The following is a 103,375-nucleotide window of genomic DNA, read 5'->3' as shown; positions in this document are numbered from 1 at the left end:
GCTGTTAGCAAATTCCTTGCAAGGTGGGAACTGCGCCTGCCACCATGGCCTTAGCCATTTCTGACCGCAAATCTGAGTGTGAAGACCTTGCTTGAAAATCATGTCTTAAGGGATGCAAAATAGAATTCATGGGAAAAAAAATCGAATGCTTAGCAGCTCAAATAAAGCTTAAATTTTCGTGGAGGTGTATGAGAGGAAAGTAAGTACCTATTATACTCAGTTCTTTGCACAGTTCTTTGCCTTATTTCTGGTTGGAATTAATGGGAAGGGCTTCAAATGGATTTTAAATGAAAATAAGTATTCTGAATACAATTTTCCATTTTTTCTTTCTTTTTAAAATTGCTTTGCATAAATTTAAATTTTCAGTCATATTTTTTAGCCTGACAGCTCTGATAAAGACATAGCTATGTAACCAAGTGTCACATAGAATTTATACTAGCATTAAAGCACAATCTGTGAGAGCATTTGAAAATATAACATATACCCAAAAACTAGGTATGTTCTGGGATAGCTTATGAGAACCAAGATCCCCAGTTTTAAAAACCTCAAGCATTGTGAACAAACCTCATCTATGGTAACTAAAGCAAAATAAAGCGATTTGTGCCAAATCCTTTTTGCCTAAGGTACGTGTAGTCATTTAAGGACAGTATTGCAAAAACTAAATATTTGTCTTCCTTAAGACTAGCTATGTGATGTTTCCTGCAGAACATTTGCACAAAGAGTCTAAAGATCCAGCGTTAACTGGAAAGTGGTCTGACATTAATCCAAACCACGCAGCTTTTCACTCAGGAAAACTCTTTTAAAATGCTAAAATGATATTTCATAGCTCCAGATACCACTATTTGCTCAAGTTCCAAAGAAGACTAAATTAAACATTAAAAAAAAAAAAACAATCTAGAAAGCATGCTTTTAAGAAGGCTCACAACCTGGGAAAGATCAGCAGGCCACACTGGAGAACAGATTAATTTATCCTTAGCTAATTACCCCATAAGGTTCAGCTGAGCTGCCAGCACCACTAACAGTCAAGACATCACAATGGATTGCTCTGTCTGTTTGATAAACTCATTCACTAAACAAGTTGATTTCTGGCTGTGCCTGTACAATAAAGTCTAGCTAGTCCATAGTGTTACTACTCATCTCTTTGAGATCGTTTTCTCTATTTATGCTATGGCTTATTATTTCCAACCTACTTTTTGCATCGTTCTCTCTAGTTTGAGGAGAAGTCTGGCAGTTAAGACCATTACGTTCTACTTCCTGCTCTGCCGCTTATTATTTGTGTAGTTTTAGCAACGCTGACTTTGATTTTTACCTGTCTGTTAAACTGGAATAGTACCTAAAAATCTCTGGGAATCTTTTCAAGTATGAAGTAGTTTTTACAGTAAAATCTACACATGGTGCAAGTGCATCCAAAAACTATAACTTTCAAGAAATATACTGTATGTTTGTTAAATTGTAATGAAGGAGCTGTGCCTTACCAAGCATATATTTTAATTTTGATCAAAAATGTGTACAGACAAAAAAAAAAGTTATGATTTGGTAAGAAGTCAGTACTTTTTTTGTCTTTTCAGTATATAAAGAGATTAAATGAAGAACTGAAAGTTTCATGGAAATAGCTTGAAGATCATGTAAGTTTCCATTTTTTTTAAACTTACCTAATAACGTATATATAAATATGCAAAACATTCAAGTCATTACTGCTACTATAACTACAGCAGGCCTTTTCTGACATAACTATGAATAAATCACTCTCCTGCTAAAACAGGCAGGCCCAATTGCTGCAGAATCAGAGACTATTTTCAGTGGTATCCATCAGTCATTAGTGCTGATGTTAAAGAGAGCTAAATCAGGCCCCCTACACTGAAAACTTAATAGTATGCTGAATCTTAGTCAAAGCATGGAGACAGTTTGCTTTGAATCAAGGTAAGCAATTAAGTTTAACTGGGATATTTTATCCTGAAAGTCCAATCCTTAGATTCACAGTAGCATAAAGCATTTTCAATTTAATTTCTGTTTTTTGGTAAACAATAAGGTAAAAATGAACTATGATTTCTTCAAAGTCTGAGGTGAAATATAACTTGCTACCTGCAGAATCAGAAAGGGTAGTGTACACTCTTTTTACCTTCACAATGTAATAAAACTAAAAAGTAAATATGCTTCTTGTTGTGAGGAAACAAAGAAGCATTGTTCATTATACTACAGCTAAAAGGAAACTCATTTAAGAACTGGGTTAATCATGGCCATTGGAGAGTCTGAAAAGAGGTGTAGGAGTGTGACTTCCATTAACTGATATCACATACAAAAAACACCTGCACATGAAAGAGAAAGAGATTGAGGAAGATGTTTGTTTACTATAGCAAGCTCTGGCTATAAAGGGGAAGATGAAAAACTTTTCCATGCCATTAAAAGCACTTCAGTAGTACAAAGGCATTTCCTCCACTGCCTGCTCCTTTCTTCATTATCTTTTTTTTTTAAACAAAACTTTCTAGTAGATAAAGATGTAGTACATGCGGTTGGAAAAGATCTCAAGAGATATTATGTTATTGTCATTAAGTTTCTGGCCTATGATCATGCCTTAGTTTTCAGCAAATGCAAATTCAATATGTAATAAGGACATGCGATATTACAGCTGATCATGGAAAGTCTTTCAAACGTGCCCTACTGGAAAATTAGAATGCCATAGATTTCATAGATCCTGTATTCCTCCCAAATTGGCATAGAAGATTTGTGGAAAATACTTGTTCCTACTCAGATTTGACTGTGCGTTCCCTTGGGTTGTACATTTAGAGAAATCCAGCTAATTACTGTGAGGTGAAGCCTGCTCAGGCAACATCAGTTAAGCTTGGAGGAATGCCAAAGAGATCAGTCTAATAACTCAAGAGTCATATAGTGTAGGAAAGAGCAGAATTTGGTACATGAAGTCTTTTTTTTCTTTTCATGAATACCACTTAGTATACATCTTTCCCTCAAGCAACCCAGCATTGTCTCCGAAACTGAAAACAAGAAGAAATATACAGACAAAGTAGCTAGGACTTCCTGTAGTCTTCTCATTTTCAAATATTCTGAGTTTTAAGCAAGGGGAATTGGCAGTTAAAAAAAAAAAGAAAAAAAAGCCTGTTGTGTTTGTCTGTAAGTACAGCAAAACCCTCAGGAAGCAAAGTGTTTTTTCATAACCCTGTTGAGTTTAAAAAGGAACAAAAAAAAAGGAAGGCCCAGAAGTAGGTATATCATACAGGCTATAGGAGGACTCTTCCCTCACCAGATAGAAGATCATCTACAAGTGTTAGAAATTTCAGAACAAACAATGTGATGTAGAATAAAATGGTGAAAGGAATCATATGATGTGTTATCACTCCCTTTTCGACCTGACAACGAGCTTAATGGCTACTATTTGAAAGTGCTTAGTTTTGGGCCCCTGAGTGTTGCAGCTATTTCCGAAACCATGGGTTAGGGTTGTTGTGCTTCCTCACATCGTAGCAATTTTGCAGTGGTTTCATTACTTGGTCTCTGAGTGTTTTGCATATGTACTATTATCTTTGCTCTGTAGAGAGAAAATGTTGCCCTCTAAAGTCAGTGGCAGAAGGGGGAAGATGGTTCAGACTGCCTGATTTGCAGGGTCAGTGGCACCTTTGATGATTTCCCTGGCTATGTTTGAACTTAGTCTCTCAACATGAAAAAAACTTCAGACTTACTGTTCACTTTCTCCTCCCTGCCAGCATTTGTACAGTTGTGCCATCCTTTCCAATGACAGTTGTCCTAGTCTTCACACAGCCACATGACCTGTGTAATTCAGTGTGATGCTTTAGTGTGATGCTTTATCTCAGCTTCCCCATTCACAAAATATAACATCAAAAAGAGGCTGGATTTTTTAAAGAGTTTTCATACAGATTTATGTTTCTTGAAATATTGCTTATTCTAGAAAATATGATTGCTGTGTAGCTGATGTAATATGGTAAGGGTAAAGGGTATATGTATACATATTTCCCTGCTTTGTCCGCATTTGTTGCATAGGTGGATTCTCATTCAAACTTTCTCTGTATTGTTATTTATTTCCTACACTAATGTCTTCAGACCATCATGAGGCAGTTTCATATGATAGGTACTGTTCATTGTTCACTTGGACAGGAGTTGGTCTGTGGTCTTCTAAAAAGGTTCCAAAACACTGGCACTTTTTTCCTTTGTTCCATGTGGTAATAGTTGTTCGTATGGGAACGAAAAAAAAAATTGTTTTCCATCATTTCTTCCCATTATATCCTCATTTCTATTTCCTGCCACTCTGTTGTGTCAGTGATCAGATACCTCCATTAGACAATACTTAATCCTCCTCGTCGAGTATTCTGTCTCTAAAATGTAATAGAAGGGTATTTAATTGACTGGTTGGTACATGGCTATTCTGAAGTTTATAGTTATGCAGTTGTTAATAATAATATAATTTTAGGTTTTAACATTTTAATCTATATAAATGTGGAAAAAGTATGTTCTAAATTAAAATCCTCAGTGTTAGAAAACTGAAACTAAACCAGTACAATCTTTAACTGGTTTAACGACCAGATTAAAATAGTTTCCATATAACATATCGTATTCCGACTGTTCTGCTGCATGCTGGCAGAAGAATGAACATCTGCATGAGCATTCTGGTTTGGAGCAGTAGTGTGAAGAGTGGAGCAGTAGTACAGTCCCTGGTGGTACCCACCTACACTGCGCATTGGTTTTGTTCGCAAGTGGCTCTAGTATGCACAAACCAGATTCCTTTCAGAATCCTCTAAGTTGTGCCCAAGGTGCACCCCAACCACTAACTGGGACACAAAGATTCAGACCGACTATTGGTCCTTTGGACAGCTTTGGGCCAGATGTGCAGTGGGAATGTTCAGTCCAGAAGGCCAGAGTAAATCTAGGCTAAAGTAAAACTCCCAAACCCCATAGCGTGTAGATGTAGGGGGTCTCAGCACCAGCTGCTTTGAGCTACTGTCAGCTCCTATTGTGCCAAATTTCTTGCTAACTTAGACATAGCTAGAGCATCAATGATTCTGGCTACGCTCTGTAGTGTTCTGGTAACTCATTGAAAACACGTCATAGTTGTGGTAACTGGGTTTAAAAGTCACTGGCTTGGCTCAAATTATGGTGAGAGTCTTTTTGTGACATTTCAGTGTGTTTTAACTGAACTCATTGTGCAAAATTCTTGCCTTTGCATTGCTGTAGGCTAGTGTTGACTGTTTTGATATTTTCTTAAGAGCAGAATAGCATTGTTCCCTGGCATTATGGGACAATAATAGCATTTAGTTAGCCTCTGGAACTATCTTCCATTCTGTTGACAGTATCTTTTATTTAGTTATAATTGATTTAAAACCAAGCAACAGTGTTATATAACACGCACTCTATAACATCACTGTTTGGTTATTAAAGTTCTTGTTTGACCTTGTGTGTGTAAGCAGTCACTCTGTAGCTGGTCTAGAGAGAGCTCTCAGATGAAGCTTTCATGGAATTCTCAGGGGCCGTGTCCTCACCGCTGTGCTAATTCAGCTGATCTGCCATGGAGCTTGAACATCTGTGGTCTGCCACATTGCAAAGCTATATGAAAGTCACTGTATCCTCAGTGGCGCTGTTATCACTCTGTGAGGGCAAAAAAATGATTGTCCTGTATCAGATCAGAGGCTCATCTAGTACAGTGTCCTGTGTTTAGCAGTCACCATTGGAGATGCTTGGGATAAGTATAATAGCATGTTGTAGCTATAGTTCCCCAATATTTCCCAGCTACCAGTAATAGACACCTCAGGTGTAGATTTCTCAGATGTGCCATGAAAGGTATTACCTTTTAAAACAATATTCCTTGAGAAATGTTTCCCATCAATTTGTCTAATCTATCTTTAGAATAATCTTTTGGGGTGCACAACATCCTACGGCAGTGATTTCCACAGCTTAACTGCATGTTGCGTAAAAAAACCTTACCTCTTTTTGACTAATACTTCATAATTGCATTTAATGCCCATTCATTATTGTATTAGGAGAGGCAGTAAGTAATCATCCCTTATTTACCTTTTCTGTTTAAGGCATAGTTTAATAGACCTTTATTATATCTCTCCTCAGTCATTTACTTCCAGGCTGAAATATCTATACAGGGAAACTCTTCTGTATCTTTGATCATCCTTTTGCCCCTTTCTGCGCAATCTTTGGTTACACAATATCCTTTTAAGATGGGCAAGATCTTTAAGTCATAAGAAATGCAGACAGTGTTCAAACTGTAAGTACAGTACGTACTGCATTTTATACAACAAGACAGTGAGATCTTCTGTTATTTTCCCTATTTCTTTACTGCTTTGTTTTTCTGTTATTGGGAACTGATGTAGTGTTTTCAAAGAACTATATGTTATAAACTTAAAATCAGATTCCTGAGTATTATTAGTCAACTTGCAGCCACTCGTGGTACATGTAAATTTAGAAATGCTTTATTCCTGTGCATCACTTGACATTTATCTACACTGAATTTCCTCTGCTATTTAATTGCTTGGTCACCTTTTCCTTCTGCACTTCCACATATTTTATTTTTACTGTCCTGAATAACTTAGCTTAATGAGAAAACTTTGTCACTTCAGTATCACCATTTTCTCAGCTCATTTATTAATATACTGAACAGCCTGCCCTGTGTCATTAGGATGTATTCCTTTTCTTCACAGGAATATGAGCAATCTGTAATTCTTTACCACTTTACCAGGGGATATTTTCCTGTGGTCATGAGGTCTCAGGATGGGAAGGTACTTTCCTCACTGAGTAATTTATGTGGCAACTTCGTTGCAAAGTGAGTGGTTCCCAAACCTAGTGAAAGTTGCACCTGGTCCCGAGCTGACATTCCTTCTTGGTTTAAATACTCCTTGCAATGTAACTGAATTGTAAAGGAAGGTTTACAGGAACTGAGACCTTATCTGGCCACCGTAGTCTATCATACTACCAGTATAATGACTCTGGGAATCAGATCTGTCTATAAAAGACTGGCATGCTTCAAGCACTCTAAAGTGTGAAAGTGTTTGGTACAAAACACACTTTGAAGTTTTATCATGACAATAAAGGCTTATTGCTTTCTTTATTGTATGTGTGTTCAAAGATCATATATTGTGCATGCAGAACAATTTTATGGGAGGATTAGGACATTTTTTCCCTCACATTTCTGTCTGATCTGTATCTTGTAATAGCGTTTTCCTGCTTTGATACAGTATACTGATTTATTTTTGTCTGCATGTCCTTTAAAAGGAGAAAAGGAGACTAGAGTAGGTGGGGAGCACGGGAGGAAAAAGTGCTCACAATAATCAGTTAAATATTTTAAAAACTTTTAAGCAGTCCGAATAAATAATATTCTCATAAATAATGAATATTTAGCCAATTGTTTAAATAACTATTTTTTAAGGTTTCTTTTGGATTTGCATTGCACTAGTTCTGAAGACGATGGTCTAAACTCAACATGAGAGCTGCACAAAGCTGTTTCCTCTCATACGTCCTGATGTAACCTCTTACAAATTTGAAGTCTTTGAAGATCTTGAATACAATGGAAATGAATTACATTTTCAAATTAAACTGAATATTCAGGTTGTTTTCTACCATTCATTCAGCTGTGCTGTGGTGAATAGCTGGATGGTTTCTAAAACAAACAAAAAGCCCTGCCAAAACCTTGTAAGCTTTCACTAAGCCTAAATATCAGTAAGTGGATTACTTATTCACAAGCGCTTTATACTTGCTTACCTTTACAAAGAAGAGACCAAATTCAGGACTGAGAAGACTTGCAATGTGGGAAGAGGGGGCTGCTTACACAGCAATAGGTAGTATATATAAAATAGCATATGACGCAAGAGAGAGGCTAAAGTCTCTTTAGTTTTAGCAACAAACTGAAGTTCAACGTTTGCCCAATGATATTATAAGCATTAGAAGGTATGTCTTCACCTCCCTATATCTGGCAACACCTAGGTGGAAAATGAGAAATACTTCAAAATTGAACCTCCCTCCTTCAGAAACACAGTAGAATTTTTACAGAATTTCATAGAATCAGGGCTGGCTGAATCTTGAAGTGTTTTTTAAAAGTACATCTTCGGGGCTGGTTCTGATCTTACTAGTAAAAGATAGAAGCAAATCCATTAAAATCAGAGGCAGCTTCAAATACATGGAACTTAAAATTACTGCATGTATTTCAGTGCCTAAAAGTAGATTTTAGTTGCCTATTTTAAGGCACCCAAGAATAAAAATCTAGGTTGTCTTCTCACATGCAAACCCCTTAGGTCTTAGCCTCTGAACTTTTATAATAATTTTGCTTTTGTATTTTTGGCTTTAGTGTGTAGAATGATGCATATTTGTAATTAGCCTATTACCATAATTGTAATAACCACTCCAGTTATTGCCTTTTCAATTTTATTTTTGAATGAATAAAACAGAATTAGAAATTTTAATTCTTTTGTGTGATTCTACAGTCTTTGTAATCTACAGCTACGATGTTTTTCATTAGCTAACATTTAATATGAAGACTCTAAGGACAAACTAACCATATGACTGCAGACTGGCTTGAAGTACTGAATTTTTATTTCCTTTATACTCCATACTCTGAAGTTGCTATTTCTGTACAATTGTACACACACGCAACTGTTTTATAATGTGCATTGGTATTTTAATAAAATTATCAAACACTATAAAAAGTTTAAAGTAAGATGGCTATGGCTAGCATCTAGTATATTGGTATAATATTATGGCAACATGCATTTTTGAAATTCTGTTATATACAAAGTCCTGAATGAAAAGCATCGAAGTCTAGATAGCAGAGTTTTTTAATGCAGACTATAGAGCTCAACTCTATTGTCCTCCTGAAAGGCAGGTAGCTATCTCCTTTCATTTCCTTGGGTTATTCATCCAGAAGATAAATGAAAGTATGCCATTCTGAGATATAAAGGTAGGACATTTTTCACAGGATTTCTCACTTCAGAGACAGAAAGGTGTTCTCTCTGAGAAGAATGACATTTTGATATGTTTGTGGATTTTACCTGCATGGTCTTTTGTCACATCTAAAAATTCTTTGAGGTCCTGAGGGCAAACTCCTGTTCTATCTTACTGAACTTCACATTTTTCAGTGAACGTTGAATAAGGAGAACTGTAATAGGATTCCCAGAGTTGTACAGATCAGGAGCAGAACTGACTGATCAGAATGTGATCAAAACTGTCTGCAGAAAAATCCCCAAAATGGGTTCTCTGTGTGATCATAGCTCTCATGCTGCACTGCAATTCCTTTTTGGTTCAACTATCGTAGTATGCCACAGTGTGTCATAGAGGGGCTGGGCAGGAATAAGACCCTTAAAAGAGAAGAATAGGAAAATACAGAATTTGAACTACTGTTTGCCAGAAGCACTGTATAAACTCATCCAGTCACAGATTAATGTCAAACTGAAGCAAAGCATCATAGTTTGGTTCAGCAAACTCCATGATTAGCAAATATCACTTTTTTTCAATAGCAAAAAACCCCTCCGCAGTTCCCACTATTCCTTCTTCTCCATCCTTTTCACCATGTCAGTTAGAAAGCCTAGACTTCCAGAATCCGCTTTAAAATAAACAACTCTTCTCCTTTGCACCCAGAAAAGTCTTTTTTCACTTTTCTGTATGATCTATAGTGAGCTGGATACTGTTTCGGTGCCGTATAAATAGTACTCTGTTTTGCATGGATTAAAATTATCTGCAATGCATGTGAAAATTTATATGCAAATTAGATGCAGTTCTCAGTTTCTTAACAATCTGTTTTTTTCAACCTCTCATCTCTGAAGGTTAAGCTTCTCTGCTGTGCTTCTTTAGATTCCTTCTGGATTGGTAAGAAGGAAGGGGGCTCGCTGCCGCTGATTCAAGTTGCAGTATGTGAAATTGTTGCTGTGTTTTAGTTTCAGAAATGAAAAAGTACTTACAAATGCATCATTTTGCTTCTTTTAGCACAGTTATGTACAATAGATTCTAGCTTTGTTTTCTTACTCTACTGCTTTACGTGAACAGTGTTTATACCATGTCTTTTGCCCTTTTTTAAAGGGCACAGATAGTGCAAGTAACCTAGGGCTGATCTTGTAACTTACAGATGAGTGGACAAGGTTTTTAACACCCAATATGGGAATGAGTGAAGGATGGAATCTCCTATCTCATTGATATCCAAAGGGGAAGAGCCCAGAAGCCAAGAAATGGCCTGAAATTTTGGGGATTAATTTATAAACTGGATTCAGCAGCAGCTCAAGGAAACACATCCAGTATGTAGTTAAAATGGTTCAGTGGACTATTTTGAATGAGGGGAGTTCTTCCTTTAGGATGGTGAGCAATTGAAACTGTCCTGACTAGAATGATGGGATTTGCATTATTTTGTGTGCTTTGATAGCGGTGTTCATCTGGAGGATGCTGAATGTAGGACTGCAGGTAAGGAGTGCAAATAAAGGCTTTTCCCAGATAAAAATCAATTTAGGTTAAATCAGACATCCTGAAAAATCTTTTTATCCATGAATTAAATCTATAAAGTTTGCATCCCTAATTTAAGTAGGTGGTGGTAAGCGATTTTGGTTCTGCATTAGTGTGGTATTATAGTCACAGCTGAGGTCAAAGACTATAACTCCAAGGTAATGATATGGTAATAATAACAAGAAAAAGAGCAGTGGTGGATATATGTAGTCTTCTTTCAAACTGCTTTAGCTATCAGCCTGCTCTGATCAGGAATGGTTACAAGAAAGCAGTCAGAGGTGTTGCTTGGTTATTGAAAGCCTTGCTTGAGGGAGAGAAAACTTAGTACTTTCCTAACTCAGGCTTTCCTTACTTCACTTTAAACACAGTTACAACAGAAGGAAAACAAGTGACCTACTTCCAAGACACAAATCAGTTGAGTTGGGGAATGAATACATCCTGAAATCAAGGCTAGATACATAGGATTGTTCTTTTAACCCACCATCTCCTATAGCGCATTGACCATCTACATTCTTAAGAGGACCAAGAAAATATGAAGAAAAATATTGATATATTCCTTGACAAAAGGTCTGGATAATTATATACCTTACAGAAAAGCTCTTGAATCTTTGCTTTTTCAAATGTCTTTGGCCTACAGTACAGCAATAGAGTCTGTATGGTTTTTTTTTATCCCTGTTTGTTTTTGTCATTAGGCCATACTGGGACAGGCCAAGGACTTCATTTTCTTTTAGCTGCCCACTGCAAAGGGCTCTGATGCAGAACTAAAGTGACTCTTACATTTGCCTTTGCTTGATGAGTTTGGTATGGTCTATCATGTAATTAATATCAGTGTTTATTTCTGGTTCTTTGCTGATTTCTTCAGGCAGGTTATTCATTTTTGTATTGGAGTCTTTTGACTTAATTAGTACAGTGCTAATACCATTGCTTTGCCAGAATGTCCAGTCATGCAGAAATGCTCAGGAGATGATTTAATTAAACATGTGGAGTGCTACATATAATTCTTTTCTATCACCACTGGCTGCTAAGCAAGCATATCAGGCAAAGAGACATACAGTGTGCACTAGGCCACATTCTGTCTGGACTGGCATTACGTGCAAATACTTTCAAAATATGTGGATCTTCTCTTGACTTCAAAATACACATGCTTTTAGTGGAGAGGAAGCCTTTTTCATTGATCTTTTCACTGAATTTTCTTATGGCGAGATAATTAACATGAGTTACTAAAATCCACAAGGATTTGTTCGGAGATAAAGCATTGTCACTTTTACCTTGACATACCTAGGCAATTTTAACATTATATCCAACAAAATATCCCCATCAGTAGTTGAACTCACCTACCTATGTTGTGCCAAAAACTACTGAGTTTTATCCCCCACCAGCATTTGGCAGAAGGTAGCTAATGCATATTCCTCTCCTTGCCATAGAAAGCACTTCTGGAGGAAAGACAAAGTTTCAGTTTGTAGTAAGCTTAGTGGAGGAAAAAAAAAAATACAGAATACAGCTTTGTGCTAGGGTTTCTGATTTCAGGTTTTCAGATTTGTACTTTCTTTATGTCTCACACACACCTTTTTGTGCTATAGTTTGCTTAAGAAATTCTGTTTGTTTTCAGACGTGGAAGTGTACCCCATGACTTGTTAAATATAAAGAGCCATGAAGCTGTAATGAGGAAATTCCGAACTGTCTGGTTTGGCTGTCAGGGAGTTGCCAAGCCATTTCCGTGTTGCTTGAAGATAGCAGCCTGCTATTGTGAAACACTCCTATTAAACATAGTTGGAGCACTGCTGACATTTGATAAGACAACACTTTTGTTAAAATTTGGGAGGGCTGGGTAGCATACACTAGCTTCCCCTAAAACCCAGCCCTTCATCATTTGACATGGACAGTATTGCAAATGCAGCCTAATCACTGCAATAAATCTGCCCTAGTCTAGCAGTGGGTGTTCGAGCCACTGGACTGGGAGTATGTGTTTGCCTTAGAGTTACTCTGGGCACCTACTACTTAGATAGTTTTGTATGGCTGTATACAACACAAAAGAAAAGCCTGAGTTATCTAATTCTACATGTTATGTCACTGCAATGTCTGGAGAATATTGTATAGATGTCTGTGCTTTAGTAAAAAAAAAGATGAGGGATTTTACGATTCTTTTGCAGGAACTAGTGGGAGTAGTTTTTTGCTTGTTCAAGAGGGGGAAATTGTGGGAAGGCACTGAAAATCTGTTAATATTGAATGATCTATCCTTGGTAGCCTTGGTTGGCTAAATGAAAGCAGAGCCTTACCACTGTGTTACACAGCCAGTGAGACCAGTTAGCCTGGTTTGTAATGGCACTTCACTTAGATATGAGAGTTTTATCTGAGGATGGGAAGAGGAAAGGGCAGTATCTCCAGCTGTATTAACTGAATGAAAAAACTATTCTCATAGCCTCTCATTGGACTTCAGACTACAATGGCCGTCCCTGGCTAACCATTGTCACAGCTGAGCAAATAGTGAGCAAAGCAAAATACAAGGAAACCTTTATCAAATAACAGCTATAACTGCTGTTCAATTCTGCCAGTGCAAGAAAGGAGGATGGGAAGGACAATAACTGGCCACCTATAGCTGCCACACATTTCAAAATAAATTCACTTCAGCTCAGAAATAGCAATCCCTGCACTATTAAGCCCACTTCTCTGGGACTGCATATGGGATGTGTTTTGGTTTGTGTTAATGCATGAACTTCCCCAACAGCAGGCGCAAGCCCCACTCTGCAATGAAAAGCTGGAACAAAGGGCTGTGTGGGATACAGATGATTGTTCCAAACTGTAGGGAGAAAAGTCAAAGTTAACATCTCATTCAAGTGAGTTAATGTGCGTGATATGTGTGTAGGCAACTGCTTCATGGTGGTAGCAGTGATTCTTTGCTGGATGAGCCTACAGCCCAGTCAGGTTCTCACAGTATCACTACTATATCTGACCTGCACTCTTCCTACCTCTGACTCCAGCATTGCTCTTTTTGTGGAGTTTCTTCTTGGCAAAGGCTCAGCAGCCATTGGCAGAACCTCTGGAACAAATTAACAGCAACAAAACCTAGCGGCCAGCCTGCACTGAACAAGTGGTGTAACAGCATCTGTGAATAATCCTGTAAGATTTTAGCAAAGAGCTTGGTCCAGTTCCCTCTGAAAACATTAAGAGCCTTCTGCTGATTTCAGTGGGAGATGATTGGTCACCAGTAAACTATCTTTAGCAATTAGATTTTTAAGAAGTTGCTTGCAACTTCTTAAAAAATGTGAAGTAAAATATCACATTTATTGAAGTGTGGGCACTGAGACTTTTCTCCCTTTTTCACTCCCTTTCTCCCCTCAGTTTTTCTTGGCAAAGAGGGTTAGGGCAGCCTAGTTCTTTAAGTCCTAGTGTATAATTATTATGTGCTAGATTTTGCTATTGGCCTGTATCAAGATGAAGGACTATTACTTGGGGATTATTTAATAAAAAGTTCTTGTTTTCTTTCCCCAACTAACAAGGCTTAAAAATAGACTTTGAACTTCACACTTTGTGTGTATCACGCAGTTAATAGAGTGTGGGAGCTTAACTAGGGATTTTTAATAGTGTTATGATACTAAATACTAAGTGGATCGTAGTGAAATCTTCTATTGCAATTAAAAATATATCTATTTGGTTGATAAATATCTTTTGATGTGTAGTTTAAGTAGAACACAGCCGTGACTTTTCCATTTTTGACTGAAAGTGCGAGGTTAGCATTTTTGCTGTGTGAGACAACCATAACTTTCCCCTTTTTGTCAACGTGACGGATAAGCAACATCTTCTTTACTCCAAAGACGTGCTTATGCATTTATGTCATCTGAAGAATGCAAGTTCCATTAATTGAACTATTTACATTCTTAAAGTGCTACACATGCTCAAATGCTTTACTGGCTTGGGCTGTAGTAATTACTTTTGATCTCTGCCAGCTTAAAGCAAGAAGGAAAGTCTCTATCCCTCATCCATTCCACCAAAGTGTCCAATAAACTACCAGCACTGGTGGTTTTGAACCTCTTTCTGTTTGCTGCCATTCTTCTCTTAGAAACAAGTTCTTCAGTCTCAAAGAAACCAGGAATAAATCAGATCAAAGCCCCTTTTTGTCTTGTGACATTAGACTTAAACTCTATCACTGTCACAAATTATTACAAGTCCTTATCTGCAGCAGTCCTCATGATCTGCAAAAGGTTGCATTCAGAGTTTCACGGACAGTCGCTATTGCGGCAATTTGCAATAAAATTGTTAAGGAAATGAGTACAATGGTAGTTTCTGTTACCCTTCAACTGAGTTCACTGTAACACAGCATGATTAAAGACAGGCTTAAATGCAGGGACAGCAGAGCCTTTATGGAAGGTTCAGGGAAGTTGTTCTATGCTTGCATGCCTAAGGGATCTGTTAAATAAGATTAATAACACTCTATACTTTAATACTAACCGAAGACCATTCTAAGATGGTCCTTTGCCACGATAGAACTTTGCAATCCTCCCACTACTTGGTAGCATACCATATAATAAGACCCATCACATGAAAATATAACCATTTTACGTGACATCTTTTAACTAGTCATACTGCTCTCAGCAAAGTCCGGGTGCCAGAGACAGGCTGCGTAAGACATGAGTTCAGCACAGTAGCTTAGTTTGCATTTATCATTCTGATGGTGGATTGATTGAAATTCTTTGAGCCCTAGCAAGTTTTAAAATGTCATTTAGATGGGAAAGGGTTACCAAGACTGTAGATATACAGCCTTTCTGCTCTTAAAAATTTAATCACTGTAAAAGAATTAGGTGAGGCTAGAAGAACTTGTTTGGCTGCACAGTATCATCAACGCTGCCTGACTTGTTACCCTCCATGCTGGACCCAGACAAACAGAGATAGATAAATCTTGCATTAAAACAGGAATATACACAATAATACAACAACCTTGGCCAGTGACCCGACCTTTTAGGTTAGTTTCCCACTTCAGCTGAAAAGGCACTAGATATTTTCAACTTATACAGTCTGCCATTGTATTCTTTCCTTTCAATGCTCTGGATAAAGTCTCCTTCTCTGTGTGTATTTGCCGAAAAATAATTAAATTTATTTTCAGTATTTATTCTAATAATTTGTGCTTTGTTTCTCTGTACTGAGAATGTTTACCTTCTGGATGTACATTGAAGTCTTTTTAAGGAAGCCTGTCTGTTATTAATACACTAGTGGAGACTGCTTTTCCTGTCCTTTATCCTTCGGCTGTCCAATGTGGTGTCCTGCTGATGACATGCAAGTATGGAGCACTTTGAGTTAAAAAAAAAAAAGCTCATATGAGGCTGGTCACAGTTTGTTTTGAACAGGAGAGACCAATTTACAGACATTTCCTTCTTAATACTGCAAAAATTATCTATAAACCAAGCGGGAACAGTGACAATCCTTGGAGATTAAATCACCTGTAACTTAGTTCTGTATTTTTCCTCTGACACTATCATTTACTGAATTATTTGGAAACATTTTTTTCAGTAAAGCAATTCAATGGTGCTTTATTGTCTTAGCAAAACAGATTCAGTTCCAGAGTCCCAAGCAGATTGTAAGTACCTGATGCAGACTTGTCTTTCTGTCTCAACAGTTGGAGTTTTTGACATGACAGACCCTCTAGCAGTGTTTCAATTAACTTGGGCTAGATTGGTAACCCCAAGCAGTGCAAAGAATGCTACCCAAGCAATTATACGGCTGCTGATGAAAGGCTATGCATTTCTCAGAAAGAAACCCTACCCCCTTCATCAGCATTAGAGGCTTTTAAAGTGAAACTTCCTCGTGCTGCCACAGCTAAGACCTGGAGCAGCTGACTTTCATCCAAGACACTTCAAAATAATGTCCAAAAGATTTTGCTAAAGTGAGAAAAGAGTATTCTTTGCCATCTCTAAGCTCTGCTTAAAACAGAGATGTTAAATGGAAGAAGAGCTAATTTCCTTGCTAGCACTGTGAAGGCCTTGATTTTCAGACACTGCCTTTTAAGACATATGTAATTCCACAATGAAGTTAGTAGGGATTTTCCTATTTGTAAAGGATTGTAGAAGCAGCCCAAAACATGCTATTATTGCAGCACAGTAAAAAACAGAAAACAGAGAAAACATTAGTTGTACTGATATTTGCAAAAAATGCATTAGGTATTTCTATACTAAATATTATCTGATTTTATATATATTTTGCTACCAGTTACTTTCCCATTCAGTATTATTCTTTATTCAGCTAACTTCTGCTTACATTGTAGTTTAACTGTTAGTTTTATTGTTGCTTATTTAATTATTATTTTGCTTGTGCTAAATGGTTGCCCAAACAAATTATGCTTTCTCCTCCAGAAGTGTATACTTTCCTCACTGTGAAATCTCTAAAGTTGATGCCAAATTCAAAGTACTACATGTTGCAGCCCATGAAGAAATTGGCTTTTGCCAGTCTTTGATTTGCCACCTTGTTCTCTCTCCCTTTTCACTCCTACAAACAAAACAACTGGCCTAGAACTGTGTTAAATCAGTATGTTTTCTTCCTGTAAGGACTTCTCTGGAAACAGCTTTTTGTATTATATAGGGAAAGCAGGAATATGGGATAAACTTCCTGGGAGAGACATACTTGTAAGTGCCACTGGCCAAACAGGCGAGGTCACCAACCTTCTTGGTCCATGTCATGTACCAGCCTTATGCGAGACTCCTGCTGAAGATCCTTCCAGCACTGTTCAGAGAAGACCCTTGACAAACAGATGGTCTGCAAGGTACTCCAAAGATCATCCAGCCCAGGCTCTGTTGAACTGGCAATTAGTTTTTGCCAAGAACACTTTGCAGACTAGTCCTTTCTGATTCAAGGTAAAGAAGCAATTAGTTCAAGTTGAAGTAGCTCTTTTTGTATGAGGAGAGAAAGGCATAGAGATGTCTTTCAGGTGGTCAGGACTAAACGTGTTTTGTTTTGTAAGTCTTGATTCAGCCAGGTATGCATATTAAAGTGCGGTCCCATTGATTTCAGGAGGTTATGAATCTGTTTGAAATGACACAGATATTGATCAGGCAAAAGCAATTCACATTAATAAACTGCATGGATTTCAAGACTTGACCATATGTAAGAGTTTAAAGGAACATACATATTTCTATAACTAGTTCCCTGTTGGCAGGCTTGTGCAGACGTGAACATGTTAACAGATTTCTGGACTGTTTGTCTTCCAAGCAGGGTAAAAAAAGCCATTGTGGTCCCCCTGAAGAACATACCATAGCTTCTGCGTTACCATATGCTGTTGGTTTTTTTGTGCTGTAGGGGTGTTTTCACTTCAGAAATATCACTTTCCTTGTTTTTACTGAAAAGCTGGAAAACTAGCAATATTGCAATGGGCTGAAGCTGGAGCTGCATATTCTTACTGAGGATTCTCTCAAGAACTTTTCCCAAACACAGAGAGTCTGCTGCAAGGTTAAGTAGTGAGTTTCTTAGGCGGGTGAGATGACTGAAACAGGTTTTAAGGCACGGAACATGACTTGCCTAAACTAGATCTTCCCTGTTAACTGTGCACTCAGCTAATTCCTGCTGCACTTCATAGCTGTGATTCTCTCTTGGTAAGGTTGTCAGCCGACTGCTAGCTGAATGCTATTCTAGTTCAGGGCCTACTGGTGATCCAAACTCCACTGAAACTATGAGAGAAAGGCAATAGCAGAGTAGGTAACACTTAGGGCTTACATTCAGTTCCCTGTAATAGGACTAGTTTCATTAAAGGAGTCTGTATTTCAGCTGTGTTTTGGCTACAGGCTCCATACAAGTTACTTTAATGCAAACAAAATACCAGTGCTTTAAATTTACAGGAGTTACCTCTGCTTGCCCCTGTAATGTTGCTACTCAGGTTCTTATTTTAAGGTAATAGCCTACTTTTCTGGTAGTTTTGAAGCATGCAAACAGTCCTCAGTCCCATTTATTATTTCTATTGTAGTAAGGCCTGGTAGCTCCTGACAAGCTTCAAATCTCAGTAGTGCTATACACACGTAACAAAGAGATTTCTCAATAGATAGCTCTACTGCTATAATTACTGTCCTGAATGGCCCTTCCTCCAAAACGCTTGTCATTTCATGCACAAGAAATTAAAGTCATGATTTAATATCACTATTGTGGAAGACAAAATTAACAGACTCTCCCATTCAGAAAGGGGGGATGGGAAAGGATCTTTCAGAGACTTTGTGTATGATAAAAAATTCAGGAGAGTTATACATATGCTTTTTAATTTTGCATTGAAGTGTTAAAGAGTGTGTGCCTGTAAGAGAGGGAGAAATTGTCTTGTTTTAATGAGATAAATGCTCGAGCTTTTGCAGGGTGCAGACAAAATTGCTGCTCTTTGTGTATTTAATGTGCTGGCCAGCCAGCAGCCAAGCCAGTGTGCCAGTGTATTTGTTTTCTTTATTGTTTTGTACAATGTTGTGCCAGCAGTGATTCTGGAGGCTGACTGAGTCAGCAGGTGCCACACATACAAAATGACGATGGGGAAGAGAAGAAAGGGCTCAAGAGTTGCCAGGCATTATGCCATCATTTTACAGTCCTCAGGATGAAGTAAACGTACGTGATACCTTTCTTCTTCCTGCTCATCAAAGGGTGTTTTGCTTTTGCTTGGTATACCTTCAAAAGCCTCAACAAAGAAAATTATCGAGCTGGAACACTGCATTTGGAAAGAAACAAGTGGGACTATCCATAAGTGATCTTAGTAATTTAGAGCTGTATTTATATGTTTCCTGTAGTGCTAAATGCTTGCCTATTAAAATATTTATGAAAACATAGCATACTTAGAAACGCTCTTGAATCAAATTGTGTAAGTAAATGTACAGTGCTGCTCTTCCTCATGACTTATGTTTGCTCACCCTACTTTTATTAATGTCTAACCGAACTCAGCAGATAACTTAGGAGAACAAGACAAACCAAATGCACCTGTGAACTTACGAAAGTATAGTACAACGCTTTCGATGTAACATTTTGTTTTTACCTGAAAACTCTAGTAGTGTTATTGTTGAGCTAAAATGATACTAAAATGTTCTTAACGCTCTCATTTTAGATTAACAGCAGAAATTTTGAACACAAGTTTATTTTCACCATTTCTCATGTTAAGTTAGTTTCTACATTTCTTCAGCTTGCAGAATTAAAAGAGAAAATTAGAAAAAAAAGATATATCAGTTTCTGAATCCTTTTTCAGTGGTTTGCATGGTCACATTGTCCTATAAGGCAATGTTAAATCCATACAAAAACCATTTATTTAGCAAATATTAAAAGGACCTGGGTACTTTTCTGAACAAGTTGGATTGTCTTCAGTACCTGGATTCAGTATCCTGAACAGTGGTTATCTGTATGTTAAGCTGGCTTATAATCATCTGATGGATATAAAGTACTTAAAAATTAACAATGACAAAATTTAAACAGCACCAAGGCAGGAATTTGAATGGACTAAAAGTTTCCCCTACAGTTCCCATGTGTTTCGCTTAAAACATTTATCCTTACAATGTTAAATATGGATGACATTCCTAACACAGTGAAGAGGAAAACAATAAATAAAGATGCTTAATTGTTTTTAATGTGACAGTTTTGACATGTGTTAATTCTCTGATTGTGTTCTTTTTTTCATCTGACAGAGTTATATAAAGGCTACCTTATCTAAAGAACCCAATAATTAATGCCTTGTGTTGATTAGATGTTAGTTGAATTACTCATCCTGAGTTGTCTCTAGAATGGTAATAGCAAAGGTTTTTCCTTTCTTTTTTGTTTTTTTTTCCTTATGTATTTTAACAAAAAGTCCTGCAAGATCAATACACAGTTGCTTTGGCTCTGAAAATCTCTGTATTCTACTATCAGTTTTCTAGTGTGTCAGTAAGGAATACTACCACCTCAGAAGTTAAATACGAAGGAGGTGGAAGGGAATCAAGACATAGTTGGGCATTTGCTTGGATATTTTACAGGGACAAGTCCTACTAAAATAATTGCAAACCCTGCTATAGAATTTGCTCATCATAGCAAACCTCTTTTAATGCTGTAAGAACAAAAGAAGCCAAGAAAATTTTTTCCCTGGTAGCATGACAAAAAAGATGTCATAGTAATTCTATAGCTCAGAGAAAGAAAGAGCCCTCAGTTCTCTCCTGTATGCACACCCTCTACAAGTAGGCTCTTATTAACTCTGGTCTGATTTGATGTTAATTTACCACAGAAACATCAATAAGGATTTGATGCACCCAGTGTCCAATAAATTGCACTTATGCAGCTGAGAAATATCAACATTTTCAGTTAGACTTTGACACTTTAAAAGGGAGATTTACATATTTTAGTCTCATTTTTGCAAATGGACCCATCTAGTTTTAAAGTTTGCAGTACTCCAAGACTCCCCTTCCATGGACTGTGGGGAACGCCTCCCTGCCAGTTGGTGGTCATAGGCTTAAGAATCGAGGGATTAGGCTTGGGGCCCATTTCCATGCTTGGAACAGTGCTGGCCCATTGACAATGCTCTACAAACACACCTAGTTTGTCAGAAACTAGCTCGATATTTTTAAGCGTGTGGTATGGCTTTTGAGGGTTTGGTCCACAAAGAAGGTATAAGAATTAGTACCATTCTTAGCTAAGGCTTCATTTCTCTGGCATGCTTAATAAGATATGACAGGTCTGTATAGGCGAGAAAAACGGAGAAATTCACAAAAACAGAGACTTTATAAAAATAAAAAGAGTGTGTGTTTCAATGAAGGAAATTTAAGCTGATATGGGAAAGGATTCTGCTGTACTTGTGCTGTTTGGTTTGGCTACTATGACAGAAAATATTCCAGTGGTGAAATCAAAGGTTAAATGCAACTGGCAGGAAGTTATAAAGGTGAATTGCGTAAGATGAGGGTGAATAAAAGCAGGTTATGACTCTGTTGCTGCTGTTCAGACTGCTCTGATGTGTGGTACAGCAGCATGTGAGAGATGGATTTTAGCATTTCGTGTGGTAAATTTGTAGATTAAGATGGTACGTATTTAAAGGGATAAATTCCATTTGGAAGTATAAAATAAGGCATTTGATCAGTTTGAACAGTAGATGACTATGTGTTGTTTCTTATGGACCAGAGTTTCCTCTGAGTTCCTCATATTCAAGCAGCTTGGGACACAACTGAAGGAGCTTATATATGGCTGGTACACCTGGTTGAAAATGTGGAAGGAAATAGCTAAGCAAAAGTCATTGATGCCGCTACCTGTCTGTTGTATGCCTAAGGAATACATACTAGCACTGCTTCTTTAAAGCCTTCTGTCCAAGACCAGTCCAGACTTTAGTTGACCAATGAGTTAACTATTGAATTGTCCCCAGGAAATATGAAAAATACTCTGAATATGTTCTGAATATTTGCTTTTATTATATAATGTCAGTACAGATAAGTCACTTTTTCCAGGCAGGGACAATCCATATGCAGAGTAACTGTTGAGTTACTATGCTTGATATTAAATAGGTATTCTTGTTAAGACTTTTCAAACCAAGTGTACACAGTTAGGTTTCTTCTTTCCTGACATGAGAGATATCACACTCAGAGTTGTGACCTGACAAATAGGAAGAGGAAGGGAGCAGGGATAATCAGGTTATATGACTTTGGGAAAGGGCTAAGGTATCAGGCCATGGCATAGCATTGGCCATTTCAAATATGAACCCTCACTGTATAGCTCACTTTTAACTGCAATATAGTGCGGTGCTGCTCTGAGACCTGGCTGCTCTGTAACACTCCACTCAGGGTTGGTTAGTGGATCACTGATCAGGCCATGCTGCATGTAGGTCCATGGGAAGGAGGCCCCCGTGTATTTCTGAGTGAGCTAGCTAACAAGCAGCGTAAGCTGAAAAGTCACCTGTGTGAGTCTCACGCTCAGTGCAGGAGATTTATTAGGCTTGCATGACAAGGTAATTTTAAAAATAAATGACATCCAGAGGTCATAGTACTGAGAGGAATGTCTTTCCATGCCATTAAATGCAATTGCACCTTGTGAGAAGCATAACAATTATTTAACAGCCTAGAAAAGTAAAGAAAGATTTTCCAGTGAAACTGCTAGAAGGAATTTTGGTAAACAAATTCAGCTAACTTACTGCTCATGTGTAAAAACAACAGCAGAACCCCGCCCCCTGAAACCCCCAAACACCTAGCACGAGTCACTATTAACAGAAAGGATTTCACATTCATTTTAACTCTCCAGTAATTTCTAGCAACATGGTAGCTGTTAGTTCAATCCTATCATGGCTGGCTTTTCTCTGTTGTATTTAACACCTTTTTTAACACTCAGATTTTGGAGAACTTCCAGCAAAAAAGTGAGAGAATCCATCTTACCTTGTGAGATATACTGAAGGAGCATTGACACTACTCAGATGTGACCATGCAAATATTAAATTTCCTGGGGCATTTTCTTTTAAGTTCTAGGTCCATTGGGTTTCCTAAGTTGTCCAAAGAATAATATGGCCTTTGTGATTATAGCACAGCCATTTTATAATGAGCAATCCAAGTAAAATAAAGAAGTCTACACAGAAGTCAATTGTAAATAGCTATAAGAAAAGCTCTCAAGATATGGATGTCTCACAAATGTTATTTCAAGTGCATTGTAATTCTAAATATCCTTTGATTCCTTCCTTTTTCTATATTTCACAGGCACTGAATGGAACAGATTCTTGCCAGTTCCAGTGATGGTATTAGCACGCTTACACTGACAAGTACTTCAGTTTCATTCAGTGGATGCAGATCCCAGGGAGGACCCTTCATTTAGAAATGCCGCACTGGACACCATTTCATTTAGAATACCACATTTGCCTCCTCCTAGGATTGTTTCCTTGACCAGTTCTCCAAAAAAGTTGTGCTTTATTCTACACAGCTTAAATACATGCTTTGGATGGCTGACTGGAGGCTGAATGCTGAAAGAAAAACAGCGTTACTAGGTATTTTGTATTTCAGAAAGAATGAAGGAAACATGGAGGGAAATAATTCTCAAGATTCAGACATTGTCCATTTTTGTCAGCTTATACATTGTGTACGTTCAATTCATTAAACTGAATGTACACAGCTTTGTTCAGAACAGGCTTTGCTAACAGTCACTAACTAGAGGAGCTGGTTGATAAGTATTGACTGTAAAGCACTTTGCTTACGTAACAAAGTGTGCCATATAAAAATTTAATTTATTTAGTAAACCAAAGCTAGTATTTATCATACTATGATATGAGAGCTTGGTATACAAATCATATCTAAAGCATTTTTATTGGTGTATTATGATTACAAGGTTTTCTTCTTTGTTGTGTTTTATTCCATTATTCACCAACAATTACCTTTTAGTTGTATGTCAATAGCCCACACTTTTAAAGGCGGAGCTGTGAAGCTACACAATTTCTTCGTTTAGCTCCCCAGGCAGTTCTCTGTGTCAGGGAGAACAGCTTTCAAGCTGCTCATTAAATTGTGACTGCTCATTGCTAATTCTAATCTGGGCCACAGCAGCACAGAGACTTAGTTTTAGGCAGCACTTAGCAACATAATGTTTAGTACTACTGGCTAAATTCCTCTTGTGTTTACAGGAAGAGTTTAAAAAAATTACTGCAAGTGAATTTCAAGCATGCAGCATTTGTGCTGCTTTCTAATTTCAGCCTTTTGATGCGCACAAGGGTTTATTTTATTTAATATAAAAGCAGGTCTGATAGGCCTTTGGTCAAATGGAGATTCTGCATGGCAGAGTCCCTATTTTTTACTCTTGTACTGTCAATCATAGAGAAGCTGAAGTCATGTTTCTGCATTTCAGATCATCCATCAATTGGACATTCTGTAAATGAATCTCCCTGAACCCATGTAAAATACTCCCAACTTTTTTGGTTGAACTTTTTTTTTTCTTTTTCCTATTTTCTGGGTTGCTCCAATGCACTGAGACCTAAACAGAATGACTTCTTCTGTAGTCCTTTTCAGATTAGAAAATCTCCTTCGCACTTCCATAGCAACCCTGCTTCTTTGGAACCAGGCTGTTAGGGAACACCTTGCTAAACAGAGGCTCCCCAATTTGACGGAGTCGGGAAGATTATCCCGGGATCCCCACTGCCCCTGGGAAGGGGAGAGCAGCTCATTCCCTAAAGAGCAACATCCACCCCTTTCCTAGGACGATAATTTGATATTTGCATAGGAATAGCGGCTTGTATAGAACTATTGCTCCAGCTTTGTTTGCCTGCTATCAGCGAGTCTGCTTGCAGTGAATAAAGCTAAGGAAATGCCAGCCTTCAGGACTGGGGCCTGAATCATCCCAAGTATAATATAAAACAATTAAAGACAGAGGACCAGCCTTGGAAAGCTATCTGTGTCTGTTATAAAAGGGAAAGATATTGGGGGGTGGGGGGAGAGAACTAGAAGAAGGCTAAGTAACTACAGGCCTGGGAAAGGAGCCCCCAATTGAAATTTAAGAGGAAAATTAATCAGTACACAAGGTCTGTGTGGGACTGAAGGAATCGGAAGAGAAGTTAAAACCAGCTTTTATAGAATCTTAAGAAGGAGGATCAGGAATTTGAGTTTGATGAGCAAAACGAGATATGTCCAGTCAAGGACTGGAATTCAGCATTCTTCTCTGGATGTAATATGTTCTCTGATATTATTGCCTGAGGCTATCTTACATGGGATTCATAAAATAGCTAAGAATCCCATGGTACTTCCATAGTAAATGTAAATTTAACTGACAGCTAAGAATTCGTCTGCATGCTTGTTTCTGCTGTTTATTTAAACTTTCCTAGTTTACTTTTTTTTAATTATTTTTATATACTATATGTAGTTCTGGTTGATAGCTAATATGATTTTCCACAGTGGAATTCCCCATCAAATCAGGTGAGGAATATAGGATTTCCCCTTCTCCACCTACGGATTTCCTGATTATCTGGCGATTCCAGATGTACCAGTAAAAGCAGAAGTTGGGAGCATTTCATTTTGGGCATAAAGCCAGCGTGCTTTTCCAAAATTAGACTGTAAATTTTTGGCCTTGTTCTCTTCTGCTATGATTATAGCTAGGTCACTAGTTGAAAATTGTGTTGCATTTATGAATAATAGTTTTGACGAATTGTTTCCAATTGTATGGTCATTTGGGCAAATACAGAACAGAGCACAGTACTGCAGAGGTTATATGCATGTCCGTGTTAAAAACAGAATTGTATGAGTTTGTACGCAATCCTGAAATTAGAGTCTCCCAGTGTATTTCCAAGCAGTATGTATAACATTCACTTCTGCATTTGCTGACCTAAAATCTTACCACTGTAGTGCTAATGTAATGTACATTTTCCTTGGAAAATTTGTGCTGCTGCGAGACACTAAGGTCACCGCGTTTTTGTTTAATTCATTTGTTGTGCATGCCCACTAGACTATATAAAATGCCAAAAGACCTTTAGAAAGACTTTGTATTGTTAGACTGCAGCATTTTGATAAAAATAATCCATTCCATAGTTCAGAGGCCAATTTTATTTTAGCATTTGTATCATTTAAAGCAACCAAACTAGTTTGTCTTCATATGTGACAAATGCATGTGTCTCTGACAAAAGTTGAATTGTCACTGAAAAACTGTCCAAGTCCTTGTTCCTAACAATTATGTTTATGATTCTCAGAAAGGACATGGAATAAAAATGGAATCATCTTTGGAACAAAAATTTGTGATGTTCCTCTCATGAATAAAGCAGGATGAATGTGATAAAAAGATTTAAGAATAGCACAGTCTGTATGAGGCGTTGTATCTGGCAGTCCTTAAAAAGTCTACAGATTTTGTCCAAGACTTTCTTCATCTTTGAAGGTACCATTGTACCTTAGCTGATGTCCTTACAAACATGGCTGTGTGTGGTTTTCTGTTTTGACATTTTTGAATTCATTTGATGTTTTTCTTATTTTTTTTTAAAGAAACGAAGATATGCAAGAAGAGTGAGATTATGGTTCCACTTGGCGCAAAAGTAGCAGGAAACTGCCTTCACTGTTGTGGAACGAAAGATAAAGACTCTGTGACGAAAAGCAAACCCCTAGAGGTCAGTATAACCATAGTAACATTAGCAGACAGAAATCTAAGTTTAAGTAATGTTAAGAATAAAATAAACCAGCTATAGAAAGAAGCTTATAGTTAATTGTGATCTGTCCTTAAATGACCCCTCTCAAGCAGGGTTGAAAGCCACTAGTAATTCTTGGTAGTACAAGCCAGCATTATATCACAACACAATGTCAAAAGGTTACCAAAGTGGAAAAGGGGCACTGAGAGCTGGTCTTCTTTGCAGCCAAGAGACAGGAATGGAATGAATTGATCAGCTTTACATGGGGGAGGAGTGCCAAGGATAGGCTAGCTGATGCAGTGAGCAAAGGAGAAGAGCATGCCAGCCCTTGTAAGGTAAGAAGGATGGTATGGAGAGAGCCAGCAGCTGAGGGGAAAGCAAGCTGGCTATGGACAAGGAAAATAACCAGAAAATAAGCTAAGAAGAAATTGTGTTTGTCACAGTGACTTGGACAAACTGACAAAGTTCGCTAAACATAATGGGCCTGCTATCCCTGTTAAATGGTTGAAGCCTTTATATTAGTGACAGCTACAGAACAGACACTGTGCTTTGTCTATGTATTGCAAACACTGTCTCAAAAGAAGCTTTCTCATGCACTAAATGGAAACAGATGACTTGGAAACTTTCATTCTGAAAGAGGAGGGCAAAATGTACTCACTCCTAGTATTCATAACAAATGCTATAGCAATGGTAAAGTAAGCATTAGCTAATCTATCTGAGGAGGAAAATATATTCCATAGTATAAATGGAATTGTTCAGATATGCACTTTCTTCAGGTTATGATACGGCTGTGCCCCAATCTTGCAAATGTTGATGGAATCAAAGTCTGTAAAATGTACTTTCAGTAATTATATTAAAACCCAAATGAATTCACTATCAACCAATTCGCCATGACATGAAACAGGAGCGACTTTGCAAATATCACAGGGGCTGTATCTGATTAGGCTGTAGATGATTTGGACTTCTGTCTTTTACGTGGTTCACTGAGGTTCCACAACATGATTGTTTTACTCCCCATGGAAAAATGTGCTATAATTTGCTACCAAGCAGAGCAGAGCATATGGCATAAAGATGCTAGTACTTTACTATTCTTATGCTCTTGCTTGCAGACTATGCAAAATTCATGTTGAGCAGATTTACCCAAAGAGGTTTAAAACATTCAGTTATAGGTGTGTCCTTTACTGACCAAGTGTAAAGCTAATTTTGGTGGCAAAGAACTAAGTGACGCAGAATAAACAGACACTAAGGGCTGATTCAGTTGCTTCAACAAAACTCTCTCATGTCATTTGAGACACTGGAAAGTTTGCATAGGGCTGTCAGATATGACACCCCAAGAACCTAAGGAAGACTTACGCAGTTTTGGATTTGCATGTGAATGCCATGCGGGAAATCCTGGGCATCTCAAATGTCACTAGATGCTTGTGTTTAGGCAGCTGAATCAAGCTCTCACTGTTCTTATATTCCTCTAATAGTGATGCTCACTGGCAGCATATGAAATAATTCATTTTTATTCCTTTTGTTGGTATGGGCACAGTTTTACTTCATTACAGTAGTTCTTTGTGTTAACTTCATTGAGTTTTCAACACTACTTTTGAAAACAAGGAAAATTCCAAAACAAATTGTATAAGAGCTTAGATAACAATGGCTTCAAAAGAGAGCATTAATCAAGACCTAGCCCCTGGTGCCTGAATAACTTTCAAAAGAAGACAAACAGTGTTTGTTTTGCTTTTTTTTCTCAGCTCAGACTGTCCAAACTGAACTTAAGCCTGGGGCAAACTGAGTTTAAAAAAAAGTTAAAGCTGGGTTTAAAAAAAAAAGAAGAAAATAAGTCTGTAATACTTATAATCAAAAAATGAAAGAAGGCCCAAATCAGATCTCATCCCAACTTTATAATGGTATGATGGCGTTGACTTCTACACGATTGTGTTGATGTAATTGAAAGCAGAAGTGCTCCAGTGCCGTATGCTGGAAGCAATGAAAAAACACAGAATTTACTCTTCACAGAGAATTTTAAAATATAATATTTTAAAATAACCTGCAATGTCTCTTTGTATGGTTGTAAAGATTTATACAAGGAAGCTTTTGGTATTGGAAACTGATTGTCCCCTTTCACATTTTTCTGACTGAAGTAAGTTATCTTCTGTTTAAGACAACAAAGCTATTTCCACAGCACCTCAGTATAATGCCACTAAGAGAAGATCAACATCTGAACTAGGGAATAAATCATGAGAAAAGAGGGAATCAAATCGATGAGACAGAAACATTATTTGCTAATAGAGTTATGTTTTTGGAGAACAACGGTTATCAATAAGAGTGTAAAAAGGCATTAATGAGAAGACCCTCAATTTAAATACCTGTTTGTTATTATACAAACCTGACAGATGTTTGTTCTGTGTATTATAGAAACCATTTGAATGAAAATGTTATATATTGTCCTTATCTACACAAAGAGCTATAAGTGTCAGTAGTGGTTCTGTATATGAATGTGACAGAGAATAAGGTGCTGTCACAGCGTGTTGTGCAAAGTAACTGAGCAACAGGATAATTCACCTCTTTTGACAATAGAGACAACTTTCTATATATAGACTATATGCAGGGAAACAGTGATTATTATTTTAGATCCTCTAGCTGGGTCATCTCATAAAATGGAATGAAAGAAAGACATTGATTAAAAATGTTAAATCTTCATTCAGAATTTGAAAAAAAAAATTCAGAAAATGTTAGGCAATGTCTGCCACTAAGCTGGTGCTATACACTACTAGCCAGTGTACTATAGGTACACTATGAGAATTTTTATACATTAAAAATAAAAATACATAGCATATTTTGACAGTGCAAGACAGGTATTTAAAAAGAATCTGAATTTTTTTATTCATATTTATAAATCATAGAGAGGGCTCCATCTCTGCCAAAAACCTGAGCCCATTTTTACTAATAGCTAACATTATATTATTTTTGCCTCTGTTATTATTCCTGGTATCACATACTACTAAGAGAGGATACAGAGTAAAGTATGCAATTATAGTGGCAACAAAAAGTGACTCTAATGGAGTAACAGCCTGCAATTTGTGCATAAATCTACTTGGCAGAAGCAGAGGCCAGCCTGCTCTTAATGTAGCAACAGGGGAAATTGTGCCCTGGGCTGCATAGTTTGCTTCCCCACTGTTTAGGCCCTTACTTTCCCAGGTGATTTGCTCTTCAGATGAAGCGGGTCTTCCGAGCAGGTCTCTGCTTATAGCAGTTTAGGTATGATCTGAGGTGCACAGAGTAACAAAAAGCAGGTAGATGACTTCTCTGTTACATTGGTTCATGGATAGCCTGCAAGCTGGCTCTACAGTGTAGACTGGGATTGTAATTGTCTGCTTTCCTGAAATAGGACATTGAATGTCAGGGCTGGAAATGCTTCAAAATACACAATTTTTTTACACAAATATTTACATGAATACGGCTTCTGGCACGATATGCAATTCTTGCAGAACTCCCTTTCTGCTGCATGTATCTCTCCCACCTTTTGTGATTATTATTTTGCAAGAGGCTTGGCCTCAAGAGAAGTGAATTGACTGAAAACAGATTGACTGAAAACAGATGTATGAAAACTCAGTTTATTGCTTGCCTTCTTGAAGGTCAGTAACAACCATAATGCCTGGGAGAGTAGATTCCCAGGCAGACCATTGGGTGACATTTCTTTTGTGCACTTCTTTCCCACAGATTATGGAGCTGATTCAAAACTCATGGAATCACTGGGAATATTACAGTTATCTGCTCTATGCCTTAGGTCAAGTCCCCCAAGCTGCAAAACAAAACCATTTCTGACCAGTATACTTAATTTCAGTTGAACACTTGCAGCTCTTATGAACTGTGAGAATAGTTTTATTGACTCATACAGCACAATCGGGCAAACGTCTGACAGTGGCAATGTGCCAGGAGGACTTTCCAAAGCACCTGCTGCTCCTGCCACTTGCCCTGAGTGCTTATGACCTCTGCTGTGACAAGGAGAGAGCTGAGTGCCTCCTGCTCTGTTTTCTCTTGCCATTCCTTCTGCCTTCCTCCTAGCTTGTTCTAAGTTAGATAATGTAAAAATTACAAAATTCCTGACTAAGGATCTACCTTCATTGTGGTTTTCCTGTAATTCTTGCAGTACTGTGGTGGCATCAGTAGACCATTAGCCATATTGGGAATGTTGCTGTTGTTCTGCAGCATCCCCCTCCCTTTTTTTTTTACTGTTTTTTACCTGAGCTATATTGTGGAAGACTGGCAAATCTGACAGCAACAGTATCAGTGATCCACATGCACTCGCCTCTCGCTCTTATTAGCACTGATGGAGCTGCTAAAGCAGAAACAGGACAGTTCCATAAAATCCCTACCAGGGGGTTTTCATGTCACTTTATTGTAGGCACAGATCCTGAAGGGAGGAGCAGGAAGTATCAGAATGGAGAGATATCAGGACAGGAGAATTTTCTACTTATCCTGAAATACAGATGGGTTTAATGCAGATACACGTGCCTGTTGCATTGCACTTACCTCTTTCTCTTCTTTAGAGACAAAAGATGGAAATCTCCCATGAGCACAAATGAAATGATTGGTTTGAATTAGATCTGTTTAATCATAGAGCTGTTGTAGCTATGATGGTGTAAGAATATGAGGCAGGGCAAAATTTCTAGGTAAAGGTAGTATGTTTTATTAGACCAGATAGTACAGTTAGAAGAAGTAGACAAACTGTCAGGCACACAAACCTTTCTTCAGATTTGAAACAGAAGTCTCAATTCAGTTCTTTACTGTGTGCAGTGTCCAAGGAGTGTCCTTTGGCCACAGTCATGTGTTTCTTGAATTTTGGAATGCTTGTATTTCCCCTACCTCTGCTGGTTTAATTTCCATTCAGTGACTGGTCCTGAAGGGCTATATAGCTTTCCTCTCTAAGAGAGATGTTATTTGCGAATTATTTCACTGTCGATTCTTTTTCAGATGTAGTCAAAATAATGCTCTGAAGTGGAGTTGTAGCTGGTAGGAGGTGTTCAGTCCAATTTTTGTTTGTTGAACTTCTTGGGACTTTTACAGAGAGGAGTTGTATTAGAAATGGTTTCTTTTTGGCTGCGGGGAGCTTTTTAAGATGGTGTCAGGGAGAAAGTTCTCAACTCTTTTTTTTTATTATATTATGTGGACATTTATCTGGACAGAAAGTTTAGGCTTTCAGAGAGGACAGTCTGTTCAGCTCGGAGTAGGGGGCATTTAGATAGACTGGTAATGGTGGATGGTTCCCTCAGCCCCAGAACTAGGCTGTTGGGTAGTGCTGTGATCTTTTTCCTTGGCAGTTTTCTCTTTACTGAGATGATCTATTTAGTCTTACACCTGTTTTGAGGCAGGAGTTCTTTAGCAATGGTTCAAAATCTCAAGATTAACACTTAGGCTATAACAATGATGAGTATCAACTCAGCTACATAGATGATGAACTAGAAGAGAGAACAGCTCAGGATACATGACAAAAGAAAATTCTTGAGCTTGCTGTTCCTTGGATCTACTTAAAGTAGAAGAAATGTTATAGCTCTGCTTTCTTAAAGGACACTTAATGGCTTGTTCTTGTTTTTTAATTTTTATAGGAAGTCTCCCAGAGGAAAGGCGTGGGTTGTATCAGCTGGGAGGAGAACATCGAACTCCCAGCTGTGATAACCGTCTTGTGGCCAGTTATGGCACGGAAAAAGAGTTAGGGACTCAGACCTTAGGGAATGCGTTTGAAATGCTGCCAGTTTAGCCAGTCCCTTCCTACTCCTGAATTAAGCTGCAATCACGTCAACCAAGAAGCCAGATAATATGGCAGCACAGTAAAATGGGAACTGGAAAAGAAGTGTTATCATGGTAAGAAACTGATGAATCTACATTAGAGGATTTGTTTCATACTGGGTAGCAATTCTTTTTGCTTACTTGATGGTGGGGCTTTTACATAGGAACAGAGGAATAAAGACAGCTTTTGAGTTGTTAAATCTAGTCCTCTAAAACAACAAATCTCAAGCTCTGAAGAAAGATAAAATAACTGAACTCCAAGGTTGGGATATTGGTTCCCACCAGGGAGAGGGACAAGTAGTAGGAAAGAAAGTTGTTCTCTTGACTTGGAAAGACTGTTCTGGCTGCTAAGAACAGAGGACACAAGCCTCTTCGTATTTACTAGTGAAATAGTATTTCAGAAGTCCAGAGAAGTGTGCCAGTGCCTATTACGTTAGGTTCTAGGGAAGTACAGTGAAGCTTTAATATACCCCTGTCATGGATTCCAGCACCATTAGTAAAGTCTTTGCTGTCTCTGTTTTCTCATGCTGAAAAGGAAATAGTATATTGCTTCCTCATAGAAGTCTAAAGTCTAGAATTTGAGTAGGCATCACAGATGCCTACACAGATGCCACAGGTTTGCGAAACCATATCCAAATGTCCCCAGTTTGAGATCTGAGTTAGAACTTCATGAAGATAGAGGCTCATAAGACTTTCAGGGTTTCTTATTTTCAGTTGAAGCAGGAAAAAAATTGTTTCAGCATTTCTGTTCCCATATTTCAGAAAAGAATAGGAAATGAAGTTTCCTTTCTCTCCTTTGAGTTTTAAATTAGTATCATCCTTTGAACTAGTTCTTGTTCAAGTTGGTCTTCATTTCATGTAATCTGCCCTTCCTTTGCATATTAGATTCAAGTAGAAAATATTCTGATTAGTGTAAATATAGAATCAGAAAAGGGTTCATCTTTGCTAGGTAGATTATACCAGAATCTGAATCTGAGCTATATTTTACAGAAGAAAAAACCCCACACATAATGCCTGCTTTTATTTTCTCTGTAATAAATTGTGGTAAAATAAATTATTGCAAGGTAATGAAGCATTCAATTGGAAGGAAAGAGGAAATGGAGATAATCTGAGGATAAAATTGGCACAAGAGAAATTTGATAGAAATCCACAATCTCTTTATCAGCTAAGCAGGAAACAAGACGGTTTTATCATGTATTTTTCTGCAAGGACATTTTACTTCCCAAAGTGCTGGGTGAAAACGAATTTGATGGAAGAACTGCAGAAATTCGGGTGTGATTTAGGTGTCTGGGCATCTCTCTGTCCGCTCTGGTGCCTACCTCAACACCTAGCAAGGCTTTCCCTGAATGAGTCCCACTCTCTGCAGGAGCTGAGGTGCATCCATGGCACCTCCCACCGCTTCTCTGCACACCCGCCACTACCAGTGCTGTATATATGATGGTGTGTAAGTGGTGGTGGCTTCATGAGCTGGGACACAGAATCAAGCCAACGATAGGGAATGTACTCACTTTGTCCCCATTCTGTCTGTACAGGTGATGCAAGGGTAAGTTAATAGCACACCAGCTTGTTTTAACTTATGAACACTCACAGGTGTTTATAAGCTGCTACATGTACCTGTTGCGAGGAACAGACCCATGTAATATGATTATCTTCCTCGTGGAAATTATTCTACAAAAATGACTCTCCTAGTTTTTTACGTGTTTTTAAACATAAAAGGGCCTACTTTTCCTCCAGTGGTCTTATAACAAAGGCAGTGGGCCACATTTAGGTCAGAGATGTGCAGTAGGACTCTCAGAGAAGGGAACTTTTTCTGATGTTCCTAAAATAGTAGAGCTGTTGATAATAAATGGCTATTCATTGAATCTATGAAGAGTATGATAGTAAAACTGGAATTGAAGTAGTACCTTATTAGAGCTTAAGAATTCAGAGAGTCCTTCATAAAATGCAGTTACTGTAACCACTTATATCTGAGAAATCTGTTACTATATGGAAAGACTTGACTGCTGTGGTTTTTGTGTAGAATAGAAGGTAATTTGAGAATGTTGTTTATAACTGTTTCTTTCATGTATGAAAATGTTTAAGTAACCCTGATCTGAGATATAATACTGAGATTGATACTGTTTAGTAGACTTTGGTAACTATAAAACTTGCAGCTTTGAGTGATGCAATTTAATTAGGTCATGTTTGGAGATTTATGTTGAGGTACGAGTCAAATGGTGAGAAATAGATGGGAGGAAAGAATAGAGTTGCAGGCCTAGCACTTTTAAACTCAGCCAGGTTGTAACTGAGGCAACTGAAGTTGCACCTCTTTACAACAGTGTGAGTACCAAATAAAAAGGAGAAAGCTGATAGAATCACACATATTTACCTTTGGTATCTAATAGATGCAAGATCAATTCACAAAAAAGCCCACATAAAGCTGCTAGAGATAATCAAACAAAATTATAATCTTTATTCCATGAAAAATCAGGCTTGTTGTATAAAAAATACAGTGGATATGAGAAAAATTATGATCTAAATACACTGAAAGAATTGTCCATCCAAGTCTCAGTCACTCAGCACTGAAAGAAACAATGAAAACAAACTTATCTGGATTGCCTTGCTTTTTAATAAAACAGACTTCTAACTAAAGGCTGAACACAGGCTTCTCTTTTGGTATTTTGATAGTGCAATGGCCTAAAAAGAATTAGAGCATGACTGCAGAAGCAGTGTGAGTTTTGAACTTATATTCATGGGTGATATTGAAACAACATAAACTGAGAAGTCTTGCGTCCTATAGTCAATGTAAATGCCAAAGGAGGGATGGTCATATTGCCCACGTTATATATAAGTTTTCAATTCATATCAGAAATTCATGATTTATTTTGAGTTTGCAAAAGCTAGCAGTGATTTTCTGAACCAGTCACCAAATTTCAGATATTGACCATGGGGAGAAAGGGTTAAGTGTGTTATCTTGTCTGACAAGGACTGATGCCTCACCCAATCCAAATATAAGGGAGGTGTGAGTAAAGAGGTGAGATGGAGAAATGCTGGTGTGATTTGAGCAGGCCTGAGACAAGAGCCCTAAGGGCATTCGAGTCTGAGGAATGTTAACCCATTTTTGAGTAAAGACAAGCCCCAGGAAAGGGCAGTGTTGACTGTAAGATAGTCACCGTGGAGGTGACTCTTGTGAAGACATGTGCCTACTTTGTAATGACTTTGGTGGCATTTAAGCAGGTGATTAAATGTTTTCTTTAATAGTGGTAGTTTTCTCAAGCAGGGGCTTTGGTCTCTATACTTTAGGAATAGATGGGATAGAAGGTCACAGATTTACTTTTTGTTGAAAAAATTACCTTATAAGAAAACAAAAAGCAGATTTCCTCCTGGCATTGAGGGAAGGGCTTAAATAACTATTCTATTAATATTTGCTCCAGGAGTTATGCTTTTTGCTGTTGTTTTTGTTTTTTGTTTTTTAAGAGGTCTGGAAAGGTTACCTTGGCCTTGAGAAGCAGTAACATCTGTTGGAATTATGACTGGGTTGTTGACTGAGCTCAGCAGCACTGAGGGAATATACAGTCTGACCAGATCATCTCTACCCAGCAGGCAGAATGGCCATCAGCAGAAAAGTTTATCTAGCAAGAGAGAGCCTCAGGTAGATGGCAAGGGGATAGTCTGTTCATATCAAAGAACGTAAGCCACAAAAATGCATCTTTAGTCAAGCTTTCGAATAACTGGCAAAAACACTCTTTTCAGTCATACTAGAAACATCTTGCTGTTGAATACTCCTTTTCATTAGATGGTCCAAAATCTGAAGGCAATTTTGATTATTGGTGAATGTGATAAAGAAATACTGCTTGCTGCTCTGCAAGTAAATCGTTGGAAAGCTTTAGAAAATTTCTGTCCCCTGAATCATCTGACTGACCCAGAAGGTACTGCAGATGTATAGTGTCTGAGAAGTCCAGCTCAAGCCTGGACATAAGAAAAATAACAGTCTTATCAGCAAGAATATTTATTGTTAGGGAAAAGTTCTCAAAACAGCAGAGATTTAACTAATGGCTGTTTTTGCAAACACCCTTGGGAACTGCTTTTTACATGTGAATGAAAAATTCAGATGGCAGCAGATGATAGTAAACAAACACAAATGCTCTCAAAACACAGCTGAAAATGATATTTTTCCGTGTTATGACTGAACGTGTGCAAATAGCAGTGTTGCTGATGCTAAAATGATCCCCTTGATAAAGGTGATATGGGATTATTATTTCTTTTCAAGACTCATACTACCAAACTACACTTTTAAACTAGAATAGTTTTTAGACAGTCATTCAGGAAAACGAACAAAAGAAAAGAACTACACTAGTCAAAACAGCTACACTAGGGGTTGACATCACAGGTAAACTCGCATGTTGGCAGTAGGCAAAGAGCTTAGAAACAGCTCTGTGAATTACAAAAGAAGATGGTGATTGTAGATTTTTGCATCTGGGTTGTTGCAGACAGCAGAGAGGGGCCCACCAACCTATCATAAGGTCATTAAAGAGCACTTTCTTTCTTTTGGAAGTTGGAATAAGAGGCTGAAGAAAACCAAACTTAGGTAACTAAAATTAAAAATAAAAATAAAAGAGAAAAGTATTTTTATATTCATGAAAAAAAATGGTGCCATGTGTCCTGTAGGTTACTATATTGTGGTAACTAATAAGACATGGGTCACTGCTCCCTGAAACTTTGACAATTGAACAAAAAGATGATCCTATTTTGAAAAGTCAGATCCTGAAGCCTTTGCTCAGTTTTCCATTAAAAGAAAGGAAGCATTGATGCCTTAGCATGCCAAAGCAGTAAAAAGTGGAAACAAAAGACATCAGAATTCAGGGTGAATTGCATAGTTCTGTGGCTGACCCTTGGCAGAACAGCAAAACTCATTCACTTGGGGGGCACAGTAAGGTTATCAAGTGCAATGAAGAACAAATAAATGAAACCACTTGTTAAGGGTTTTGAAAGAATAAAAGATAGGAGTCATCAGTCTTTGCTTCATATCAGTGCTATGATTTCCCAAATTGGCACAAGAGCCTACGTGTGTGGAAGAACAATTGGTAATTTCCAAAGAATATTAACTTTCTTTAAAAAAGGAAAAGAGAAAGCGAAATAGGGAGGAAGTTTTAATCTCCAGTGATTTACAGAAAACATAATAGAGGGAAATGTTGAAGAAGTCTATGTTCTTGGATCTGGATCTTGACAAGAATGATGTTAAGATTAAAAAAAACCCAAAACTTTCCACCCTTCCTTAAACTGTGTTTATGAAGTCCTCTTTCATCTGTTTACATAGACACACCCTGTTAGACTCGAACCTCCCACAATTCACCCCCTGAATTTGTGAAATTTCATACTCTTAGAACACTCATCATATTTGTCCATGAGAGCTGCAAATGTTATATCAGGTGCGCGACACATGATTAAGCTATCAGACTTGATAACACAACTTAAGTGCATGTGAAAACCCTTTATCTGAGAAGGAAAGAGGAAAAGGTCATAAAATTGAAAGCCCTTTGCTGAAGTCCAGGAAAGGTGGGTTTTATGCACTTATACAGTATTCCAGGACTTCTCCCCTGTGGCTTATGTATTCAGACAGTAATCCTTTCTTTTTGATTTAATTATTTAATGCAAAAGCTCTAGACAATCAGCAAGCAACAGTATTTAGTATTTGGCTTCTATAACACTTATGCATCGAACCATCAGCTTCAGAGTTCATAGAAAAGGTCTAAGGACATTATTGCTAAAACTGACTATTGATTGATCAATGACACGGTAGATACTAACGGGACTCGCAGCACACAACTTCGACAACTACAACAACAGCAGGGCGCAGAGTATGGTGGTACAGGTTTTTATCAAAGTTATCTCAAAATGTATAATTTCAAAAAGTATTGACTTTAAAAGGAAAGGAGTATCTTGTTTCAGAGTAAAACAGTGCTGTTACTGTTCTGGTTGTTTTTCCAGATGCCTGAAACATATTGTGGCATAGTTACCCTTACCACAGGGATGGGCTGTCTATTCTGTGCACTACAAGCATCTAGATTTTCAGCTTAAATGCAATGGAAACTATGCCTAGAATTTTACATTAGGAATGATTGTTCACATCAGTCAAACTGTTTGATTGCAATGCACATAGTGTCACTACGTTTGCACAGGGCACTCGTAAGGGCTTACTCAGATTTCTAACTTGCTAACCATTATAACATCACATATATAGATTATATGTATATTTTGTATATGTATCTAAACATATACATACATGTAAAGAATACTCTCTCACAAATATATATGTATGTATGTATATAGACATATATATATAATTTTCAAATGAAAGGACTTAGTCCAGTTGTCCTTATTTAAATAAAACTTGTTTTATTCTAAGTGTGAAAGGATCTTTTGCCTAAGAAAAGACTGCAGAATTTCCGAGTTATGTGGTTAATAACTACTTACTAAATCTGAATGGTAAGAGCAAGATACTATGCTTAGATCTTCCATAATTCTAATATTCAAGGCTTTATTTAACTTACCAAATGCAGTAAACAAAGGACACTAATGCTAACTGGAGGCCTGCAGTTTGAGGGAATATTTAGAGCTGAACTTCTCATATAGTCCAAATGTTTATGAAGGGAATGGAAATACTTTCTACAGCTGGAAGAGTTTGTGCAGAGTTGTGAAAATTGAATTTCATTTGTCACTACTTGAACTTTACCTCTTAGACATACCTCCTTTTCCGCCTCTTACAGATCCTGTGTTAAGACTGTCATGGATGGGACAATGTAGCTTAGAGCAGGTGGAATCCATCCTCCAGTTTGTGTTAATATCTGAGAAACTTCCACAAGATTTTTTCTTCTCTCCTCATTGTATCCCAGCCTTCTAGGAATTGAACCCACTCGTGAGCACAACTTCTCTCCAACCGAGGAAACTGCTATCCCTTGTTTACTGTGGAGAATCTGGCCATTTATTGAAAATCTACCTATTTCAGTTTTACACAGGCTGACTACCTTATTCACTTTGTACTTTAAAAATAATGCATTATTCATAATGATGCTTTCAAATCAGCTTTAATCTGCATTTATGTGATGAAGTATGTGCAGCTGTGAACTGGATTTCATTTAGCTTCAAAATAACCTGACGTTAGTCTATGGCTTACAGGCATTTATTGACATGGGTTAAGAATGATTTTGATTAAGATAATCTTTATCAACAGCTAGTCTGTCTATTACACAGGATATTATTCTCCTGTAATATGTTGTTTTGTTTTTATTTTGCACCAGGTGCAGTAAATTGAATAGAGAGTACTTGCATGTGCTATGAATACCAAAAACAATTGCCTTTCTTTATTATGGTCTTCTTCCCAAGCCAGTACAGCCTTATTTAAATATATGTATGATCTAGTTATACTCTTCCACTATGCACTTTGGGGCATGGATCATCTGTATTGCTTCTCTGTATCACGTTTAGTGCAATGTGAGGCTAATCTGTGACTACAGATTCTCAGTGTTACTGTCCACTAGAATTCAAGGTTATTTTATTTTTTCATTTTTGAACAAAAATGGAATAGTCAAGCCAACATCTCATTAATTTAAAATAATCCCTGTGTTCTGTTCAAAGGAGAAAACATCTGAGCTCCAGGAGGAATGCTTTTAGATTTTTATAAGAACCGTCATGAATATATGCAGAAGTATACTAGTGGTAAGTATATTACGGTATAATCAAAGTTTTTCGTCTGAAGGAGGGGATATCTTTTTAAAGATACCATTTAATAATATCATGCTTTACCCTACTTAACATTATATTATTTGATAGGTAATTATAATTATCTCCTTTGCCCAAATCTAAGTGCATATTAAAAATGATGGATTTTATGACTTTTTCATGACATACATGAAAAACATTTTAAACATTTGTGATATTTAGAAGACAGAGCATGCATTTGGAGGAATTCTATTGGCTTCCCCTCTGTCCTCCTAACCCCTTGCAGAAACTGAACTTTTTGTGCTATGTTTCCAGTGAAAATAATGCTACAGGATTTTCCTTGCCAAAAACCTAGAATAACACTCTTGTCTTCAGCATTTTAACTTCAGCTGTATTACATCTTTGAAAAGGGAACATTGTCATTTAATTGAACTGATACCTGCACATATTGTATGCCTATCTTCTGCCAGTGATATTCTTTTTATTATGACTGGATGAAAATCTTCCATTAATTTGAAAATTAGGTCTCCAATTAAAATTTGAGATTTGTTTTTAAAAGTTGCTGCTACTGTGAAAACATCGAAATTTCAGACTGGGAAGTTATGTAGTGACATGCTTGCCTGGCACCTGAGTTGTAGTTTAGGTAACCCATGCTCTGACTTTTCTGTGAATCAGGCTTCCCAACTGACTTCACAATACCCTGTGGCATTGAGACCATCAGAATCTTTTCCCCAAGAAGGAAGGCTGCTGTGAGGATTTGTAGATGAAACCCAATTTTCTTTAGGAAAATAGTGGGAATGTATAACCTCTCAACTACAAATGCCATCTAGTGTCACAGCAATGTTTCCAAATTTAAAAAAGTTGAATTGGAGTTTGCTTCCACCGTCAGCTGGATTTGTAATTTACAGCTGACTCAAGTGAACATTACAGTTTTATTTCCCTCCCCTGCCTAAGAACCTGGAGTGAATAATGTGGAGGTAGTATGGTTACTAACAGAGATCTCGATTAGATCTAGGCAGCCATGTTTAGAACGTTATTATCTTCTTCAGCATTTTAGAGAGGTTCCTCACTGTTGCTTTCTGATGGACCCGATATTGTCAGTTTCCACTGTACAGAGTAGTGATTGCATTGGGGAATATCAATGTATGACAGATGATTAGAATAAGGTTTATATTTTTCATGTGCCCAGTCTTGTCCAGTTGAGTGTATTTCTTCCTTTTTTTATATATATATATATTTTTTTTTTCAGCTGGACCTTCTTAAGAAATGGGAAACAAAAGTTCCTGGTAAAGTACTACCTCTTGTTCTGTGTGCAATAATTTTATCTGATCTTCTAATCTATGCTTCATGGGCAATAGTGACTAAAGAATCACATTTCTTTACAGCTGTGTCTGGACTACAGCGATAATGATCTCTGCTTGTGCAGGTATGTCTTGCAAGGCAGCTGCTACCCTTCACTGTGAAATCTGCCATATACTCTTCTCCAATTACTTGATACATCCATTGTATGATTAATAAGCTTTGGTGCCTGGCCGTAAATCCTACATTTTGGACACACATCTTTCTTACCATTTCTCTTTACTTTAACATACCTTGGGTAGTACTAACTAAAATCTTAGTTTCTTTTTTCAATCTCTTGTGCCAATTTATCTTAGAATCTACTTATAATGTAGTACTTCCTTTTTATTAGTTTTTTTTTTTAATCTGTCCCTGTACTTTTTTTCTATTTTCTTCTGTGTACCACCTGTCTGACTGACTGACTTATGGTCGGTATGAGAATATATTTGATTTGGTTTTGGAACTTGCTCCCCTTTCCAGTCAGTCCTTCATATATCTAAAATATTTGTACTTTTTTATGATGGCATTTTCGTGTGTCGTACCACTGTTGATGGTTCTTAGCCCAGCCAGTTTTCCTTTTCAGTGGCCTCTCTTCTATCCACAAGATGAATATACGCTGAAATACAGTACATCCTACAGGTGCTGATCTTCAAGGCCTGTTCTGTAGGCCATTATCATATAGCATCAGACAGTTGCTATTGAGGGATTAAAACCTGCCCATTAACACAACATGGTGTTTTCACTAACATCCCAATTTCCTGTGGTAAAATGACAAATGAAAATCTCAATTTTCATTTCATGTAAGCATCTAGCCCTCGCAGTTATGATGGAAAAGTTTGAAACATGATACATGTTAGTGTGGAAGCACAGAAATCAGAAAGCAAATATAAAGATTATATTTTTTTGGTAATATCTTGATTTTTGGAGGCCGTGGGATTTTCGAATGTAACTGGCAGTACTGTGTCCTTGATAGAGATTTTTGGAGGTCAGTTAGCAACTCACCACAGCAAAGGACTATCTGTGACCGTTCCTGTCACTGGTGCCTGTGGACTTCAAAGGAAAAAAATATCGAGGTATGTAAATAAATCATAGGAGCCAAAGGTCTAGACTTAAGAAAACAAAACTAAAGCCTTTTTCTTGTGAGTGACAAGGCCCTTTTACACTTCATCCTTCTGAAGGCTTGGTTAAAAGAGCAGCTGGGCCTCAGAAACAAGTCATGTACTTTCCTTCCCTTGTTCTTTTTAATGAAAATATTTGGATAAAAAAGGGATCCTTGTTTCCCAAGAGTTCATCTGCCTCTTCTGTTTATTCTCTACCTGGTGTCATAGTCCTCTAAGTTTTGGCACTGTAATAATTTCCATAGCAGTCCTGCTGTTACGTCACAAACAGAGGATTAGGATTTCAGATTATTGAGTAGAAAAAGAAAGATGAATACTTAAACAAAGACTCTATCTTCAAGTAAATATCCTTAGTAGTACACAATAAGGAACGAAAAATGGAGGCAATCTCCAGCACATAAGCAGAATTGTATCAGAATAGTATAGCTTTTTCAAACTTTTCCACATACTCACAGATGGACTTTAAGAATGCCATTGCCTTTTGTCTTTATGCTCCATTAAGAGCCCAGTTCTGTATTTTTGGACAGAAGAAAGCCCTCAAGAAAGTTTTAGACCTGCATGATTTACATTTTAGTGACCTTTTCAAAAAGCCGAATGGCAGAATCCCACCTCGATTACTCGGCTGGATTCCCCAAATGAATATTGCAGGGAGAATTGCTGTCATGTAGAGGCAGAACTTGGTGCATAGGACATGGACTGGGAGAGCAAAACGGGGCTGCCACTCAGTATTTTTAGGATTCAGGGCTGTGAAAAATACCTGAAGTGGTTCTAAGAAGACCATCGGTTACAGCCATCTCTTAGGCTATTCTAACTTGCATTGTGAATCACAGGTTTCTCTAAAACAGATAGAGGGATTAGTCAAACTGGCTTAAGATCGCATAAATAATTGTGCATTTAAGACTTTAATTAAAAGTACTGCGAAGCAATTAGAGTTTGAAACCATGAATACAAATCTCCAGGTGTAGCTTACATATCTTTGATGCAAGTTAAAATAATCACTAAGGGCCAGATTGTGCCATCAGTATTCCCACTGGGTAGTTGTTTATTCTCCGAGCAGTCCCTTTGAAGCTGCGCATGTTTAGAACAGCACAATCTGCTCTAAATAGCTACCAGCGACTGACCAGATGGCAGGTAACAACCCTCTGAAAAAATTATGAAGAATACTTCCATGTTTTTCTCATGTCTGTTCTACAATGAAATAAGGCTTTAAGAGAGGTGTATTTTACAATTGCCAGAATAATATTTCAGTGTCAGCTATCCAAGTCATAGCCTTTCACATGACCTCGCAGATAGGATGACTGTAATGTTCTGCTAAACTATAGCCCTTGGGAAATCTGCGCTTGTTCGTGATTAAAGTCATAGCTTGCCTGAGACACAAACATACAGAAATAAGAAACTAAACATGGGCCAGTTCTAAGACCAACAAAAAATAGTGTGCTGCTTTCCATCGAACATCAGCAATAACATGTTCCAATGCACGTTTACTGATGCAGTAGGGTCACAATTTCTTAGCTTTGTTTAAAAGAACCAGGGCACAGTTTAGGAGGCTGGTACTTTATATAGTATATCAATTTTCCAGAAGTGATATTGTCTTATGTGAAATATTTCTCATCAAAGTACTGAATGGCTTGCTCCAAATGTACATTTTAGATGTTCTGAGACTGATTCTTCTCTTGCTTACATCAGAGTGAAAGAAAGATCCCAAGGGTCTGCTCTGAGGGAGGATCAGCCCATTGGTATATAGTGCCTTCTGTATGCATGCAGTCTCTTACACCAGTTCAGTAGTCAGAACAGGAGATAATGTCAATATATTCTGCTGCTACTATGGCTAACCTCCATAGTTCCAGTCTGTCTTGTGTTAGAAGAAAACTAGAAACATATTGCATCACAGTATGTTGCTGAATGCAAAAGCTTCAGGGGCTCCGTCTTGCAGGAAGACCTGCGTGTCAGTGGACCAAAGTTGTCTGCCTGCCTCTATGTCTTGCTTCTTTCTTATTTCCATTTTAGCAGACAAGATCCACATACCTGATAACCTAGCTGCTGGTAAGGAAGTGAGTCCTAATTTTCTGAAAGTAAAGGGCAGAAATAAAAGATAGCCCTTGAGAGGCCTGGATAGACAGTCTGCTACCATCTAGTTCAGGCAGGTTTTCAGGACTACATTTGAATTTCATGTATATATTAGTACTACATGGACAAGTTAGTAATGCTGTGACATATTTATTTATGCATGCCTGCAGCAAGTTATTGTGTAATTTGCCCGTACGGTGGTTTCATCTGCATATACAATCACTATAATTATATTTGCAAATTAGATATGTATTCATGTACACATGTGGGATAACTGTATACACAAAATTTTGACTATTTAGCCTGTAAATTTTTTCAAGCGATCATTTATCTTATTCATTTATCCACTCTATTTGCATAAGTCTTCCTTCTGGGTGAGAACTATTGCAGCCTGCAAATTACTTTGTTCTTATCTACTCTAGAAAACACATTTACTGGCATTAGTACAGCTCTATCTATAAACTAAGTTGTATGATCCAGTAATGTCAAAACACTCGCGTCCCTCTTCATTATGGTTTCCATTCCTAATAGTTAGAGTGCAAAGCCGTCAATAGCTGAGATATTCCCCGTAGCAGTTTAGCTATGGCAGCGTGGTCTAATCAACCGAACATTTCCACAGCTTTTTGGGTAGGTTTCTGATTAACATTGAATTCTGCATGGTTGTAGGTAAATTAACAATGGTTAACCTAGCTGGTTCAAAGCTAGCCCATTTTTCCCTACTCTATGCTGATCACAGTCGTGTAGACATATGCAAAAATAACCAAGGAAGGAAGAAAAAGGGAGAATTTAATGCTATTGAGGATTTGGGGACTTAGGTTTTTTTAAATTTTCTTTTATGGGAAATTCATTTTTTGGCATAAGATGCAGTGTCAAAGGCAAGGAGAGAAGGGTAAAAATCGTATCTGTGGTGAATGTTGAAGTAAGATAAAATTGTTTTCTGTGCTGTCAGAGTGAAAGAATCTTTTACTTGTAGGATCATTTCACAGTGGCAAGTGGTGGCAGGTTGCAGCTGCATGCATGTGGCCTTAAACCATGGGGTAAACCCCTCTGTGCAGGCCCCTATTGCTGGTAAGCTGTGTGCCGCCATAGCCTCCAGCTCCTCTGTGAGCTCCTCTCAGTCTCCGTTGCATATACATAAGCAGTTGCAGTATCTACCTTTCCTGCTCAGGGAGCAGGAGGGGACCACAGCAGGATGAGGTAGGGAGCACAAGCTCGGCAGAAAGGGGCAAGTTATTGAGGTATTTAGGTAGCAAGCAGATGACCAAGGCATATGAGATGGATCCCCGTTTGGGGGGAAGCTAGAAGGAGACAAGAGGTTGAGAGTGTGAGAGGCGGGGGAGACTGAGGTTGCATGGAAGACAGATACGAGAAAAGAAAACATATATGTCTTTCTGTGCATTTGTGCTAACTTAGTATTGATTCAGGAGCTGCAGACGCACTACCACCACTCACAGCACGTAATCAAAGTATGTTGAGGAAGCCCTGGTCTAGTACTCCCTCTGGGTCTTTAATTGTAAAGAATTTGGGGATTAATTGTTCACATTAACCAAATTATCAGACAGTAACAAAACACTTGTAGTGTCAATGTCCCCAGCCTTTCAGAATCAGACTTGGGAAACAGGATATGGGATTTAGCATGCTGAGTAGGGAAAAAACACTACATTTATTTAGACTACACGAAAAATAACAGCAGAATAAAGTTCTCATAGTGCTGAGAATCCCAAAGGATTTAAAACAAAGATCAGCTTTCTGCAATAACAGGTCTGCAGGTGCAGGTGGCTCTTATTTCCCAGAGGTCTTTGAGCAGGAGTCAGAGGAGCAGGTTTCAGGGCAATGCAGGAATGTATGTTTAGTAGTCAGAGGGGCTCTCATATGATTTTAGGGTAGCCTTGGCTTGGATTAGAGGGACAGCCTGCTGCCATCAATTCCAATTCCAGCAGGATTCATTTCAATCTTCCAGATAGGTTAGCCTTTGAAACTACTGCTGAGGCCTTGCGTGGGGCTGAGACGCTATGGGGAACACAAAAGTAGCTTGCTTCACACTACAGGTATATACCGCTGTATGCCACATCAGTGTGCTAAGGCTGTTAGAGCAGGGGAAGGGGCAGCTGCAAGTTGCACTTCAAGCCTGAAGCTGCACTGGGCCCTTATGGGAGTCAGTGCTGCCTGGAGAGGAGATGCATACAGTTTCACCTCCTTTCCTTTTGGTGCAGGAAGAAAGGGGGCTATAGAAACTACTCTGTCATTTCTGCTACTTTTGGGTGGTTCTTCTTCCGAATTTTACGACAATATTTTTCCAGGAAAGCAATGTAGGGTTTAGCCCAATGTCATTCCAAAAATGTACTATATGTGGTGCCTCCCAGAAAAATCTTAAATGTTAAGGAGCTCCCTGCTCAGACTGGACATTATGAATTTCATAGGACTTTTTTGAAGAGAGAGATTTGCCTTCAAGCCCTTGCCAATATATTGCCTCCTCTACATTACTAGTGCTGACCTGCAAACTAGCTGCATTTCAATGGTGCTGCTTGTGCAAAATCTGAAAAGTATTTTGGGATAAAAATAGTAAACAAATGCTAAAATATTATCTATAAAAAAATTCTGGGGATCCTACAGTATTTAGGCACAATTTACATTATTTGTAATAATAATAGACCCATTAAGCTGGACTTTGCCTGCAGCTTCCACTGAGGAAGCCAACTGAAAAGCTTGCAGGCCAGATAGGTCTAACAGCATGAGTCTTTCCAAACTGCAAGGCAAAAAGGAGTTATTACGTTTGGCAAGGTTGGAAGTTCTTTGTTTTCTGAGTGAAGAGTTAATTCTTAGAAGACCAGAGGAGCTGGATTTAGACTATACATTCCTATATCGGCATGTCTGAGAGCTTGTTCTTTTATTAACATGGATTAATCAGAACAATCACACTACCAGAGTAATGGTATCAGAGAACTCAGACATTAAAGGTTCTGAAAGAAGAGGATTTCTCTGATGAGGAAATATTGTTGCTATGGGGCCCCCATCTCTGGAAGGCAGCTAGAGTAGGATGTTAAGGCATTCTGATGTTTTGTATTGTTTCATCAAGCAATCCTCCTTCTCCTTCACTTTCACGAAGTCATGACTGTGACTGTCTTGGAAACATAGTCCCTGTTCTGTAATGTTGGTTTGCTTTCACGTCTTGTTAGTATTTCTCTTTGATTACTCTTACCTTTAATGAATCATTATTCCTATAATTTTGTTCTGAGCATAATTATGTGGAAAAAAAAGTATTTGGGCTGAGAAACAAGAAGAAGAGGGGGGATTTATAGTGTCAGGTTTGGCCTCTTTTTATTTTAAGAGGAGAAACATTATTTGCAGTGAGATGAATGATGCAAAACGAGAGATCTTACATTTTGCTCAGGACTTAGTGAGGTCCTTTCATGGCCAGCAGGTTACTTTATAGGAGAAGCAACTATTATTTTATTTTCAAGCTGTAGTGTGTTGCCACTAATCCTCCAATTTCTTGTCTTCACCATAGGAAATAGTAGCCAGGGTCACAGCTGAACTGAAAACTCTCAGGATCTTCAAGCTTTCCTGAAAAACTATTATGTGGATGAGTTCTAGATCAATACAAGAGCACTGTGAGCTATCTGGAGAAATATTTTCATTGGTTTCAGTGGAAGCTGAGATGGGGTGATGGGGCAGTTCCAGAAAAGCTTTTAGCACCTGAATTCCATCTGATTTTCCTTGAATTTCTGAGTGCTTGCTGAATGTTCAGAACCTAAATGGATTTAGACTGTAACCTGTGATCCTGGTGATAAGAAGAGTTAAATATATTGTATTGCCTCCCAGATTGCAACATTATGTTTTAATGCATTTTCATGAAAATGAGGTAGCCATCTATGTTTCTGTATTTATAATCTGCTCTGGCACAGGGGTGGGTGAGCTTGAGTCTTTAAGTCACTGTGGAAAATGCTGAACCTCTTACAGCATCAAATTTTGAGAGCGCAAGAGCAAACAGAGAAACATGTATTTCTAAACACGCATTAACTTCAATGAGGCCAAAATATTTAATGTATCTTAACATATCTAATATGGTAACTTTTATAGATCTCAATACACCTAATATCTTAATATTATAATACCATAAAATGTTGTCCTGACTTTGGATATAGGAGTGATTATAAATCCTTTTCTTTAGTTTTTCTTTAAAAAAAGTTTGTTCTCACAAACTAGTACTCTGTTGTTATAGCATCTTTTTCTTTTAGAGAGAGGAAATTGTTTTTTAGCTTTCTAGAAGTTTGATGCTGTAGGAGTACAGCACAGGAGTTCTGTTTATCAGAACTTTGTCTCTGAAAGCTAAGTTTCATTTTTAATTCTCCTGTAAGCCGTATCTTATTTTATTTTATTGAAAGAACAACAGGTCAAATTATGGTCACCTTAGTATATTTTATTAAAATCAAAGATCAGTAGAAATAAAAGCTAAATAATTTTTATAAAAATATTTTATGGTATTTGCTTTAGTGTAGTCAATACAATTTTGCAGCATTGTGCTAAAGAATAAGAATTAGAGAGAGAAATGACTTGCAATTGTCTGTTTTCTTTGATCAAGATGAAAGAAAAGAAAATTAAACTGTATAAAGAAGAAGAGTAGTTACATCTAACCAAAACATTAAAATATATTTTTTCAGTTTGTCATATGTCCTTTTTAGATGTTAGTTGAAAAAGACATTATGGGATTTTTACATACATGCAAGGCTTATGAAAAGGTCTTGCTCTACAGGCAGTCTTCTGAGCATACTTGTTAAAACTAAAGAATTAAGTAATTACTGAATTTGGTAAATCTTTTACTGAGTAACTTTAGATGCTTCAGCTAGGCTTCCAATTAATTTGATTATTTTGACTATTATTCAATTAACTAAGCAACCCAAATGATGTCGAGTACCATGCAGTGACAGGGCTAAACGTGCTCCCTGTCCCGCAGGGCTTGCAGTTTTACCAAGGTACAAAGACAACAGCTGCATCAGGATCCAAACCTTGCCTGACGACTCGGTGGGCACATACAGCTTAGCAGGAATAAAGTCTGTTGATTCTCAGAACAGAGGTGTCATGTTATTCACAGAGAGCACAAGGTAGCTCAGAGCCTCACAGAGGTCACTGGTGAAAGTCACCGTGCTATGCTCAGGCACTGCAGCTGATCCGAAATTGTTATCATTGGACCCCTGGCTAGTGCAGTAACGTACATATGATATCATGCTACAATGTCAAGTGCTGTGAGGCACATTAAAGCTACTAGAAAGCATTCAGCTCAGAACTTTCTTTTTTTGTGTGTTTGTGGGACTGATAGGCCTGCTGTTTTAAAGTAAGGTAATTCTTTAATCAGTCCTCTGCACTATTATGCATTTGTGGGGCTGTTGTAAAATGTAACTATTAAATGTGTAACATGTAAAAAAAAAGTTCAAATATGTGCATTAATTCATAATACACAACTGTTACACATAAATCACAAGGAAAAACATATCAAGCCAGAAATCTAGATATATGTTACTTTATTTTTATTTACTGACAAAAGTTTTATATGGATTTGTTCGTATAGAGGCATACTAAGGGTCTTGAAAATTTGAATTAAATTGTGGTGTTTTTACAGGTAAGCAACATGAAACCTACTAAGAATTACATTTATGTTTAGAACATTAGGTGCACTTTGTGAACCCATGTATCCAAATAGCATATACTTAAGGGGCTCACAGTGTGATCAGCAGAACTTAAGGCCTTCAATAACGAGAAATTTTGTACCATGGAAATAAGTCATTTTGTCAAAAGAAACCAGCAGGAATAAGGGACTTGTAAGGCTAATCTTATTTTTAAGAAGTGAAATGTGTATTCAAGTAATTTACTTCAGAGTTGCCTATAGTAATGAAATTTTGCAAGTATTTATTATAAATTTGATGTAGAGGGACTACAGAAGTTAGGCATGCATTAATCTAGAAGAAATGCGAATGACCTTCCCTAAGTTCCCTTATTGAGCAATCTGTGATGAAGGATTCAACCAGACCGTGCTTAACACTGTCAGCAACTGAAATGAAACATCACAAATTGCTTTAGCACCAATAGCAAATGTGCAGGTGTTTTTCACATATTGCTATATTTCTCTAGTACAATATGCTATAGGAAGTTACCTACTTCCAAATCCAGTACCTGCAATAATAGTTGCAGAAAAACACTGATGAGCTTCCACTGCAAAAGCAAAAAAGTCTAAAGCGGCTGTGCAAGAGTGTGTCAGTATTTGAGCAGCATGGATGCTAGTTTTTCAGGTATCTTCTATGGCAGCGTACAAGGCAAGCTACAGAGAAACATAGACCCTAGCAGTAATGACGATATGGTGTTATGAAGGATGACTCTTTTTAGACCTTGGGCTGAAATATTTCTCACAGTGCTCTAGCTGCAGCTTTGACTGCTTAACGTATCACAGGAAGGTTTCCGACCTCTTGCCATTGCCATCTTCCTCTGAAGAAAGATCCAGCCTGATACTGTTAGAGAACAAATAATGTTTCTATAATATTCATGAAGAACTAGATACCAAATCCACCCCAGCATCAGGAAAAGAATTCCTTTTGTCGCCCCTTACTTTAGACTCTAAACTCTTTGGAGCAAGTATCATCTTTTTGCTCTGTGTTTGCATAGTACCATCCTCAGAGAAGATTTACTCCATAACTTGAAATTACCAGATGCTCTAATAATGCAAGTAGCAAAATCATGAAGGAGTATCCTCAGTAATAATGCTCTAATTTGCCTTAAAAAGGGTGGAAAGGGCTCAGAGGCTATTGAACAGCTTTAGCAGACAAAAGCACTTTTCTGTAAGCGATTGAAAGATTTTCTCTGTTTTTCATATTAAGTGGTACTTCTTTGTTAGCTACCATATCCAGATTTCTCTTACTAGGGAAGTTTAACCATAGTGCAGAACAACATGGGATGTGAAAGATGCTCAAGGTATAGCTGTCTGCTTCTTGATTCCCAAGGTTGCAACCTGTTTCAGCAGTGAATTCCTAGGTTTGTTCTGGTTTGGCCTGGAAAATTAATTTGACCTGAAAAGTATCAGACCTACCCTGAAGGCAATGGATAATGGTGGAATTTCTTCCATTTCTTTAGAGAAACAAACCGCTGCTGAGTAACAAGTGAGATGGCTCACTGCATTATGCTGCAGAAAGGTACTTCCCTTATTTCATTCATTCACTGTCTAAATAATGGGAAGGCTGAAACAATCAAGTCTTTACAGAGCAGCATTAAACAGTATAACCATTGATTAAACATTGTTTTCAATGTCAAATATCACCCGAAGAATCCTAGCCTTTTAACAAAACTGATCATAAATCTCCAAACAAAAGAAAATGCTTGTTGACCTTTTTTCGTGACCTCAGAGACTGCTGAATTGCACAGTTGAAATAAATCATGGCTTTGGCTTCATGTTTGAGATCGTATTGAAACATGACACTACTCCAGCCTTCTGCTTATGCACTTGCTGCTTAGATAAGAAAAGGCAGGCAAGGAAGAAAATTTCTGGAAGGGTTCATTCCTGTGTATGTCAACAGCAAATGCTTGCCACGTAGGGGCACTGGTATGTTTATTGTAAAGGTTCAATGAGTGCTGTGGGAAGGACAGAGCAACGTGGTAGAAAGTCAGCTCCTTCTGGCAGGGCCTGGCAGTTTCTAGGTGGAGGGTTTATATCATTGACCTTTATTTATTGAAGGTTTGTTGTCTTATTGAATACTGTGCAGTGAAATGTTCAGCGTTTCTTGTATCAAGTCCTGCTTCAAATGCTGTTAGAACGAATATTTTATGTAAACAGAAAAATTGCACAGGCAATATGAATTTTACGAAGCTTGAACTTCCCATTGAAGTTAATTTCAAGTGTATATGTACAAAGGTTGTTTTCAATTGGTATTAACAAAAACAAAGCATTATTGAACTACCTTGTTAAATGATAAATTGAAGCTTACCATAATTGAATTGTACAGGTGAAAGCATGTAGAAAATATAACTGTAAGAGAAAAAAGCCTTGTGCATGGGGGAAACTGTATTTCTGTAAAATACACTTTAAGATATTGTCCCTTAATTGCGTGTGACCATCCTTAGTATCATGTACAGTCAAAGAAAGAGTAGTAATCTGGCTTCTATCTAGTTTTAGTTGCTGTTACAATTTTCTGATTTTGGTTTCCTTAAGTATTTGCATTTCTACTATAGCTGAGTGAAAGCTGTGACTAGGCCAAATATATTAACAGCCTTGTGGATTTTCCAAGCCTGTTCTTGTTAACATAAACTTTAATATCACATTTATTTGAGGGGTTCATAGGACACGTAAATGTAGCACTAACTAGTTGCACCAGCTTCACAGCTTCCTTGTGCCCAGCTATCAGCACAAGGCTGCTCTAAAGAGCCGAAGAATCAGAATTTCTTTTTTCACTTTCCTTCACGAAAAGAATAAAATAAAGTTGTTTTAAAATAAGCAATGAAGTACAAATTTTGGAAATCCTGAGTCCACAGCAATTAAAAACACAAACACACACAGTCACACTCACACACGTGTGCACACACACACACACGCATGCACACACACACACGCTTGCTATGATAACCTAGGGGGCTGTTTTTCAGTCAGAGATTCTGACATTTCAGGATGACATGGGGGACAAAAAATTACCTTGTTCCCACTGATTTAGGTGTTTAAATCCCTTTGAAAATCTTCCCTACAGTCATGTTTAATGTACTTAGCCATCATACTACTTGCAATCATCCAGTGCTTAGGAGCAAGGAACAAAGGAATTAAAGAGTAGCTAATTTTTAAGATATGCACATGAAGTAAACATATTTGATAGAACTTTTTAGTCTGATGTTTAAAGATAAAGCCTGCCGGGGGAAAGCTCCACTTCTGACAATTCTACCTCTTCAGGCTTCAGCAAATCAATTCTACTGTTTCTTTTTTGATTTGAGCCTAGAATAAGTTACTATTAACTTGGTAAAACTCCACTGATGCACATTAAGAATATGCAGTAATTCTACCTCAGGTTATGTCTACATACAATTTATAGCAGAAATAGACAGCTGTTATCAATACACAGTGTTTCTTACAAGAAACAGTAATTACAACTATTTTACCAAAAATGCTACAAAAAAGCAGCAGTAGCCCATAGACTATATTAGCTATTTGCATGTTTGCTGAATCTGTACTTTTTCTTTTTTCTCTATTATCTAATGAGTAAATCTAGAAATTGTTCAAAACTCCATGGTGTAAGAATCTTGCTTATAATCAAAACTGCTTTTATTTTACTTTGCAAGGATGTCAGTCATGCAAGTAGTGTAATGTCTATTGTCTCCCTGCTTTTATTGATGTATGCTCCTTTGTTTAATGAATGCTTCTTAGATCTTGGGTGCTAACAAGGAAAACATGTATGTTCCAGCAAGATTACTCCTTTTTTATTGTTTAAAACCTTAACTTCATACTGAAGCCATATGATTTATTTATATGAATCCATATAAGGTGCATTCTGTATTGACTGTATTTTTCATTCATATCTAGAACTGTTATTATTTTTAAATCTATAATTTTGTTTCTGAAGTTCTTTGGGATACAAAATTGCTGTGTATCCAGTACTTGTCACAGTGGCACCTATCAGATGCTTTCCCTCCTACTATCTTCCCTGGTCTGTTTCACATCATTTTTAGGAACTGGGGAAAGGGGTAATTTTCAACAGTATGAGAAAGATCTTGATACTGGATTTGAAGATCTTAGCATTTGTCATTAGTAATAAATCATCAGATATTCGAACTCATTCTACTGTAAGCCCTTGAGATTCTTGGAGCTCTATTCCAAATGCCTCCCTGGCAATGTCATCTTAGTTGTTAGCTGTCTGCAGTAGTGATAGTGATCTGTCTTCACATACTCAGTATCAAAATATGCAGTGGTAAATAATTCGGATAAAATGCAAGTGAAACAGCTCTTCAGATGCAGCTGGTATGAGTTCAGCAGTTTTCCAGGAGGAACCTACAGTTGCCAGTACTGGTTGCAACTCTTTAACCTATTTTTCACCTTCCTAAGAACATGAATAACAAAGTGATTTGATAAAAAGGAAAATTCTCGCTTATGCCAAGTCAAATTAAAATTGAATGGGCCTTTTTCTTGAATGTTTATGTTAAAGGAATGCATGAAAGAAGAGCTCTATAGAGATCTCAGACCAGTGGGGGAGAGAGACAGTAGGCTTTGATTTTGGAGTTGCCTACTCAAGTTTCCTTGCAGCATGAGAAGATAAAGCAACTGGAACAAACTTTAGAGCAAAGTGAAATGAAGATGCAGCAGCTGGTAGCAGGTCTTAAATCCCAGACTATTCTGGTTGCTAAAATCCCTCAAAAGTATTTATCAAAAGTACCAAGTGGCCATAATGTCAAAATAAATTCCACGGAAACTTCTGAGGGCTGGAACTTGCTTAATTGAAATTACTGAGTTCACAATGTGATGTGAAAGCAGCTAAAGTCCATACAGTTCTCAGAAGGGAAAGGTACAATAGAGTATTTCCCAGCAGTAGATAGATTTTTTTTTCCTGCTATCATGTAGAAATAGAAAAAAAAACAAAACACTTCAAAGCAAAATCAGAAAATGGAGCCTTAATGATAAGTTTAATCATATAATTAGCAAGGCATCAATAACCTTGGATGAGGGAGACATGGTATCAGTTAAACATGAAAGAATGCAGCAGTCACACTCATTAGAAAAAGCGCTGAAAAATAAACAAAAATGCTAGAGTTCAAAGTTACTATAGAGCTGCACACAAAGGTAGAAATGTCAAACTCTGTGGGTTTCTCTTCATTCTTTCTAGTTATTGAACTGACTGCAGAATTATTGCTAATCAATAAATACACCTGGGAAGATTCTTTAGATGTTCTCTCAATTTGTTTTGTTGCTTTTTATTTTTGTCTGGAATGCATTTAGTTAACACTTAGTAAATGTTTACAACAATAAAAAAGACAAACAATCTAGACAGACTGTGGTGGAATAATTCCAGTCAAGAAGAGAAATTCCCTAAGGATGGTATCATTGCAACTCCATGGGAAAGCACAAGGTCCCCATTTTCTCTCACATCTGCCGTTGACTAAAAAAGAAAATGGAAATACCAATTAATGTCCACTTTACTGAGACAGTGTGATGGGAATAATTGATGGGAAAAGAAGATTTTTAAATGGAAAAGTGAAATTTTAATGAATCTAGGCCCACATTGTGTCTGACCCCTGTTCAGAATTCCTATGAGCTGACCAATGGCCTTATGAATGTTATGGGTCAGTCAGAACTGCTGCCTAAGCACTTTCCTTCCTCTTCCTTAGATGATTAAATCCCACAGGCTGAGCAAAGGTATGGGCCTGACCACAACTCCTCGGCAGCTCCGGGGGGAGAAAAGGCAATGCATATGCTGTGGCACTCTGGAAAGACTTTTGATTCGCATATGATCTATTGCTAAATGGCAGAGTATAAAACATTAAAATACGAAATCATACTTTGTAATCCGTTAAGGATAGCTTGTATCTTCACAGATAGCAATGCTTTCTCACTAGAACTTAAATGTAATAGTTTCTTAAGAGAAAGGAAATCACTGAATGGGTTCCATTTATATGACAGTTTAATTTTGCCACACGTCAATAAGATGGTATATTCCTAACACTTACTGGCCCCTCTGGACTTCCAGGGTGGTGATACTGTATACAAACAAACTTAGGTTTGGTAGAAAAAAGTATTTAATCAATTTTGCAGTAGATAAATCTGCTTCAACAAAAAATTCTTTGTTAAATCATAGCAATTTTGATCTAATCGTTTTTTAAGAAAAAAGGGAAAATATTTTTAAAATATCCAAAGGCCCATTTTGGTATTTCTAATGAAAGCTTTATTTCTAATTTCAAAATAATTGTTTGCTTTTAAAATTTATCTTATAGTGTTTCAAAGGGAATTGAAGTCCAAATTAAATATTTCAGATTTGTCAAGGTACAATACTGAAGTTGATCCAGCTTATCTTTCCAGACAAAAGCAATTTTTTATGAGACAGAAAACCCATTTTCGACAAGGCATAAATAAGCCTATGATATAAAATAGGCTTTATAAACTACAATAATTAACAAGGTTTTTAATCTTACATAAAGCAGTGAGTAACTTGAGGTACTCACAGAATAAACACCCTGCAGTCATGTAAAAATTTAATAAATTCACAGAAAAGTAAAAGCTAGCATAGAGTCAGCAAGACTACAGCTCCTTCTGGGGTGATAAAGCAGGAGTTTCTTTAAAGCCACTGTCACAAAGTACTAACATACTAATGCACATGTATTAATGAAATGCTAGAACCTTATTTCTTCGATCTTATATTGATTTCATTGAGAGTCTTGAATGACCATGACTCAAAGTAAGCAAAGTGTATGGAGCAAACATCTTCTTTTTAACTTTACAAAGATAGGCAAGTATTAAAGTTCTTATTTGACAGCTATGAAAGACTATGACTTGCTGAAGGTTACACAGGCAGGCAGGCAGGCAGTTACGCAGTTGGGGAAAGAGCCCAGTACTGATATACTCTGAAAGCCCTCCCTTCCATGCTACCCATCAGAAATAATCCAGTGAGAGAGTTGAGGAACTATTTAGGCCAGCCTCTGTCTGCTTTTTGGACAACATACATATAAAGATCCAGAAGTGCAATATTCTACATTTTTAAAATTACTGAGTTATTGCTAGTTATTACCTAGGTCCTGATGAATTAAAGAGCTTAAGCACCAGTGTTAAACCTTCAATGACTTCAATGAGCTTTGAGTCAAATGCTTTTTTGTATGCATACCCTTCATTGTAAGTGTTTTCTGATGCAAAACAGAGTCTAAGCTAGTTACATCATCTACTTGCATACTAAATCCTCCAGTTATATGTAAAAGACATTTTTTCTTGTACACTTAATTAATCAAATCTAGAAGCACCTCACTTGTTCAAAGTATCCAAAACAGTATCATATTGCATTGCTCATTAAGTAGCATCCCATGTACACAGTATAACATATGTGAGGACCTGGTCCTGCAAGGAATTTGGTCTCTTTAAATATTATTCCTTCTTTAGAGCTAAAGATATTGAACTCTCATTGGAGGAGGAAGAAGGATGAAAGAAACATCCTACCTAAAGAAATGCCAAAATGTTTTTTCTGTGAAAGTTCTTGCTGTGATTTAGAAACAAATTATATGATTTTGTGAATGTAATTGCTTCTAAACTAGAAAGTAGTATAACATTTGTTTTATTTAAGACAATTTCAGCAGGGTAGGCTAAAAAAGTTTGGTTAACATATGTTATTTAAAAATAAAAACAAACAAAGCCTTCCATATGTACACTTCCTACAGCTAAAAGGAAAACACAAACTCTAGCACGGAATGATGTTTAGAAAATCTCAAGAAAAAGTATTCACAAGGAACTCATCTTAAAAGCTAAGCTGAACACTTCTGCAGGTCTACCACTATTTTATTTCACAGGCTTAAATAGCTGAATATGTGATATGTTTATTCCTCTATTTAGGATAAATAATCATTCTGATTTCACTCTAGTCTTAATCATCTAGTTTCTTTTTTGCATCTCTTTGCTTCAGAAATGTTTATTGTGAGATGAGATCATCCCATATGTGCAGACATGCTAATGACTAGTTTCAACTCTTGAAGAAAGAAAATCTCAAATGAAAACACTGCACAAACACAAAAGGCTTTGGCAGTAGGTCTTAACTGGACCAGTGTAGCTACAAATATATTTGAGGGGAAAAAAACTGCTTTTCCTCAATATTTGGCTTATAATTGGAAAGTCTTTCACATTAATTTCATTCCACATTGTTTACAAGGGAGTGAGAGTGAGATTGTTTTATCAGTGACCTGGGAAATAAATTAGAGCATGCATGACAAATATTTCTATTGAATTAAAAATAAAAAACCCACTATTTCCCAAAAATGTAAACAGGTAGACAGTATGCTGAGGAGGTATATGGGAAGGGCAGCTAAGACGCATAAGCAAATGAAAGAAAAAAATAGGGATGGTCTATGTCTCCCAGAAACTTAAAGAAGCTGTTATCTGAGTTGAAAAATGAGTATTCTCATTAATATTAAAGTAGTACAACAGCCTGTCAAATATGTGTGAGGACCATGAAGAAAGTAAATGATTAAGCTTTTTCTAAGCCCTGAATAAATAAATTACTCATTTGTAAAGAATATATCATCGGAAGAAGATGTTTATACAAGGGTGCAGATAACCTTGTACTTTGCTATGTTTTGGTTCCTTCTAAAGGAAAATATCATGAGTAAACCTCAGCTCTGAGAAAACGGAACAAAAGCAACATAGGAAGGAAAAACAGACCAAGTAACTTCTTTGTTCTTCTCCATGATGTGTGTAAAATGAACTGTTTGTATATAAAATACTGCATTCGGATTGGTGGATTTCTGCTCACCAGTGATGGTATGGGTTTTTCTACCAACTTAGGTATTCGTATTTATTTGTTCACATTCAAGGGAATGGGATGATAGAAGCTGATGCGAAGGTTTCCCCTTTTGTTTTGGCAGTCATGGGATCCTGCTCATGGAGAGTACAAGAGCTAATATTTGTATACTCGGCATATGCTACCAAATACTATTATTGGGAGAGAGGACTGTACATCTCTTTGCTAGGGAGGCTCTGGAAGGAGCTCTCATAAACCTATCTAGGACAGGGGAATCATCAGGGCCTTGACAGCTTCGTTGCTCTGAACAGCCTCACCTGGGCTCCCGCCTATGCACCCTCCACCCACCCGCCCAGGAGCGCCATTTAAGCTCAGGCCCAGGCCCCTTGTTCCTTGCCTGAGCTAGGCTGAAAGTGGGCCTGTGTCCAGCCCTGTCCCTGACCTGCTGGTCAGGGTTGTCCTCGGGCCTCACTAGTTGCCTTGCAGCTGTCTGATGATTGCTGGACTGTTGATGGATGCTGTTGCCAACCCTGTCCTGGCTACCTTGCTCAGGTATGGTGGGGCTCTGCCTCTGCTGGGTGGTTGCCCTTGGCTCTTGTCTCATCCACTCCAGCTAAGCAGCCCCAGTCTTGCTGTTCCCTGATGGCTGTGCCAGTCTGTAAATCAAGGGCTTAGGCTAGCTAGCTCTACCACTACCTTTCAAGTTTCACTGTCTGGAGTATCATGGTTAGTCTGTACAGCATGCCTAGAGACAAAGGAGCTACAAACTTAGAAATAATGTTGGTTTTGGTAATATCCTGTGGCATACCAATGCTTACTGAGAGGAAGCAAGGCAGCAAAGTTTTAAAAGATGATGATCTAGCTTGGAACAGCATGGAGAAAGGGTGGTTTTTTTATGTCTTAACCTTCTTCAGTGGTGGGGGGGAGGGGGAAATCTTAAATCTTTAGTATTCCTTTGGAGTTAATGGGTAGGATAGGAGGAGAAGGAAGTAGCCATCTTAGATAACAGCAACAAGACAGATTTCATCTCAAAAGAGGGAGATTTCAGCTTAGCCTAAAAAGATAATAGAAACTGAGGTGCTAAACAGCCAAGGAACATCTTTATCCTTTACTATCACTATAGCTCTATTCTATTATTTTATCTTATTTAATTCTGCTCTTTTACTACAAAACTGTGGGTTTTTATAAAAAAGAGCATATTTTTGTCTTTGAAGCTTGCCTGTTAGTAAAGCTGAGTGAGCAGTATGAAACAAAAGATAGCCTCTCATTCCCAAATGCATGCTGGGAATGAAAAAGAGGTGTACTGGGACCTCTAATATAATTGCTCTTAGATATCTGAAGTACAGGAAAGCAGGTCTTCATGGGAATTGCAAGGGCTCATTTCAGAGCTGGTGAGATAAGGGCCTTGAATACAGGCTTTCTCCCAGCCAATTTCCAGCTCATTTTAGAGGCTTGGATGCTCTTTGTGAAAGTGATTGCAACAATTTTCTTTAACTGTAGTCACCTCACTGTTATATGCACAAAAGTGGGCATCTCCTACAGCACTGCAGTAGCTTAAAGCACTTTTACTTTAGTGAACATTATTATTACTTTTCCTTCCAGACAGTTATCATTTTAGGATTTTATGGTTTTATTTTTAACTTGCTGAAGTAACTGAAGATGCAGATAGAAGCCTCAATGGGACTCTCAAAAGCTGGTAAGTGTTAACTTGAGACAGTTTAGGTGTGCAGAGGCTTTTGAAAGTTCTGCTTGGACATCTAAATCTTTAGGTACCCTAATACCTTTAAATATCAGGACCTTATTATTATTACAGGCTTTTAGGGACAGCTTTTGAGTAATAAGCCTTATTTGTAGAACAAAACTAAATTCTTTCTGCTGTTTCTTTCATTGTACTTGCTTACCAAACTAAACTACTATAGTCTTTACTGAATGGGTCACTTCAGACTATACAGTGAGGAAAGCAAATAAGTTGCTACTTCCTCTGGCAGGTAATGTAGAAAATAGTGTATGTCTCAGAGGTGGTATAACATCTAAGCACTCAAGCATTCTTATCAAGATAAGTTCAAACGTGTACACTATCTTTTCTTCAAATCAAAACAGTGCAGCAACATATAGAGGATAAACAGAGCAAGAGAGCAATCAGAATGCTATTTAAGTGTTTTAAACTGTTTTACAAGAGGAAAAAGTTGGACTGAGATTTTTGTCTAATACATTGTTTCTGGATAGAATGTTATTTAAATAGACAGCTCCCATCAAGTGACAAGTTCATTCTCACTTGTCATTTTGGCCGGTCTGCAGTAAGCTTTCTATTCCCAGGACATCTTGTTTCTCCTCAAACTTCTGTGTGAAGTCTAAGAAGCTATGGTTTTGCTAAACTTTATATTTTAAACTTGCAAATGTTAAGGGAGTAGTAATAGTACTTGCAGTGAATGATCCTCTCATGGCTTGAAATTGTCATTTCAGTTGCTAGTGTAACGCAGCTCTGTAATACACAGCAGTGTCAGTTACGACGTTCCCCTCTTGGCTACATCTCTTACAAGGCAATAGGTTCCTCTTCTTTTTCCTTCTTTGCCTGAAACATGGGAATTTTCATGCAGCCTCCACTCTAAGAGACCACCCACCCCTAAGTGCTGAAAACTGTTGCTACATCCTCACTGTGCATTTCCCAATGAGGAATGAAGCCAAATTCTTTGACCTTTCATTTAGCTTTCACAGTCATTATGTTCCACTGGCAATGCTATAGCTATGTTCTGCAAGACTGTCCACAAAGCCAGCTTTAAAGGAGAAAGTTTAGAAGTGGCATTGCTTGCTAATTAACTTTGCAAACATTCAGAAGCCAGGAATCAAGTCTCATAGCCCTGAGTTTAAAAATAGGCATTTAGGGTTATTTGCCTCTCCCCTCCTTCCCTCTACAGGAAACATTACGGTGGCACCATTCAAAGGCAGCAGGTGCCACATCTTGAATTCTATATATAGCTCTGAGTTGCCCATATTGCAAAAGGATTCAGTAGTACTGGAGAAGGTTCATGGAATGGCAAAGCAGGTGGTCAGAGGGAAGGAATGACTTGGAAGAAGGAGTAAGAACACTAAAAATATTCACTTTGGAAAAGACTGAAAAGGAAGCAGAGGTCAATAAAATCATTAGTGTCATGGGAAACAGCAAATAATTTTTCATTACCTCTTCAAATACAGGAATTGGGAGATATCTAATGAAACTACCATCTGGCAGTACCAGCTAAAACAAAAGGGGGCGAGGTTATGAAATTTCTTGCCACAGGAAGCTGGGAATCCTAAAAATGTTCATGGATTCAAAATGACTGTACAATTTTCATGGAAGAAAAATCCAGTAAGGACCATTAAATATGCTACTTCTGATTAAGGTAGTCCTTGGCATCCTGACTGGGGGCTGTGAGTCTTCCAGGGAAGTATTACTAAGTGACATTAATGTTCCCTTTTCTTATTCTTAAGCATGCAGTGTTGGCCCCTTTTCTGTACATTCTTTGCTATTCTAGTTTTTTTTGCGCTTCTCTGCAGATTTTGAAAAGACAGTACTGACACTGCTTGTCAGCCCTCCTTTCCCCCCCTCCCCCCCAAATATAACTGCATCTGTCATGGTGATTGCAGCACTCTGTCACTGAGAGTATACTAAATATGAAGGCCCTCTCCAGACAGAGGGGATCCACAGCAGTTGGGGGAAAGGCTTTGATTCACTTTTTTCTTCTGGCAAAAGCCAGAGGCTTTATCCCTCAGGGAGATTCCTGGCACTGACCCAGCTCTGGCTATACACTGACAAGCCCAGGCTGCTACCTGAACAGGATGGACAAGGCTCTGGAGCCCCAGGAACTGGCAAGGGAGCTGAGAACTTGCTCAGCTCCTGTCATCCAATGATGCCTTCCTCCCCCCCACTTGTGTTCAGTGACCCTGTAAAGAACAAGCTGGCATCAGGCATAGCCTGAAGTTCGGTGTTTTCCTCAGCTCCCCTACTTACAAAGTGTATTCTCTATTTTAGCAGGGGGGTGCTAAGGATACTTCTGGGAAGGTCTTGTCTGCCTGATATCAATCAGACACGTGACATTCCCACAAGACTGTATGGGATACAGAAAAACAGTTGGGCAGGCTACCTGTGTAGCAAGTAAATGCACTTCGAAGTATAAAGTCCTCTGAGACATCTCTGAACACTGAAATACTAGCAATTAGGTGCTTCAGCAGATAAGGAATGTGAACAGTCAGTGAATTTGACCTTAAACATGTCCTCTGATCGCTCATAAAATTCAGCATAAGCATTATGCTGTTTTCAAATAAGCAATTTTTTTACAGTGAAACATGGAAATACAGACATCATGGTCTGGATAATGAAGAAATTCCCCCCAGTATACTTTTGGACTCCTACATTGCTTTGTGTGTGTAGCTGTGCAGGATTAAGGAGGGAAGAATAATAAACTATTTCTGTAAGTGGGGATATAAGAATCTGACTCAGTGGGACTTTATCATGACCCAGAGATAGCAGGCCTCTGCTCGCTACGGAAGCCTTACTTTGGTCAGCTTAAGCTTCTAGCAAAAGTGGGGAATAACACAAACAGCCTTTATGCAACTGAAAATACACTCCATATAAATAACTGGAGGCACTGTGAAGCTCACACTTCTCTGCTTGTTCTGCTACACTGCAGTGATTTTCTCAAACAGATTGCTGTATGCTTATGTAGCATAATTGGTGAGGGAAGCTTCCCAGACAAAAGTTGTCAGCTACATAATAGCTTCCCTTCACAATGTGTCAAGCTGAATTTCTTTAGCATATTTATTCTTGCACATTTTAGGCATATTGAAATGTTCTGTGCAAAGCAACCTCTCATTTCTCTGAAAATGTTATGTAATGGGTTAGCTCCTTAGGCAGGTAGGATGCAGCCAGAACTTGTTTCCTTGCTGCTTGCTGGCAGCTTCCCCTCCTTGTTAGACTGGAGAGCTCCAGTTTGAGAGGCTCTGATGGAATTCAGTCCAATTAAAGTTGGGATTTATTGTGGCCCTAGTAGCTTATTCTGCCAAGAAGGTCAACTGAGTGGCTTTAAAATGAGCTACGAGGAGGGCTTTGCGGCAAGCAAACTGTAAGCAGAAAAATCTATCTATTGCTGGGGCTGATTTCAGCTGAAGTGCCTGGATCCAGTGGGAAGAGGAAGCCCTAAGGGCTGGCTCAAATAGGGTGGTAGGTGCCAAAAGTAAGCAAGTCAGCTTACATTCTGAGCCTTGAGCAATTCCCGTACAAACTCACTGAAAAGTACAGGGTGTAAACCCACAGCAGAGATGCAAAGGACTATACTCAAGCTTGAATGGAAAATTCTGCTAAAGGGAGATCTCTGATGCTATGTTCAAGGTGGTTTGGACAGGTGCTAGGAATTTCAAGCAACATATACACATGCCAGTATCCTTAACAGATGCTGTAGATCTCCACTGAAGAATATGCCAGCCTGTGGGGTATGCAGCACTTTAGCCTAACTATATGCTAAAGGAGTAATTCTGTGTCTTTTTAGCTGTTTATCAGTTCCTTGGTCTTTTGGACTCCTACATGTAATGTGTTGCACACTAAGTAAGTTTTGTGCAACTCAGTGGCTATTTTTTCTTTTTTCAAGTTTGACCTTTGCCATCTGTGAAGATGGCACTTAAACTGATTAAACACCTTATGCTTCACTTTAATTCTTGAGTGGTTTTTGCATTGCCCAAGATAGGAGGAAAAAATGCACCAGCTGACTGATTTAGAAAAGCGAGCCATTAATTACATGTGCTAGAGGGGAAACCCAGAAAAGCCTCCTTTCCCTTTTTTGTTTTTCAAAGGGATGAATTATTTCTCCACACATGCAAAATGGTAAAATGGTGGTGGAATTTTGTGCTACTAAAAGTAGCTGCAAGCAGAGCCTCTAAAGCAGGCATGTTCCCTAGAGAGGATGGAAGCGAAATTCCTATGGTGTCATCACAAATTAGCTTGTGTCTCAGAGTAGCTGCCTTTAGTGCAGAACTTTTTCTCAGCCTCGCTATGTTGGTGAGACACTGAGCCATGGGAAACTGAGATTAAAACCCTCCTCCAAACTCATTGTGGGAAGAGTCCTTTCAGTTGCTACCATGGCTACTATATATAAGCCAAGGTCATTGTTTGTTATGGTTGTAGCTGTGCTGAGCCTGTTTTTTTTAAGCTGACAGCTGTTGCATATCAGTGAAATTAAATCATGTTTGAGGCAGAAATAGTGTAGGATTATTCTAATTCAGGTGAGTCATGCAAAGAAGCAGTATCTGTCTAGTACAGGGATATTTCTGTCTTCTCTGTGGGCCAATCTCTGATCTTCATTATCACAATAGTTTAAATAGGGAGTAACATCTTATTATTATTCCGCATCATTTAATGAGAAAATTAGAATGTGCTGCTATATTTGAAGCTGCATCTCTTCACTGGCACAGTATAGCTTCATACCGATAATTGGAATTGAGTTGATAACTACAGAAGCGATTTGTGTGTGCATTTGCAAACTTCACCAGGTTTTAGAGTTGCATTTTCTAAAACTAATGAGATTGCAGGCAGTCTGTACTTGTGTTTTATTTAAGTCGTATTATCCTCTGAATTAATCAGATTTATTCTGTGTGATTTTAGTATCAAACATTCACAAGCAGTTTCCAAAATAAGATCAGCAAGAGATAGGATGTAAAAAGAGACATACACTCTTTTATTTTTATTATTTTAACTGTAAGGTTGATTTGGCTATTTTTTGCTGATATTTAAACATTATTGAAAAGTATCTGGACTGTGAGAAAATCTGTCATGTATTTTAAATGAGGTTTCTACACTAAGGACCAGTTCCATACACCTAGTTAAACCATAGCTGAGGATGCAAAGAGCTAGTCCAGTGCTCCTTTTATGTTTTCCAGGGAATACTAGAGGAATACTGTGGGAATAGAAAAGGTCAATCCAATTCCCAGTGTAAATTAAAGCAGATTCTACTTTGCTCTGATGTATATTGACTGGAATTACTTTCTCCAGTAGCTCTCAAGTGACTTACTGCTTTTATTGGTTAATGTTGATGCAGCAGTCTAGCAAAGGTTTTGATAAAGAGGAGCAGAGGCCAAAGCTGCAAATGACGTGGTGTGATACTGGATAAGACACTAACCTCTTTGGGGTAGTTTTTCTAAGTATAACATGGAGGACTAACATATAAAAAGTGCAGTCAGGTAATTACTTTGTATTTTATTTACTTGCATTTCTAAAAGCTGCCTTTCATGTTAGCTTTCTGAAATATATAATGATGATAGTTGCCAGATGTGTATCATAAAAGAAATATTGCCAGCATGCACATTCCTCTGCAGAGAGTTTTCAATACTTCAGCTTTCTTAATTATAAATGCTGTATAACAACATATTTGGAATCTGTATATTAAATATCATTAATCTCTAAATATCTGTTTAAAAAAATTATGTGTATATGCAAAACTGTATATCTTGTTTCATGTGGAGAGTCATGTAATACATGTACTCAAATGCATCCATGACCTTAGTTAAACCTTACAGTGCAGGCGCTTATTTTACTTTTCTATCATTTCCTTTCTGACAGTGTTGACAGTAAGCCAAGTGGGCAGAGAAAATCCCTATCTTGATATCATGCTGAAAGGCTAAATCCATCATTTTTCCAAGACTGAGTTAATGTTCAGTTTCAGAAAAGCACATGGACTAGAATACTTCTAGTTCAGAAAGAATTACTAAATTAATTCTCTTTACTCTGGAGCTGTAGCACATTGCAGTATTTCTGAAGGTAAACAGAGTGGGTATTTGTTAGTAGGGAGAATACTTGATGACAAATTCTTGGGTAAAACTACTTACAGGAAGATAGGAAATGAGTCAGGAATCTAAGGAAAAACTAGCTGTCTTACAGGTTCTTATCTGAACCAGTGTCCAAATCTTTCCAATTGCAGATGGACAAAGGAAGGGGAAATGTATCAATAGGAATTACAAATCACAAATTCCTTACTTCCTTCTTAGTTGCATACCAGCCTTCTCTTAAACTTTCAGTGCTAGGCACCAAGGGGCAAAGCAGGCAAAGGAGAGATTGTTTGGCTTTTTTCTGTATATTAAAGCCTCCTCAGTGCAGACACTGAATAGAACTTGAATAAGTAATTTACTCTGCTTCTGAAATTCTTTGAAAATATCCATAGCACTACACAGAAAGGGGTTCTGAAACCTGCTTCAGCAACTTTTCATATGCTGCTTAAAGCAGAATAATGGAATAGTTTGTACGTTGTGACTATAGTTTTACTAGCTAGGAGGAATCCAGAAGGGTCCATGATAATACTTAGTTATTTCTAGGTTTTATCTTGGTAGATAAAATGTAGAAAATATGGAGAGGTAAAAAGAGTTGTCTAAGTGGGAGCACATTTGAGGACTAGAAAAAACAGAACTTTGTACTCTTTTGCTTGCTCTAAGGAATGTATCAGGGCGCTCAACCACTAAACTACATTGTTTAAATTTAGATATTTCAAAGAAATAGCTTTCTAGCTGAGGGAAAGGGGATTTCAATAGCATCATCCGGTGCATTCTTTGGGGATGACTTGCCACTTACATGTGGCAGCACATGAGATGGATGCCTTCCTGCGCTCTGAGCTCTCCCCTCTCTCTTTGGTATCTGAGTGTCTGTCAGGCTCCTGCTAAGATCAAGTGGGAAAGGTTGCTTTCTGGCCAGAAAATTCAGGCAAATGAAGGGCAGGGAAATGCTGAGGATACCTTTGAGGATGCATTAGTTGTTCAGAAATGAACAAAGTGAACAAATAATTGCTCGGCTAATTTTTGTTTTTCTCAGCAAGCGAGAGGAACAAGAACACTGAGACAAAGGGCTTGTTTACTTAAGACATCTGACCAGATTTTCCAGATAGTATAATTAAGCAAAAAACACCCACATTTGTTCCAGAGCAGTGTTCATACATGCAGGTTTTACTGCCACAGTAGTGATAAAGCAGTTGTTGTGCTATAGAAAGGTTGGTGTGTTCCCCCAAGCAGAGTAGCTTGCATATTCCTGGGAGCAACTGCTTTCAAGGCCTTTTCCTAGATTTGGAGGAAAGAAAGGGTGGGGATGTTTTTCAATTAAGTTATTGCAATTCACTTTAAAATATGCTCTTTAACAGTAATATAGATCCAGTTTGACATCTTTATTTCCATTTTAGCAGGTCAAGTTATAGCTCCACAGTCCATAAATCTGTTCAATTAAATCAGCGAGAAAATGTCTTTCTCTTTCCATCCCCTTAGGCCCAAGAGAGCACCCATATCCACAGCTCTAAAGCATTATTCTCTACAAATCAAGCTCTTTGAAAAGTTGATGATTCCCTAAGCATACCATCCTCCAGGAAAGATGAAGACAGTCTGAATAGACAGTAAGTAAATTCATATAGATTGAGAATGGATTGAAATACACTTGGACAAAGAAAAGCATGTCAATCAAAACTTGTACTCACAAAAGCCTTTTTTTCCCAGAGTACCTATAAGTCATTTTTATTGTAGTATTAAGATTCATATTGTAGTATCAAGACACATATGTAAGCAGTAAAAGCAGTCCAAACAGCTGTCCAGGCTTTAAAGAAGCCTCTATACTAAGAGAAAAGGCCCACAGGGTGATGATTTTTTTTTCTGTATAGTTCAACTTAGGAATTTAACCTGCATAATTTAACCTAAGATTTTCTTTGCTGCTGTTCCCCAAAAGCAGCATCAGTAATTGAGTTGCATGCATATTTAAAACCAGAGCTGCTCTTGCCTAAAAATACCTCCTCCTTTGATTATGTTTTTCCATTGTGTGATGGCACAAAATTGTGATTTGGCAAAACAAAAAAATGGCCTAACAAATTCTCTGTACTCTATTCTTCAGTTTCTTTTCAAAACTGAAGAACAGTATTTTAGGTGTATAATTTGCATGTTGTTCATTGAAAATAAGTACTTAGAGCATTTTTGTATCAGATCAGTCTCTTTTAGAGTATGTAGAGTGGGTGATGATCATAAAATGAATAGCCAGTTAATATTTTTATCCTAGTACTTGGTGTGCAGCCTTGTGCATTACTTATTGTCCATCACTGAAATATGGTATGCACAGAAAGATTAATTTCCTCCTAGATTTTTCTGTAGTAGTTTCATGATATTAGGGCAAGATTTCATTTAAAGTGATTTAACCACCTGCCAAGGTTTTCTGTGTCTAACTGTTCTTGGATATTTGTCTATTTTATCTTTTAGTATTTAATACCATTAATGACCTAGCTTTTGGCTGTTTATAAATGATGGCTTGATTAAAATCCTGTGAAGTTAGGTGGTCGTTTGCCTGTTTTCCTACTGGAGGTGGAGGATGGAGGGAGGGGAAAACATAAGCCTAAAATTCATTCAGACTTGACAGTTTTGCTATACCTAACAGATGACTTTTCAGAATGTTTAGCCTATAGAAGTCCTTAGAGAAGTCTACTGTAGTCTACTGCAAATCAGACCCAATGTGTTCTAAACCTAGTTCCCAGAATATAAGAAATGCATAGTAGCTCTCTGGGAAAATGCGACTCGGTGAGTATCGTGTATCTCAGTAAAGGAGGCAAGGATTAAAAACTAGTCAAGGTGACGTTCAATTGCCTTGAATATAAAACTATCTTTTTCCTGGAATTTTTCTTGCTTGACTTTTTACCCACCTCACATTATATGCCGTAAGTTACACAAAAAGGTTCTTAAGACTTCTCATAGCTTGAAAGACTAAAACAAAAAAAAAAAGATAATGTAACATATGTACTATGTATTCTGCTACAGATTTGATATTTGTTGAATAAACATTTCAAAAGTTGGAATTTTCAGCTTTGGGCAAAATTTACCAAACAGTAGGACTCATTTCTAAGTTGCTCATTATTGGAATGTATTTGAAAATTTTGACAATCAAATGACTGCCTATGGATTATTAGAAATGCATATTCTTTTGATGATTGAGTCTGAATACACTTACTTAATGCAATTCTAAATCTATGGTGTGTGATTCCCAACCACTGAAAATAATTTTATGTATATTTGCATGTAAGTCTGTATTTGAATGCAATCATATGGAGCCAAAGTCCTACCTGTCTCTCAAATACTTAAATATTTCACAAATTCTGCTCCTATTATTAGTGATGGATTATGCCGCTCTTTCAGCCATGTAGCTGAAACAACGGTAGGCCCATCAACTCATAATTTAATTAATGAGAAGGAAATGGGAAGAAAAGAAAGAACTTATCAACAAATTCAAGAGTTTAGTCATGATAAGATATTCTTATCACCATGTGAACTTTCAGGCTACAGGACTGAGCACAATGGGTACAGCTTTCATCTTAAGGGTTAGTTGCTGTTGTAATTTCTCTTCCACAGAGGTTACTTTGCCCTCTGAATTCTTAACAAGCTGAAACTTGGCAGTCAAGTCCAGTTTAAATCCGTGATTGTCAGGTCCAGTTGCTCAAAAGGTATACATATTGGATCTGTTGACTGGTGATAATGTATAGTTTTAGATTAATTCCTGTAAAGTTCCTTTAAAATTGAGTAATTTTCATGTCTAATCATATTTTGGTCTCAACTGCTGTAGGCCAAAGGCTTTTTTCCCTCTGTGGATCTAGAAGCATGTTCTGTTTGACTAGTTTCATTTGAAAGCCAGAAGGGTGTTAAAGCTTTAGCTGGTTGTTCATCCCAACAACTCTAGAACTTAATGATGGGGGGGGGGGGGAAGGGGAAGAAGACTATATTTTAATTTTAATGCCTGGAATAAAGCAATTATTCTGAATAAGCTTCTTAATAATTGTTTATAAAGGTCTTGGTTTGTATGCAGCAGACTTGACCACACAAACACATTTTCTTGATCATTTGTTACTGATTGTATTATTTATTAATATTACAGTGGTATTTGAGGACTTCAAGCAGTACTGGCTTATTCTGCTATGCATTATATAAAACACACAGAAACAGTCAGTGCACTGAAAAACCTCTGGTCTAACTTGAGATAAGATACAACAAAGGACTGACCAGTAGAATCATGAAAGGAAGATAAGCCATAGAAAAGATGGTATAGCTAATTGCTATATAACCAGCTGTTGATTATCTTAATGTGTTTATATAGTTCTGATTAGCTTAATGCTTTTTTTATTGCACCCTTCTGTTGATATGTAACCATGTCAGTGCGGATTTTGCCAATGTGACAGCACATGTAGAATGCCAGAATACATCACCACTATATTATGGAGCTGTTAGACCTCTTGTCAAAGAAACCAAGCTGTTTTATAGATGATTAAAAAATGCTTATCTGTACATGTTACAAAAATTCCTGAAAGAAATGATGGCAGATTTAGAAGTTCATTTTAATAGTGTTATTGTATAGGTTCTGCAGCATGCTTTAGTGGCCACATTCTACTTTACTGCAGTAGGTTGACCAAAGCATGACAGCTGCTTTTCTCATATAAGGTAAACCAGACAAATCTGTACAGCTCGTAAAATTATAAAAATAGAAAAAGTGAAAATCCCTTGGATTTTGTCTGGCCTTGTGCCCATTTCAGGAGAAAATAGTTTGGCTACATGAGTTTCCCACAAAATTAAGACAGCAAAATAAATAGAATCCATCATTCACAGAAGATGTGGCTTGTTTTATTGTGCTTTCATCTTCTCTCAGGAGTACAGAGTCCAGCTAGTTAGAAGGCATTGTGCTTTTGAAATTAAGATACTCTTGACTTAAAAGAGAAAGCATGTCATTCTTCTTGACCCCCTACAAAGGAAGTTATTAGAAGAGCATTTGTTTTCAGCAGCTAAGCACTGGGTTAAACGTGCCCTAGATTAGTAGAGCAAATCATCTGTTCAGGTTGAAAGTGTTTGGCTTTAGTCTGTAAATAACAAGGCACATTTCCAACACACAAGGATCTTGAATTGCATTAATTAATTCATGAGACATCACATTTGAAGAAAATGTGTCCTGTTGATTAACTTCTTGGATGGGAATCAATGGCTTCATTGCTTGGCTGTATCAGCTTTCTGAATATCAGCACTGTGAGTTTCATTAAAGAGAACACAATAGATTGCACATGGCTGAGTGAGATATACCCAGGAAGCAGGTCACTTAGAATTAATATACAATCCTCCATGAATCAAGCTGTCCTGTTGGCAAAGTAGTCTGCAGAAAGGGAGAGGAGGATTCACTCGAGGGCCCTGAGTCACAGATGACATTAAATCTGACTTCTTTTTTTTAAGTAGTATGAGATTATTTTGACAGGCTGGGTGTTTGCTTGCTTGTTTTCATGTTTGCTACTGTGAAAAATGGCAAGAAGCTCAAAAATAGGGAAAAAGAAAAAGTGTGCTTTTGGTAGTTATAGAGAAGTCAGATGGTTTGACCAAAACTTTTCCATTGAAAAATGGGATGTTTTTGAAACTAAACTCAATGAATTGTTATATGTATTTTCCATCTTTCTGTCTGTCCCATTCCATTATTCTTTCCCACTGAAGACAATGGAATCTAAGATATTTAGGATTTTTCATGTTTCCTTTTGTATCCTTTTCAAAGTGAGGAAGGATTTGAAAAATTTGGCAAGAGGAAAACAGATTGCATGGATTTTTTTTCTCAATTTTTCATATTTTTATAGCTTGGGAGTTACCTATTCTGCTACATTCCATTGGGGGGGAAAAAAAGAAGAAAAGGCGTAAACTTAAGTTGCGTGAAGAAAATCATGGTGTTCTGGAAGAAAAATAAGATAATGTTTTTCCTAAAAACTTTAACTTGCTCTGGTTACAGGAAGCGTAGGCTTAGAAAGAGTGCAGGACTCTGGAATGTAACTTCTGTATGAACTGTAGAAAATCTTGAGACTCTCGAGCTAAATGTTGTCTTCTCTTACGAAGGGGAGAGCTTCAGCTATATCCCGAAACATGGTGATAACACTGGGATGCCCTGTCATATGGGCTGATACTGTGGAATCCCACTGGATTTGGAATGCTCAAATGCTATGATATTCCAACACCCTACAGCATTGCATTTTGTTTTAATGAGTTCCTTGGTTTTGCTTTCCTATTCCCTATGCCTCTTCTGTATTGAAAAATCTTCACTGTTTTATGTTTTTATTCCTGTTTTCAGTGCTTTTCTTGTGTGTTTTTTGTAAGGGGGGGAAAAAATCTTTTTGAAGTAAACATGGAACTGGTAGGCAGTTCCCATTCAGGAAATATAAATATTCCTGACTCTGCAAATTGCATATGTAGAGGCTACTGCTGATCTACTTGGTATAAACTCAGCTGCAGAAATGCTATGTAGCTTCTTCTGGTGATGGATTCAAATGACTGTGCAGGGGGTAGCAAACTTCTGAACTGTTTGCTAGCATGTTTTCTCTTGGTGCACTGATGGATGAAGGTACAGGGCCCTTCAGGGTTCAGCAACAGCCCCCATCGGCTTGTTCTTTCTTCACCCTGTGGCTGGTACAGTGTGCAGCAGCCCCCAGGCACTAGTACTACCCTAAAAATGTAAGCGTAACAGGCAGAGTCTTTCCTCGGATACTCCAAGTCCAATAGCCAGTCCTTACTGGCTTTTGCGTGAAGAAGAAAATATAGTGTGTAAGGGCAGGGATAAATTTCTATATTTCCTAGAGTTTTTCAAATTCTTCTCCAAAGAATATCATTAGTTTTGCGTTTTACAGACCCGTCCAGAGTTGAAAGCGGTTTTACTTGACATTGTTTGGTAGCTTGGGATGGACATGTGGCTATAAATATCTTTCCTTAACTAAAAGGGAACTGGCTTCCTGATGTGCGGAATATGCTGAGTGTTGAAAAGATAAATAGCATTTCTCTAACATCTTAATGACCTTACTGAAAAGCCCATTTAATATCTTAAAAATTCACATTTCACATGTGCTGAACAATTGTATGTTTCTTTCATGTTTCTTTGAAGTACTCATGAAAAAAATCATCTCAGAATTTTTTAATCTCTAATATTAACAGCAGTTGCATATCTGACTCAGGCATTATAACTGACTGCTGATACATGGCATACCAGAGCTGAAAACAAAAAGCGTCAGGCCTTTATCTTAAATGCCACCTGTGTCAGAAAATGTCAGTCGCCAGCCTTTTGAACTTCTTATTTCATTAAAGACAAGAAACTGAGAAGGAGGGAAGGGAGCTGGGGGAGGACAGAAAGATTCCAAGGCAAAAGTTCCAAAAACAAACTGCAGTTTCCTTCCAATCTAGGGAGTGCACCAGCAAAGTCCCAGCCTGAAACAAAGGGCCTATCCTTGAGAAGCAAAGGAGGAAGGGTGAGGCTGAATTTTGTGTTTTAATGTGTACCTTAGTTCCAGATGAGTGTTTAATATAGCTCAGACCTGAAACATAGTTCTTGCTGGTGTCAGACACGGACAAGATCAATTTGTTTCAACTGGGATATACTGCTTCATAAAAGCGTTGTAGCCCGTAGATTGACAGAGTGGCCCTTTTACTCTGAGACTGATAACTATGAAAGAAACCAATTTTAAATCTAAGCCCCCTTTGACAGGGATTTTGGTAACACTTTAAAAGTCTAAGTGGGAACTGAGTATTTAACTATCTGCTGTTTTTGAAAATTCCACCCTTACATTCTAATTTTAGGAGCTGAATTCTAAACTTTAAATCCAAACTGAACATCAAACTCACTGTTTAATAAAATGAGATGAAGACATTTGATTTTTATCTCTTTCATGTCATTCTTAAGATGGGATAACTATCAGTAAAATGAGATTAAAGAAATAGCTCCTCGGTGATGTCAGTTTGTCTCGTGGTGTGGAAGGCTACAAACATGTTATGGAAAGTTTATGTAACACCACCAGATTATGGAACCTGGAAATATTAACACTGTGGGATTGACTTTTTATTTCACAGAACTTCCAATGGGTCAAGCTTGTGAGCCATAAGCAATAGCACTACCTAATTCTTGCTTTTTTTCTGGAGCAACTTAGTGTGTGGGGGTTGGAATATTTATCAGATGTTTTTTGCCCCCTCATTCTGTTTGTATGAATGGAAAAGCATTTACTGAAGAGTAAAAAAAAAAAAAAAAAAATTCCTTATGAGCTTGCAGCAATCTCTGTGCCTTCAGAAAGCTCAATGAACTTTGAAGAACTGGGGTCCTAGGACAAGAAATAAGAGCTGTTTAATTGCCTACGTTGCTATTGTCAATGTACAAAACTTGTGACTGAAGACTGTCATATCAATAAGCTCTTTAAGATAAGAAATAGTATCTTAAGGACACTTGCTCTGTTTAAGGGAAAATAAGTGTTCTAAGACACAGTGGAGACCTTAAGTGGTATTGACTTGTTATGATTGTAATTCATATTTACGTCACTTGGGTTGTCACGGACTCAGAAAAGCCAGACAAACTGAGTCATCCTGGATAATATCCAAAACCTCCCACATACAACCTGAAAAAGATTGTCCTTCATAAATTGCATATATATCCTAAATATTCTATGCATTCTCTGAAGAGTTACTGCTTGATATCCTTGTGTCTTGCATGCTGCAAAAAACTACTCATGCATGGCAAATAGTATATTATTTCCTACTTTTTTTAATAATAATCTGAAATCCTATCAGGAAGGTGCCTCCTAGCTATTTTTTTAAGAAATTCATATGAAATCACTGCTATTCTGGAACATGTTGTATTACTCATGTTTCTATAGACTGGAATTCAACTTCTAAGTCCTAAGTGAGTAAGAAGGAAATAATCTCAAAGTAGTCTCCATTTCCCAAAACTGTCACTGAGATACAATTGGGCTTGCTTGGCAGTTTCTCAGCAGTGACTTCCTACGAAAGGTGTGGAGTTGCACAGAATCCAGCTAACTCTGGGAACCCCATGGACAGCCAGTATTAAGGGCTTGTAGTTTGAGCCACATGTTCACCATGTGCTGAATCACACTAAAAGGCATGATGTTCAGCTTTTGGAACTGAAGCTGGCAAATAGGCTCTGCCACATCTCTCTTGCTCCTGGGAATGGGTTCTAGACCAGTTTCCAGTTGAATTTTGTAGAACTGGGAATAGATGCTTCATCTACATGTGCTTCCCCTGAGCACACCATGGATGAAGAACCCTCCATGTGAAACTGGCTGGTGGTTAACTAGTCTATACAGTACTCAAGAGGACTTTATAACTACACCATCTATTGCTCCCACATTGGGAAGTACCAACTCCCAGTCCAGTTTTCCATTAAAGGTATCTGAGAAGCTTAAAACTCATAAGATTTGTTGATAATCAGAGGGTATTATATTTTATAATACTTGGACCTTGGTAAAAATTGCTGTTACATTTACCAGTCTACTTTATCCCCACTGTGTCAAGTTCCATATGTTTCAGGTTCTGAACTCTGAATAAAATAGGCTTTTATGATATCTAACAGACAACAGAGCATCACAGCAGTTTATGAACTAAGTGGATTCTTTTACAGATTATGTTGGCAAATATTTAAGTGTGGGAAGTGCCCTTTTTTAGAAACTTGCTTGCCTGCCTACTAGAATCTCATAATCTCTTTTAATTGCTGTCTATTTATTGGATTCTGACAGAAAGTTGCAAAACATGCCTCTGATTGCATACGTCCAAACACATTTAGATAGCACTTGCCTTAAGCAATCAGTGCTGTGAAAGCAGCCCTTATGTAAAAGAGGCACCCCCCCATAAACTAAAAAAGAGACAATGTTCTATCATCTCCAGAAACACATACTTTGTCCGACACTAACGCCAAGCACGCTAAAACAGTGGAAAAACCCCAAGCATTATATGTCAGCATGCCAGTAGCTTCCACAAATGGTTCTTGTAGCTTTGGACTAGTGCAACGACAAGATGAGAGACATGAATCCTCCCCCCGACTGTAACAATAAAATCATATGCTGCTTGGAACATGTATCTTAATCTTGCATACAAAACAGAACAAGTGTTATTTATGCTTTACAATGCTTTGAAATATGCATGGAGCGGCTGCATAAGTGAAAAACATTTTTGGAATAGTATAATTATAATCATACTTGTCTAAAGATGTGAGAAGTCAGGTTAGAAAGGGTAGGTTCTCCCCTTTAAATCTCTTATTTAGCCAGCTGTAAAAGATGGTTTTTTGGATAAATGTTTCATGACCTAAATAGCTGGCTTGATTTGCTTTTTTTCATCCATCATCTCCTTTTTCTACAATAAGATCATCAATATTCACATTTCATTTTCCTGTAATAATTAAGACTGGGCCCTGGTTACTTGTTACTTTAACAGTGCAAGGCACAAAGTAGACACCAATTCTGCCAAGAAGAAAATATCGAGGGGGGAATACAACAGATGAGAATTTTAGGGGAAAATGGTCAGAAGTCACTAATATGGTCTGAATGAGAAATCCCTTAAAGGTATGTTCAGTGACCTGTTTCTATTCTATTAATAATGATGCTGGTATGTCCTGAACAGAAAACTTTCAAGGTACAGGGGATGACAGAGTTCTGCTTGCAAAATCTATTAGATAAGATTAGAAAGTGTGTGGCTGAGCTACCCAGTAATTTTACCATGTGTGCCTTCTCCCCACATCCTAGCACTGCCGCTTGCTCAAACGTCGTAGCCCAGGAAAATGAAGGCCGTCAGTTACACACAAGGGTTAAGAACTCTAAGGAGGATTTACGATCTCTGTGCAGTCTCCAGGGAGAATAAGCAGACTGCTCCCTGCCAAAACACTCCTAAGCTGCCCTGCAGTGAGCGGTGTTACAGGAAAAGTACCAGAATTGGACATGGGGGAGGGGGAGCAGTGGAGGAACAGGGAATTGCAGCTGTCAGCGTCTTACCTGCTATGTGTATTCTTCACTCTTACTTCAGTATACTTCCCCCTTTTTTTCTTCAATAAATGCATTGTAAAATTGACTTAACTTAATGTGAAGTTGACTTAATTCAAGTAATAGGATAGTAGGTATTTCTGCTACATATAGAAACATCCTTAGAATAATGAACTAGCTCTCTGGTAAAGATTTCTCCTCTCTTTAGCATGTGGTAATTGCTAGGAATCCAGCCTGAGCTAATTTTCGTAGTTTCCAAATTTCCTGATGCCTGGGATGATTTTTGTCACTGTAGTGCTCTCCTGGAGGATGGTGCTTATCAGGCTCTAATTAAAGGTTACAATCCTTGTGTCTGAAGATTTGTGAATACAGTTTGGTTTCTGCTTCTATCATTTAGGTAGTAATCAAAGAAAAAAACTCTTCTGGAATTATTTCAGTCCAGTCTCTTGTCAAAACGCAGTCATGTTGTCTGTCCCCCCTAGTAGCTTTTGCACAAATTCAGCAGTAAGCACAGGTCTTCCAGATAACTGATTTCTCACAGGCTTTGTGAAAGTGGCTGTTTAGAAGACAGAAACCCCAGATGACCAAAAAAAAAAAGGCAACGTGAACTACAAATCTGCACTTGCAACAGACTTCTTATGTGCCCCAGCTGTTGTGAAGCCTCCAAGTGGGATACACATCTTTTCAGACATGAAAATCAAGCATCTGTTAGACATAAAACCAAAGCAAATCATAGTTGATTCATTCCATTGCTCACTGAGCAGCTTGCTTTTCTACAGCTGTATTCAGACTGTGACAAAGGTGAGAGTTGAGTATAAAGACTTACAAAAGCGTGAGTTAACTCACGTTTGCGTTTTTGTGATTGACATCATTTGGGTTAGCTCTTTAAAAACTGTCCAGTCGACATTGCTGAGCATACCAATATGCAGCAGATTCAGGGGTCAACACAACCTTGAACACGAACTGGGTATTGTTTTTCCACTGTACAGCTCTTCCCCATTAGTGATGAAGTAGTAGTGTTTTGCCAATCTCAAGAACAGAGGAAAACAAGTTGAAGGGAGGGTTTTACTGTTTGGCCCAGGGAAGGGCCATGACGACTTCACCTAAATAGCCTTTTCAAACGTAACATTGCATGTCCTCACTCGTGTAGCAGTTTGCCTTGTTTGCGTAAGGTGTGTGAATGGGATGCATCTTTCCTGTGAAATAGGAGCATTTCTGAACAGTTATGTAACAAAGGTATTAGTGTGCTTGTCTGCATACATAATGCTGAAGGTAAAAGAACAGCGTGTGAAACTGTAGGTAACGTGAAAAGCTTAACTCTTCTATAATTTCAAATTACATTTCTGTGTGTCTTTGGTCAACATTGCTCCACTTCATAAAAAGCTGGCTATAAGAAATGCAAATTACCCACAAGCAACATAATTATGATTTTGAATATGCTATGCAGCTGTGAGTTCTGCTAAAATTGGGTGAGTAGCAAATGAATTTAATATCATCTCAATATACTTGATTGATTCCAAACCACACCTTAGCCTATCTGTGAAGTAATCCTCTTTTGACTTCATTGGGTGTGTTAAGCAAATGGGTATCCATGTATAACAGTTCATAAGCGGGAGCCCGTCCCTTTCCCCCTCTGCAGGTTATGTAGGGATTCAGTTCCAGCTGAACTCTAACTTGGAACAGTTTGGGTTAAACTGAATGCCCAAATGACTCACTGAAATTGGATCATTAAATTGGAAGAATATTGTTCTGGAAGGAAGTTAGTGAGTTGAAGGTACAATCTAACAAGACCCAGGATGCCAATATCTGTTCCAAGCAAGTAGGTGGTTTCTTTATGGAACACACATATTTTTGGATAGCACTGAGATATTGCCATAGGAACTGTAGGAGGATAGCAGATTACAAGCCAGGCTCTTAGACAAAGTCAGAGGTAGGAAACAGGGAGAAGAAATGGGGGGTTTGTCTAGGTCCGAAAGCCTCTTCAGAATGCCTCTGAAGTTAGGACCTGAGAAGATCCAGAAGAGAGACAAGTTAATATATTTTTTAAAAGATATGATACTTTTTATCTCCATCGTTTCCATGCTCAGAGGTAACAGCTTAGATATTATGACTATTTTTGTCATGAATAGAACGGAGGCAGTATCACTGCATCTTCTTCTCCTTTTAGTTCCACCACTGAGCTCAAGCATCAATCCTGTAGCCCTTTGGCATCTGACTTGGCTCTTCTCCCAGACAACGCAGAACTTTGCAGCCCTGTTTGAATTCCCTTCCGGCACGGGTCCTCTTCCATGTGGGCCAGAAGACCAAGGCAGGTGGCTGACAGCAATTGACCGAATTGTCTTTAACTGCTGACAGAAAATGTGTAAAAGTCAAACTAAGAATAAATATATGAAACACAGTAAAAGCAATGAAAGGTCACAAAATGATGATGAATCACGGTTCCTTCCAACACTTCGCTGTTAGACACTAAAATTAGGTAATTTTTTAGAGAAACTTGGAAAAGTCCCAATTTTTCTCCATTCCTCAAGGATATTCTCAGGATTTGTTTTTTAATTTATTGCTTTAGTTTTGCAGTCTCATAATCAGGTGATAACTTCCCTTTATTCACTAACAAAGCCTCTATGGTTTTCCTCTTCCAGGGCATGTAATTTCTTGGGATTTCTTTCAAATAATTTTACCTCTTCAAGAGTTAGGTGTCCTGTCTAAATTCATCATCTAGGTTCCTTCTGTACTAAATGGAAAGATAGGCAATTCCCACCTATCTTAGGTTTCTATCTTAAGATGGCCTGAATCGTCCATGGGAGGTGCTTCTCTCTTTCCATTAACATAGTGTTTGAGTAGAGAAGTAATTTAAACTTTAGGTTTAAATTTAGATGGCTAAAGTTAGGAGTGATAAATCTTACCCCTAGAGACTGTGACAGTAGCTTAAATTACATTTTTCCTTCTCATTTCCAAATGAGAATAGAGCAGGATTTCTAAATGTTGATGCTACGTGCTTCTCACTGACAATCCTGAAGCAATCTGATATGAGACTATTTTATAAATATCTGTTGAGACTAGCAAAAGCAAACCACAGTTTTTGGTCCTGGAAGATTGCACTGGCATTCATGGATAGGAGGGAAACTTGTTACTGACTTCTGGCAACTTCTAGTAACAGAGAAAGATGCCTTGAAGTTCATTAGCATTATTCTGTGGATTGAATCTCTAACAAAACTTAACACATCTGATTGTTGTGTTACAGAAGATGCAATGTTTTCAAACTCCAGATGTTAAATCTATGCTAGCTTAGTGCTGTAGAAGCATGTGGTTAGTTTTTTGGTTAGAATTTGTTTAGTGCTAGCAAGTGTTTTGGAAGATAGTATACTACTAATATTAGGAGAACATGTGTGTTTATATATATATATATATACACATAAATATATATCAAGACTTTGCAGGTTCATATGTAGTTGGGGGAAAAAAATTTATTTGAATTCCATTATTCCGTCCTGATTTCTTCATGTTACTGCTCTTCCCTTGGTACAGCACACAGGATTTGCTTAATATAATCTACTGACAAATATATTTTTCCTAAGCAACTTAATTGAATTAATCACCTCGTTTTTGCTTAAGTTTATTATGAGAAGGTCAGCCTAATCCATAAACACAATATGGTATTGTGTTATCAGTATTACGCAGCAGTACAAATCAGTCTGTAAGTGAATAGCTTTTGTGGTCTCTCAAAAAAGCTGTGGCCAAACATTGTTTCTTTAAGGTATTTATCATTAAATACTGAATAATTACATTAATATCCAGAAGATGTTCAAAACACACTGATTTTATAATTTTCTTTTCTGGTCAGTATTAGGGCAATTTTACATATACGGGCATGAGCTGTGAAAGGGGGAATATGACAATTTTCTCAAAATTCTCTTTAATGGTAGTGCTTAGTTTGAGACACGTGCCATTTAATTTTCGTATGCTGAGTTCTGACTGGAGTGCACAGAAGCCTTGGTTCTTATCATAGGAAAATTAGTTCCTAGATATCTTTAGTGCCTAAGTATCTTTAATTGACTATGCAGGATTAGAGATTGCTTTTGAAAGCAAGAAAAGAGCTCCACAGAGCTACTGTTTTTCTTGTAAAAGAGACTGAATAAGGATAGAGCTTTTTGCAATGTGTTCAGCAGTATGGCCTTTCAGTTCGTCAAAAAGCCTAGCTTTGCCACAGGTTCTCCCGCTTCTTAAAAGCAAAAAAAAAAAAAAAAAGGGGGGGGGGCTTATTTTTTGAGCCTAGCTGATCCAGAGACAGCTCAGGAGTGTTTCACCTCTTGCAGTTGCGGGAATGCTAACATCACTCTTGATCACTAAAAGTGCACTTAGTGAGGTGGACTATAACATTTAGGAAATGTCTTTCTTTACAAGTTTTGATTGTTCGTATTACTTCAAAGTAATCTACCATCTTGCTAAAAAGTGACTTCATCTGAGAAACTTGCAGCAAGTTGCAGCCAAGTGTCAAAGAATGCAAACAATAAGATAAAGAATGTGAAAGTTTAATATTTACTTAGCGTTTTAAAATAGAACATCTATTCCAATATATGTAGGGTTTAGATGCTACAGACAAAAGGAGAGCACTACTCTTAGAATCAGTGCACTATGCAGCTTTTCTCAACCTGTAGGTTTCCCTTTTCTGCTTTTCAGCTTTAATGAGATTTTGCATGCAATTTTGAGTGTTTTCAGGGTTAGTTTACATATTGCCTTATACTTCTTGTCATTTCTTTTAATTCTACAATATTATTGAAAGGAAGGGTAACTGGAGGATGTGCATAACATCATAGACTTGCAGATATGTAGAAAGTTAAATAGTTTCTGGTTTAGATTTCTCACGCCATACTTAAGGAATTGGAAACAAGCCTGAGTCAATACAGTTAAATACATGCATCGTGTAAATATGGCCATATCCCAAAGAGCAGCATTAAGTGGGCACTGGACAATGGATAGGTTTTTGCTGATGTTTTGTTCATCAGTACATCCTGTACAAAGGAAAAGATAAACAATTACATACGTGGGCACTTTTACGACCAGGTTTCCAAAAGTTAGAATACTAACAGCTAGGAGGTTGCTAGTTAATCTACCTGAATGTAGGTTTGGATCTTTGCTCTAGGCTTTTACTATTGAAAATTTTGGCTGTAGATACTCAGGTGTTGTTTTCTAAATCAATGCATTTCTGTTTTAGGCTGCAGGCCAGAATAAGGTTAGCCCAAGTCTGCACTGCAAACTCAAGGTAGCCCTGCAGGCACGGGGATTTTCAGCATTACCCTAGGAGCTGAGGTTTCCAATACACTACTTGGAAGAGCTAGTTCTGGAAGGAATGGACTTTCAGGAGATAAAACAAGCATGAGCTGGAAAGAAAAGCTGAGGAGAGGAGCATATGACTCACCTGATTCAGCCAGCTGATGGGCTCTTTCCCAAGATCAGCAGCCTTGAATCCTTTCCTGGTGGTAGGAGCCATTCAAGTAGCTTAGTCTGTACCTGCAAAACCCTTGTCTATCATTTGCTCATACTGGCTTCCTCCCACATGTTCCCTGAGTTCCCAGCAGTTTTGTACGAGTCCGCTGCTGTCCCTCATCTATTAGGGATCTGTCTTCTCTCATGATACTGTTAAGTTATAGGTATCAGGCGTGCTAGAAGAGTGCCAAAAATAAGATATGGGCTGCTGAGGGCTCATGAGCATTGCGGTGCTTGTGAACAGTTCAGTTGTGGCCCCCATTAAAGATGTTCTCATATGGCCCCGTGTGCTAGATTGAGAACTCCTGGGCAATCCTGATCCTCAGCTCTTGAACTTTTGTAGCATCTTACATCTGAAAGATATTTGGAAGCCAATGTTCTGTTGCTACAAGCATGTATGGCAATCTCCTTTTGGTTTCCCGTAGTAGCCCTCAGTGTCTACACTTCCATTACCTTATGGTCACGCAGTATTTTACAAATGCTGTATCAGAAGAGATTTAAACATTTTGGATCCCAGGAAAATCACTGTGCAACATATAGGACATTTTCAAAATTCCACGCAATTATTGCAATCTTTTAGTGTCACATAATTAAAATGGAATTTAATAATACTATAAATGTAATGATGCATAAGAAAAATATAAAAAAAACAAACTCAAAACTCAGTTATTTGCTTTGTAGAAGCTGGTCATACAGAACATGTATCCCTGCATTGTCGAATATACCAAAATATAAAAATATTTACACTGAGTTTAAATTAAACAATGTAACTGTAAAGTCAGATGAAGTATGTAAGACTTTATCAAGGTATATCAAGTAAACTGCTCATATTTGGATCATAGCAATACTGCAAATCTAACCCAATGTTCAGTACCCAGCAGAATGCATATAAATTGTTAATTCTGCCTGACAGATAAGTGGTTGGTTTGGATGTGTGATAGTTTATTTCATTTTTAACATATTCAGTAGAAAATAATAAACTCAACACCCCAGAGGTAAAAATAAGTGTGCAAGTACTTATCAGTTATGAATGTGTGGGAAAAATCTACTTTGTTATTAGTGGTGTACATCTGGCTTTGTTATTATTAAATTAGGTGCTTCTGTAGCTAGCCCCTTAGACTCTTCAACAAAGTGCTTAAGCATGTGCCCACATTTTAGCACTGAGTAATTCCATTCCTGGTCACCAAAGCATCTAGTCAGGTTTAGTAAAATGTATTATGTATTAAAATGGTAAGTTTAAATGTTTTGCTCAGAGACTCTTCTAACCCTGAATTTTAGCTCACCATTGTAGCAATGGCATAATTCAAAGAGAAATGTGCCTCCTCTTTCACTCTAAGGATTCTATTGATAGACTGTTTTAAATTAATTAAATCTATTTTTAATTAATTTTACTCATATAGAACTTAGAGTTTGATGCTGTTTTACTGAAATTAATCAGTTTTGCTATCAATGACTCAGGAGGGTTGGATTTAGATTTTAAGTTTAAAATTAAAAAAAAAAAAAATCAGTCCACTTCACACTACGTGAATGTTACACTAAAAAACTACATTTGACTACATCTACTTCTCTGACACTGATTTCTGATTTTTAACAATATAGATGATAATGTTTTAATCTAATTTCCACTGAAACTTAATAAAAGCAAATTTGAAAGTCTGAGAAAATCTTCTATTCCCCAAAGGGTAAACTGTCAAAGTACTTCATTGCCATAACAATAGCCTTTTGGCTTTAATAGTCTAAAACGCAAATGACATCTGCTGGCTATTTATGTTAATTATGCTTTTAAATTGTTTATGGCTACACCAGAGGATATATTCCAGGCTCTCATTTCTATTAATAGATGCCTACTCTGGAGAGCATAAAAAAACCCCTCTGTCCTACCTAGTATCTTTATACCTAAGACAGTAAGTCCCATTCTTATGGGTTGCCTGATCTCAAATAAATAGCACAAATTGCTACTTTCCTTTGCTGTATTTGGAATATCAGTATGAATGTACAATATGTAGTCATCTCAGTTTTGTGAAGCCATTTGTGAGTACTTCAAAAATATAGAAGATTATTTTAGAAAGCAGTTTTATGTTTTCATAGACTTCAGTGTTCTGTAATCCTTCAGAAATAGATCAGGTTCTGTTCAAAGTGGAAACCGAAGGGATATTTATCTCAGCTAGCTAAATGTCTTCAGATTAGATTAGACTGTAAATAACATAAATAAAGTGAGCTTTCTTACTAGGCATCTATTAATTTCTGTTTTGATTAGCTGGAAACAATTCAACTGTAATCAGGTTCTGAGCCAAAATCAGGAACTGTGGAGTTATAACATTTACACAATGTTTTGACAACAACCAAAGACCTTTGAAATTCTGACAAAAGTTCAGGTCTGCTTTTCTTTTACCTCTGGTGAATCAGTCGGTTCAGTAAAATTAAAGAAGAGGCACAGATACAAAAATTTTCTGTAACTCACTCTTCACTCACCCCAGTTCTGAGACCACTAAGAATTAACAGCTTGTCCATATTACAGCAGCTCAAATATTCTGTCCCACCATCACTGTTAAGTCCCCATCTCTTTCTACACCTGGGAGGAGGGAGAGAAACAACCAAGCACCTATTTCCCCATGGGTGCTTCAAATAATAGAAAATATAAGATATATGGAAAAATAAGAAAAAGTAAATGGTGGTAACTGTTTTAAATTTGAAAATGCTATGGAAGGATCTCTCTGGGAGATGCATCACTGTGATAAAACTAGACATTTTTTAAATTAAAATACACATTCATAAGCTGCTGCTATTAAATTCATTGCTCTTTTTCCTTAACTAGGAAATAGCCTCTTGAGAAGTCTTATCCTGTTTTTTTCAAAAATGTCCTTGAAAAGTATATACTCACTGCAGACAAACATTTACATGTTGCAACTCGTGGTTTAATAGTACAGATAAAGAATAAATTCCTAAAAACATATTACGTACATATTGACAAGCTGGATAAGAACACAAAATCCAATCTAGGAACATGGACCTGCTACTTCTGGCACTGAATAAGCTCAATATTACAACTGCCCTGTCTAGGTGACAGATTGTCTAGCTATGAAAAGGCAGAACAAACACTAATGCTAAGGCTTTCATGTGAGGAGCTGAAGAGCTGTGTGGGGTGAGGGTAGGGCAGAGAGTAAACATCTGCTCAAATGAGTTCTCCAAGGGCAGAGCACCAAAAGCTAGTTAAACACCAGAACTGAGAGAGCTGGTGGGAAGTCCATCCTTGCAGGCTTTATTAACGGGCTAGACAAACAAATTTTATGAATGCCATTGGTGCAATTGATTTGCCTTGCTCTAAGACAATGATTACATACTTTCTCAAAAAATTTTCCCCCTTTTCCTCCTCCATTTGTATCTCTGACCACTGTGGTTCTTCTTGGTCAGATTTGCCTCTCTAGGTCTTCTTCAGCCATTGGAAGTCATGGCTAGAATAATTCTACTGTATCTTTTCAAGAGAGGAAAAGAATTGAGAAGAAATCAGGGCACATTGAATCCAGTGGCCAAGTTTTCATTCTCTAGTGGTAGATTCCTGTGTAAAACAGCTTTCTTCTAACATCCCAGGCCACAGGAAGCCCACCTCTCCTGTCCTTGTCTTATGGTCACTGAAGCCTAAAGTTGGGATTTACATACCACTCCTAGCATACATTTTAGGATTGTATGCATGCCACCTAATTTTATGTACTTTACCAAAGCCTAAATTAAGAGTTTGGCTGGCCTAGCCTCCCTCCCTTATCAGCAGAAGGAGATAAGGCCCTCCAGAAGGAGATAAGGCCCTCCAGAAGGTGATTCAGACCTTGGCTAGCTGAACTGTCTTCAGCAAATGCCAAGCTCTCTCCACTGGCTACAGGTGGACTCTAGGAAGACAAGGTGCCTCAGCTGAAGGGGTTCATTCATTTCATGTGAATTGAAGCTTCTGTTTGGTAAAATATGGGAATTTTCTCAGACAACAGGATTGCAAAACTAAAGGACTCTCTGAGTTAACTTTTAACTCGAAAGGTTAATTCAGTGATTTGTCTATTTTGGGATAGGCAAGTCTCTACCGTTTCAGTAAGTAGAATGGGAGAAGGTGCTTTGCAACAGTAAGTTGCAGGATGTTGGCATTTGGAGGAAGTTCAGATAGGAGTTCTGGAAAAGACTGCTCTGTTACTGTCTTTGGATTATTCCTTCTCAAACAAGGCCTGCAATGTAAGGAGAAATGAGTAATAAAACCAGTAGTAAGTTTTTGCACAGAGAATGGCTCTTTGCCTGTTGAAAGTGATGTTTATGTTGGTGACTTTGTGAGCATGGCTGCAGGGAACAAAAGAAAGGCAGGGCTTTTATTGCCTGTGAGGAGGGAGGGAGAGGAAGAAAAGGATGAGATGGAACAGATAAAAGGCGGGGAGAGAAGGAATGGGGAAGAATTTCTTCTGCATCTGTTCCCAAGTCAAAACACTACTGAGAAAGTACCTGCTCGTTTGAGTTCTCTGAAGGTCATTTGTACCCTGCAATCTTTGGCAGTAGTTTGGCAGATACAAGATAGGTACGCTTTTATTCACTAGAGATGAAATCCCAAGTAGAGCATTTCTTTTGTGAAATTAAGAAGATAACAAATGACTGAGAGCCAATTAGCCACATTGCTTATACCATTTTGGCCAAATACATATATGTGTCTATAGGTATTCATATATATAAATATATGTAACTTTCCAATACTGTACTGCCTAAACCACAGTAACTGTCATAATTAAGTCATATTGACCTAAAGAATCCCTACTTTCCTGAACATAATAAACAAATAAGAGGTTTTTCAGTTCCCATTTCCTAGCCAGAGTTTTAATGCAGAAGTGTTGATGTTTTCTCTTCCGTGTTTATCAGTAGTGCCTATTCATTACCGGTATATGTTTTGGTTAGTGTACTGTGATGAACTGCTACAGCTACTTCTGAAAAATTACTATTATGAAGAAAAACTAGTTCATATTTAGAAAATAAATCTTAGGAAAATAAAGCTGTCATAAGGATATCAACCAATACATACTAACCAGATTCAGAACAAAGCAAAAGAATATCTACTACGAAGAGAGTCTGCAAACCTGAAAAGAATAGAGGTCATAATATTTCATAGATACGGCAGGGTTAAGATAAACACTATAAAAATGAATTTTGATCTTGGATATTTTATAACAAATGAGTCAAGGAATTCAGCTTTAGTCATTTTTTATCAATTAAATTAAAAAAGCAGTATAACATAATATAAGTTAGAACTGAAACAGCCTTGAGATAGAATAATGGAAAAATTAGCCAGCTGAATCCATCCTTTATTTTAGTACTGTGTTCTTCCTAATATCTGCAGTATGACTCCACTGGTAAAAAATAGTTCTGAAATTTGACCCATCTCCAAGTCAAAATGCAGGTGATGAAATCAAGAGTGTCTTATTGTGCATGAAATGTTTAATGTTTATATGACATTTGCCAGACTAAAAATATGAATTTTGGTACATCTGGATAGTACAGAAGGAGACAGGAACAGCTGCAAAAATTTAAAGTGTATTATGAGCCATAACTTTTTGTCCTGGACTTTTGAACTTTCTGTCTTTGGCCCTGACCTTTCCTTCCTGTGCATATTGGATAAACAAACAAAAAAAAATTGTACTGTAGAACGCTGTGAATCATATTTGAATTTATAAGTTAAAATTATGATAAAGGAACTTTCACTCATTCACAGAAAGAATATTATTTGTCAAAAAAGTAATTTTATCCAGAAATACAAGGATTACATTATGCAAAATAGTCTTACTTAAGACAACGGTTTTAATGTAAATTGTTCGCTAATTTCATTGCTCTCAGTGGTAAAATCATTACATTATATAATGTTTTAAAGTCACCCTGTTTTCTGTGACAAAAATCATCCTTTGGGAAGAAATCAATATTTCTTTGGGAAGAAATCAAATGCAATAGCATTTATTTCATTGAAAAAACTAAATGAGATACCAGCAGAAATCTGAGTAAAAAAGCAAGTGGATCAAAAACATGGAAATGCTTGCAAAATGTTCAGAATATGAAATGAAAGTTATAGCTTTCACACAACGCTGCTAAGTATAAGTTTTCAGGCAATTAAGGGAGGCCTTAGAAAAGACCTTTCAAATGTCTTATGTACATTTAATGATGCCTACACTTTAGTACCAAGATACCATGGTAATTTTTCATAAATTGACAAGATCCTGTGTATAGCTGCAAAATGCCAGCCATGTCTACATTTCATCAGCCTATGGACAGAGAGCCAAAGAATGAGTGGAGTGACATGCACTGCCTTCCAAAAATGCTGCATTTGGGATTTACTCATTTGATTTGATAAAACAAGAAAACACCTGCTCTCTTGTTGGAAAAAAAAATAATATTAATATTAACTAATATATATTTCTCACAAGAACACATTACAATGCCTTTGGGTGGACAGTCCTGTTGTACCTGATAGTATATGCTCATCAGAAGAGCAGAAGCTATGGAATCAAATACAAAATTTTTCTATGAATCTTACAACTCTAAGATGAAGTTCATCTGTGGCTTATGACTAGGCTCTGTTGCTGATAAATAAATCCAGGGAATTTCAGTGCAAGTATCATCATTTAGTTCTATTTCCAATTTATATTGAAAACATTTCTCATGAAAGCACTTAAGCACATTGTCTGGTGAAATATTTCAGTCCTAAACTCTGAACCTCCTCATCAGCTTCCCTTTACCTCATTTTTTCAGTGAACCAAATTGTAAAATACTGTTTCATCAGGGATCGCTTAGTAATCTACCTCTGCTTGGAAAAGCTCTTGAAGTGCTTGAACTTGGCGGACCTGGACAAGTTTAATGCTAAGTATACTCTTTAGTGCTTTGCTGAATACCAAAGGAGATAAACATGCTTACACAATTTGCTGAGTTGGGGTTTAGCTATGTAAATTAAATACATATATTACATAGCAGTTTATTTCAACACAGTACAGGTCATTAAAAACTTTCTAAAATTCAGTAGCCTAGAGCAATATTGAAAATTACACTCTGGGATCTGATACCTTTCAGCCTGCTAAGACCCAAGCTGCATTATTGGACACAGACCAAGATATAAGACAGAAATAATAATATGAGAAGTAAATATACATGGATACGTATGTATATCTATATTAATAGTTTTAGGAGAACTAATCAGGGATTCAAAATTTCACATGTAAATGAGCCAAGACAGTGCTAGACTGGAGCCAACTTTCATTTTAAGATGTGCTTTTGTAAGGGGAGACAGCAGGTCATACAACAAATGATGTTGTGACATTTGTCATTATGGGCTCAACCAGGAGGATAAGAATAATGAAGAATCAGTCGTCACTTCCGCTACAATGAAAAACAAAAATTTCAACTATTCTTCCAAAATATCACACCTATGCAGGGATAGGAGGAAAACTACAGCTTACTGATGGGCTAAAGAGATAACAAGAAACAAGGACCACTGCAAAAAGACAAATTTAGAGACTTCTGCATTTTTGACATGCTAGTTGAGAAGGATGACCAGATCTAACAATTAGAGGATGTGCAGAGACAGCTGCAGGGAAGTATTTCTTCTACATTTCCTTCCAGCCCATTCTGAAAGCTTAAGGAGTGCCCATGATATTAATTCCCTTTGACATCAACGGCTGATGACAATAGACCGCACTGTGTGGGGGTGATGTTTGCCATATGGTTTTCGACACAGTTGAAGCAGCTATTTTTGAGACTGGATAAAACAGGAGTTTTACAATGTGACATATGGGATGGAAACGAGCTATAGTTATGGCAGTAGTTCTCCCTGTTAGTCTAAATGAACTGTTTATAGGATGTTTGGAAAATATGAACTGGTTAGCTGATCAAAAGCAAGAGCAAGATGGTATCTGTTTTGCTGGAGTTTTATGTAACTTTCATCAAAGGGGAAGAAAATAGAGTAGCTTCTCTTTTGAACATTCCTACTGGAATTTGGGTCAGATTTTGAGCCGCTGGTTTGGTTTTCCACAATTTATAAAGGCACCTCGTTGATCACTTTTGCACTGCCTTCTGAATGCTGAGTCAAATGCAGTCAGGATAGGACTGGCTCATGGTCCCAGTGGCCCATGTGAGCAACTGGATTAGCAGAGGCTATGCCTCCTTTGCTAATACTTTACAGACACCATCTGCCTTTGAATGGGGATGTTTTGCCAGGAGGAAAAGCAAGTATAAAGTGAGATACTGAAAACACCGTCTGGAAATCTAGCCTCCAACAGTGGCCAGTGCCAGATAAATCAGGAGCAAGCCTGAAGAAATCCAGAGCAGTGATTAATGAACTGATTTGGGGAGAAATTCTTTCTAATCCTTGTCAGAAACTGGCTCATACTTTGACACAAATTTAGATCTTTAAAATTTTATTCTGCCTGAAAACTGATGTTTTCATTGGTCACTTAAATGGCCAGTCCTTTCTTCCCAGCTACCTAAGTAAATGGTATTTACATCAACAAGTTAATTATGCCTTGTGTCAAAAACATCACCTTTTAACTGCAGTGACTGTCCTATTTTAATAGCAAGGTAAACAGCAGCTCTCTATTTTCCCTCTTCCGTGGCCTTTTGTCATTTTGCACACATCTGCTAAGACACTTTCTATCTGACCTCTTCTACAGAACCTCAGGCTTTAGAGTCTCTAAATATTTTTATCTACAACTTCAAGCCCTTTTCTGTTTTTTCTTTAAACAGATTAATCAGAACTGTCTGTATTATTTTAAATGAAGATGACTGACCTATTGAATATTATTACTTTTTTTAATTGCTGTGTGCACTCTTTTTTGTAATCACTGCTGCCCAATGACAGGGATTTTCATTAAGCTGTGTTAGCAATGTTAAGATTTTTTCCCTTTGAACGGTTCATGTTGACATAGAAATATCACATATGTACAGTACATGTTATTTCTTTCAATAACATTAAATTTCCTTAGTCATCCCAGCGATCATTCATCCAGGTCACCCTGAGCTTATCCTGGGAAGAAAAGTTCAAAAATATTTTTAAGGATGAAGAGAAAAATGGCTGGAATCTGCATCTGAAGATACGGGGCTATGCCTTTTTATAATGCTTTAGTGTAATGATTTTCATAGGTTAGTGATCAGTTCTTTGAATAGATGCAGGTGAGTCACTACCTAAACATTTAAAGCCTTCAAAATCACATACAAAAATACTCAGTAAAAAAAGAGCACTTGACCACAATATTTAGCATTGTTCAGGAATACAATAAATTATACAGCAACTTATCCTGCCAATATACCTTAAAAAGCTACACAAAGGACCTAGAACCAATATCTGTAATGCAATCTGTAGTTCTAAGATAGATAGATTGATAGCAAGGGGAAAACAAGTGCATTATTACAAACCTATGTTTTCAGTGCCTGCTACTTTTAAGATTACAATGGATTTGACTGCCTTTGGTATTAGTAATTTCCAAGATGAATCGGTGGGTGGAACAAAAATGTGGAAATGAAAAGTGAGAGGGTATTGTATGTTCAAAATATCCACCTCCACTTACAATAATTCTTGATTCAAGCTGTGCTATGCCTCCGTTTTCCCACTTGTAAAGTGGTTATAGTCAGAGTATGTTTTTTTGCCGCTATTGAACTGCTTCTCACACTTCTTCGTCCCTCTGCATTCCCCCATTCAGTTCCTCTTCTGAAGATGGGAGACAGCATTAGCGGAACCACTTATCAAGTTTACTTGATTCTCTCCCAAGGGTCCTACTCCTACATACTGTCACTCCAAAGGCGCTCTGCATGCTGGGACAGAGCACCCCATACAAATACCCCTCACTGATGGGCTAAACATCTATGTTCCTTCACTGGTCACAGAGTTTTATCCCCCTGATGTCTGCCAAACTTCATAAGGCTCACAATAGCAAGATCATTTCATCATATATCTTTCATCTTTTCATATATATGAAATTATATGCTGTACCTCCCCAGGTATTCAAATATTATGAATTAGTGTTAAATGAGTAATAGAGGCTATTGATGATATATGATGGAAGTAAACTTCCTTTCCCAGATCATTAACTGCGTGAATATTTAATTCTAAACTCTTCAAACTCTAACTCATGAACCAATGTGGAAAAAAATGTGTAATGAGTAGCTAAAGAGCATTTTATGCTGCTGGCATATGGCAGACTTGTAGCTTGCCACATTAGAGAATGGTATGAAAATTTACATTTGAACAATAACATCTCTCCCTCAAGACCGAACTACTCAGTTTCAAGTGACAGAGATTGTTTTACTCCGTCAAATACCTTTATGGCATTCACGAGTGCGAACCTTTGGAGCACTGTTCCGCTTGGATTTCTGACCACCTTCAATAGCATCCTAGAATTAATTAGTATCCATCTTCTTAGCATAAATTCCCACTTACAGCATTCCAAATAACTACAAGGCACCTTAGTCTTTCAATTAAATTGTTGTGTAGTTAGGTCACTGAACACAGGCCCACAGTTAATTTATCACATTGTTTTATTGTAATCAATCCTTTTGAGTCTGAGTCCTTTCAGGAATTAAAAGAATTTTAATCTAGCACTTCCTCTTTTCCAGGTTTAAACTTTGAGAGTGAATTAGAAAGAAGAGCATGTCAGCAGTAAAAGATGTCATAAATGTCATTAAATTCTAAACTCGACAAACATTTTAAGTGGTTTTAGCCAGCAAAGTCATCAAGGGTCTCTGGTTCCTTTCATTCCTTCCAGATTGCTTTCATTAGCTACAGATAATATTAGTGAAAAATTCATGGAAACTCAGCAATGAGTTTGAAAACTACATGATATTCTTTTTGTAATAGTATTGTGTCATGAGAAGTCAACCTTCCTGATTCCATGCATCACATATAAAATCATCCTATAGCCAAGAGGCACAAAATAGGCACCATATTCCTTCCAGTGCTGAGAGGGGGCATAGCTTTGGGACTACGCTAAGAGATGGCAGTGGCTTCCTAAGAGTCCCATAGCTACTATGACAGGGATTGGCTGAATGGACAGTCGGGGCTCAGCCTGCCCTGGCCAGATCAGCTTTGCAGTTTTTTTCTGATTCACTTTCCATTTCTGCTGAAGAATCAGGTTACCCAGAAGTTCCTGGTTCAGCACACGTGGTTACAGCTAGGCATTTGAATTGATATGGATATCTGAGGGCATGGACAGCTCCAGAAAAACTAACTGAACATTCAAAATACCTGTCATCAAAGTTTTCTCTATGTTGCACTGAGGTACTCACCATTGCTGCATTCAGAATTTGGATATGGAGTTCAGGAACTCCCGCATGGCCCCAAAAGAGAGTTTATAATCTTTAAGTGCCCCTTTAGCTGATAATATTACACAAGAAATGAAAAATTAGTCTGAACTTTCCATAAGAAAAGCTGAGAAAAAGATACCTTTCTACAAGTATAAGGTGGGATAAAAACTAAGAGCTTTCCAAACACTGAACAAAGTAGGCAAAGTGAAAAAACACAAAATAAAAGGATGACTGTGGCATAAATGATTGGTAACTTCCGTTCATTTTTGATAATGAGGATTTAGTGAATGTGAAAGAAAAAAAATAATAAGTTAATGGACTGAATGTCATAGTATGCGGAGAGTTAAAAGAAAAAGGCTGGATATGAGTTATATGAGTAGAATGTGGTTAGCTGGCTTGAGCTTCTGGAAATATAGATGTCTTGTCTGTGGCCACTGGTGGGCAGCTGGACAACCCACTCCCTCAGGCCTCTTTATGTAGTGGATATCTCCTACAAAGGACATCCATTTCAGTGGCTAATGAATGGGATGCAAAGACTGAAGAGTTATGTAATCTAAGAGCCATGATTAAACAAACGAAAAAAATATCAATTTGAAATGAAAAGTGAGAAACAGAAATTACTGATAGTCCTGAGGGGTAAAGCAGCTCCTCATCACTCTATTCTGGCTACCTCATATCTGTAAGTTGAGAACTATCTCCAGAAGTTTATTGCCAGAGAGAACTTCTTGGACTTAGCTCCATAGAGCAGACGTGAGTTGAAGAGGGAGCTGGATCATTTGGAAGAGGGGGAAGAGAGAAGATAACTAAAATAAATGGTCTTTGTTCACGCAGTGGTGTCAGACAGGAAGTATCAAAGGACATTTCCCAGCTTAGGGAGAAATGGAAAAGAAATATGATTTCTGATGAGAGAGCCTGTTGAGGTCTATCCTGAGCTACTCAGCTGCAGTATGCATACAGGGCTTGGAAGCAAAATTAGTACTCTGGTGTGGCGTGAACAGTCGCTGAGCATTCAGGGTCTCCACTTTATGTTTAGGCAGAGTTGTGCCTTCCTGCAACTTTATCTATTATAAAATTCCTTAGAGACTGGGACATGTGGAAATGACTAAAACCAAAAACATAAAAAGATTCATGAAAAGCATCATTTTGCCTAAAAGATATGTCAGACCACACAAAGCCTGGTTGTTTGCTTATTTATTTACATATCTGGTATTGTTACAATATGCTCATCTATCTCATCCCAATGAGCAGGAAGTTGAGCAAAGGGGACAGGAGACCTGCATGGCTGAAGAAGGCACTCCTGGCAAAAGTCAAACAGAAGAAGGAAGTGCACAGAAGATGAAAGCAGGGACAGGCCACTTGGAAGCATTATAGGAACGTCATCCAAATATGCAGGGATGTGACCAGGAAGGCCAAGGCCCATGTGGAATTGAATCTGGCAAGGGATGTCATGGACAGCAAGAAGGGCTTCTTTAAATACATCAGTAACAAAAGGAAGACTAGGGAGAATGTGGGCCTGCTACTGAATGGGGCAGTGGCCCTGGTGACGAATGATACAAAGAGGGCAGAGATACTGAAGGCCTTCTTTGCTTCAGTCTTTACTGCTCAGGTCAGCCCTCAGAGACCACAGAGAAAGTCTGAAGAAAGGAAGACATTCCCTTGGTTGAGAAGGACTGGGTTAGAGATCCCTTAGGCAAACTGGACATCCCCAAGTCCAAGGGCCCTGATGGGATGCACCGATGAGTGCTGAGGGAGCTGGTAGACGTCACTGCTAGGCCACACCCAGTCATCTTTGACAGGGCATGGAGGACAGGAGAGGTGTCTGAAGACTGGAAGAAGGCTAATGTCACTCCAAAAAGGACAAGAAGGAGGACCCAGGGAATTACAGGCCAGTCAGCCTCACCTCGATCCCTGGAAAAGTGATGGAACAGCTCATCCAGCATGCCATCTCTAAGCATGTGAAGGGTAAGAAGGTGATCGGGAGTAGTCAGCATGGCTTTACCAAGGGGAAATCATGCTTAACAAACCTGATAGCCTTCTATGATGGGATGACTAGCTGGGTAGATGAGGGGAGAGCAGTGGATCTTGTCTGCCTTGACTTCAGGAAGGCTTTTGACACTGTCTCCCATAACATCCTCATAGGCAAGCTCAGAAAGTGCAGGATAGATGAGCAGACAGTGAGGTGGATTGAGAACTGGCTGAAACGTAGAGCTCAGAGGGCTGTGCTCAGTGGCGCAGAGTCTAGTTGGAGGCCTGAAGCTAGTGGTGTCCCCCAGGGGTCAGTACTGGGTCCAGGATTGTTCAACTTACTCATCAGTGACCTAGATGAAGGGACAGAGTGCACCCTCAGCAAGTTTGCTGATGATACAAAACTGGGAGGAGTGTCTGACACACAAGAGGGCTGCGCTGCCATTCAGAGAGACCTTGACAGGCTGGAGAGCTGGGCAGAGAGGAACCTCATGCAGTTCCATAAAGGGAAGTGCAGGGTCCTGCACCTAGGGAAGAATAACACCACGCACGAGTACAGGCTGGGGGTTGACCTGCTGGAAAGCAGCTCTGCAGAGAAGGACCTGGGGATCCTGGTGGACAAGTTGACCATGAGCCAGCAATGTGCCTTTGTGGCCAAGGCAGCCAACGGTATCCTGGATTGCATTAGGAAGAGTGTTGCCAGCAGGTCGAGGGAGGTGATCCTCCCCCTCCCCCTCTACTCAGCCCTGGTGAGGCTGCATCTGGAGTACTGTGTCCAGTTCTGGGCTCCCCAGTACAAGAGAGACATGGAGCTACTGGAGCGAGTCCAGAGAAGGACCACAAAGATGACTAAGGGACTAGAGCATCTCTCCTATGAGGAAGGGCTGAGAGCTGGGGCTCTTCAGCCTGGAGAAGAGGAGGCTGAGGGGGGGTCTTATCAATGTGTAGAAGTATCTGAAAGGAGGGTGTAGAGAGGATGGGCCCAGACTCTTTTCAGTGGTGCCCAGCAATAGGACAAGAGGCAATGGGCACAAACTGAAACACAGGAAGTTCTGTCTGAACCTAAGGAAAAACTTCTTCACTGTGAGGGTAACAGAGTGCTGGAACAGCTTGCCCAGAGAGGTTGTGGAGTCTCCTTCCTTGGAGATACTCAAAAGCCATCTGGACACAATCTTGAGCAACGTCCTCTAGATGACCCTGCTTGAGCAGAGGAGTTGGACTAGATGATCTCCAGAGGTCTCTTCCAACCTCAACCATTCTGTGATTCTATTATATTCTCAAAGTATTCTTGATATAAGTTACCACAGCAGTTGAAGATAACCCACTCTCTCTCCTCTTTGAGTAACAACTTCTTCCTAATGCATGTAAGCACACTCCAGTTTTCAAATGTTGGGCTAAAAAAGGAATGAGCCACTCTGGATGATAAGTGATAATTAAAGTCCAAAAATATAAGGTCTTCACATTTAATTTCATTTAGTCACATTTAGACCTTGGCAATGATTTCTAGAGCCTGTGGGGCTTTGCTGGTCTCAACTGGACAGATATGGGTATGGGAACAAAGGCAGTTTCTTGGGTGCTAAGACAACTAGAACTTTAAAGATAAACCAGCACCTTAAAACTTGATGTGGACACTTGCAAACTCAGGGCAGGGAGCAGGTGCTGAAAATCCTTCCTCCAGTTACCAAAAAAGCAGCACAGCATCTTGCAACAATTTCCACTTCTGGATGGACACGAGGTATAGCCTCCACCACTGCCTCCACCAAGTAATACATTGATAATATAATATTAAAACTTGAAGTCTTTAGAAGTAGCTACCCCATGGATCTCTTCTGCAGATCAGCCTTCAAACATTTTAAAAATATTCTGCTAATAACTAGATTCCTTTCAGAGGTAGTCTTTTTAGGAACTGGTTAATAAAAACAAAGTGGCAGAAGGAAGTGTGTGTTAGGGCAGTGGAATACCAAATACACACAAAGACACATCAAAAGCATGGAGAGAACAAGCAAGGCCCCTGAAACGATTGTTCCTCTGCCACATCCGGCTGGCAGTAAAACTCTTTTAAAGGGTTTCAGTTCTGAGTGCCTTAATCATGGGATTTGTATGGCAGCCTTTCAGAAGTGTTGCTGCAATTACCTTTTTTTCTTGTAAGCTAGGATTAATTTAATACAAATGCAGGTAAGTTGCCACATGACTACACAGTATTTGTTTAGGATTTCATCCAGATTTCTGGGAAAAGAAAGATAGTATTATTTAATACGCTCATTTGGATGGACACCTATAGCTACTATAAAGGACAAAATACAAAAAGGACAAAAATAGCATGGTGGCAGAATATCAATATTAAGTCTCCCTCTGTTATGGAACAGGAAATAAAAAAGAAGGAAGGAAGGAAGACAGAAAGAGGAAAGGAAGAAGGAAAGAAGAATCAATACCCCATATTTGTTTGGAAAAGGTGACATGGGAGTCTGATACAAACATTTTTTAGATGCTACCAAAGACTATTTCAAGGAGCAACTAGTTAGGGGCTATATGAGTGGAGAAATAACCCTCCTTATGGCTCTGAGCAGCACACAAGACCTGTTTCAAAATGTTAGTGTTGAAGAACTGCACTGGAACAGCGACCATAACTTGCTTTGAGTTCGTATCTTTGCAGAAACAACAAAAAGCTTCCACAAACCTCCCCAAATCCACCAGATTTGTGCTCAACACAAACAATACAAAATGAGGTAGCTTGTTAAACACAAAGCTGGAGAAGAATGCTAAAAACAGTTAAGTTCTTGTAGGTGGCATGGCAATTACTGAAAAATACCATGTTGAAGTCGCAGCAAATTTATACCACCAGTCAAGAATAACTTCAGAAATGGTGAAAGGAAGCTGGCACAACTAGACCACAGAGATAAAGCAAATTATTAGAAGAAAAAGTCATCCTTTGAAAAACTGAAGTTGAGTCCAAATAAAAAAAAAAAAAGCAAACCAGTCCATAGGCATGAGATAGATGTCCAAAGAGTCTGTGGAAAAGACAAAAAAAGTGAATATGAAATCATCCCTCATGCATATCAGAAGCAGCAAGCCTGTCAGAGTCTGTAAGGCAAACGGTTGATAAGAGTATAAAAAGAGTACTTGGTGAAGATAAGGACGTATCAGGGAGGCTAAATGAGTTCTTGGCATCTCTCTGCACTGTGGAAGAGGCAGGAGAGGTTCCTCTGCTGGAACCCTTCTTTGAAGGGTATGAATAGGAGGGATCTGCATGAACAGTAACAAGGCATCAGGCACAACTGACACTCACCCCAGGCTCTAGAGGAACTCAAGGAGGAAACAGCTGAATTACTTACTCTGACATGCAACATCTTAAAACCACCTTTGTGCCCAAGTTCATAAAAATTACATCAATTTTTAACGGTATGAGGGGAGATCTGGGGATCTACAGGCTGGTGAGTCTAGTGCCTGTACTGGACAAATTAGCAGAAACTATTAATAAAGCATAGAGTCAGTGGCCACAAGGATAAATAGGATTTTTTGGCACATCAGCACAGCTTTTCTGTATTGGAAGCACACTGGAGTTTTCTGAAGGCATTCATAAGCATGTAGATAAGAAGGTTGAAATGATTTACATGGTTTTCCAAAATACTTTTGACAAGATCTCTTGCCAAAGGCTTTTAAGGAAACTAAGCAACCATGAAGTAAGAGGGAAGGTCCTTGCTTTGATAAATAATTGATTTAAAAGTAGGAAATAGAACAGGACTAAGCAGTCATTTCACACAATGAAGGGAGATCAACAGGGGTGTTCCATGGGGATTCTGAAACCACTGATGTTCAACCTATTCACAGATGACCAGGAAAGGGGTGGGTACTGATAAAGGCTGATGATGACATTAAGTTATCTAAGGTAGTAAGACTGAGCACTGACTATGGAGATTTGCAGTAGGACCTTATAAGATGTATTGAGTAGGTAATAAAATGGCAGGTGAAACATAATGTAGATGAAGGAAAAGTGATGCACACAAAAACAATCGTAACTTCACTCACAAAATGATGGGAAAGGGATCTTGGGATTATGCTAGTTCTATGAAAATGTCAGGTCAGCACTCCACAGCAGAAAAAAGCAATAGAGAACAAAATGGAGAACATCATTATAAAGCCATATAAATCCACAGTGCACTTGCATGTTGAATACTGTGCCCCATCTCAAAAAGGATCTGGTAGAACCAAAGAGGACAAACAAGGATGATCAGAGATGTGGAAAATGTCCGTAGGAGAAATGACTTAAGTAGGATTCTTCTGCCTGGAAAAGAGGCAAATGAGAGAAAGAGAGAACTCTAGGCAAGGACCAAATGGCTGTAAAGAGGTTGCATTTTCCAGTATTTCACAGGTGTATCAAATGAAGTGAAGCTAGCAAATGGCAAGCTCAAAACAAAGAAAAAGAGGCAGTTCATCCCTTGTTTTTCACATGTGGAACTCCCTGCTGCAGGATGTTGCAGAGGCTCAACATTTACATAATTTCAAGGGGAGACTAGGCAAGTTCACGGAAGAGAGAGCATCTCTGGCTTGCTTAGCCCTTGGCTGCAAAGGCTTGGAGGCTGCGAAAGTACCTGGAAGACCTATCATATATGCTTGCCCTGTTCTTAGGGTCTTCCCTTGGCACTCTTTCTTTCTGGCCACTGCTGCAGACTGGATATTGGACTAAATGGACCTTGGTCTGACCCAGTATGGCTGTTCTGTTCTGTTCTCCTCCATGCTTTGGGTTCTGTGGGGCCTGTATTTTCCTCATCCATCTTCTTCCTATTCTTTGGATTTTCCATGTCTTTACTGGGGACTGTAGTAGCATCCCCAAGTCCTCACTTTCTCCTATGCCAGGATTTATCATTATCTCATATTACAATAGATGGGTGCACATCACAAACTCCATCTACTAAGAGCTCTGTGTCTTGTCCTTTTCTTTCATTTGCATAAGGGTCTCCCCCATGTGGATTCATGTGCTCCCACTAGAATGATGTGCTCTTCTCTCTTAGGGCTTTTCTGTGTCCCTGACATCTTCCCAGTAGCAGGCCTTCTCCTTCTCACCCCATTCAATGCATCAGGAACCCCCTTCTTGAAGCTATCACTTAGTTAAACAAATACAAGAACTCCATTTGCCTGTTTCGCTTCTACTGGTGAAACACTCACAAAAGGATCAGTGTCCCCATCTTTTGAACTATTGAAGAGTCCTCATGTTTTTCATGCACACATACATCCCTAAAATTGAAACACTTCTTCCTCCAGGTGACTGTTAAAGAAAAAATACTGTTGTTTTAAAACTCCAGTCCTTTTCTGTTGGATTATGTCACCAAAATTGCTATGAATTTAAATAAAACATAGAGATGGGGTGAGCTAGAAAACAGATGTTGGCACTTGGACTTTCTAGACAAAGGAGATGAACATTAAAAGAAAATCACATAATAAGGAAAAACAGTTCAATTAATATACTTTGGAAATTTAGGTACTCATTTGGCAATGAGCTGCATGTGAATTTATGTGGAAAAAAATGTTAGCTGAATCAATTTTTATGTGTACACTACTCAAAACTGTTTCAAAAACATTTTAAGTGGTACCCTTCTAGTCCTTGCTTAGATGGAACAAAATTTAACTAAAAGTTCTCAAACTTTTGTGTCAAATTTTGTGGCATGGAAGCAGGAAACAAGGAGTATCAACCCAAATGTTTTTGAAACAAACAGGTGCCATCACTTATCAGGACTAACTTAGGTGAATGTTAGCGTGATGATTTTTAGCAACTAAATCAGGTAGAAGTTTTGGTAACTGTTGCCTAACTCCCCCCGTGTTCTGTCAGCTATTACCTTCAAGTATAAATATGGATTGTCCCAGCGTCTCAACCAGAACAGTACTGAAGTACTTAGGCTAAGTTACCCCTCTCTCAGCAAATCCATCACATTGATCAGAATCGTCAGTCCAGAAAGGTTATTATATTATCAGAATAAAACAAAAACAAATGATAAAAGTTTTTGTTGGCCTGTCCCTTTCTCATTTCTTACTACGGGAGCAGGATTTTATTCACCTTTCAGCTTTCTCTTCCAGTCTCAGTGGTAACTACCCATACTTTAATGAATTATCCAGACGCCTATCCCCCACTACGTGAGGGGAAAGAGATGGCACTATCACATTTTTTGATTTATATAACTGTCCATCTAGACTGCTGGGGAAATAATACCTTTTAAGAGAACAGGGAAAAAGACTTGCAATGTAGGACACACGAGAGAGACCTGTTACATTAGATCTATTATGTGAGGAGAAAGAGAGTTTTAGTAGGCACCTGGAAGAGATGGGGAAGGCTAGGAAGGGGAAAACAGTACCCCACCAATAACCAGCTACTTTTGCTGTCCTCATTCATTCCTCCTACCAGATATCCTTGTGCAAACATTCCTACGCATCCGCCAGCATTTACTGCTTTACTGGTTATCCATAGGCACACACCCATCTTCGCCCTCGTTCAGCTGAGCCGTACTTAATTGCTCCTACATCTAGACTGCTTCATGAGCGGCTAGGTGGAGGATAGCAAGGGTCAGGTGCCCGAGGGCGAGGGGCAACCGGGGACTGGCGGTGTCTGCGCAGCACTTGGAGAGGGAGGGACCAGGAGAGCAAGCCTGGCAGGCGCAGCAGCCGCGGCGGCGAAGCCCTCCTGCCCGGGACGGCTGCCCCCGCCGCGCGCTGTCCCGCCTTGCCCGCGCTTCGCGGGCTGCTGCCGGCCCCGCGGCCGCACCGCCTCCCACCCCGGCGACTGCCCTCCGCCCGGGGCGCTCCGCAGCTGGGGCCGAGCGCGCCGCGTGTCAGCCGCGCCGCCATGTGCCCGCGCTGCGCCGCCGCCTGCAGCGACACCTCCCGGGGGCGGGCGGCGGCCCCGAGCAGCCCCCCCGGCCCCGCCGCCGCCGCTCCTCTCGCGAGAGCGGGCCGCGCCGCCGCCGC

The 103,375-nt window shown here is 38.2% G+C and overlaps 1 long non-coding RNA gene across 1 annotated transcript; it reads left to right on the top strand.

The window, feature by feature from the left end:
- The first annotated feature begins 1,565 nt into the window (after window positions 1–1,565).
- On the top strand, window positions 1,566–80,258 carry LOC135324930 (uncharacterized). The gene is made up of 7 exons (XR_010386157.1): window positions 1,566–1,625; window positions 26,322–26,443; window positions 39,851–39,931; window positions 41,184–41,220; window positions 41,320–41,360; window positions 68,169–68,293; window positions 79,848–80,258. It is a non-coding gene; the product is annotated as an uncharacterized LOC135324930 (long non-coding RNA).
- Window positions 80,259–103,375: the final 23,117 nt, after the last annotated feature.

This window comes from Dromaius novaehollandiae, chromosome Z (genome assembly GCF_036370855.1).
Source record: "Dromaius novaehollandiae isolate bDroNov1 chromosome Z, bDroNov1.hap1, whole genome shotgun sequence".
NCBI lineage: Eukaryota > Metazoa > Chordata > Aves > Casuariiformes > Dromaiidae > Dromaius > Dromaius novaehollandiae.
The sequence above is the reverse complement of the archived record's forward strand: the minus strand, read 5'-3'. Positions and strand labels throughout refer to the sequence as shown.